General features: G+C 37.1%; 1 long non-coding RNA gene across 1 annotated transcript; it reads right to left on the bottom strand.

The window, feature by feature from the left end:
* Window positions 1-31,662: 31,662 nt before the first annotated feature.
* On the bottom strand, window positions 31,663-129,998 carry LOC141374841 (uncharacterized). Its single transcript, XR_012381981.1, has 3 exons — window positions 129,932-129,998; window positions 86,223-86,384; window positions 31,663-31,706 (listed from the first exon to the last, which is right to left on the bottom strand). It is a non-coding gene; the product is annotated as an uncharacterized lncRNA (long non-coding RNA).
* Between the last annotated feature and the right edge of the window lie 14,181 nt (window positions 129,999-144,179).

Raw genomic sequence — 144,179 nt, 5'->3', positions numbered from 1 at the left:
TGGTGAAATCAATATTAAGAGATTCACTGTCAGGAATGCTTGCTCAGGAGAAAACGTTGAGGGTGTGACTGTGTAACCTTTTACTAAAGCCTCAGAAAGATGAAAAGTTTAGTCTATTCAGCCACAAAGAGGGACCTGTCAGGAGATTAACAATATGCCTCACAGATTTTCCTGACCAAATCATAAATATTCTACTAAATTAAGTATGGTATCCCTTAGCCATTTTAGCAGCACAGCAGGGTAGAGGCAGTGTCTCTAAAAGAGGGGCCTGGGTTTTGTTTAATGATGTGAACCCAAAAAAGTCCATAGGAGACCTAGAAAATACTTGGGTTGGTTGTCGTGATAAAGAAGTCACTGTCACTGTAGTTAAAAGTCTATTTCTTGGTTTGCCTCTCTCTCTCTCTCTCTTTTTTTCCCCCTTTGCTCATTTGTTTTGTTAAATTCCACATATGAGTGAAATCATATGGTATTTGTCTTTCTCTGACTTATTTCTCTTAGCATGATGTTCTCTAACTCCATCCACATCATTGTAAATGTCAAGATTTCATCGTTTTTTATGGCTGAGTAATATTCCATTGTGTGTGTCTATATATATATACAGACATAGACATACATTTTCTTTATCCATTCATCAGTCAATGAACATGTAGGCTGTTTCCATAAATTGGCTATCGTACATGGAAGTGTTGAATCACTATGTTGTACACCTGAAACTAATATTACACGGTATGTTAACTAACTGGAATTTAAAAATTAAAAAAAAAGTCACCATCGGCTTGGACAACAAACAAACAAAAAACAAAGCCAACAAAACCAACAAAAAACAGTACAATATGAAACAAGGATGTCAGACCTCCACCATTCTACTGGCAGGAGGTACTGATAGAACTAGTCAGTTGCAAACTGGTGCACCTTTCACGAGGAAGGAAAACTGACCCAAAAAGCCGAACTGAGAGCCATACGGTGAAGCCTAGAGCCCCAGAGAATTATTCCCAGTCCTTGAAATCTAATCAAGAAAAGCCAAACATTTGCTTGGCTGATTTTAGAACTGACATGGAGCGTTGACTTCTTTTTATCTTCCATTTTCCCCCCTTTTGAACTGACATGTCTATAGATGTTATTTCTGTCTGTCCCACCATTTTATATTGAGTTTGTTAGAGACAGATAATTGTGTCTTTAGTGTTATAGGAGAGAAATGCCTCAAAGCTAGCTATTCTTAACAATCATGCCCAGAAACCTCATTGTTACCTGGACCTAATTTAAATGATGAGCTTTTAAATTTTGAGCTGGTGCTACATTGGCATAAGAATTGTGGAAACTGTGGAGGGGTGAATTTATTTTGCATAGCCAAATGGTGGACTGTGGTAGACAAGCTGACTGAAGAGTCTCACTTTCAAGCCCATGTATAAGCCCCTCCCCTTAAATGTGGGTGGGACCTGTAATTTGCTTCTAACCAATAGAATATGCACAAGGTGATGGAATGTTACTCCTAAGACTATATTACATCATGTTAGAATTATCTTGCTAAAAATATATCAATACCCCGAATCAATTTGAAAGAAGACCTATCCCCAGGCAAGCCTTCAAATAAGAAACACTTGTTTGTTAACCTTCTTTTTGTGTCCTCCAGCCGATATATGGACACGCTGTCTTCAAAACTTATGGCCGTCATTCCTATTATCCCCTGGCACTTCATAGGGTGGCAGTGGAATATAGTTGTGAGTAAATAAAAATCAGAGTTAACTTGTTCAATGGCAGAAGTTTTTCTTCTCTAGTAATCTCAGCAAGTTGGTTCTTTACATGCTTATAAAATGGGTGCCCTAGTTCCAGGTGTAAAATGGAGATAAAATGATATAGAGTAGAAGATAAGGATGTATTTCTTCTCTACGTTTCTTCTTATTAGCGAGGAAACATTTTCCAGAATCCCATAAGATAATGTCTCCACGTTATCTCGTTGGCCAGTCCTGAACCCCATACAAGCCCACCATGAAACATTTCCCCGGGAAACAGACTGATAGGCCAACCACAACCTGCTAAGATCAATCAATTACAATTGTCTTGAGTTGCTGGGGAAGGGATGGTGAATATGTGGGAACAAAATCAAAATCTGCCAACATGAGAAAAAAAGGTGAATTCTCTGTTGTCTAGACAAACAATGGCGTCTTCTCCAAGGAAATAACACAATTCAACAAATTTCTGAAATATCTACAAATATTATTTAAGCACCTCTCATTGGCAGGACTCTAGAAGCTAGGAATAGAACAGTGAAAAAACAGCCAGAATTTCTTCTTCCACTTCACATAAATGATGCCACATGTCCATGGTATAACAGATAAAATTTATAAATGGTTTGGCCAGGGCGCAAATGGGCTTTTTTGTGTAGGTTGGCTGTGTGCACATCTATGGAAGAACTTCGAGTGATATGATACAAGCTTATCTGAATTCACACTTGTTTAGATAAGAAGAGACGCCCCATCGCACCCCTGCAGCCAATCCTCCACCCTGCTTGTTTTGAACATCTTTCTCTATCCCTAATATCTCTAACCTATTCTTCCCTCTTGGCCACTTTGCATGAACATGCCAAAGACTCTCCTATTTTAAAAATGACTGACCAAACACAGAAACAGTAACAGTGCCACTGGGTAGGACTGCACAGTCTGTGTACTGCACAACTCCAGGAGGAGCCAGATACAGACTACGGTGTGGGTGATTGTAATGTGGTGTCCCTGAAATCTTCCTTCTACCTCAGATCCCTGCTCTAGCTCTGGTCTTATCTTTCTGTCTCCCCTTGCAGTGAAAAACTCTTTGAAATACTTTTCCTGTAGTAGTCGTGTCTTCATTTTCTTCTCCTATTTATTTCTAAAGCCACTGCCATCTGGCTCTTACTCCACCGCTCTGGCAAGATCAGCAACAGTGTCTTCTTACTAAAACCAAAAGACCTCTTTTAGTCCTCATGTTGTTTGACCTTTGGACAACATTGGCTTCTCTGTCTTGAAATCTTCTCTTCCCATTTCACATTCTCTCTCTCTTCAATCTCTCTGACTCTTCCTTCTTGGTCTTTCTGGGGATTTCTTGCAGTTCTGTGATGCTCTATGTTTTGCTCTGGGCTCCCTTGTCTTCTCACCCCTGTGATGCACATAGAGCAATAAAGACTGCTGGCCTTTTTCTTTTGCACATTAAAAGTAACTGACCTATTTTGGTTATTTCAGGGCAGCTAACTCGTGTTCAGCTTAATCTAACCTTGAACTTTGCGGTTGATATTTTTGAAAGGAGGTGGATCGATAGGCAGAGATTGGTATATCGATACCTATATTTATATTTATATCTATGCAACAATTAAGGACTGCTTCACCAAAGACACTGTGATCTGATACCTACCCAACATACATTAGCTACTGAATAAGTATCTTGAATAAATTAGTAATTAGAATTTTTAGGGAAGATTATAGAAAATATAAAATCATGATCACAAACTTTAAAACATAGATGTATGATAGTAAAATATCTGTGAAGTGTGACTCAATGATTTATTTTCCATCCCAAAGTATTTTTCTGAAGTGCCCATTTTGCATAAATAATCTGGCATTTAGGAAGACTAAGATTTTACATGTGGGGCGCCTGGGTGGCTCAGTTTGTTAGGCGACTGCCTTCGGCTCAGGTCATGATCCTGGAGTCCCGGGATCGAGTCCCGCATCGGGCTCCCTGCTCAGCGGGAAGCCTGCTTCTCCCTCTAACCCTACCCCCTCTCATGTACTCTCTCTCTCTCCTTCTCGCTCTCTCAAATAAATAAATAAGTCTTAAAAAAAAGAAATTCATCGTTTTAAAAAAAGATTTTACATGCAGTATGATATGGATTATTTATTCTGTTCAGACTCGAGATGAAAGATCCAACACTTCTTGTGTTTTGTGGCATGTTCTTGGCCACAATGATAAGAAGGAAAACATAAAAGTAAATAGAACAGGGAGATTTGATTGTTGGGCATTTGGATATAAACTGCTAAGTTAATATAAGACACCAGAGTATCTTAGGGTAAACTTAGACTATTTCATTTATGTTTTATAAGCAAGAAAGATAACTTAAATTTACTGAAATATCAAAAGAAATATGAAGCTGAAAAAATTACATTCTTATATTTTTTGAGCATGAAGAGGAAGAAAAATGATTCAGACTTCTCAACTTCCAGCCAAGCTTCCCAAGGGTCAGTTAGACATTTTTATTAAAAGAAAAAAACCCTCACAACATAATACATCCATTATTCTTTCATTTTGCAAAATGTCAAACTCCATGTGATCCTTTTAATTTCTATGGGTGTTCTAAACAGATTCTAGCCAGAGATGGAGCTGATACACAGCTTGGCCAGTATAGATCAGAATGTGCATAAAAAGCCATCATGACTTACACCACAGTATCAAAAACCCCTTGAATTTGACAGATATAATAAAGTGAAAGTTTTCTTTCTCTTGAATTTCCCAGAACTTAGCATATCTACCTTTTGCCCAATTTTGTCTCATGAAAATGACTTTTTGTGTCTAAAGGGTAGAGGCTCCACAATGGCTCTTGGTACTCTTTCACCTCCTGGAGCTGAGAAAAGGTCAGGAACAGTTCACTACTTATTCCTTGAGTAGCCAAATTGGTATTATTTTGTTCATGAGAGTAAGACAACACGGTGCGAGATTGGGGAATTTCATCCGAAATGTGCAGCTTCCTCTCGTCTTCTCTCTGCCTGCCCAAGGCTACAAGTCATTTACTTATGCTCATCTTAATGTGTGAGATTTTGAACAATTCTTAGATGTAGTGAACAGACTGAATCAAACATAGATGTTTAAAAGTGAATAAACTTTATTCCACCTCCATAGAAGAGAAAGCCAATGACTTAAATGTGGAAAGGCACATTGTTGTTGTTTTTTTCCCTCGCTTATCAAAAACCACAAGGATTTCCTGTTTCATCATTCTCTACGTCTACCTACAGTGGTCTAAAGGTGAAATGCCTGAATATTAAGCCATAATCAATCATTGTACACACACTAATTACTTTCTGTCCTCCCCTTTCCTTGTCATCATGGTCCAAAGCAGGTTTTTGAGACTGAGTACATTCATCTGAGCTGTTAGCTGCTACGCTCCACTGCATCCTTGTATGATCTGCCTGATCCAGACCCCTGGAGAAAATTGGTGCATGCATACTGTATGTGAACTTTAGATAAATAAATAAACACGTGAAACAGCTTCCAGATAATTGAAAGTGAATGAAGGAGGGAGCCAAAAGAAAACAATTTCTCTGGGGATAAGCAGCTAAGGTGGCAGGTATGATTAAAATCCACATGATTTATGGGTAGGTGGATTACTAACATGACAACCCTGTTAGTGTTTGTTTGTTTGGGTGCATTTGACAATAAAGTTTTGTTGTTGTTGTTGTGCTTGCTGTGGGTTTTGCTCAGGAGTTAGCCACCCAGGAATTCCTAGTGCCTGACTGAGCAGTAATTTAGCAAGCTCTCTTGTGCTCTTTTCCTGTCAGCATTAACATGTCAATTCATTTTAATAGTCTGGGCATGCTCAGTGGGCATGCATTTTCTCAGTAGGTATCCCACGAGCCCACCCCGCGGTGCGGAAATGTGTTATAGCTTGTCTCAGACCTCCGAGACTTCGGCAGGTTTATTTTCATTATGGCCAAGTATATTTGTTAAAACGAAGCCAAAATAATATATAAAATCAAGACCTTAACAAATGAAATAGGTTATGTATATTTGATTGGTAATTTAAGCTCTTTCGAAGATTAGGTCGTACAATCTTTCTTTACACAAAATTATTACATAGGAGAGCTTTAAAAAAATGTGTGCTGTCGCTGCCTCTAGTTTTTGGAAGTTAAATGATATTCTGTCCCAATGGGAATTTTCTGTAATCATGATTAATAGTTGAAGTGGCTTTTATATAAAATGAGAATTTGCCTACTATCTTTCTTACTAAGGTGTTTTCAAAATAGATTTTTATCTAATGTTCTGTCTGTAAGTAGATGAATGGATGAAAAAATAACTAAATAAATACAGAAACAAACACAGACACTCTCTCTCTCTCTCTCTCTCTCTCTCTCTCTCTCAAATCAAACTACCCATTAGGAGTCTTGGTCTTCATAAATCCGGACCTCAATTGTCAAACTAGGTCTCAATTTAAACCCAAATTTCAGATGTGTTAGGAAATACCTTGACAGACAGAAAGGAAGTGAAGGAAGAAACCTCATTCCACAACCCAAACAAAATTCAATTCACAATTGCAGGAGAGTTGACAATTTATGCCATTTATACAAATTACTGCTTAAAAAAGCAAGACTTCCAGGGCACACTTTCAAGCAGCTAAAACATTCAAAGTGTTGTACTGTTGACACATTTTGGATCTCAGGATTTTTTGAACTGCTGAACAATTCTGTAATATTGAGAGTAAAAAAAAGTTGAAAGATATCAGGATAGAGAATTACATCCACTCTTTCTTTGAATTCTCCTTTTCAACTTTTTCTTTCTTTGCCATCCTTTTTTTTTTTTTTTCTTCAACCCTGGGTATCAAGCTTTGTGTTTTTGATAATGTAAGGGCAGAATTTACTGTGCATAGGCTCATTTGCTTTTTCTATGGTGCAGTTGGTGGAATGGCCAGGCATCATTACACGATCGAACAGAATCCTGGTTAGAATTTAAAGTTCCACAGACAGTACCATAGCTTATGCCCTCGGATCACACTAAACATTCTTTAAAACAATTTAAAATAATATTTTTTTGTGAATTATTTTGCATATAAAACATTTTAGAAATTCTTGATACAAACTTTTGGAATTTTCCAGTCTTCATCTTGACCTCCTTTCAGCTTTAACCATGGATATTGACTGGTTACCCATTAGCAAGAGTCTCCTTAATGCTGCAAATCTTCAGGGATTCTGAAATCCAGACCTGGGATGTTTAAGCAGTGATCATTTTAAATATTTGTAATAAGATTTTAACTGATAGCCCCATTCATAGAAAGTTACAACCACAGTCCTTTCTGAGGTCCAAAAATATTCACTGAACTCAGGAAGTAACTACTCAAAAACGCTTATTCAGGTCAGGGAAAATGTTTTCCGTGATCTGTATCTAAAAGCAAAGTGGAAAGATAGAGGGTAATAGGAAAGGACACAGAGCAGATTAGGTGGGTGTGAAGGCAGAGGTCGGAAAAGATGGAGTGGCTCTCCTTCCTGACACAGTATCCTGTGGTTTGCTATCACTCTGCCCCATTCGGACACCTCTAGAGTTTTCTCAGTGCTCCTGCTCTCACCATGTGTAAAAGCGCATCCCTGGGTGTGCAGAAGTCTGTATACAAGCACGTTCACCTTAAGGAGATTAGAGACAAGAAAAATGAAGGAGCAAAAGATATTTCTTATCTTCTGAATCTTAAATTATATCCACTCCTTGTGGTTCCTCTGAAGTTTGCATACCGGGAAAAACTTGAGTGGCACTTAGTCTTTTTGCCAAGATGAAAAATGACACTTTTGTCCTCAAATAGTGAATATACCTTAACTCAGAAAAACTTTGCTCATGTAAAATATAGGGTAGAAAAAGCCCTTAATCTATAAAGTGCTTTCAGATTCTCAATGAGAGGTACTCTATTTTCATGATTCAGTCTCCTTACACATTCATTAATATTATTATAAAAATAATTATAATTTTAATAAAACAAAGTAGAGGATATATTCTGTCTGTCAACTCTCTCTGTGTTCAGTATGCAATGGATTACCTCGTAGTAATAAATTCCCTGGCTTATATTTTTAGCCAAATATAGGACTTCTAATTTTTTTAATAAAATTTTTACAGACAGTTTATGATTAGTATAATCTATGATTGATAAGGCTGATTAATAAAACTCCAAATCTCTGTCTCCCTCTTACTCTCTCTTACACACACATACTCACACCCCCACCCCCGCAGGCATACTCTTCAGGGCTCATTCTAATCTAATAAGGATTATTTTCAGGGCATTCCAGACAATGTTCCAAATTATTATTCTATAATCCTTGTTCTTCTGCTGCAGTTAAAAGGAGAGTGTGTTTAAAGAACCATTGCTTGAAAGTCTCTTTTACTTAAATGTTAAAACAGTAAAAAAAAAAAAAAAATTAGCTGTGAAATATACAAGAAGGTTCCATGGGATTCTGAATGTATCCTTCTAACATTCAAAGTGTTTATGTATGTTGTGTGTGACTAGAATAATGGAAGTGGTAGAGAATACCATATTTTAATCAATTTTCAGAATTATTTTGAATAGGACTTTAACTTTAGAACTAATAAAAATGTAGCACATAAATGTCCAATAGCTAAAATATACTACCTAATCATTTGCTTTTTATGGAAATAGGGGTAGGAATAGTAAAATTATTATTTCCTTCACATATCTTTGTCAATTTCTTTTACTCTTAGGATTTATGGCTTCTCTTTTTACAATGAATCTACTTTTCAAAGAATTACTTATTCTTTGAAAACTTTACAAAGGCATCCTACATGATTTATTTTCATATTATTTACACCAAATGTGTAAATCATATACTAATGATGGTAGCATCTTTGTAGTTCTTCTTAAACATGGATGAAATATGAGGTTTCTTCCAAGGTACAAAACGTCATTAAGGGCTCAGGTGGTTAAAATCAACATGAAAAATACATGCTGCATTTTCTCCCCTTAAATGCAATAATGTAATCAGATTTCAAGTCATCTTACCTACCTCACTTACAGCTTTATGGAGATTAATTAGTTTTTAGACCCCAGTCACATGATCTTTTCTGACTGTCATTTAGCTGGCTGACTAGAACCTGTAAGCTGTCTCCTGCCCCAAAGGAGAGATTAAATTTTAGTATGTTTGTCTTCTTTCTTTGATTTAAAGGTGGATTTTTGAAGTTATGATTTAATTGTATTTTGCTGTTAATTGGAAATTTATTATAACCTTGTTTTGGTGGAAGGTAAATATTTAAATAACTATAAATAGGTAAAGCAAGATATTGTCCCTATTTTGCTATAAAGACTTTTACTATACTGGCACCTAAAAACTAGTTTTTTTATTATTTATGATAACAGATGTTACAAACATTCAGATGAATTTTCTGCAACAAATCTGTACCTCACAGAGGAAGTTACTCAGGTAAGTTAGGAGCACTGGTAACTGGTGGTCCCAAGGCAAGTTTCTAAGGTCAAAATGAATGTGGAATTTTTTTAATTACTTGGGAATTTACCAAGTAACAAACAAACAAACAAAAAAAGGAGTATAATTTGCCTCAGGGCAAAATTTCTGTTAAAAAAAACCCCACAAACACAGAAAAACAACATTCAAGAACAACAAAAACTTCATAATTATAAATTTGTTACTCCTTAATAACATATGTTCTATGAAGTGTTACATGTATCACACCGTTGCTGATTAATCTGAGGATGCAAACTAAAAGACCACAGCCTTAGTTCTCCTGTTAGGATACTTAGCTGTGGATCCTCAATCCGAGGAAAAAGAAAACAACAACAACAACAACAACAGTGTTAATCTGCTTTACAATAAGTGATTAAAGAAAGAAAAGAAATCTTGTCTGCTACAGTTGTTAAAACATTGATATTTCTAGCTGGGGTCCTAATTAAGGTGTAATGAGAGATTTGAAGTGCAGTGCAATCCCCTCATTCACGTCACTAAACCAGTGAACCACAACTACACATAGAGTTCCGGAAGACACAGGACCAAGTGAATTAGTTATCCTATAACTCCTGAGCCATTGGTTCAGAACTGGAGCCACTGGGGCATAGATGCATGGTGAACGTGTGACTGTCTGGCTGCTATTTGACTACAGATTTCCTTTCATGGGTACTTAACAATAAACAGTCACTCCACTTAGGAGAGAACTTGATTCCATAAACACATGGAATTTCCTGGCTCTTGAATGAAGACACCACAGGATTTTCACTGCTCAGGTGTTACTGGATGCAATGTTGCTTCGGGAATCAAAATTATCTATTTCGCTTGCCTGTGGAGCTGGATCATTGCCTTTGGCAGTAACCCCAGACTCCTGCAAATGATGAAGACATCCCTCCATGCCTACATAGAAAATAGCGCCAACATGGATGCCATTAGAAATATTCAACTGAGTATATGCTGAGAAAATTGTGTCATCCATATCTTGCATGAAGAGGGAGGACAGAGAACACCAGTATAAGTTGAAGCCTGTTCCCTTGAACGAGAATTACTGAGTTATATAACATCTCTTCGAGGACACCAATACAGTATTTTCTGGCTCTTTTTTCTTCCGACACACTGTTTATCCACTTGTGCTTCCTGCCTGACTTTGGCAATGAGAAAATAATCACTCCACTCTATGCCTGCCTTCAAAGATTCTTTAAATAATTAGAAGAGAGATAAATTATGTGCAAGAATCTCAATACTCATCCTGGAGCATTTGTATAAATAATAGATTTGATAAGCTTTATATTCATTTTCTTCCTAATGCCTGTTGGAGAGTAAATTCCATTTCAGATTCCCATTTTGTAAATAACAAAACCCAAAGGCAAGAGATGGGTAACAGGATAGTCAAAATCTCCTATAGATTTATTGGTCCCATCATCCTCTATTATTCTTAGGAAATGCGTCATTATGTTTGAGTTCTTTATCAGGAAACATTGGTTCCATATGTAGCTTATGACATTCTTTTGGTCCTAGGCACAGATATTCTGCATGCCATTATCCTATGTTTAGGTTAAAAATAATAGAAAAAATATTCTCCCATTGTCAGGTAAACATTACGTATCTAATTAGTTGTCTCCAGCAGTCCTAGAACTTCAAAGTTAAAACTGCATAATTACATTCTTTATTGGCACCTGCGAGCTGCCCCCTCCTTCTCGCACAAAACAGACCTATTCCAGAAGGGGTAGACAGTAAGCACTCCCCTAACACTACCATCCATGGAAATTATCATAAATAAACAAATGCCTGAATATATCCATTTCTATCACCAGTAGGCAGCATTCCAAGCCAGGCATGTTGATCCTGGGTTTCTGTTCCATTGATAAAAGGGGATATGGCATTTTTGTTCCAGCCCAGAGCCGTCCAATGTGCTCTTGTAAGGCAAGTTTCCATGTTGAGTGAATAAGGATCATTGTTTCCTACATAATGAGCCTCCCTCTCCTTTGGCTCTCAGTGAAAGGCTGCCACCACACTGGCTAAGAAATACTCCTGTTTAACCGCCAAGTGTCTGCCGAACACAGTGTGGTAATGGGAATGATTTTCTTATCCATCATTACATGACTGGCACGTGAATAATTTTGCCCACCAGGTCATCATGTCACGTCATCCATGGTAACCAGGCTCGATCAAATGTAAAAACTACACTGCCTCCACAAAATGATCACTTTTACAAGAAAAATAAGAAAATGTCTTCATTTCTACTCTCCTCCACTTCTATATTGAAGATACTAGTTTTAGAGATGAATGGATAAGAAAAGCCAATAAAGTACATTGACTGAATTCATATCATAATCTAAGATATATATGTTTCCAAGTTTTGCATCTGCTTTATACCTGTTTCTGGCTAGCATAGCCAAACTAAAGGTCTAGACATTATTACTAGATTCAGTTCACTAATATTTATTGCTCTAAATCCAATCTATATTAGCATGTCAGCCCTGTATCAAAGCAGAAGACAGCAGTATTTATGATTATTAGTACAATATTGAATCATCCTGAACCAATTACTGATCCAATTACTGTGTCATTATTATCTTCTGAATAGGGCTTGATTTGTCTGTGATAAATATGATGCAATTAAACCACCTTTTTACATAATAAAACACTGCAGGTGTTTATTCTTAAGAGTTCACAGATACCAACAACCAATAGATTTAATTAAAAAAATCCTTGATATAAGTGTGAATTTCATTTAATTTTTCTAACTTTAATGTACATTTAAAGTGTGTCTTATTGAAGGATACAATTGTGTAATCTCTTGTCTGGCTATTATTTAGAAACTATACTAACTGTCAGACCAAACAAAAATTAACATATTTGCTTAATATTCTGATTAAAAATGTCACTTTTTCAAGGCATATAAACATTAACTGAATTGCTAAAAAAAGTTTTCAAAAATAGATACATTGCAAAAAGAGACTGAGAATATCAGCAATTGTTTGTATGCAAGTTTAAAGTTAGTTTTTTCACTATGTATTTAAATATGCTATTATTTGAATAACCCATACTTCAAAAAATCTGAACATTAGTAACTCTAAAAATCTTCATTTAAAAGACAAACATCATTAAATATAAAACATTAAACATTAAACTTAATACTAAGTTTAAACACTATTAAACAACCCAAGAAATTGGAAAAAACCCAAGAAATCGTTGTAGTTCTTGATGTATTTCTGCTCCTCACTCTTTCCGGCCCCAAATTTAAAAGCAACATTTATAATTAGAGGAGTAGAAAGGAATGCCTAATAACAGGGTTACAATTTTTTTTTTTTGGATTTTACAAAAGTATTTTGATGATTATAATAATCAGTTTGATATTATATTTTAAAGCACTATAGTTCAAGTTAAGTTGGGGATTTTTTTGTAGAGGTGAACAACAACTACCAATTTTCTAAGACTTTAACATAAATCAAACAAGAATTTCATGACCTCATAAAAAATTTTATTAAAAATAATAGATTCAGAAATAAAACTACCTCGACAGGTTCAATTTATTGCCACATGGACTTATTATACTATTTCTATCCTCTAATTCTATTGATATCTTTTGGGGCAAGGCAATTTGATACAAATCTTCATCTGCCTCTCAGGCTAGTAGCTGTTTAACTAATTTCACTTAGCAATGAAACAGTGGTTGGCCACCAACACCTTTTATGATGTTCTTCTATATGTGGTTATGTAATGTGTATCAGTATTTACTGACTGCATTATTGCAATTAGCCAAGAATTTCAAAGTGGTTGCTAACATACAGCTTTTATCATACACCTCGCTGTTGGCCTGTCTAGGTAATTATAGAGAGTTTGTTTTGGCCTTAAGGCTATAATTGTACAAATTATAGTTTTGATCCTCTCATCTTCTCTCTGTCTCTGCTTCTGTCTCTGGTTCTCCTTCTCCCTTTGCTTTGCCCTCTCTTTCCATGAGTAGTTCTAAATAGGAGGGAGTTCCCATTTTTATTGCCAGCATTTCAATAATTGTAGATGTGCTTATGTAGAAATCAATTGATAATTCTGAACACCTACCATCAATATCCAATTTTCTTCATATTTTTCAAAGGCAAGAATAAGCTCAAATCCATTCCAAGCAGTTAAACAAAAATGCACTTTTAAAAAATCTACAGTGTATAGAGGGGAGGGGGATGAGTCTGTTGTGCCTTGCATAAAGAAGTATTAGAGATTAAAAATGAACACTTTCGTTAGTGCAGACTAAAATTTACTTCTGTAACTACAGAAATTCACTATAAACTAAGAGTTTGTAAAAAAATTGAAAATGGGTACTAAGATTCCAGACAATATTTAATTTAACCTAAGCATTAAAATAAAAGCAATAACACTGAGGATAAATTAATGAACTACAATTAATTATATTTACAATAAGTGGTTTGGGTTTGAAACACCTACTCTCTGCACTGATAAAATAAAACCTACATTCTGCAGGAGCTAAAGTAAGTTAAATGAAGATGCTTTTAACAAGGTTATTACTTAAGCAATGACAGGTTTACAGATTTTAGCACCACTGGGTTTTCACAGGAGCTATAGCAAGTGCTAAAATAACACACACCTTCAGGTTCATTAAATTCACCAGTGTGATGAAATAACTGATATTTTGTTATATTACTATAGTCCCTCAAAGAACCATCTATAAATAAGATACACTAATAACAACTGTTTGTGCTGGTAAAACAATGAACTAATTCTTCCAAGGTTTGTCTGCAAGGGAAAAATAGTGTTTAAGCAGCACTGTTGGCAATATCTAGTAGTTTTGATTTCTTTGGAGTCTCATATTTATTTATTTACCTAAAATAGGTATGTTCCATAAAAGGTTTTGCCATGAGGCTGCACTCAGAAGGAAACTTGTAAAAAGGTGGTGTATATTAAGAGGAAATCGACTGAATCTCACCCCAAAATATTTACTTTATTGTCTGATGTTTACTAGGATATTTATGGAGGCTGTTTTATTTAAAAGAACTTATAAAATCCCAATAACCACTAGAAAGAGCAGCATCCCTGATAAATCCTTTACCGTAGTCTGTTGTGAGATGAGCCAAAAACATAAATAGTGGGTTTCTAATAAATCAACGGAGGCTGGCCTTTGGAGACCTAGAAGACATATGGACAGTAATAGAGTATCTCAGGTTGTCTCAGGAGTGATTCCATCTGGATGAAGTCTTGGTGTTATTCACAGCCTACTTCTCCCCTAAAACACCTTCCATCTTATCCACAGCCTCCATCTCAAATGTCAGACCACCTGGGATATGCAGCTGTCAGGCTGAAAGGGGAGCTGCCTGGGACTGGCCCCGGCCTGCTCATCAAGGAGGTACTGTCACTAGGCAGCAGGCAATCCTAGGTGCACAGGGCATGACAGCACCACCAAAAGCCAGAGACACGCCTGGCCAGGATGAGAGCTTTTAAGGAAAAAACAAAGAATTTAGCTGAAATCATGCATATTTCTACTATAGAGCTGGGTCTGATGTGGTATTCTTTCCTTCAAGATATTTTTTTCTTTCTTGTCAATATTCCTGTGGAGATCAATATATTTTGACTATGAAGAAATCAAAATATAGAATATTCGCAAGTGTATTTCTTTGTCCTTCATATCCTTTTCAAGGGTGGTTTTTTGCCATATACTCTTGTATTGATATTCATATTTTCTCTTATTATTATTTGTTAAAGATTTACTTATTTATTTGAGAGAGAGAGAGAGAGAGAGCACACACACCCAGGGAGGGGAGGGTCAGAGGGAGAGGGAAAGAGAGTCTTAGGCAGACTCCAGGTGCTGAGCATGGAGCACTTGGTGGGGCTGGATCTCACGATCCTGAGATCAGGACCCTAGGATCATGACCTGAGCTGAAAACTGAGTCGGTGGCTTAACCGACTGCATCACCCAGGCGCCCCTTCATATTTTCTATTATTAAACAAATTTAGCTTGATCAATACATGTACTCTGAGAGAACTGTTTCTTTACCATAACTGCGCTTGCTAGTTTCTTGTCTCTTCTCCTGTGCCTCTTTACCCCCTCCGTGTCGGCTAACGTTTGTGGCTCTGACAATTTGGGAGCGAGAGCACCCTATTACAGAGAGCATTTCAGTTTGAGAAGTGACAAATAAGAATCCAATCAATTTACTATTTAGTGTTCCCTCCTTCCCTTTCATGAACTCTCCCTTTAAGAAAGTAGCAAACAGAATTCCTGTTGCAATGTCAATCAGTTGCACTCTTTCTCCATAAGGCTAGAATTATGTGACTGTGATTCTGATTTTTGGGGAGAAGAGTACTGAGGTTCTCTTCACCCCACTGAAAACAGTCCCGATTAATCGCTAATGATGGGTTCTACAAGATGACAAATGCCACATCTAGCTTAATTGCTTATTTGCCTAAGTTTTAGCCATCATTCTTGACACTCCAAAATATGTATCTGATGAATGACTGAATTTATATTTTCTGATTTTACTATGGAAGAGAAATTGTCTTCATGGATCATCAAGATCCAATGTGAACTTTTATTTGCTTTAAAATTTCTCTTTCCTAATTTCTTTCCCATACACAGTTACTACAATCCTTTTGCTCCCTGTAAATGTCACGCTGTGCTTAGTTATTATTGTTACTTCCTTTTTCTAGCCCCTTATCTACTCTATCTGGTTTTCAGATAGACTCTACCAGTTAAATAAGTTATTTGCTGGTAGATTGGCCTTAAGAAAAGTAAGTCACATTTTTTTCAGGGGGGCAGCATAGCATAGAGGGTTAAAAGCATGGCTTCTGGAGTCAGGGGGAATGAGTTTCAAACACAGCCCTGCAACAAAGAGGAGCACTTCAGGGTGTGCTTAGGTTGTCCCCAATAAGGATATGACATGACCTGCATTTTTGGGTGGTAGAAGAACTCGTTGTGACAAGTGTTGAAGCACATGTCACATAGTTCAGTGTTACCATTCCATGGTATTTACTCTACACTTTGACTTGATCTGTGAGTTAGATATTACTGTCCTCATTTTATTCTTAGAAAACTAAGCCATGAGAGAGTTAAGTAATTTGCCTAAAATCACATTAATGGTGCGGTGGGGTTTAGGTCAAGATTAATCTGACCCTAATGTCTTTATTTTTTCTGCAAGTTGCTCAGGGGGCAAACTCCATGCCTCTTTTTTAGTTTACACTCCTTATACATAAATAGTCAGGAAGGCTACTGGTTCTTCCTTCAAAACGGGCTAGAATCTGACCACCTGTCTCTACCTTCCTCCACTACTACTGCCTTGGTCTCAGCCTCCATCGTCTCTTACTTGGGATTCTCTATTGGCCTCTTAACAAGCCTCCCTAGTTCTATCCTTGCCCCTTACCTTGTCTTAACACAGCCACCCAAATAATCTTTGAAAGCTATAAGGACTATCATGCTGTTCTGCTGAAAATTTCACACTAAAACTTCATTTCATCCATTTCACTCAATAAGAACCAATGTCCTTACAATAACCAAAGATGTCACATCAAGGGTTGACAAGTTGGCAACTTTGACCTGCATGCCAAATCTGTCCACCACATTTTAACAGACTGCAAGATTTATTTATTTATTACTTTAGAGGCAGGGGAGGGGCAGAGGGAAAGAGAGAAGCCTGAAGCAGACTCCCCCACAATTAGCATGGAGCCCAATACAGGGCTCGATCCCAGGACCCTGAGATCATGACCTGAGCTGGCACCAAGAGTCTGCTACCCAACCAACTGAGTCACCCAGGTCCCCCTAGTAATATATTTTTAAACAATTAAAATAAGTTTTATACTATATAATATGTGAAATTTATATGAAATTTAACTTTCAGTTTCTATAAATAAAGTTAATTGGATTGTAGCCACTGACATTCATTTATGTTTTGCCTGTGACTGATTTGGCAGTCCATTCGTAGGATTGAACAGTTGCAACAAAGACCATGTGGGTTGCAAAGCCTCAAAAGTTTGCTGACCCTGACCTAAAAGATCTGACCCCTATGACCTCTGTAACCTCACACAGTCCTCCTCTACACTCACCATGCTTTAGCTGTGCTGGCATTCCTGCTTCTCCCTAATGGCCTTGGCACTAACTCTTTCTTCTTCCTGGAATACCGTTCTCCTAGATCTCTCCTTTGTTAATTTCTTTGACCTCATTCAGATATCTCCCGTTGAATGGGGTGACCTGCACGGAGCACCCCATTTGATATTGTACTGTACACCCTACACTTTGTGGCCTCATTCCTCCCTACCTTGCTCTACTCTTCTTCTTCTGTACCACAGACCACCTTCTAATGGGCCGTGTAGTCCGCTTACTTAGTATGTTTGGGTTTTTGTTTCCTGTCTCTTCTTGCTGGACTCTAAGCCCCATGAAGGCAGAGATACTTGTTTTGTCCAGTGATCTATCCCAAGTTCCTGAAATATTGACGCAAAAGCAATTGCACTCAGTAAGTATTTCTTGACTGTTGAATGTGATATTATATTACCTCTTACTAAACAAAGTATTTTAATATTTGACCTCTGGTACCTCACTAGAGCTGCTATTTTGACTTAATATTTTCTCTCGGGTTCATTACACACAAAGGGAAATGTACTTAATTATGCAGTTAACTAAATGAATTGATTATGGTAGTATTAAACACCATTCTCACTTTACCAAGAAGAAACTCATCCTTCTACTGCCTTACTCCAAAACACAGTGGAACAACTTTAAATTCTTAAATATGTGAATATTCCTGATAATTAATGCTTGTATAGTTTTGAGTTGGATATAGTTACTTTAATGTCTTTTATGGAAGAAATAAGATTGTCTTATTGTCTTATATAAGTATTCAAAAGGAATAACATTAACACAAATTATTTATATATTTTGAATGGTATTAAAGATATTAGATATTATAATCATATTAACAGAAAAAATTTAAAAATGTAAATAATGGTTAAATAATATATGATTGATTTTAAATGAGACTTTATAAAGTATTTAGGGAAAAAGAAAGTTTTTCCAAAATAACATTTCCTTCATTGCCTTCATAAAGCTTTTAAATTTAATTCTGGTCTGAGTTAAGAAAAATTAACTCAGTATAACATGAAATAAGATTTTAAGTGAAAATCTTAGCTTTTTCCTGTAAATTTAATTCAGCTGACTAATTTTCATTGAATGCTGCCTTACACAGTCCAAAAGGAACAGAAAATTTACATGTGCCCGTAGTAAAAATGACTGATAATTGCATACAGAAACATGTTTTATGTAAGAACATGAACAATTTCTTTCGACAAAGAATACTTAGATGGAAAGCACAATATATTAATTCAATTATTTGCCAAAATGTTAAAAGCAGAAAATATAGCTATGGCATTCTACCAAGTATAAAGCCACTTTAACCTTCTGTCTGCCCATATGTAATAGAATAAGATTTGATATTCAAAATGATAACTGAGAAACTTTAAAATCCTACAAGACCATTTGAATCATCTCATTACACTATTTTTACTACCTTAGTCAATTTTCTTTCTTTCATTTGAAAGTTAGCCATCTACTTTAGAATAAATAAAAGTGTTTTAGACAGAATGTCTACTAATATGAGCAAGATATAAGATATGATCATATTACACTGATCTTATCAAACATTTACCACTTGTTTATGGATTGGTAATAATCTATTCCTGCTGCCATTCAAATGGTCCACTATGAATGATCGAATTACTTTCAAACAATTGATTGGCACCTCACATTCAGATGTGATAAAAATGGGTGCTAGGGGAGGAGAGCAACACATCTGGTAAACTGGACAGTTATTAGATTCTTGAAGAAATGGGCCCAGATAGCTCGATACTGGAGTTAGTGTGCATTTTACTCCAGTCATAATTTGAGTTGACATGATATGCTGTCCTAGGTCATTGGCTTTCTAGTTGATGCTGAAAATCTGTGACCTGGAGTTTATTTAAGTTTATGAACAGGTTTTTGTAAGTCTCCTAGCTTTGAAGAAAGCAAACTTCCCCCAAACGTTGGAAAACTCATTTACTCAGGGCATAAAGATTCTAAAGGCAGGTTTCAAGAGAATAGGTGTTGAAAAACAATTCTTATGAAAATAAGTAAAGAAAAATCCAGGAAAATGTCGATATTGTTTAGTGGCTCAAAAGGTATTTTCATATGGATGTTGTAGAAAAGACCATGACTTTGTATCTATAGGATACTGTAAAAAACTGTAGCACTGCACACATATGGGAAATTACTCAGTTCTCAGTAGTAGAACTTCATGAATACTCATTATTGGCCAAGAGAGATAAAACACTGAAAACTGGCACTGGTTTGGGGAAACTGAGTCATAGAATAGACAATGGGAAATGCAAACTGTGGCATGAAAAAATGAATGAAGCAGGAGACCCTGTGGACACTTACCTCAAAGCCTTATACATGGAGAAGGATCTCAACTTTGGAATGCTCAGGAAATCTACGTAGAGTCACAAGGGGAAGAACCAGAAAACCAACCCAGTTTTGCAGTTAGAACAAATTAAAGAGATTCTCTATGGCAGATAGAAGCCTGTGATGCTTAAGGGAGGGTGACCAGGTCACATATGTATCAAACCAGTGACTACCACCAACTTCAACTTCTTCAAAATGTACTCAGCCATAAAATACACCTTTTAATGTTTTAAAACAACTACCCTTTATAGTTTTGCTCTTTAAATTTTTTGTGGCTTTTATAGTAGATATGTAAGGAAATTTGCTTAGTACCAGAGTTCTATTAAAATTGAGATTGTACTGTTAACAAGGGTCTTCTTTGGGACTGGGCCTCTTGGGGGAGGGATCTCCAAAAATGTCGTTTTTATGTAAAATGCTGAAATAGCTTAGTTTTGGAGTGTGTGATTGAGTTGAAGAGATTGAAATTGTTTTCTTTGAATATTTCTGTGCCTCTTTAATCCCATTCTCCTCAATGTTCTGTGTGTAGTATTTCCTAGAAAAATAAATTCATCTAGTTTTCTAAGCTACAGCTTGCTTTTGGACACTGGTTTCCTTCCAAGTCAATAAGGTGGATGTCCATTTTCCACACCTTCTCAGTATACACTGGGGTATTTCTTTCTCCTGCCATTCTCTACCTCAGTTGAAGAAGGGTGTCCTTGAGACACCTTTGAAGCAGGCTAGGAGGAAATGAACCTGCAGCAAGCAGGTAGTTACTCCACAAGTTATTTTTGTAATCTCTGGTGAAAAGAGTGATTCCGGAGCATGGGGAATTACCTTAAAGACTAGGTAGTTTGTGAGAGCTATTGACCACAATCCTTACTATCTCCAAATAGATTCCAGGGCACTAATTTCTTTGGGAAGGAAAAAATCCATTAGTATTTCTTTATTTTTCTTTATTTTTTTATATTTTTATTGTTATGTTAATCACCATACATTACATCATTAGTTTTTTATCATTAGTATTTCTTTAAGTGTTTCATTTGTTTGTTTGTTTATCTGTTTCTAGGAAATACAATTTAATGTCCAATGTAAAATATTGCATCCCCAAACTCCTAATTTTTTGCTTTGCTTTTCAGTGTGGTTTCATTTCCTTCTATTTGGCAGAATTCTGTAATAACTCGGTCATCCCTCCTGAGAGGCATCCATCCTGGTATGCTTGCACCAGCTCACTTCAGTGTCAGCTGGTCCTAACACATATGTAGAGGAATGTAAATAATAGGATGATATAAATTGTGTATAGTGGAAAAAAGTCAAGATAAATTCAGGGAACACACTTAAGCAACACTTCAAAAGTTTCAAAAAATATCAGTAATAAGTTATTGTCAAAGTCACCATGTAGCTATTTGTTTTTCGATGACCTCTTAGTTCTCTGTTGTCCTAAATTTCTATTTTACTGAAGCTCCACGCTCCCGCGAGCTTTCTTGACATGTTTTATCTGTTCTATTTTCCTACCTGTTCTAATTTGCTTCCAAATACATTTTGGTATTTTTCAAGTTAAAAATATCCTCACCTTCTAAGTTTTTATTATAGATATTTTGTTCAATTATATTGTAATTAATGCCTTCATTTAGTGTTCTCTCAGTTGCTATTGCTACCTAATTATAGATGATGTAGAATGTTGTTTGTTTTGTATTTAAAAAGTCCAAGTCAGTCCAGGGAAAGCACACCCTTGCATTGAGATAGTCAGCCCCTAAGTATGTATTTGCATTTTGAAAAACAAAAATGGATTACTAATGGTAAGTATGTGAGACACACACACACACACTTAAGAATAGAGTGGATTCATATCTCTAGGATAACATTTATATTTGAGAAGACTTTTGGAAATGTTTTGAAAAGATCCTCTTTAGAACTAGTTTGCCTTTTTTTCTGTCAATGCCACATACTGGATATGATAGAGTGTCATATCAAATTTATATCCAGCTCCTCAGGTATTGAAAATTCAGAACTCTACCTGACAAGCCCAAATTAGTTATACTGAGAAAGAACTTGAAACCAAAACTTAACAATGGATTTCATATTCTCTGACTTTGGTAGGTTTGATTTTTTTAACACACTCAAATAAAAAATTATAAAGATAACATAATGTACATATTATGTATAATATAGCATAGTATTTAAATAATGCATTTGAAGTTTTTAATATCATGTTTGGCCCACAAAAGGTGTTCAATAAATGGTGGTAATGGTGTGCTAATAGTGATTGTGATTGATTATGATGATGATGATTAGTTCATGGAATCAGATTTTAATTCATGGGGAACTGATAGTTAAAATAATTTATAGTAATAAAGTATCAATAACTAGTATGTAAGTAGAATAAATATAAGAGATATGAAAGACTTGGATCTATAGGCTTATTATATGCTGCAATGGACATTCTATTTTCATTTTATTTACGCTAGAGATCAACCTCAAGAGAAAGTTATGATCATTCTTATAGCAAGTTACCAGTCCTTAGGTGAAAATGTAAGACCTGTGGGTTAACTTTCTGATCTGACTTTAAAAATCCATTAAATTAGCTTAAGTAATTCTAACACTTCAGGTGGTAAAATAGCTACAATCTTATATATCTCTACAATCTTATTTATTTGAAAGGGCATTACATAGATAACTAATATCAGGGCCATGTCTACATAGAGCCAAACCATTTGGGGAACAGGGCAAAGAAAGGTGGCCATCTCTGGGTTTTTGGTCTTCATGAATGACCCCATGTATTCGGATACTTAGAAATTGTAATGGGATTGATACAATATTTGGATGACTGCAAACATTGCTCTCTTTACATAGAAATATTTGGATATTTTTCATAGCTTATCCAAAATACCAGTGGTATAATGGAACATGTCAAAGCCATATTTTGCTCTTGGTATGGTCCATGTGTTCACTTGCCTGGCACGATGGTGACTTCAGTTTTTGAGATATATGCGTGCCCAAACCTCCAACTATGTCAGTAGAGTGGACTTGTAATTCCGCTCTGGCAGCCTAACTCACTGTAAACCCATGAAAACCAGGCACAAAGATTTGCAGAGAATGACAGCAAGGATGGAACACCACACAAATTCATGCTGCACCTGTTATCAAAAATAAAGTTGCCTGTCTTTGCATCTTTCAATACGGCACCTTTCGCTGATAAAGTTGTTGATCATTTTTTTTTAAAGGAAGAACTAAACAAACAGGGAAATAAGGTGCTTGCAACACCCCCTGTTGAAAGCTGCATTACTTACTCTGCTTGAATGAATTTATATTGGATAAATCTAGTACAAAGTGAAAACCCTATTTCCAGCTGAGACTTAAAGATGTTTTACTAAAACATGCTCAAGCAAATGAATTTGACGCCTCACAAGGAAGATACACACAGAGCTATCTTTGTAGAAGTTCAATAAATTGTGTATCGGCAGCTGAAGAAAGATGTTCTCTTTCTGATTTGCACTCATGGATTTGCATTGACTTCATTTAAAATTCATGGTATGCATAGAAGAAATGGTTAAATATGACTTTGGCTGATACCTAACAAGGGAAAGTAACTTTTTCTTTCCTGTTCAGTAGTTAGCCATGCTGCTGAAACTCCACAGGCTCACTCAGAAACCGTACTTTTAACAGAAGATCCCTTCGTCATGTAAGTCAGTGAAAGACCGTGGAATGGGCCGCTTCAGCTGGCATCTCTCCACCTCACAGGATCCCCAAAGCTTTCAAATCCACCTCAAGCCCAGGCAGTGGCAAAGAGAGAGGAATTGAAGAAGCAAAAATAAATATTAAAGTACATAAGAATCAAATAGTACCTATTTAAATAGCAATTATGCAGTTGAAAACAAGATCATCACACCTGTACAAGAAAAGGCATGCAAGCCAAAAACATCTGCTTGGATCCACCTGCCAGGCACCTGTTTTGCTGTTTCAATGCCGTTTGATTGCTGGAGATGTAGAGGCTCTTGTGAGGTAATGAGTGATTTTACATTATGCATGATTGAAAACAGGTGTTCTAATGCTGTACAATTCTATGCATGAATAATTCAGTTTGTTTAGAGCAAGATCTTTAAAAGAAGTACTGCATGGGCTTTATTATTTCTATAAACATGAAGGTTATTTTTTTTAATGTACAACGATTGTTCCTTTTCAGTCAGCTTGTTTATGGCAATTTTTGTGTAATTTTATGGATGAGGAATAATATCTTGAAAGGTAAAATTGATCATACTTAAAACATGTAAGAAGTAAAATTGAAAGGTCTGTTAGCAAGAGGAAAAACGGTATTAAAATTCAATGTTCTAAGTGAAAATGCCTGATTATTTCCTTCCTGCTTTGCCTGCTTTCTGATGGTAACAAAACATTCGTCTGAGAGCTATAATTAAGGAGGGGTGAACTATTTGGGAAAATAGAGAAATTGTTTTGTATCTCAGCCCAAACACCAAGCAGAGCCCAGACTTCCTTAAAGATAGAATTGGTGTTAGCAGCCTTTCTTTACTACTTACATATCATGAGTTCACACCCTCTTGTAATCCGCTGTAGGGCACCACTGAGAGAGACAATCTCTTTTGCTCCAATTCCCACTTCAAGTTTTGTCTACCCTGGTCTTCTGGAGTCAGAAGTGTTATTATCAGAATGTTGTGTTTCAAATAGCAAGTAAAATCCCTAAACTCCCAATGTTAACATTTAGAACCTCACCAAGAAGATATGAAACTTGTTCTCTTAGAGACCGAAGACACTATGGTGTCTCAACCACATAACATGAAATATTTAAAATTTCTGAGGTGTGAGAGAAAACATATTTCCTTCAATTAATACTATCTAAGTAATGGCAAGACAAAGGAGACAGAATTATAGTCATAATCACATCACTCTTAGTAATTTACATTTGTTGAGTGTTTTGTACTATATAAACCATAGTATAAGAGAATTATTGACACATAATAATTCCTTCCTAAAATATACCACCTCAGCAAGTAGTCAGCTTTGAGCTTTGAGGTTTGGCTCCCTTCCCTCATTTTAAGAGCTGTGGGGAGCTTCGCAGGGGAATCTATTATTGAAAAGCTTTTCTGTTAGAAGTAAATTGTAAGACAGGTCCTTCATGTGGGGAGCAACGCTGGGAAAGTCACAAAGAAAAATAGAAGATTTGGTATGAAGGAGAACACTTTCATTGCTATTGACACAGTGAATTGACCTTATTCCCTCCCATGGGGATAAGGTTGGAGAGCAGGCCTTTACGAGTATTCACCAAGTATAAGCATTGGCCTCATAAACTTAGAGAATCCATGCCGGGAAGGGCTTCAGGAATCTGGACTAAAGGATGTAAGTAAGCAGAAGATAGAAATGTTTGTCTGGCAATTTGGAGCTAGCATAAAATGACCTTTTTTCTCTAAAAGTTAAGATAGCAAAGCTTTCTTTCTGATTCTGCTAAATACTTATATAAAATGCTTGTTTTTTTTTTACTATACATCTCAATGCTGATGGACACCTAAAATTGAATCATGAAATTGCAACTTTTGTTGGTCAAAACCGGTTGAATATTAGACATTTCATATGGTTCAGTCCATCTGGGCTAAGGGTCCCTCAGTCAGTGGCATTCCATCTTCGTGAATACAATAAACCCTAACTTTCATTGCATGAAATACGTAACTAGTAAAAAAAAAAAAAAAAAAAAAAAAAAAGCACGCTCTCTGATAGAGAGCAACCACTTTATGAGAAGGCCTTGCAGCCATGGTAGAAGTTGGTGACCCACCTCATACCAAGAGGTGGAGTTTACTCTCTTTGTGAATCAGCTCCCCTTAATGAGTGCCTGACCTCTGATTGAGGCAGAACTTTGCGGCTTCTGCTGTGTCTCCTGGAATGATAACTGTTAGGACTCTTTCTTTAAGAATCCAGCCACCATGCTTGAGAATCTACATAGTGAGATTGTGTATAGGGCAGGCACCCTGGTCAACAGCCTTATCCATGCTCTCAACCAATTGCCATTATCAGTTTGCAGTCACATGAGGGAGCCAAATTGGCTGTCCTGCCCAAATGAGCCTTCAAAGGCCTCCAGCCCAAGCCACCACCTGACTGCAAATGCTTAATTGATTGAATAGGCTACAGACACTTTATTGATTGACTATAGCTGCAGATGCTTTGACATTCCTCCCATGGAGAGGTGGGGCCCATTTCCCCTCTTTGTAAAGTTAGGTAGCCTTGGACTGCTTTGACCATTAAGATAAGGTAAAAGTTCCCAGCCTACATTAAAGAGGAATGCTAGTTTCTGCTCCTTTTCTCTGGGAATACTTGCTCTTAAAAGTCAACTTAATGTAAGAAACGAGACTCTTCAACCCACTGTGCGGTGAAAAGCCCAAGCTACATTGGGAGGCTCTGGATGATGAGACACGGTAAGGAGCACTGAGGCAACAGATAGGTGAAGGAAGAAGCCACCCTGAAAGTAGATTCATTAGCTCGTGCTGCTCCCTATGACGCCACACGGATCAGAGATGAACCCAGCCAAGTCCTTTCCACGTTCCAGACCCACCAATTTGTGAGTAAAATAAAATGGTTATTTTAAGCTGCTAAGTTGTGTGGAAATTTGCTGTGAAGCAATAGATAACCGAACTTGCTTTATGAAATAATATTCATTCAGTCCTAAGCAGGTATGTGGATTTTGAGAAAATTACTTAACCTCCCAGCCTCAATTTCACATCTCAAAAATAGAGTACTGATATCATCTGCTTCCAAGGATTGTTTTGAGAAAGAAAATGTGAAGTTTACAGAACTATGCCTAATACATATAAGCCCCCAAACTTTGTGAGCCATTATAATTATTTATTATCCAGGGCTTCACAAAGAAATAAAATGTGTAGGAAGATTCTTTTTTGGTTGTTGTTTTGACAACTGAGCTGTTGTTTTATTTATTTTAATTTATTTTATTTTTTATTTAATTTAAATTTTATTAGTTAACATATAGTGCAATATTGGTTTCTGGAGTAGAATTCAGTGATTCATCACTTACAAATAACACCCAGTGCTGATCTCAAGTGCCCTCCTTAATACCCATCACCCATCTGGTCCATCCCCTGTCCACCTCCCTCCAGCAACCCTCAGTTTGTTCCCTGTCATTAAGAGTCTCTTATGGCTTGTTTTCCTCTCTCCTTTTATTCTTTTCCCCCTTTCCATATGTTCATCTGTTTTCTTTCTTAAACTCCGCAGATGAGTGAGATCATATGGTATTTGTCTTTCTGTGACTTATTTCACTTAGCATAATAATACACTCTAACTCCATCCATGTTATTGCAAATGGCATTCATTCTTTTTGATGGCTGAGAAATATTCCAGTGTGTGTGTGTGTGTGTGTGTGTGTGTGTGTGTGTACAACACATTTTTATCTATTCATCACTTAATGAAGATTTGGATTTTCTCCATAGTTTGGCTATTGATAAGACTGCTATCAACATTGGGGTGCATGTATCCCTTTGAATCTGTATTTTTATATCTTTCGGGTAAATACTTAGTAGTATAATTGCTGGATCACAGGGTTGTTCTATTTTTAACATTTCGAGGAACCTCCATACTGTTCACCACAGTGGCTGCACCAGTTTACAGTCCCACCAACAATGCGAGAGGGTTCCCCTTTCTCTGCATCCTCACCAACACCTGCTGTTTCTTGGGTGTTAATTTTAGCCATTCTGACAGGTGTGAGATGGTATCTCATCGTGGTTTTGATTTGTATTTCCCTGATGAATGATGTTGAGCATCTTCTCATGTATCTATTAGCCACCTGGATGTCTTTTTTTGGAAAAGTGTCTGTTCATGTCTTCTGCTCATTTCTTAACTGGGTTGGGCCCGGCTAGTACCTGGATGGAAAAATCTTAACTGGGAATGTCCACGCCACTCTCTGTAGAGATGCAAAACTTGAGGTAATCCCAGCCTGTTACCTTCTGCTTTCCAATTGTTGGTTTTAACTAGCAGAAATTCACCTTGGGTGTCGGAAAGCCCGGACTGGGGAGTAGTTGGGCATGATGCAAATGTAAATTATTATTTTAAGTGGCAAATTTCACTCAGAGCACAAGTTTAAGGTAGTTCTTTGTGCTTGTCTGAGGTGTCCAAAGGGTAGGTACAGGGAGGGATATTGAAAGATGGAGCAGTTGGCAAAGACGAATTCATATCTTAGTTTTCTTCAGCACCAGACTCCTTTGAGACACCTGGTATGTGCCCATGAGCTGATATGACCAGTGATAGGTTTCCTGTGGACTAACAAATGGTTAGCAAGCCTATTAGAGTGTCTTTAGTGTATAATTATAATCCACATTTAATAAGGCTCAACGTCTGCCAGATGTATGGTCAATGCTTTGAAGGCAGATCCTCAATAGTCGTTTGAAGCAGGTGAGTATTATTGATCATTTGAGTGTAAGCATCTGTACTAAATTGTCAGTACCGTTAGTACTTTAGTACTGACATTGTCAGTGCCTTAAGAGTAGAAACTCTGTTTAAGTTGTACATGCAGATAGAGTCTAAGCTTTTTTTAAATGAAGAGGCAGCATTGTGTAATAGCCAAGTGCCAGGGGCTTAACTCCTCGTTCACAATTTAATAGCTGTGTGTCCTCAGACAAATTGACCTCTGTGCCATAGTTTCTTCAGAGTAGGGATATGAGAAGTATCTACTCCTTGAGATCTTATGAAGATGAACCAAATGAATATTTGCAAAGTCCTTAAAACAGAACCCAGCACACTGCAAGTGCCATGCAAGTATTAGCTAAATAATTTTTCTTTTCTTTTTTTTTAAAGATTATTTATTTTGAGAGAGTGAGAATGAGAGAGAGAGTACATGAGAGGGGGGAGAGAGGGAGAAGCAGGCTCCTCGCTGAGCAGGGAGCCCGATGCGGGACTCAATCCTGGGACTCCAGGATCATGACCTGAGCTGGAGGCAGTCGCCCAACCAACTGAGCCACCCAGGCGCCCTAAATAATTTTTCTTAGTATTTGTATTTGGAGATGAGAAAATTGAGTTTAGACGAGTAGCTTAAATGCCCTTCAGAGCAATGTCATAAGAGGACACATACTACAGAAAAAGAAAAATAATTATTCAAATACTGCTAAAAGTATTTGGATATAATAAAAATGAAGTTTGAGGTGAGAAATTAAGGATTATATAAAAGTGTTTAAGATCATTGGAAAGTGGTGCACCTGGGTGGCTCAGTCGGTTAAGCATTCGATTCCTGATTTTGGCTCAGGTCATGATCTCAGGGTTTTGAGATCAAGCTGAGCATTAGGCTCCATGCTCAGCACAGAGTCTGCTTGAGATTCTCCCTCTCCCTCTCCCTCTCCCTCTCCCCTTCCCTCTGCTCATGCCCTTTCTCTCTCAAATAAATATCTTTAAAAAAAAAAGATCACTGGGAGGTGGTATATATGTTGGTATATATGAACATGAAAAGGTGAGATAAAGAAAATTCAGAGCTCCCCAAAGTTATGGTTGCTTAAAATGATTCAAATTAAACTGGAGTCCTCGGTACCATTGTTATAATTCAGAAGAAAATCTAACTACAGGCTTCATATTTTTAAGTTTGGAAAAACTTAAATAAAGTCAATACAATTGAAAACTTCAGAAAAGTGTATTATAAAATTTAATTATAGCATCAAGGTTTTACAGTACTGGGTGAGGTAGTTTTGCAAGGAATTTAGCAGAAATGCAAAAAATAAAATGCCCCATCCTCGGGGCACCTGGGTGGCTCAGTCAGTTGAGCGACTGACTCTTGATTTAGGCTCAGGTCATGATCTCAGGGTCATGAGATCAAGGCCTGGGTCAGGCTCCATTCTCAGTGCAGAGTCTGCTTGAGATTCTCTCCCTTTTCCCTGTCCCTCACCCACTTCAGGCTCTCACATGTGCATCCTCTCTCTTCTTTTTCTCTCTTTTTCTTTCTCTCTCTCTAATAATAAATAAATCTTAAAAAAAAATAAAGATAAAATGCCCCATCCTGAATTGTTAGGGGTCAGTTGAGGAATGAGGATGTAAATATTTAAGGCATCCCAAGGATAAGATAGGCAGGGCCAACTCGAGAAAGGGCTGGAATAGTTGTCTGGAGCAAATTCATACAGGGGATCAGGAGTCTACAAATGGAAAGAAAAGAGTGTCCTTTTGCTGTCCTACACAGAGAGGGTGACAAAGAAATAAGCACATTTTTTAAAAATTAATTAAATCAATGTAAATTTGCTATCTAGTCCATTTCTGAGAAATACCTGCTCATCAAGTTGGAGTTGGTTCTACTCCCCACACCAGTCTGGCTCACTGCTTCCTTCTATTCTCGAATCATCTGTCCTTTCCCAGTTGATTGCTTTCTTTGAAATCCATCTCTGACTGTAATTCCTTCAATTTGCTTATACATTACAGATTATATCTGTATCTATATCAATGTAAAGTAAAACTTTGGTGTATAGTAGGCATGAATGCCAAGTCATAAATTGAGGTGTATAAGGAATTTAATTTTTCTATAACTGAATTTATTTTCTCTTTTGAGTTTCCTTTCTCTATGTATTGCAAATTAAATTCTTACTGAATGAAGTTCCCCATCTCCAAACTCATTTTTTTTCTAAGATTTTATTTATTTTATCAGAGAGTGAGTGAGAGTGAGCGTGTGCATGCAATGTGTGCAGGGGTGGTGGCGCGAGAGCAGAGGGAGGGAGAATTTCAAGACTCCATGCTCAGTGTGGACCCCTACACTGGGCTCTAACCCAGGACCCTGAGATCATGACCTGAGCTGAAATCAAGTTGGATGCTCAACTGACTAAGCCACCCAGGTGCCCCCCTAACTCAGTTCTTGAGAAAGGAATACTTAGTGTTAAAACAATATGGTAAGAGATGGATGGGGCAAGAGGAAGCTAGTCCAGGTTGTCTGCATCCAATCACAGTGACATTGTTTGAGACTTCGATCACTAATATGAACTCTGCTCCTCAGCACATGCATGTTGCTCTTTTCTTCTTATTTGCAACCACGCCTCTCCAGGACCGCTCTCTAGCAAGAGATATTGAGCTCTTCTCTGGCTTGTAGACAACCTTTACCTGGTCCACTATGGGATTCCTGGAAACTTGCTGCAGCCAAGATCTTTCTACCTAGATGTTCCATGACGCCATTTCTATGCTACTGCCCCTTTACTACACTGGGTAATTGGGAACTCTGGATCTTGCTGGCTCCCTGGACTTTGTTTCAGTTTTGAAACAGTTTTCTCTGACATCCCAACCCTACTGCAAGGTTTATATTATCCCTACCTTCCTCTCTGCCTTTCCTCAACCTGTAGAATTTTTTTTTTATTATTATTATTATCAGAGGAGAACTTCTCTTACACATTAGGAATCAGTCCAAGTCTTTCTGGTCAAAATTTTATTGCACAATACTCTAGTGTTCACAAACACAATAATCTGATAGTCTCTGGTATCCCAAAGCCCTTTTCAAACTGATGATATTTTCTGTTCTGATTTATCAACCCTCTCTTGGCACAACTGATGCCTCCTAGCCCAGCAGACAAGGGAAAGGTCATTGATTCCAGGGGATACCAGGGAAAGCATATCTGTTAATATTACAAGCTGATCCATCTATTCATAAATCAGCAAATCCTAACATTTCTGGACTTGGCTATGACTGACTTCTTCACAGTTTCTCCTATATACTTTCTGAAGTTTCTAGAGCTCTCAGCACCAATCCTACTTCATACCTTTGCACCTTTACTCATGTGACTCCTATCCCAAACAACCTTCCTCTCCCTCTTTGCCTGGGCAATTCCACACTTAGACAGTAAAGTTTAATGGAAAAGAGCATGGCCTCAGTTCAGACCTCAGAGATTTAGCTTTACCACTTACTCTGTGTAACTCCATTACTTAACCTCCCCCTACCTGACTTTCCTCATCTGTAAAATGGGTATTAAGAGTGCCTTTCTCAAGGGTTTGTTACAGGGATTAAATAAAATAATAGTACTTAAAATGGTATCTAGCTAATAGTAAGCACTCAATAAGCATTGGCTATTTTCACTCACCTTTCAAGACTCGTGCTCACCCTCCTACTACTCCCATTCTTGTGTCCTTGGCATTCATTAAGGCTGGAGGCCACACTTTAGCCCCTGAAGGTGGAGAAAAAAGGATCAGGACATTGACTAGAAAGGGCTTAGGGTGAACTTTCTCAGAGAGCATTTTGTAGAGTAACCTTTTTTTTTTTTTTTTAGAGATTTTATTTATTTATTTGATAGAGAAACAGCGAGAGCAGGAACACAAGCAGGGGGAGTGGGAGAGGGAGAAGCAGGCTTCCTACAGAGCAGGGAGCCCGACGCGGGGCTCGATCCCAGGACTCCAGGATCATGACCTGAGCCGAAGGCAGATGCTTAACGACTGAGCCACCCAGGCGCCCCTGTAGAGTAACCTTTTAATAATATATTTGCCGCAGCTTTTTATGTTAAAAGAGTCTTGTTTCCTTCTGTAACCACACATAATATTATAAATCCCACTTCTGCTACATTAGCACACCAGGATTGGTGGGGGAGTGAATGCAGAAGGAAGAAAAGGAGATTTGTACCCAAATACTACTAAAGCTAGTCTACTTTATACTGCTACCCCTCTTTTTTCCAATAAAGGGGAAAAAAAGGTTAATGGAGACAGAATGACATATTCAAGTTTATAGGCTACATGATAAGTAGTTAAATCATGACTCAGTTCAGCTCTTAAGACTTCTATCATCTCAGTGTTTAAATGTAATTCCACTTCTCTTGGGAGTGTACCTTCTCTGAAGAATATAAGTGGTATCTAGTCATAGAAGACAGAGAGGATTTTAGTTCTAGAAATTGGACCCTGGCTTCTCTCACTGCTCTGCAGGACCTGCCTGGACTGTTTGGGTTGTAATCCCTGTTTCTTAAAGACTTACTATTAAACTTATTGACTTGAATCTTGTCCCAAGGTCTCAAATTTCTTGCCTCAGATACAGTTCTTATCTTAAGGCAAATCCTTCATTTTCTTTGCACAAAATTCCAGGGCCTGGATATCATCTCGTCTTTGGGTAACATCTTCCAGATTTGCTTTAAGCTGATTGCATGTTGCTGAACAATCAGATTTTCTGCCCTAAGCAGCACAAAATCAAGTGATGACAGCACTGGCTCCTGGCCACCAGCAATGGGATGACGCAGCACGGGTCTTTGGTAGTCATGATTGGGTCTTGGGTGTTCTCAAATGGCTACATACCCCTCAAGAGTGGGAAAGGGAGTCTCTCTCTCTCTCTCTCTCTCTCTAATTGTGACACACGGTGTGGAAACTCATCTGTGTTAGGGCTGTTTTTGTCATCGCTGTACCCCCCCAACACTCAATCTACCTTTTCACAACCCTACATTTTTATACGCTTATATTTCTCATGGAGGCCTGCTGAGTGTTTTAACAAAACTACTTGAAGTCTGAAACAAATAATACATTATATGTTAAAAAAAAAAGATAACAGGAAGGGAAAAATGAAGGGGGGTGAAATCGGAGCGGGAAACGAACCATGAGAGACTATGGACTCTGAGAAACAAACTGAGGGTTCTAGAGGGGAGGGGGGTGGGGGGATGGGTTAGCCTGGTGATGGGTATTAAAGAGGGCACGTACTGAATGGAGCACTGGGTGTTATACGCAAACAATGAATCATGGAACACTACATCAAAAACTAATGATGTAATGTATGGTGATTAACATAACAATAAAAATTTAAAAAGAATAAAAAAAAGAAGTAGGAAGGGAAAAATGAAGGAGGGGAAATCGGAGGGAGAGATGAACCATGAGAGACTATGGGCTCTGAGAAACAAACTGAGGGTTCTAGAGGGGAGGGGCGTGGGGGGATGGGTTAGCCTGGTGATGGGTATTAAAGAGGGCACGTACTGCATGGAGCACTGGGTGTTATGCACAAACAATGAATCATGGAACACTACATCAAAAACTGATGATGTAATGAATGGTGATTAACATAATAATAATAAACAAACTACTTGAAGAAGTGGAGTGCCAGGGGAAATGTAGGCAGAACTTGGCATATGTGTTTGGGAAATATGAAATCTAAAATGTGAAAAATCTTGAGATAGGTTTTATTTTTCCGGTCTAAATGTTCCATTCAATTTTCCCTCTCTCATTCCATTAGTCTGTCTCCTGAGCTGCATTTACTGATGCTGTATGCCAGTGTATGATAGTGATTCCTCCAGTCTGATTTTTCTCAATCTACCACAGTAGGGGCTACCTGTGGAGGCAGAAATGTGTACCTAGAACAACCCGCTTTATTCAGCCTCTCTGTACCTTAATGCAGAATTCTGGGAAGTCCTAGTGGCTTTCACCATACAGAATGGAGCACCACCAGAAGAGAACATGGGGGAATGAGAAAGTGACAGTCAAGCAAAAGGCTCACTGAGCTTTATTAAATACATGCCAGGAGTAGTGTTCTGGCATAGAAAATGCAAAGGATGCCACAAATAAAACAAAGCCCCCAACTTTCAGAATTTCAGTTTGAGGAAAGCCAGCATAATGAAAGCTTCCTGGAAATACTGAACATGACCTACAAAGTATCAAGTTAGTTCTAGAGGCAACTATTTCTGTAGAAGATTAGAAAGTAAGATGGCTTGAAATGATGAGGGGATGCTTTCAAAGTCTGGAACCTAAACTGGGCTGTGAAGAGTGATCAGGAATGAGATATTTCAGAAGCCGAGAAAAGGACATTCCAGGTGAGTGGGAGACAAGAGCAAGACTTCAGAGTAGAGAAGATTTAAGGATGAGTGCGGGAAAACTGAGGGATTAAGTTTGGCTAAAGGCCTCACACAGGTAACAGCGCCTACTTCCTAGTAGGATTCAGGAAACATCCGTGAAATGCATGGGGAAGGGTTAAAAAGATGGGTTGATGTCACATTACGATACATGGCTATTTTCTCTGTACTTTTTCTAGTTGGTTAAAGGTGATAATGTGATTGAAGCTAAACATGGAATCTGAGTTTAGGCTTTCTGAATATGTGCCAAACCTTAATCTTCATCAGTCATGTACAGAAAGGGGGTTATAATCACAAAGAGAACTAGGTGAGATTAGGTGTACAGGTGAGATTAGAGGCGTCTGCTTTTGCTGGAAAAGAACTAAAGTGTGTGAGGAACATTTAAAAAAAACCTGCTTGTAAATGGGCCTCATGAAAGCCAGAACTCTGGAAACATTTTTTTCCAGTTTTGCTAATGAGTGGGCAAACATTTTGACTGCAAAAGTAAGAGGGAGCAGCACCCTGCATGAGACTGGCCTGTTTGATCCTCTTCTCCACTGGGTTATAAACTCCCCAAGGTAGGAACTATCTTCAACGTTGTAACCCTAGCACCTAGCAAAATCCCTACCACATACTCAGTGTTGACTAGGTATCTGTTGCTTGAATTAATTTATTAAAACATGTGATGTGGTTCTTTAATTCAGAGCAAGTCAAAGTTCTTTAACTGCATCAAATCAATAAAATGATGAGCTGAGACAAACTAAGTTTACACAATGGATATGGTTGGATTACCCTATGTATGAATTAAACTATAAACGACTACAACTGAATAACTTACTGTGGTGTCACCAATTTCTCCTCAGGTGTGGATGAGAGAACAATTGCTAGTTGGGACCCAACTGAATTTCGCCACTTGGTATGTTTTTGAGAAATTGATTCTATTGCTCGTTCAGAAAGGGGTCATTTCTCAGTGTTTGCAGATTTTCCAGATTTTTGTAATTGCTCAAAGTTTATTTTTAGAACATTCTTGAAATTCCAAGGCATTTTGTTCTCTCCAGTGCCCTGCAACATGATTTTTATCAATCCCTATTGTCCTGAAAGTAACCGATTTGTGTGTAACAACAGCCTTCACCTGGAATCTGTGTAATTACCATAGCATCCCTAATATTGTTTTTTTGGGCAGTACCAGGAAGGTTTTGTGATATCTTGACCCTTTTCATGACAATTTCTTGATCAGAGTTTAAAGATGATATCCAACATACTTTCCAATCATCTAAATGTGATGCAAAAAGTATTTAGAAAAACAAGTAGGGCAAAACAAAAACCCTGCAAAATATTTTTATATATAAAATGTCTGTATTATTTGTTTAAAAAGATACACATCTTAACATAATAAACTCAAAGCAAACAAACATACAAAATAAAAATACCCCAAAGTCAAACATACACATATATGTGCATACACATATATGCACATGTGTATAAAACAAACTACCAACTATAATTTCACTTTGAAACTAGAATTAAAAACAAAAACAAACAAACAAAACCCTTGGAAATGCTGAAGAAATTGCTGAAGTCCAGTGCATTTTTTTAAATTTTTTATTCATGTATAATTGATATATGATGGTATATTCATTTCAGATGTATAACAGTGATTTGACAATTCTATACATTACTCAATGATCACCGTAGTGTGAATCACATCTGTCACCATACAACACTATTGCAATATTATTGACTCTATTCCCTGGGCTGTATTTTTCAACTCCGTGACTTATTCATTTTAGAACTGTAAGTTTCTACCTCTTAATCCTATCACCTATTTTACCCATCTTCCACCCACCTCCTCTCTGGCAACCACCAGTTTGTTCTCTGTATTTATGAGACGACTGTTTTTTGGGTTTTTAGTTTCCACATATAAGGGAAATCGTACGGTATCTCTCTCTCTCTCTGACTTTCCTTAGCATAATATCCTTTAGGCCCATCCATGTTGTCAGATATGGCAAGATTTCATTCTTTTTTTACTGCTGAATAATATTCCTGGTGTGTGTGTGTGTTTGTATCTCACACTTTCTTTATCCATTCATCTATTCATGAACACTTGGGTTGCTTCCATATATTAGCTATGGTAAATAATGCTGCCATAAACATAAAACATATCTTTTTTTCTTAAGTGTTTTCATTTTCTTTGGGTAAATATCCTATAGGGGAATTATTGGATCATATCGTATTTATATATATATTTTTTTGAGGAGCTTCTATACTGTGTCCACAGCAGTTACACCAATTTACATTCCTATCAACAGTGCATGAGAGTTCCTTTTTCTCTACATTTTCCCCAATACTTGTTATTTCTTATCTTTTTGATACCAGCCGTTTTGACTGGTGTGAGGTAATATCTCATTGTGGTTTTGATTTATATTTTCCTGATGATTAATGTTGTTGAGCATCTTTTCATGTGTTTATTGGCCATCTGTATGTCCTCTTTGGGTCTATTCAGAACCTCTGATAAGTTTTTAATCAGATTATTTGCTTTCCTTTGGTGTTGAGTTGTGTAAGTTTCTTTATATATTTTAAATATTAATCACTTATCAGATATATCATTTGCAAATATCTTCTCCATTTTGCTAGCCTTTTCATTTTGCTGATGGTTTTCTTTTCTGTGTAAAATTTTTAGTGTAGTATCATTAGTTTATTTTTGCTTTTGTTTTCCTTACCCGAGAAGATCTATTCATAAATATGCCAATGTCAAAAGGAATACTACCTACGTTTTCTTTTAGAAGTTTTATATTTTCAGGTTTCACATTTAGGTTTTTAATTCCTTTTGAGTTTATATTCGTGTATGGGGTAAGGAATTTTGATGCAATTGTAAACGAGATGGTTTTCTTAATTTCTCTTTCTGCTACTAACTAGGGTATAGAAATGCAACTGATTTCTACATATTAATTTTGTATCCTACAACTTTACTGAATTTAGTCTAATAGTTTTTTGGTTAAATCTTTAGGGTTTTCTATGTATAGTATCATGTCATCTATAAATAGTGACGATTTTGCTTCTTCATTAATAATTTGGATGCCTTTTCTTTCTTATCTGATTGCTGCATCTAGAACTTCTAGTACTATGTTGGTAAGTGGTAAGGGTGGACATCCTTATCTTGTTCCTGATCTTAGAGGAAAATTTTTAGCTTTTCACCATTGAATATGATGTTAGCTGTGGGTTTTTCATATGATCTTTATTGTGTTGAGGCATGTTCCTTCTACATACGCTTTTTAGTTTTACCATGAAAAAGATGTAGTTTATCAAAAGCCTTTTCTGCATCTATAGAAATGATGATAGGGTTTTATCATTTCTCTTATCGTTAATATGATGTTTCCTATTGATTGATTTGCAAATATTGAACTACATTGCCTCCCTGAAATCAATCCCATCTGGTAGAAGGGAGAATGATTGTTTTTTAGTATGGACATTGAGGTGAATTGTTTTTTTAATTATTGTTGAATTCGTTTTGCCAGTATCTTTTGAGGCTTTTTTGCATTTGTGTTCATTAGAGATATTGGTCTGTTTTCTCTCTCTCTCTCTCTATATATATATATATATAGTGTCTTTGTCTGATTTAGGTATTAGAGCAATAATGGCCTCATACACAGAATTTGCAAGTTTTTCTTCCTCTTCTATTTTGTAGAATAGTTTGAGAAGAACAGGTATCAACTTTTTAAATGTTTGGTGGAATTCAACTATGAAGCCATATGGATCTGGGCTTTTACTTGTTGGGAAAGATTTGATTACTGATTCAATTTCAATACTAGTAATCTGTCTGTTCATATTTTCTATTTCTTCCCAATTCAGTTTTGGGAGATTGTAGGTTTCTAGGAATTTATCCATTTCTTCTAGGTTGTCCCATTTGTTGGCATACAATTTTTCATAATATTCTTTTGTAATCCTTTATATGTCTGTGATGTCAGTTATTTCTCTTCCTGCATTAATTTGAGTTCTCTCTTTAGCAAAACTTGTCAAGAAAAGAAAAGGGTTATCAAATTTGTTTATATTTTCAAAGAAACAGATCGTGAGCTTTTTTGTCCCTATTTCATTTATTTCTGCTCTGCTCTTTATTATTTCCTGCTTCTACTAGTTTTGGTCTTTGGTCTTTTTTCTAGCTCCCTTGGGTATAAGGTTAGGTTATTCATTTGAGATTTTTTTTGTTTCTTGAGGTAGGCCTGTATCATTATAAATAAAATTCCCTCTTAGAACTACTTTTGCTGCATCCCAAAGTTTTTGGACTATAGTGTTTTTATTTTCATTCATCTTCCTGTATTTTTTTTAATATATTTGATTTTTTGGTTACTCCATTCATTATTCAGTAGCAGGTTGTTTAACCTCCATGTGTTGGGTTCTTTCCAGATTTTTTCTTGTAATTTCTAGTTTCATACCATGTGGTCAGAAAAGATACTTGATAGGATTTTAATCTTCTTAAATTTATTGAGACTTGTTTTGTTGGCCTAACATGTGATCTATCCTGGAGACTGTTTCATGTGCAGTTCAAAAGAATGTGTATTTTACTCTTTTTGGACAGAATGTTCTCTGTATATCTGTTAGGTCCATCTGGTCTAATATGTCATTCGAAGCCACTGTTTCCTGTTGATATTTTCTGTCTGGATAATTGATCCATTGATGTAAGTGGGGTATTAAAGTCCCCTTCTATCATTCTATTGCTGTCAATTTGTCCTTTTATGTCTATTAATAAATTGCTTTATATATTTAAGTGTTCCTGTGTTGGGAGCATAGACATATATATGTCATATTTTATACCTTTTTATTTTGTGTATCCATTGACTAATTTTTATAAATTGATTTTTTTTTTGCCCCTTTTTTGTTTAAAGCTCCACACTGGTTTTACAAGTGATTATTCTATCTTTATATGTTTGCTTTTACCATAATTGTTTTCTTTCATAATTTTCTTCTATTTATGGCCTTTCTTTTCACTTAAAGAATTCCCTTTAACATTTTTTGCAAGATTGGTTTAGTGGTGATAAACTCCTTTAACATTTATTTGTTGGGAAATTTTTTATCTATCCTTCAGTTCTGAATGATAACCTTGCTGGGTATTCTTTTGTTGTAAGTTTTTTTCCTTGTAGAACTTTGAATATACCATGCCACTCTCTTCTGGCCTGCAAAGTTTCTGCTGAAAATCAGCTGATCACCTTATGGAGTTTCTCTTGTAAATATTCTCTTTTTTTTTTTCTTGATGTTTTAAAAATTCTCTTTATCATGAGTTTTTGTCCTTTTAATTATTGTATATCTTAGTGTAGACCTCTTGGGTTCATCTTTTTTTTTTAAGATTTTTTTTTAATTTATTTATTTGAGACAGAGAGAAAGAGAGAGAGAGAGCACATGAGAGGGGGGGAGGGTCAGAGGGAGAAACAGACTCCCTGCTGAGCAGGGAGCCTGATGCAGGACTCGATCCAGGGACTCCTGGATCATGACCTGAGCCAAAGGCAGTCGCTTAACCAACTGAGCCACCCAGGCGCCCCATCTTTTTTTTTTTTTTTTTTAAGATTTTATTTATTTATTTATTTGACAGAGAGATAGAAAGAAAGCTCAAGTAGGCAGAGTGGCAGGCAGAGAGAGAGGGAGAAGCAGGCTTCCCGCCTAATGGGAAGCCTGATGCGGGGCTCAATCCCAGAACCCTGGGATCATGACCTGAGCCGAAGGTAGACGCTTAATCGACTGAGCCACCCAGGTGCCTCTGGGTTCATCTTGTTGGGTGCTCTCTGTGACTCTGGATTTCTGTTTCCTTCCCCAGATTAGGGAAATTCCTGTTATTTCTTCAAATAAATTTTCTGCCCCCTTCTCTCTCTTCTGCTTCTGGTATCCCAATAATATGAATGTTATTACACCTGACTTAACATATTCTCATTTTTTTTGCTTTTCAACTTGGTTGCTTTCCATTATGCTGTCTTCCAGAGTGCTGATCTGTTCTTCTGCATCTTCTAATCTGCATCCTCTAATGCATATTTCCTTTAGTGCATTTTTTCATTTCAGTTATTGAATTATTCATCTCTGATTGGTTCTTTTGATATTTTCTACCTCTTTGCTGAAGTTCTCACTGAGATCGTCCATTCTTTTCTCAAGTTCAGTAGGTATCCTTATGACCATTACTTTGAATCCTTTATCATGCATATTGCTTATCTCCAGTTCATTTAGCTTCTCTACAGTGATTTTTTTCTTTCATTTGGGACATGATGCTCTTTCTCCTCATTTTGTCTTAACTCTGTGTTTGTTTCTATGTATCAGGTAAGTCAGCTACATCTCCTGATTTTAAAAATAGTGACCTTGTGTAGAAGAAGTTCTGTAATGCTCTGTAGCTCAGTCCCCCTGGTCTCCAGAGTTAGGTGCTATGGTGGTATCCCTTGTGTGGACTGTACGTGTCCTACTGTTGTGGCTGAGCCATGATTGCCTTCAGCCCAGCTGGCTGTTATGACCGTTTTGCTTGTGGTGCATTTGGCAGGGTTTGGCCCCTGTACCATTGAGGGGTCTGTCTGGAAGTTCCTTGTTTGGAGGGGTCAGAAATCTGATTAGGTATCTGCAATTAGACTTCTTGCCACAACTGCAAGTACACCATGGGGCAGGAGTTGTTCCCTGCACAGCCAGCTGGAGTCTGGGATGCAGGAATTATGGGCACGCTGCGGTGTGGGGTTCTTTGCCTTCCTTCCCAGGGAAAAAGTCATTTTGGTGTGGCACAGGTCCCTGCCAGGGCTGCCTTCAGGGTGTGGCAGGGCAGGAGCAACTCTGGGGGGATGCCTACCCACATAAGTAGATTAGATGGGGCTGGTCCACAAGGACAGGGCAGAGCACAACAGGGCAAGTGATGCTAGCAAGGTAGAGAGGGTTAGAACTGGCTCCAGCAAGAGTCGGGCTATCTAGGCACGGGTATGGGAAAAGAAATGGCACCTGCCGGCACGTCTGTTCCTGGAGAAATCTCCTGAAGATCTCTTCCCCTCCTATACACATTCTAAGATTAGTCAATATATTTCCTTCACATGTACTGCAGGTGCTTTTCAAATTGCTGCCTTTATGCTGTATCTCAGGCAAAGTTATTTATTATGCTGATTCTTTAAGGGCACTGGCTCAGTTTTCTATTGCTATTTGGCTCTCTGGGCTTTAAACCTACTGAATTTTAAAGTTCCCAAAGTTAAACCTTACTGGTTTTCAAAGCCAGATATTATAGGTACTTATATTCCCAGGGTGAGTCCCCAGTGCCAGAGATGACTGGTGTGGGGTCTGCTCCTCTCAACTCCTTTTCATGCTTGTGATGTCCCTCTCATTTGTGGTTAGTCCTGTGGGGGATTTGGTTCCCAACCCTGTCTCATCCTTCCTACTATTTTTGATGTGGCTGCCTCTCTGTGATTAATTGGGGAACATCTGCTCTGTCAGTCTTCAGGTCAATTTTAGAGTTAATTTTATGGAGATAGTTGTTACCTCAGTGTATCTGAGGGACAAGATGAGCTCTGGATTCTTCTACTCTACCATCTTTTCCTGACTACCTCTGAATGTATTTAAAATCACTCTTAGACATAAAAATTACTAGAAATATCTCTCTCAAGTAAAGATTATTACAAAAATTAAGAAACTAAAGTCAATATTTTTTTAGATACGCTATAAAAAGAAAAGATGTACTTTTTCTACCTACCTTCTTTGGCTCTTAATGACTTTAAATTATAATCATGTATGTTAAAATGAACTTCATTACATTTCATAATAAAATTCTCAGTTATTTCAAAATAGGTTTACATTTAAATTATTGGAATGCTTATTCCTGGTTCTTTTACCACAGTCTATTTTTGAGTTATTTATTTGGAACTAATTCTTGGTTGGCTTGAAACAAAAAAGCTCATGAGCGCTAAATTTTCTGAGCATTTTAATGTTTGAGAGTTCTTTTTTTTTTTCATTCCTGTTACATTTAAATTGTATTGGATCTGCATTTAATATTTCCAGAACTTTTACACATTGTTCCACTGTCTTCTGGCATTAAATTAATGAGAAGATAAACTCTATGACAGAAGGTAGTTTTGTCTTTTTTTTTTTTCTTTCTTTTTCTTTTTTTCTTGTGTCCTGAACAAAGTCTTATTCAGGGCAGTGCTCCAAAATCATTTGTGGAATGAACAAATGAATACTAGCTGACACTAGTCTGGATTTTATTCCTATTCAGGTGCCTAAAAAAATCATTTAATAATTCTTAAATTTCAATAGCTTAACCAGAATGTATTTAGCACTGACTTTCCTTATACACATATCACTGCAACACAAATGGGCCTTTCTTATATTTCAAGAAAATATTCATTTTTGCTCTTGTTAAAAATATAAAGCTAGACAAATTCCTCTATAAAAAATGGATGATAATGGTCTACCCTGTGTATTTAATACAAATAAAATATTACATGGTTGTAGTTATTTGATCTGATACATACTATCCATATAATTCTATCTCAGACTTCATATTTTTACTATGTGAATGCTATTTACAAAAGATCCACATAGGAAACTAAGATTTTTTTTTTTTTATCTTGAACAATTTATGGTTTTTCCTGGAGTTAATCATTACCTTACTTTTTGTTTGCTTAGTTTTTCTTGTATTAATTACTAATTCTTTCCCCAAATCTTACCCTAGTGGAAACCTCATTTCAATATGTCCAAACATATCAATTGTCTATCCATTGCATAATCTTTGGCACATCCCTCCCTGAGCCCACTAATCTGGACTAGATGTTTATTTCTCATGCTTGCTACACAGCTATCATCCTAGGTCCCCCTCACCATCTGCCTGAAGATTCAGTTTGCCTTCTTTTCTTAGATTTTATTTCTGTGTCTTTCTTGGATTACCCTCTTGTTTGCCCATCTTTCAGTAATTTCCTGAAAAGGATGTACTTAAATGGCCTGTTCACTTTGTTTGCTTTGTTTGCTAGTTGTCCTTAATGTTTAATGCCTGTAAGTTGCTCAGTTGTAGTTTTCTTCAGTTATATTTTATTTATATACAGTGCAATCTAGCTATATCCATCATATGCATTTAACTTGCCTCAGTTTCTTTTTTTTAATGTAGTTTTTTTTATTGCTAGGGAATTGGCAACTAAGATCACAAAATAGTACAAAAATGTACTAAGTACACCACATTGAAACGAAAATTTCAGAAGTTGGGGCCAGATACATCTGGATGATTTTTTCTTTTTTTTTAATTTTATTTTATTATGTTAATCACCATACATTACATCATTAGTTTTTTTATTATTATGTTAATCACCATACATTACATCCTTAGTTTTTGATGTAGTGTTCCACGATTCATTGTTTGCATGTAACACCCAGGGCTCCATGCAGTACGTGCCCTCTTTAATACCCATCACCAGGCTAACCCATCCCCCTACCCCCCTCCCCTCTAGAATCCTCAGTTTGTTTCTCAGAGTCCATAGTCTCTCATGGTTCATCTCCCCCTCCGATTTCCCCCCCTTCCTTCTTCCCTTCCTATCTTTTTTTTTTTTTTTTAACAAAAATGTATTATTTGTTTGGTACAGGTCTGTGATTCAACAGTCTTACACATTTCACAGTGCTCACCATAGCACATACCATACATCATTAGTTTTTGGTGTAGTGTTCCATGATTCACTGTTTGTGTATAACACCCCATGCTCCATTCAATACCTGCCGTCTTTAATACCCATCACCAGGCTAGCCCATCCCCCCCCCCCCCCCCCCCAGAACCCCCAGTTTATTTCTCAGAGTCCATAGTCTCTCATGGTTCATCTCCCCCTCCAATATCCCCCCTTCATTTTTCCCTTCCTACTATCTTTTTTTTTTAACATATATTATTTGTTTCAGAGGTACAGGTCTGTGATTCATCAGTCTTACACAATTCACAGCGCTCACCATAGCACATACCCTCCCCAGTGTCTATCACCCAGCCACCCCATCCCTCCCAACCCCCACCACTCCAGCAACCCTCAGTTTGTTTCCTGAGTTTAAGAATTCCTCATATCAGTGAAATCATATGATACATGTCTTTCTCTGATTGACTTATTTCGCTCAGCATAATACCCTCCAGTTCCAATCACGTTGTTGCAAATGGCAAGATTTCATTCCTTTAGATGGCTGCATGATATTCCATTGTATATGTGTGTGTGTGTGTGTGTGTGTGTGTGTGTGTGTGTGTGTATACACACCACATCTTCTTTATCCATTCATCTGTTGATGGACATCTTGGCTCTTTCCATAATTTGGCTATTGTGGACATTGCTGCTATAAACATTGCATTTATAAAACCTGACATAAATTTGTATATATAACTAAACATCATTAACTGGAATCTTCTGTTAACTCATTGAGCACTTCTGTATGTTCACATCTCTAATTTGGTAACACTGAATATTCTTGTATTATCTATATGTTCCTGACTTTATTAATATTGTTATTTATTCAATAGTCTCATCTCTTTTCTGCAATCACAAAGATTTTATACAGTCTCCCTCACTGTTAGTAGTACAGGTCATGTATACGTTCTTTTATTTTGTTTACATTTATTTGTAATGATCTACTCTCAGCTATGCAAAATTTCAGCTAGCTCTTTTTTTAAGTATCTCTGAATTGCTCCAGTTTAAATTCCTCTGTAGTGTGAATCGCTCATAGGAAATATAGTTTTGATCTTTATATTTTCTTCTAGACTGAGGTCTTCATCTGCTTTTTTTCCTGTTCTATTCCTTTATTTTTGACTTTAAAGTATTTTTGCATTCTTGTCTTTGGCTTTTCATTTTCCTTACTTTGGCTTAACAGAGTCTTTATTTCAAAATTCTCCAGTACCCTTTGCCATCTTATTTAAGGATAGATTGTCTTCACCTCAGAACTACACTGTGCTTTTTCTGTAGTCAGAGGTGTTAAGAGTAGCTGGCTGTGTGTGTGTGTGTGTGTGTGTGTGTGTGTGTGTGTGTGTGTGAAGAGGACTGAAGGGGAGAAGGCAGAGCTCATTTGGAGTATGTATGTGTTGCTGGAGGTTGTAGATTCTGCTCTTAGATTTTGACACAGCAATAGTAGGGAACATGGGAGCAATGATCTAGGACACTGAACCAATCAAACACTCTCCCCTTTTCCCCTGTCACCCCTCTTTCTTTTCCTGGTTGAACTTAAAACATGTGTCTATCATGGATCCAGGTCAGCTTGTTAATTTCTTCTGTTTCTTTGCTACTTGAAGTATTTATGGGCCAGCAACACAAGCATCACATGGGAGCCTGTTAGAAATGCAGCATCCCAGGCCTCACCCTTGATTTCCTGAACCAGAATCTGCATCTAATAGGGAATATATTAGGACGCCTATGGCACCAATGTTGATAGCTGGCGGAGAGGAGGTCACCTACCATCTGGGGCTTTTTATGTGCCCTCCCACTTTTTCTACTTCCAAAGGTATTATCCTATTTCCCTTTATATTTCATTCTAATAAATTCCATTTTACTACCTGAGATATTTAGCTTCATTTGATTTTTTTTAAAGATTTTATTAAGTAATCTCTACATCCAATCTGGGGCTCAAACTAACAACTCCAAGACCAAGAGTTCCATGTTGCACTGACTAAGCTAGCCAGGCAGCCCTAACTTCATTTGATTTTGATTATTACCTGCTACCTCTATGATTTCACTCCTCCCCCAAAATAAGATTTTATGTAATGGGGGAAGCCCAGATGGTTCCACCTTGTCCCCTGAGATCTTGTCACTGCAGGTAGAAACTTCTTCCAGTAGCTTTTCTGTGATCCCCTCTGACCCAGGCAGCTAGTCACACCTTCAATCTAAGTTGGATAGTTTCTTTAAATTCTGCACATTTGGGATGCCTGGGTGGCTAAGTTGGTGAAGTATCTGCCTTTGGCTCAGGTCATGATCCCAGGGTCCTGGGATCGAGTCCTGCATCGGGCTCCCTGCTTCTCTCTCTGACTGCCACTCCCTTTACTTGTGCACTCTCTCTCTCTGAAAATAAAAATCTAAAAAAAATAAATATACACATACATTATATACATACTGCACATTCACATTGTCTCCCCAGCACTATCTCTGGGTAATGAGAAAGAAGGCATAGCAGCCCAACAAAACTACAAGCTACATAAGAATCTTGCGTTTTCTATCTTTGGCTTCCATATCACTCTTATCCTTTTCATATTATTGTTGAGGTGGTCATGGCTGTGGAAGTTTTCCTTTTTTTCTAGGAGTAGAAAGGAGATACTGCGGGAAAGAGACACTGTGTTTTAGTTTTATTCTATCTTTACCCTTAGGTCCCATCTAAACTCATTTTAGGATTAATGGGATTTTTATGGAAGCACAATCTTATTAAGACAAATGAATGTTTACAAGTGTCGTCCTCATCCCAAGGAACACTGAAATAAAAGCAAAACAAAAAAAAAAAGGATGCATGGTGAAATTGAAATCTAAGTGTTTTATCTTGACAATGCTTTAGCAATTGGATAATGCTGGTATTTTTAAGGCTTATGTATTGATGGCACTCCATTACTATGGGTTTTGCTGGCAGGTACTTTTTACTTGTATCTCCTCACTACACTCCTTTCAGCCTACTCAAAAATGCCCAGTGAGCTGCCCTTACTAAAGTTGTGTTGTATTCACAGCCTGGTAAGCTGTAAACAGTATTAGTATGAGCTTCCATACATTTCTTTCAACCTTTACCAGGAAGGGCAAACCTCCTAGGGTGAAAGATAATTCTGTTTTTATGATCACTCCTACTGAATTGTGCTGTATTATGTGTGATCTGACTGGAATGGTGCAAATCAGTAATGTGGCACAATACCTCTAATGCAGAGTAACAGAACACAAAAGGACAAACAAAAAATTAATGCTGTTTAGAGAAAAAAAGACCCAGGGGCTGTACACGATAGACATAGCCTATACATTGAATTGCAGCAATTCAGGATAACATTAAGTAGCTCGTGGATTTCATATTCTTTGTTAACCGGTTAGGAAAACAACTAATTTCAAAATATAAAATAAGTAATGTTAGGAAAGGGGGCTGAATGAAAAGGAAAGGGGAAAAGAGGAGGGGACAGGAAGAGATAAGGAAGATCAGCATTTTCAAAGCTTATTTGATTGAATGATCACAATCTACTTGAGAGTACAAATAAACCTATGCAAAATTTGCAATCTGAAATCATAAATTGTTTTTATACAGTTACTTCTCTGGATTAAGCTCAATTTATCAAACATTGAATTTAAAAAAAAACATATTGAAATATAGTTTATATACAATGCTATATTACTTTCAGATGTACAACTTAGTGATTTGAAAATTCTGTTATGCAATGCTCACCATGATAAGTTTAGTTACAATCTGTCACCATACGATGTTATAACAGTTAATTTTATTCCCTATGCTGTCCTCTTCATCTGTCACTAATTTTATAACTGGAAGTCTGTATCTCTTAATCTCCACCATTTTGCCCATTCCCCTATCGTCCTGTCTCTGGTAACCACCACTCTATTCTCTATGAGTCTATTTCTGTTTTTTTTTTTTTTTATTGTTGTTTGTTTTGTTTTTTAGATTCCACATATAAGTGAAGTTGTATGGTATTTGTCTTTTTCTGCCTGACTTATTTCATTTTAGCACTATACATTCTAGGTCTATCCATGTTGTTGCAAATGGCAAGATATCATGCTTTCTTGTGGCTGAGTAATATTCCATTTTTTATATGTACCACAACTTCTTCATCCATTCATCCATCAATAGTGCTAAGGCAGAAGAACAGATCAGAGAAGGAAGTGCTACAAGATAGAACTGACAAGCAGTAGCCAGTGAGAACGTGGGAAGATAGTGTATTGTCTATCTGGATTTAATTTGTTAAATAGCCAAGCTAATGCTAGGTGCCTTTTCTTAGCCTTGGTGGCTAACATACCATACTTATCTAATTATGCTCTGAATCAATCATGAAACTACTGACATTTGGGGCTGAATAATTCTTTGTTAAAGGGGCTGTCCTATGCATTGTAGGATGTTTTGTAGCATCCCTGGTCTCTGCTCCTTAGATATAAGCAGCAAACTCCAGTTGTGACAACCAAAAATGCCTCCAGACATTGCTAAATATCCCCTGAAGACAAAATCACCCCAAATGAGAATCACTGCTCTAAAAAAATTTAATATGTAGTTGTATTGATTCCTACAAGTTGAAGGGATAGAAGAACTTAAAATAGGTTTCTAGTCTTATAGCAAAATTTATTGAATTATTTTGGAAATGTTTTATGGCTTAATACTATATCAATAAATGTGATGTGTATTTTTCCATACACTTAGTAATTGCATTAGTAAACAGTTCTCCAAGCTCATGCAGAGTGTTTGAAACATAAGCAGAATACTTTATTTTTGGCTGCCACTATCCCTTTAAAATTTATTTAGTCAGAGAAAGCGTTTCCCTGTCACTAGAGAAGTTCCAGCAAGTCCATTTCTCCTTTGGGTATTCACTGATAATAAAAGTCCTCTGGGTGCTTTAAGTCACAAACCTAGTCTCAATTCAGAAAATAGAACACTCATTCTTTGTAATAATCCTGATTCTTAAATTGATCTGGCACTAAATCTTCTCTCCCCCAGGCCAGGGTTTACTTGTGGCAAGAGGAAAATGTAGGGCAGTACGGGTTTCTTGTTGCTTTTCCCCTGTCATCCATTGTCATTCTCCTCCTCTAGCATTCTGTTACTTCTAACCCCTCATAGGTCAAAATGAGATGCAAGGCATTGTGGGGAATAGTGTAGCCCCCTGTGGCAGGTGCTATTGTTTATCACCATTGAGATCCCCTGGTGGGCAGATGTTTAAAGCTGATGGTCATTTCATGGGCACATTTATTAATTCTTCCTGCCCTGCAAGGTTTCTCTGACAATATTTTGTGGCATGGATCTTGCATTTTTATTCCTGTGCCACTACTTAATCTCCTAGGCTTCCAAAGTCCACTGCTCCCAAACTCTCCCAGCTGGAGTCAAGACTTGCCCTGGTCTTCAACAGAAATCCCAAGGGCCATGTGTGGGCCCTCTTCTCCATGGGGACCCCATCGGGTACATTGGAATACTCACATCTTCTGGCCCAGGAACACTGTAGAAATACAGCCCCAGCCCGTGCTGAGTCACAGATCTTGACTGTAGGGGTGAACATAGTTATTAAACAGCCATAGGCATCAGTATTCTAGGTCTTTCAAAGAAGGATCCCTATGTAAGGAAAGGTCTTATGAGGCCTGAGGCAACACACCCAACCCAGCTCCCAGAAGTGTTTAATGGCAGTTCAGCTTTGCTTTTTAAAGACACACTATAAAATACTATCTTCATTGTGAACTCTTGACTCTGTTTTGTATCCCAAAGATGAGGTGAGTCTCCAAGAATCTGGTAACTGGGTCCTGGATAACCATTTCAAATTTGATGATGTCTCTGACTACATCAAATTGTTATTTTGACCTTTTGATCTGACTGTGTAAGTTTTAGTTTTCATCCTAATAATTAAAATATAAATATTTTCAAAAATCCACCAAAATCTGTCTAGATCTCTATGTAGCCATCTATAAAATGACTGGATTGTACCAAATGATATTTAAGCTCATAGAAGATTTAAAATTCTGAGTATATGCTGTAAATTTCCCAACTTGGATGAAAAATTATTTTCCTTAGTTTTCATTAGTTTATTTTTGTTAGAAAAATATTTTCTTAATATTAGTTCCATTTAGGGATCTTGAAGCATTAGTAGTTTAATCAATCAATACATATTTAGTGAGTACCTGCCATGGACCAAGAACTGTGCTTTAGAATATGTGAATGGTGCTATACAGCTTAATTTACTTCTCTCAATGTATTTTTAAATCTATCAATTTCTATAACATTCTTCAGTGTGTATTAGGATAAATTAACCTGCCCTTAAAGCACCTTACAATGGTAGGGAGACATCTCATGTGAAAGTACAATGATCATATTATATAGGATATAGAGAGAGTTATATTCTTAACTAGAGCTGTCACTGGAAGTTGCTAATTCTTTACTTAGCTGTATCTTAGATTTGTAACAGTTACAACAGCTATTCCCCAGTTCAAGCAATGTCTCCAGGAAGTATTTTTCTAATTTCCCCAATTTTATTTTTATGTTCCATAGTACTTATTGCCATGATGTGTAGTAAGGAGAACCAAATAATGAAACTAATGGCTTGAATGGAATTACTCAGCGTTCATTAAAAATGAATCCAATTCCATCCTAGGAAAATGACAGATGCAGATATCTGAATCTTTCAAAATAGTTGTATACCACTTAAATTCACCTCTATTTTCTCCAGATGCAAAGCAGGCTAAAGAGAATAGGATCATTTTCCCATTTTGACATTGTGAAAATTCTTGACTTGCCATTCAGATGTACTTCTGGGAGATTATAGAAAAAGATGGGCTGTCTTTGGGGGAGAAAAAGGAAAGTTTTCACGTCTAAAATTTTAATTTTCACATTCTGATCCACAAGATTCCTCATATCATTCCACATCATTCCTCATACACATTTCCTAAATAATAAAAACTGTAGTGATAGCTAATATGTATTGAATGATTAATATTTTATGTATATTACAACAGCATCTTGTAGATATTATGCCAAATTCCATACTGTCTTTAATATTCAACTCATTTGTTTTCATTTTGAGGTCACATTTATACAACCTAACCAGCGTGTATGACAATGCAGTCAGCACAGCCTTAGGCTGGGAGACTTTACTGAGGAATCACTTCTATGGATTCTGTGGGGTTCTCTGTTTTGAAGGGAGTGTAGTGGCCAGGAGCTATTGATCAGTAACTGTGTAGAAAAACATAGAATGCATCAGGGAATAGAACTGTTGAAGCTCTGGTCCTTTGGGAAGCTATCTACAGAAGAAACCTAAAATATATTCATAAAGACAAGAATTCATATTTGCTAGATTTGCTTTCTGTTTACATATTAATATCTTTTCTTGACCCCTGAGGAAATTAGAGTTACAAAATATAAGATGACCTATATAACCAAAGTACTAAGATATTAATTTTGTTAATAGACATTCACGGGTTTCACAGAGACCTCTTTGATATACTTCTAGTCTGCCTATAAGGATTACTGCTGTTTATTTGCTTGCCCTTGGTAGTCTGTTAGATGATGGTGCTGACCTCATGACCATGCTCTGACACCTTATATACAAAGGCTGGTCTGTGGGCTGGGGAGTAAATGAGAACCCTGTCAGGGAAGGAGTACCACATTTAAGTTCATTTATTTCCGTGGGAAGATAGAGGGATGGGGTGGGATGTTGACTGGGGAAAAGAGGAAGAAAAAATTCTGCATTCATGACAATTTGGTTTTGGTATATGGATCACCAGGGTTTTCCCATCTGCCTTCTCACAACCTGTTCCCACTTCCTCCTTGGAGTTGTTTTTTGTTTTTTAATTAATCACTTTTTGTTTGTACCATGATTTCTCCCTTCCTCCCTTCTTCTTTCCTCCATTTCCCCCTTTCTCCTTCCCCTCCCCCTTCCTATCCCTTCTTTCTTCCTCCTCTTCTTCCTTTTTCTTCTCCATTAAGCTCCTTCCCTTCCCCTACTTTTATTTCTCATATGGATAGTATAATTTGTAATTGGACACTCTCCTCCATCCACTAATTTATTTTTAGACTTTGCCTCTGCAGTAGATGAAATTCCTTTTAGTTAAGAGCAGATCAGCCTTAAGCAGAGCATGTAGAACAGTGGCTCTACTCTGGAAAGAACAAGAACAGAATTTCTTCCAGGGCAGGTAGGCAGATAACTTGGTTGCTAAATATTAGTAGCTCAGGACCTTCTTTTCTCTGAACAGAGTCTTGCTTTCTCTCCAGAAATTCTTCCCACCACATAAGGGAAACAACTGGTTCAGTTAGGAATTTATAAGTGAATATATTACTTTATTGGTTGTGAATAAAGGCTCTCTCCAATGGAAACTGATTCCTGTTTCATATGGATTTTGGTGCTTGTGCCAGAGGCATTTACTCTTCATCTTGAACACAGGGGTGACCAAGATCAGTACTTGGATCTACTGTACATTGTTGGAAAAATAGACGACACATGGGAGAAACCAGTTACAGGACACTTTACAAGGAAACATGTCAACAAGTTGAAATCAATTCGATGCAGTACAAATTGAATACAGAAATGCCCCTTACCTGCATCATTTACAACTAAATGGCTCCAGTGAGTCAAGAGTATAGCAAAGGTTACAATTACTGCATTAGCTAGGGTTAACGTTTACTGAAAGGGGAGATAACAGAATTTGGTAGCAGGAGTGCCATGTTCAAATCCTGCTTAGCTATGAAAATCTTGGTAATGAAATTTCAAGTTGATAATTGGTGAAATGAAAGTAATAACAGCAGTACTGCTAAAGTTCGCTAATGCATCTTGTGGAATAAAGGAGAGAATCTTAAAAGTGTTGACTTAAATGAGTAAATGCACATCAACTAAAGGCAATATTAAGTCTTCATTCTTTTTCACAGATTTGATATTTAAATTTTAATTTTAATAGCCTTTTAAGCAAAATGATTTGTGAGATTTGATTTATACTATATACTTTGTCATATGGGAAAGTTTACCTAAAATGTTGATAAATGTTTGCTTTATTCTGTAAAGTAAATAAATTACAGCCACCAGGAATTAACTTTTAATTATAAAGAATCCTAGAATGAAACTTTTTATATTTTTTAAAAGATTTTATTTACTCGAGAGAGAGAATGTGCATGAGCCAGGGGAGGGGTAGAGAAGCAGACTCCCCCCCTCCCCCTCCCCCAGGAGGATGCCTGGGGAGGGACTCAACCATAGGACCCCGCCATCATGACCTGAGCCGAAGGCAAGTGCCTAACTGAGCCACCCAGGCGCCTATATGGTGAAGATTTTTATAAAATAAGCCTGTTTAGCTTTTTATAGATCAACTTTTCTGCAAGTTATTGCAGAGCTAATACTGCAACACCTATAAACAGCTTAACAATTAAACTACCAATTTGAAACAGCATAGGCTCTTGTTTTAAAGGAAATAAGTTGTCATTTTAACATTTTAGAAATTGCCATGTATCAACTTTCCAAAACCTAGTCTTTCTACAGACTATTCATACATGGAGATAAAACTGGCATTATACAGGGGAAAAAAAAGTCTACTTGAAATCCTTACTGAACACTGTGGGAGGAGACTGCACATCTTCAGATAATCATGTGTAAATGTAGCTAAAAAGATCATTATACATTTAGGGTGAAGGTGGCTTCCATTAGATCTGTAACAATGACAATACTATAATGTAGTGGCAAATAACTACTTGATCAATTTTTTTTCCTAAGCATCTCAACTTAAAATAGTACCATGCATTGCATGTACAATTCAGATATCCAGTGTCTTACTTGATATATTGCATATCAAGTATGTATAGGTTCTGTGGGGAAATTATAATTACAGGATTTTTTTTTAAGACCAAGCAGATAAAGTTGTCATTAAAAGGAATGGAGGTATATCAAGGCCTTTATAATCACAGATACTGAGTTTGTATCTGCACTGTGTGGAAAGTATTTTGTAGCATTTCTTCTTAGTATGATTTCCTTATAGATCTAGTTTGAAAGCCATAAAAAGGGCTTATAATGGGGGGACGAGAGGGGGTGTCACTTGTAACTAAGACACTCATGTTTGTAATATACGTACTTTTAAATGTTGGCAAGTGTTAGAGTCTACAATGTATAGTAGTACAAGTTCTAATAAGTTTTAGAAAGAAGTGGCAATATAAATCTCTTTAGAAGTTTAATTAAATAAATAGTAATGGCCAGAGAAAAGCTTTGTGCTAATTCTGAAAAGGGGGTTATATCTGTAAGATTAGTATTATCACATTAAAAGTGTGGGATGTGCATTACTATTTGATATCTTTTTTTAATGTTTTAAGATGATTTGCACTGTGGGATGTGCATTACTATTTGATATCATTTTTTTAATGTTTTAAGATGATTTGCATGTGTAGGATAAAGTTTTTGGCACAGTTCAATACTCTGGGAAGATTTTAATCTAGAACATCTCACCTCCATTTTTATTGCAACAAGTTAGCAGAATAGGATCATTTGACTTGAAGACTCTGTCCAAATGGGCTTTTGCAGTCACTGAGTTGTTCCAAAGGGTCAGACAGTGAGCACCCAGACTGATGGCATGAACCAGGTGTTAAAAATGAAAGCTGTGTGTGTAGTTGAGCTCTTGAAGGCAATGGCTATTGCTGTCAGCTGCTGTGATTGACTATGCTACTGGTTTAAGTTGTTCTTTCCCAGAAGGCTCCTTGAGGATTACTTTGTGGTCCTTATTGACACCTTTAAACTTTCAATAGCCATTATGCTTACACTTTTTTTTTATCCTGTCATAACATTTTCCATCAGAATTATATTGATTTCTTTTTGTGAAAAATAATCCTCATAGTGACTGAATTTTTCTATTTATGCCAGAAAAAAGCTATTAAAACGCTTGCACATCTCTCTCAAAGTGATACTATGCATTTAAAATACTTTTGTAATAATAAATACCACACAGACATATGTATCCAGTAAAGGGTTTCCATTTTCATGACACTTGCTTCTCAAGAACAGACATACTCTTTAAAGGAAAAAAAAAAAAAGTTGCCAGCTCTGAATTGATTGACATTTGTTTACTTAACTCTCTCCTTTTGAAAGCCTGCACACCTATTTCAACCTTGAACAGTTTCCAACTGTGGTATACTGGAACATTTTTTCATTTATTAAGTTCAGTGTTGCCAACCCAAACAAAGTATAATCAGCGATGATCCGAGCAGACCAAGCTGTCTAGCACCATACAATGTATCTGCATACTAATTTCCAAATTCCCTCACATTTCCAGAGAACTAATGGGATCATTTTCATTCTGTTACAGCAACTCAACAGTTACTGAATCACCATCTGTGTTTTCGTTAACCTGAATCAGATATGAATTCTGTTATTGCAAGGTAGAGCAGCTTGTTTAATGATTCTTAATCTTTTCTTTAATTAAATCATGCAGCCAACCTGAAAAATCTATCTTAATGCAAATTAGGAGCTTTTTTGGCATTCGCTTACAGTAATGCACTAATAAGGTTAATTTATGAAGGTTCTCTTCCAGTCTGTACAGATGATATTTGTTCACTGCATATTTTTAGCATATTGTCCCTTTTTGTAATATTTTAAGTAATAAAAACATAGTTATTTTTCACTTACACAAATGAGAGATACTGTAAGCAGCACTCTGTTAACCAAAACTAAATACAAAAAATATAAAGAATTCTAGGTAAGGGGAGAATGCATTTTGTTGAATTTCAAATGCTAGTTCTCTGGAAATAATGGTATCTCTTTAACCATTTTCGGTTTTTTAGATATGAGAAGAGAGGGAGCTGAATAATTAGATGAGGAGTTCCCTTGAACTTTTTTTTTCAATCCTTTTGGATAGGGGTTAGGATTATTTTCCTTACTTTTTATATTACTATCAAAACTTACAAAAATGCAAATCACAACAGTTATGTAACTGATAATTTCAAAATACCTTGTCTAAATTCTCTTTTCAATGAGGTATTAATATTTTTATAATGCTAAATTCAGGATAAACACACAATTACAGAGCTGGAAAAGATTATAAGAAATAGTACAGGATAAAATGAAATAGCAACTTGTAAGAACAGTGGGATTAAAAGTTAATAAATGAAAGAATAATACTAACCTTATCATTCTAATTACCTACGAGGCTTTTCTTCATGACCCTGGCTCTAATCATAGTATGTGGCAAATCGTGTCACGTCGTGATCAGGACATATAGTTGCTTTCTGTATTTACTAAGTCTCTTCTAAATCTACGTGGAATAAAAATCATTTGCGTGAGTTTGGTAACTGAATTTCAGAGCCACGTATATGCAAAGTATGTTACATACATGTAAAATCATGAATATAAACAAGATAGGATATCTACCTTCAAACTAAAACTTACTGGAGGGGTTATTAACTTTGCACTCACAAGGTTTTCTAATGTGATTTCAATACTGTGATGTCAGAATTTCCTGAAGTATTTGTATCTCCCTTGCATGCTTTGGCCAATGTGCATGATGTTCCTCTAGTTAGATGGCCCTTGACAAAGAATAAGATTAACTTTTGTTTCACATTACACTTTGGAATGTTCTTCTATATAGGAGAACATCTTTTTTGTTTTGATCCCATCCTTTATTCCCATGCATTTAAATTCAATCTGTAAATGACTGTCTGATTAAATACATTTTAATATCACAACCTATTTCTTTAGAACATAACTGGGTATAGGCTATTTCCGAAATGAAATTTTCTTGTTACTTACGTGGAAAATTAAAGTTAACTTTTCTTTAAATGCATTTTGGGAGATTTCATTATGGAATTCTGAAGTATGAGTATGTCATCCATCCCCCAAAGCACTGGGAAATAGTATAAGTAAAAGATGAGTGCCGTGGCCTTAAAAAAGAAAAAGTAATAAATTGTAGAATACATTGCTTTGGTTAAGACCAGGCCCCTAAGCTTACCTCCTTTATCTATAGTATAAATAGATGCAAATCTTGACCCATGGTTTTATTTCTCCTAGACTTTGAAAAGATAAAAACAAGCTGATTAATGAGGTAACAAATGCATTATTGCCTTTAACTTCCAAAGTCCAGTATGGCTGTTGACTATATTTATTATACCTCCAGGTAAAATTCAGTCCAGAGGGAACTGAGCCCAACAGAAAGCATCAGTCATTTGAAGAATAATTACAGAGCTTAATTATAATTAAAATCAAAGCAAGATACTAGTATTCAATTGCCACCAGCAAGTGGGATAAAGTATTTCAAATACTTTGGGTCAGAGATTAGAAGTTATATAGGCATTAAAGTAGAGATGTTCTTTGGCATGAGATTCTTGTATTTGAAACCAAATGACACAGAAATAGCTTTATGTAGCAAACTGGGAAGTTACATTGCCTTTTCGCCTCTTTGAGGCAGAATCTATAAAATACTGAATTATTATCTTATAGCAAAGCTGCTATTTTAAGAATTTTAAACTAATATTGACTGCTGTCAGATCGGTTTCTAGATTTATTGACTTAAGAAGTAGATATAAACTGAGGTGAAGGCAAGGTCAGGTCAATATTTATCTTGTGAATCAATAGATTTTGATACTAACAAAGAATATATGTGGTTGATAGAAGAAAAAGCGGATCAAAAAGTTTGTAATTTTGAAATTTCCTAAGCAAATTTGACTTGCCAGTTTCAAATATTATGGGATAGCCTATGCCCTAAAGGTATACAGGAGAAACTAATTCTGACAAGTAGCCCTGAGAACTTAAGTTATATAATAGGCATGTGCAATGTTCCTGTCTCCCTAAGACAAATGTATTTCAATCATATTGTATTATTAGTTATTAAGTTCTTTCCTCATTTTAGCTTTTAGTTATCTGCCTCAGAAGAGAAAGATACATATAAGAGAATGTTTCATGGGATTAAGAATGTAAAGTGGGATTTTGTTCAATTTTTAACCTAATGTAACTTGAAATGTAGTTCTTAGAATGAACTATAATTGCTTCGTTTACTTATATCTTCATTCATCTCTAGAACTCCTGTGTGCTCCAAGGTACCTGTCTTATGCTGTTCAGGCTTCTATAACAAAATGTCACAGTGGGTAGCTTCTATTTCTCACAGTTCTGGAGGCTGGAAGTCTGAGATCAAGATACCTGCATGATCAGGTGAGGGCCCTCTTCCAGGTTGTAGCTTTATCCTGGTGGAAAGTTGGCAGCCCTCTGGTCTGTTTTATAAGGACACTAGTTTAATTCATGAGGCCTCTGCTCTCATGATCTAATCACCTCCCAAAGCTCTACTAATGAGTATCACATTGGGCTAGGATTTTAACATGAACTTGAGGGGGATATAAAAATTCAGATCTTAGCACTGGCCTACTATAATACAAAAATCTTTGATTAGGGAACAGATTATTTTTCCATAATTCCTGACTTTAGATTGAGACCCTTCAATCTCCCAAATCAGTTCCAGGCGATAGAAAGTTGGTCCAATCCACTGAAGGCCACCTATGGGTAAGGAAATATATAAAAAAATTCTACAAACATAAGGTCTATGCTCCTCAGGTTCTTGCCATCTAGTGTGAGATGACTGAGCATATCAGACATGGAAGACTGTTTCTGAAGGATTATATAGTTAGATAGGAATTGTCATATTATTAAATATGTGCATGAGACCCAGAGCTATGAAGTATGGTCACGTTGAGGGAGATTTTGGGGTCCTAAATAAAATGAATTGGGAGTATACCCATATTCTAGTCTGTATCAAACAAGTAAAACCCAAGATAACAGAAGAAATGAACAAATCCTATCTTTGTCAGAACACTTATGAAATATTTTGAATAGAAAATTAGGTTTGTCTGAGCATATTTTTCTGTGATAACATTTATTAAAAGTTTAAGCTAGACTATAACCTTCAATATTCTAAAAGGTCACGTTTTTCCCTAGCCCACAGGAAATTTTTGTCTCAAATCTTACATCATGTTAATAAAGCTCCTTTTACAAAAACCACCTATTTTGCATATTATACACCACCTCTAAACTTTTTTTATTGGCAGAGGATATGATGTCATACTATCACCTTCAGAGCCAAGTAGTTTGCACATAGTAGGTCCTTATTCAACAAATGTGGGTTGAATAAAACTTCATGAGAAATTTTATTGTAATATCACTACTGTCCTCAACTGGAATTGGTTGTTAATGGATTCCCTGACAAAATTTTCCATTACCTAGATGTCTATGCAAAAAGATAGCGCTGCATTGAGTTAACCATCTTATGTGTTTCCATAGCATATCACAATTTAAACAAATATTTGTCTACTTGCTATATTAGATTATGTTAAGAGAATGGACGACACTTTCCTTTTTTGCTACCTATAGGGCCAAACACACTACCTTCTGTAAGTGGGGACTGTCTTTTTTGAAATAGAATCCTTATATAGAAACTCATGATAAATGAATTTTGTAATAAATTTTATCAAATGGGGGAAATTGTAAGCATTGCTTCTCTTTGCTATAAATATACCCATTTACTTTGTGAAAAATAGGAGGAAAAGATAGGCTTTTTAACATGTCATCTTATTTTGTTTCTATTGACAGATTTATCAGGATCTTTTGCACACAGTGGATTAAAAGTATGAAAAATTCTTCTAGGTATACAGGCTCAAAAATTCCACGTTTTAGTGTGGATGCTACAATGCATGCTTATTTGTATAATCCAAACACAAACTAATGAGGTTTGAATGCACTTTTAAAGAGAAGGAACACAGCAACCTGGACGGTGGTAAGAGTCACCAGAAAGGAGGAGGAGGGAGGACCCCTGGAAGAAGACAATCCTTTCAAGGTATAGAAGATTATTGCTAATCTCACAACCATTTCTAGTCCACAACATCCAAGTACTTCTTTCAAATCTGGGAGTTATGCTTCACCAAGAGGCAAAGATTATGCATTTCCCAAAGTGTGGTCTATAGGTAGGGTGACCACACTGTCATTGAAACCTAAATACTCACAGTAGTTAAAGGGACTACTCTTAATAATGTTTACTATTTGTATCAGGAGTAATGATGGGACTATTACTCAGCCAGGATAGATCATTATCCTGAAGGCACCACTTGTATGGAGTTATTGGAATGCTCATCCGCTAAGAAATAAGCTAGGGTAGGAATAACCAAGTATAAAATGAGGAAGGTTTTTTTTTTTTTATCATCGATTGTGATATATGCAGATTTCTATATTTAAGATGAACACATTACAATTATAACTTAAATGCCTAAGTATTATATGACCCAAAATAAAAAAAATCAAACATGGTTTCTCAAGGCTGAAAGAACTATTTCTCATCTAGAAAAAAAGGCAGCGTTTGATATTTTGATGAATTATTAATTTTATCACAGCTAAGATGACAGCTAATATTAGAACATTGAATTATTAATTTTCAAATGTGCAATAAAAAGCAGAATAAACAAACTGAGATGTGTTTTACGTATGGGCTGCATTGCTTACACATTCTACTTAAGAAAAATATCAAAGGAAACAGAAGGAATTAAAAATCTTATCAACACTTCTGATGAATTCTTTTACTCAGTACTTTCTGTGCCACTTTGAAATATAAGGCACAAATAACATCTTATAGTAAATGTGATTATTGAATGCTAAAGATCAACATTATCCATATCATACATCTTTGTGTAAAAATTCGAAGTAGGATACCTAAATTACAAAGCAATAATGAGAAATATCTGTGGTCTTAAAGACTTTACCTCTAATTTTCACAGGATTACTTTGAGAGATGAAAATTTTCTTCAGAATAGCTTTGTTATTTTTTTAGCCATTATATTTTTGTCATGACAGTTACTCTTGTTACTTCATGGAACAAAACTCAAAGAGGTCTCAGTCTTCCTCAAATGTACAATGTTGAAGGTTCAGTCCAAAAACAAGGACAGACTCGATGTAGCTCTGTTGCACTGGGGGCCAATGGTGATGTTCTGTCAAAGATGATCTCAAAAACCTCCCCTGAACGCTTGAGCCTTCAAAGCCTTAACACTTGATTCCTGAATAAGAAAGTGTTTCCACAGTGTTGGGGTCCTAAGCATTTAAGCAGTATGGAACAGAACCACTGCTCAGAGCAAAAGGACCACTAGAGGACATGGAGAACTGGCTGTAAGGCAAACAGACCGATGGACATTTTTAAGGTATAATTTCTTGTCAGAAGAAAGCAGTTGTTTATCCCTGACCTCACAAGGATTTAACCCAGATGAAAAATGAATTTATATCCATTAAAATGCTCTTTATTATATCATTTACTATTTAGGCACATGGGTCAGGGGGTGCAAAAAAAAAAAGTTTCACAGTACTGAAGTAGGACCCCCAATTAGAAAATGATTTGACTTATAGCTCATCTAATTTAGACAAGAATGATTGTAGCCAGAAATGCTTTTGTGATAATATTCAAAATAGTAATGTTTAAACACTATTTTTATACCCCACATTGCCATGTATTCCCCCACTGAGGGTTCCATGGAAGCTGGTAGGTTTTATTAATAAATTGTATTATGGTATCTAATTAAAACACATGCTTTATTGGTTATATAGATCAAGTGACAGATTTACTGATAATCCAAATAACATATGAAACGAGAACTGGGACCTCTTATCAACTCTGTAAAATAGATATTACAAATCATCTATTTTTAAAAGATTGAATGACTTGCCTAATATTGCATAACTGGGAAGAGGCTGAGGTAGAATTCAAATTTCTTTTCTTTTTCAGATAATACATCACAAACTATTTTAAATTATTAAAGTGTCTGAGAACTTCATCTTAACTACTTGAAGCCATTTAAACAAATGCTAACTAAATCCTCACAATAACCTCTGAACTCTCTATTACCTCAGTTTTACTTGAAAGTGGGACTGAGTATGAGAGGGTAAGTTGCTCATCCCTCTGAACTCAGGATGTCTGACTCTCTCAACTGTGCTGTTGTAGTCTCACATGGTAGATTAGGCATATAGAACACAACATACTACATAATCTTGAAAATATTAAAAATTAGAGGCCAGAGCGATTGACAGGCTCCATGGCTCCTGAATCCATCAGGAAGAGCTTTCAGTTTTCCTGAAATGAGAATGGAGTCAATTCCCTTCTAGAATGTGGTGGGTTCTACTTTCCTTTTCCTTTTCATTAATTGGGTGCAGCCTCCCTCTCTTTTCCTAGCCACTGACAGGAGTCACCAAGGAACCCCAGTACACTGAGTGTTCTAGAAAGACCTATGATCCTTGGTAATAGGCTCATTAATACTTTGGTCCTGATGGTCTCAAGGCCTATTCTTTGGTGGTCTTTATTCACATCTATGTCAGTTAACTTTTTTTAAAAGATTTTATTTATTTGAGAGAGAGAGAATGAGAGATAGAGAGCACGAGAGGGAAGAGGGTCAGAGGGAGAAGCAGACTCCCTGCTGAGCAGGGAGCCTGATGTGGGACTCGATCCTTGGACTCCAAGATCATGACCTGAGCAGATGGCAGTCGCTTAACCAACTGAGCCACCCAGGCGCCCTTATGTCAGTTACCTTAATGAGCCCAGGTTCTAATTCCCTACCCTCCATTCCATACCCGTCTGCATATCTGCCCCCATTTCTATCCTTCCTGATTTCTGAAATCCTTCCCCCAGGTCCTTTTTGACTCATGGCCAATCTTCCAGCCCCTTCCTCTAGATCCATCCTCATCTTCTTCTCTGAATGTTCCTTTTTCCTTCTTGTTATAGAGGAACTCCAACTCTCTCCTGAGAGTCATTTTCCTCTTCAGCCTTTGAGTGATACCTGATTTCTCTCCCATAATCATTTTATCATGGGGCATGAAGCTGTGGTACATCTTTTCCTTGCTCTGCTACTAAACTCTTTTCCTCCACCCACTTCCCAGAAAACACCCAGCTTTGAGTCTCTGATCATCTGACTCTCTCACTCAGGACCTCTCAAGTTGCAGTCCTTTACAGATGTTGTGGGTCTCTCTCCCTCACTGATTAAAGGTTTAATTTGTAAGCTGGCTCTCATTTTCTTCAACTTTGAAAACATAATTCCTGAGGATTTCAATGTCCACATAGTCCTACAGGATTCTTCCAATTCCCTGACCTCTCCATTCCTTGGCCTCCTCCCTTCCAGTGATTTTAGTCTCTGTTTTCCCTCAGTCCTCCACTCTCAAGGTCATATGCTAGATCTTGTCATTACCAATAACCCAACTCCTTCCATAATATCAATTTAAAGCCTTTCACTCTTGCATCACCATGGCCCACCTTTACAGCTAGTTTCCCAATTCCAACAGTTCTTCACACATGCTTAAACATCCCATCATATTTTCCTTTTCACACCCTTGAGCCCTAATTTATTATCTTATCCAGCTTAATTCCATGGCCCGTTATTATAATCACTCCCTTACATATACTCCCATTTCTCTTGCCATTTTCTCTCCTCATGGCACCTAATTGGCAAAGCCACAACCTTAGTAAAATCTAGTAGGCCCTTAATGTTGTCAGTCAGTCATACCACTTTCTCCTAGTGCTTTCATTCTCTCATATTCCTAAATGACTACTTATGACCTACTCTTGTTTGCTCAACTTCCAACAACTCATGCTCACATATAACAGCCTTACTTCCTATTTCACTACAAAAACTGAAGCAACCAGAAGAAACATGGGCTTATTTGCCCCATAGTTTACCTAAAAACAAGCAAACACTTCTTTTTACTTTGCTTTTGAACTACTCGGCCCTTTCTCTATTTTTTCTTTATAGCAAAACTCATCAAAAGAGATGCCTATATTCACTGTCTCCAATGTTTCTCCTCTTTTAAACTCACTCGAATCAATCTGTTATAACCACCATTTTGCCAGAATGAAATATCAATGACCTCCACCTAATTAAATCTGGCACCTAACTCCTAGACCTCCTTTCATTGAGCCTAGCAGGGGCAATAAACATGATTTTTCTATTTTCTTTGGAATATTTTCATTTGACTTTTAGTGCATTACATCTATTTTTTTCTCACCTCAATAGTTTTCTTCTGTTTACTATGTTGATTCTTCATCTTTTCCCAGATCCTTTTTTGAACACCTATTTGTCTCCCACTATACTTTCTCCAGTGATTTTCTCAAGATTTATGGTTTCTAATACTATGAATAAACATTGCTAAATGTTTATATCCATCCAAGACCTGTCCCATGTACTGCAAACTCGAGTCCAACTGCATGGTGTTTATCTGTCCTTAAATATCTTCTAAGCAAATCAGATTTAACATGCCAAATTGGAATTCCTTATCACCTCCCAGTTACTCCTATACTTTTCCTCATTTCTCTTATGGATATTTGGTTAATATTTATTCCTCCCCACCCCACCCCCCTTTTTTTAAATTATTTTTTACTCCACATCTAATCCATTAGCATGTTCTATCAGTGCTATATTCAAAATATATCCAGATTACGGTTGCTTTCATTCTTAGGCTTCTAGTCTAATCCCTATCTATTATCACATATATTATTATAATAGCTTCAAAACTGGTTTTCCTGCCTTTGTTCTTGTTTCCTATAGCAGAAATCGCTAGACTTATATTTTACTTGAAGGTAGGTGCCCAACCAAGGACTAAAATTCCCAGCCTTGTAGGACATAGGTGGAACCATGTGAATAATTCTAGCCAATGGAAGGCAACTGAGTTGGTCATATTTTTGAGCTGAGGTGGTTGATTATGCATTACTCATTTCTCATGTTCCCTTCCCCAGAAGCCACAGAGATCTGTTGTGGAAGACCACTGTATCACAAGAGGGAAAGAATATGGATCCATATGTCACTAATTAGAAGAGAGTGATCCAAGAGAGATACCCATCCAGGAACATCTACACTGGGTTTTGTGTGAACAATAAACACATAATTTTAATAAGCCTTTGATATTTTCAGATTGTTACAACATATATTCTCTCTGATGCATTTCCTTACAGCCTATTCTCCACCAAGCTGTCTGAGTGATCTTGTTAAAACATAGCTCAAATACATCACTCTTCTGCTCACATACTTTACTTTAGTCACACAGGCCTCTTAGCTATTCCTGGAATGCACTAACTGCTCTTCCACTTCAAGGCTTTTTACTCATTCTTTTCTATGCCTAGAGTGCTCTGCCACTAATTTTTTGTATGCCTGCTTCCTCATCTATTTTGTCACCCTCTTGGCCTTTCTTTGGCCAATTAAAATGAAAATGGCCTCTTACAGACATCTTACAGTGTCTTTCCTGTTTGAATTTTTCCAGAGGACTTACTTACTACTATCTCACACAATATGTTATCTGCTTTGTCCATTTGAACTCCCACACCTAGGAATATACCTAGAACATTGTAGGAAATCAGTAAATATTTGTTTTTTAAATGGAAGAATGAATTGATTCAACAAATTAATTACAGTTTTAATCTATTCAAACTTTCAATGTTCATTGAGTTCAGTACATATGAGGTTCTCTGGCTTAGAGAACCCTAACCCACACATATTTACATACCCCATCCTTTGCCTCTAACTTTTGGGGTATCATTTTAATATCATTTCCTAAAGCCAGAAGCTCAATTCTCCTTTTTTGGTGACTTTCTTCCATTATCTATCATGCTCTGCTCATGCCATCACACAGATTTTTATGTAAATTTTTATATTTTTGCCAACTTGCCTATTAGAATATGACAGACACGGTATGATGTTTGGAATATGCTTACATTGTCTGACTTGTGTTCTTATACTCCTGTATTTCAGTATGAAAAGAACATGCCTTAAATACATATTATTGCTGGTCCAAAGAAGAGAGATATGTGGAACAGATTTGAATTCAACCCACATACTGAAGCAAAGTCCAATTAAGCCTTGCCTAGATTAGCCTAACTTTGGAGACCTGCAGATTGTGACTGAGAAATAAGTCACTGAGTTTGGAGATGGTTTTTATGTGTAATTATTGTGAAAAGAACTAACTGATAGAGAACTAAGTGTCCTTTTTTGATTCCTTTCTTCCCCCAAATTTTGAAAATATTTTATTTTCAGGCCAGGGAAGAAGTTTTACTTCAATATTCCTGATGAAAATACTGAAATTTTAGAGGAGGGCAGGGAAGATGGCAGAGTAGGAGGATCCTGAGCTTACCTTGTCCTATGGACACACCAAGACAACAACTACTATGTTACAACTACCTCTGAAAATGATCCAAATGCTGGCAGAACAGATCTTCTACAACTAGTCATAGAGAGAGACTACATCAAAAAGTATAAAGGGAGCAGAGATGGGATCAGGAACCAAACCCCTGGCACAACTGACCAAAAATGGGAGACACATCACAAGCACCACGAAGTAAGAGGATTGGATCCCATACTAGGTATGCCTGGCCCTGGGGATGCACACTGAGAAGATGAGTCCCCATAACATCTGGCCTTGAAAATCAGCAGGGATTAACTTCAGGAGAACCCAGGGGGCAATAAGAAACTGAGTCCCCAGTATTTTAAATAACTATGCTGGGGATACAGCCATGAAACAACAGCTTGGAAAGCACCTGGAATACATGTGAAGATTTACTGACTAATTTTAGGACTTGTGGCAAAGGGTCAAATTTCCCCTTTCTGCACATTTCCCCAAGAACAAAAGTTTGGTGTACCATTTTCTTGTGCTCCTCCAGCCTAGATAGCTGGATGCTTATGGGAGCCAGTTCTAACATTCTCCATTTACATTGATTGCATTATGTGAGCTTCCCTGATGTTACCCTCCAGAACTGTCCCACCCAACCTGTCTGCCTTGGCAGGTCACCCTCCAAAGTGGCTCCTGCCTCACCAAACCAGCAGGCAGCCCCAGCTGGTACTGGTGCCTCTCCAAAATGATTCCTGCCTTGGGGGTTGGAAGATAACCTGATATGCCAGCACGCACACATTTATTGCAGCCAGGCCTCTTAGCTGGCTGAACAGGGAGCAGCCCTACCCTTCAGTGCACCCATAGCCGTCAGAGCTGTTGAATACAAACAGCCAGGATGTGGGTCAGCCTTGCACACTAGCAAGCTCATGGGAAACCCTATAAAGTATCCCTGAATTTTGAGGAGAAAATGAAATCCAGAAGGGAATGGCATGAAATATTCAAAGTGATGAAAGAAAACAAAAACAAAAACAAAAACAAAAATCTACAACCAAGAATACTATACCTGGCAAAGTTGAAGGAGAGATAAAGAGTTTTCCAGATAAACAAAAGTTAAAGGAATCCCTCACAACTAAACCAGCCTTAAAAAAGGTTAAAAATAATTCTTTACGTGGCACCTGGGTGGCTCAGTCAGTTAAGTGTCTGCCTTCAGCTCAGGTCATGATCCCAGGATCCTGAGATCGGGGCCCACATCAGGCTCCTTGCTCAGTGGAGAGCCTGCTTCTCCCTCTCCTTTTGCCTGCAGCTCCCCTTGCTTGTGCTCTTTCTATCTCTTGCTATCTCTCGCTATCTATCTATCAAATAAAATCTGGGAAAAAAAATCTTTAAGTAGAAAGAAAAGGCCATAGTTGGAAGAAAATTATAAAAGAAAAAATTCACATGTAAAAGCAAACATAGAAAAAGATTAAGTACTTATAAAGCCAGTATGGAGGTTAAAACAAAAGAGTGGTAAAATTAAGTATATCTACAGAAATTATTCAAGGGATACACAAAGTAAAAAGATAAAAAGTATGATATCATGTACATAAAACATGGAAGGGGGAATAAAAATTTAGTGCTTTATAATGTGCTCAAACTTAGAACATGAACTTAATGTAGGCTGCTATACCCAGAGGATCTTATATATGAACCACATCATAACCACACATCAAGAACCTGTGATACACATACACACACACACATAAAGAGAAAGGAGTTCAAGCATAACAATAAAGAAAGCTATCAAACCATAAGGAAAGAGAGAAGAAAAAAAAACTATGAAAACCAGATAACAATTCATAAAATGGAAGTAATTGCATACCTATCAATAATTACTTTAAATGTAACTAGTCTAAATGCTCCAGTCAAAACACATACAATGGTAGAATAGATTAAAAAAAAAAAAAAGGACCCACCTATATTCTGTTTACAAGAGAGTACTTCAGACCTAAGGACATATAGAGACTGAAAATCAAGGGATGAAGAAGGATATTCCATGAAAATGGCAGGAAAAAAAAATACAAAACAGACTTTAAAACAGACTATAACAAGAGACAAGGGTGTTACAAAATGATAAAAGTGTCAATCGAGTAAGAGGATATATCATTCATATATTTACACACACACACACACACACACACACACCCAATATGAGGGCACCTAAATACATAAAGCAAATATTAATGGACACAAAGGGAGAAATTAACAGTAATACAATAATAGTAGGGGACTTAAACACCCTACTTACAGCAGGGGATAATCCAGAGTGAAAAATCAGTAAAGAAACAATGTCTTTGAACAACACATTAGACCAAATGAACTTGACAGATACACACTGAAATTCCATCCAGAAACAACAGAATACAGATTATATTCAAGTACACATGGAACATTTTCCAGGATAGATCTCATGTTAGTCTACAAACAAGTCAATACATTTAAGATGATTGAAATATATCATGCATCTTTTGTGACCATGACAGTATAAAACTAGAAATCAATCACAAGAAAAAAATACTGAAACAAAAAAAATGAACCCCACAAACATGCAAGCTAAACAACATACTGTTAAATAGCCAATGGGTCAATGAAGAAATGAGGAAATCAAAAAATACATGGAGACAAATAGGAAAGTATCTGAAATCCTTGGTATGCAGCTAAAGTAGTTATAAGAGGGAAATTTATAGCTATCCAAGCCTAATTCAAGAAATAATAAAATCTCAAACAATCTAACTTTACACCTAAAGGAAATACAAAAAGAAGAACAAAGCCCAAAGTCAGTAGAAGGAAGAAAATAATAAATGTCAGAGTAGAAATAAATGAAATGTCTGCTAAAACACAATAGAAAAGAAAGATCAATGAAACCAAGAGATGGTTCTTTGAAAAGATAAACAAAATGTATAAACTTTCATCCAGACTCATAAAAAAAAGAGGATCCAAATAAAAATAAGAAATAAAAGTAATATCCAATACTACAGAAAAACAAGATTTTGAGGAACCACTGTGACCAATTACATTCCAAACAATTGGACAACTTAGAAAAAAATGACTTTCTAGAAACACACATAGACAATCTGAAAATACCATTGCTAGTGGTAAAGTTAAATTAAAAAAAATCCCCCCCAAAAAACAAACAAACCACATCCAACAAGGAAAATTCCAGAGCCAGACAGCTTCACAGGTGAATTCTACCAAATATTTAAAGAAAGATTAATACCTATTCTTCTCAAACTATTCAAAAAAAATAAAAGATGAAGGAAAGCTTCCAAATACATTCTACAAGGCCTGATATAAAATGAGACAAAGAGACTACAAAAAAAAAATAAAACTACAGAACTACAGGTAAATATCCCTAATGAAAAGAGATGTAATAAACCTCAATAAAATATTAGCAAACTTCATTTATCAATACATTAAAAGGATCATTCACCATGATCAAAGTGGGATTTATTCTAAGAATGCAAGGCTGGTTCAATACTCACAAATCAATCAACAGGAAACATCATATTAACAAGAGGAACAATAAAAACCATATGATCATCTCAGTAGATACAGAAAAGCATTTGACAAAATGCAACATCCATTCATTATATAAATCCTCCACAAATATGAGAAACCCACAACTAACATACTCAATTGTGAAAAACTGATGGTTTCTCCTCTAAGATCAGGAACAAGACAAGGATGTCCACTCTCACCACTTTTATCAACATAGTACTGAAAATCCTAGCCAAATCAATCCAGCAACATACATACATACATGCCTTCCAAATTGGAAAGTAAGAAGTTAAATTGTTAATATTTTCAGATAACACAATACAATACATGGAAAACCCTAAAGACTTTACCAAAATATTAGAAGTAACAAGTGAATTCAGTAAATGTGCAGGATACAAAATACAGAAAAACTGGTTGTATTTCTATACACCAATAACAAAATAGCAAGAAAAGAAATTAAGAAAACAATTCCACTTACCATGATACTAAAAAGAATAAAATTCCTAGGAATAAACTTAACCAAGGAAGTGGAAGACCTGTACTCTGAAAACTATAAAACACTGATGAAAAAAAATTGAAGATAACACAAACAAATGGAAAAAATATCCCATAATCAGGACTGGAAGAATTAGTATTGTTAAAGTGTCCATACTACCCAAAGCAATCTACAGATACAAATACAATTCCTATCAAAATGTCAATAGCATTTTTCACAGAACTAGAACAAATAATTCTAACATTTGTATGGAATCATAAAAGGCCCTGAATAGTCAAAACAATTTTGCAAAAAAACAGAATAAAGCTGGAGATATCGCAATCCCAGATTACAAGATACACTACAAAGACATAGTAACCAATACAATATGGTACCAGCACAAAATTAACATGCAGACCACTGAACAGAATGGAGAGGCCAGAAACAAAGCCACATTTATATGGTCAATTAATCAATGTAAAGGAGAAAGAATACACATGGGGAAAAGAGAGTCCCTTCAATAAATGGTGCAGGAAAAATTGGACAACTGCATACAAAAGCATGATATTAGACCACTTTCTTACACTATACACAAAATAAACTCAAAGTGGATTAAAGATCTATATGTGACACCTGAAACCATAAAACTCCCAGAAGAGAACACAGGCAGTAATATCATTGACAATGGCTAATGTAATGTTTTTACAAATAGATCTCCTCAGGCAAGGGAAATAAAAGCAAAAATAAACTACTGGGACTGTATCAAAAAGTTTTTGCATAGTGAAGGAAACCATCAACAAAACAAAAAGGCAACCTACTGAATGGGAGAAGACAATTGGAAATAATATTATCCGATAAGGGGTTAATATTCAAAATATATAAGAACTCATGCAAATCAATACCAAAAAAACAAATTATCTGATTAAAAATCGGCAGAAAACCTGAATAGACAGGCTTCCAAAGAAGACACACAAGTGACCATAGACATGAAAAGATGCTCAACACCACTAATCATCAGGAAAATGCAAATCAAACCCACAATGAGATATCACCCTACACCTTTCTCAATGACTAGAATAAAAAAGACAAGAAAAAATAAGTGTTGGCAAGAATGTGGAACAAAGGGAACTTTTGTGCACTGTTGGTGGGAATGTAAATTGGTAAAGCCACTGTGGAAAACAGTATGGATATTTATCCAAAAATTAAGAATAGAATTACCATATGATCCAGTAATTCCACTACTTGGTATTTACCTCCAAAAAATGAAAACACTAATTCAAAATGATATATCCACCCCTCTGTTTATTGTAGCATTATTAACAATAGCCAAGATATGAAAGCCACCCAAGTGTCCACTGATGGATGAATGAAAAAATAGATTTATACACAGGCATGCGCGCACACACACACACACACGGGTATTACTCAGCTATGAAAAAGGATGAAATCTTGCCATTTGTGACAACAGTGATGGACCTAGAGGGTATTATGCTAAGTGAAATAAGTCAAAGAAAGACAAATACCATATGATTTCATTCAAATGTGAAATCTAAAAAACCAAACAAATAATCAAAAAGCAGCATCAGACCTATAGAGAACAAACCAATGGTTGCCAAAGGCAGGGGGAAAGGGGAAGAGGAGATACATGCTTTCAGTTATGGAATGAATAAGTCACAGGAATAAAAGGTACAGCATAGGGAACATAGACCATGATATTTTAATAGTATTATATGGTGACAGATGATAGCTACATTTGTGAGCAAAGCATAATGTATAGCTATTGAATCACTATGTTGTACATCTGAAACTTATGTAAATTGTATGTCAACTATAATCAAATAAATATATATATACATGTATATAATAAATTTTAAAAATGCCATAAAAATATTAAAGTGGAAATGCCATATGATCTAGTAATTCCACTATTGGTTTTTTTACTCAAAACAGAAACTGTAATTTGAAAAGATATGCACCCCCCCATATATATATATATCCATATGATGGAATATTACTCAGCCATAAAAAAGAATAAGATCTTGCTATTTGCCACAACATAGATGGGAGTACAGGGTATTATGCTAAGTGAAATAATTCAGAGAAAAACAAGTACCATATGACTTCACTTATATGTGGAATCTAAAAAACAAAACAGAAACAGACTCAAAAATGTGGAGAACAAGCTGGTGGTTGCCAGAGGGAAGGTGGGTGGGGGGATGGGCAGAATAGGTGAAGGAGATTAAGAGGTACAAACTTCCAGTTATAAAATAAATAAGTTTTAGAGATGAAAAGTACAACATATGCAATAAATCCATAATATTATAATAATGTATGGTGACTATACTTATTGTGGTAAGCATGGAGTAATGTATAGAACTGTCAAATCACTATGGTGTACGCCTGATACTAAATACAATGTTATATGTCAACCATGGTTTAATAAAAAAAAAAAATACTACAAATTTTATTGTTTTAAGCTAAATCACTGAGGAATGGGAAAAAGTTGGAATAAGTCACCCCTGGATCCTTTAATTTATATAAAACCCTCTAAAATACCCCTTCTGTGAAATTGTTCCAATCAACATGTACATTAAAATGGCTAAAGAGGTTTCCACTTGAAACACGAATTCAAATTTTTTTCCACTTGTGACCAAAACCCTCATGTATCCTTTGGAACTGAGGATCAACAGAGTGAAACCACTCAGTTGGAGCTTATAAATGTTGTCAGTTCCTGAAGCTGCTGATTGCATTCTCGGAATCCAGGAATGTTTCAGGATAATAGCTAACTGCACGGAAAATTGAAAGGTAAAGACTAAACTTCTCTTACACATGATACAGTCTTTGTGAGAAGAGCCTGTCATTTATTTCCTCAAACACATTCAATACAACGTTTTTGCAGCTGAGGTACCTTTAGCCATGCAAAGCAGGATGTTATTCTCTTGTATCTGCTGCCAGAGGGACTGGAAGAGCAACAGCCTTAAAGGGTGTGTAAACATCTTTCATTTAGCTAAATGGAGTGTGAACTAGAGTTGCTATATTAAAGAAGGAGCCAAAATAGACAAACATACACATGCGTGCATACGCACATGTGTATACACACACATACACACACACACACACACACTCTTCTGGCTCTCTCTTTTGATTCTATGAAAATTCAAAAGACAAATTCACAATTCTATCAGTTTCTCTTTTTATACTGTATAAAGATCACCTTATTGGAATTTACTCTTGCCATGTGATTCTTATATTTTAAAAATAGCAAACATTTATATAGCTCTTGCTATATGTGAGCCATTGTTCTAAGCATTTTATAATTAATTCACATCATTTTCAACATAACCCTCTAAGGGAAGTAATTTTATTATCCTCATACAGCTCATGGTGTAACTACAACATAGAGAACTTAAGTGATTTTCCCAACATCACACAGTAAATGATAGAAGATTTGTTTCCAGAATCCATGTTCAAAAACCTGAAAAGCTTGTACATATTAAATCAATGCAAAAATCAGACAGGCTGCAGTTTTTTTAAAATGTGATTTATTTAAGAATGATGATTTCAGATCTCACTGTGTAGATAACTTAGTAAAAACAAAACAATTCAAAGGCTAGGGTTCTTTTATCTATCTATTCATTGATTACTCTGTCTTATTTAAGTCTAATTTTGAAAACCATTTACCTTTTTCTGTACACATCTTATTTAACTAACTGTAATGTGAATTCATTACACACATAGACAAAGCCTCACTTGAGGTATTAAGAGTGGGAAGGGAAAGAAAAGAGAAAAAAAAATGCTGCCCAAATTAAGAAAGACAAAGTACACAGTAGTTATTTGTAAAACAAATCAATTTTTTCAAGTACTATAAAGTCAAAGGAAAGATAAAAGACAGCAAGATAAATTCAGCCAGGCTTTAGCAATAACCACTAACATCTTTAGATCATTATTGGAGACTTAGCTCTATCTAAAGAGTGAAAGTGTGTATGTAAGAAACTTATTTATAGGTAGTTGAACATTCAGTATTTCAGATATGTTAAGTACTTTACACATGATGTGGAGTACAAAGATAAAGCCACAGGGACTAAATAAGAGTTCTGGACCAAGATGGCAATGTAGGAAGACCCTTTACTCACTTTCTCCATTGACATGCCAAACCAACACTGATTTATGGAGCAATTCCTCCTGAAGAAAAACTGAGGACTGACTGGACAGTTTCTTCACAAAGACAGACCACACAGAGAACAGCGAAAGAGACAGAGGTACAGTAATGAAGGGAAATCCTCAGTCTGGAAGCTGCCAATTACTGTGGGGAAGGATAGGGCTGAGGGACCTTGAGCAGATTCATCCACCCTGGGGCACAGAAAAAAAAAGCTGCTGTTTCAAATAGCAATCGGTATAGAAAAGATCCAGCCTTAAAACTCCACCAAATAGTGGGGGAGCTGCTGGAAATCTATCTAGGTCAGAAGGGCTGGCAAGCACCACAGGTGATGTTTGCCCCCAATCTTGATAGAGCAGAGAAGAGCAGTGTTCCAGGTGCCATAGCTGGCCTGCCACCTCATAAGCACCAGACCTCTAGCCCACACCAGCCCCAGCCATAGCACAAAGGCAGCCCACAGGGTGGCACACACCGGGACACTCCTTGTCAGTGCTCATTACACATTACAGCTCCAGTCATTGTGCCAAGGGGAAAGAGACACAAAGCAACCCAGAACACTCCAAGCCCCTACCACTTTGGCTCCAGATAGCTTGCTAGGGCACCTCTGGCACACAGCATTCTGGGACCTTCTGACCCATGACTGCTTTGGCTCCAGCTACCTGGCCAACGTGCCTCTTCTGTGGAGCACCCCAGGACCCCCATCCTATACCACACTTTGGCCCCAGCTAATCCACCAAGGTGCCCTGCTTGTGGAGTGCCCTAGGACACCGCAGCCCATGGTCCCTTGGCTCCAATCACACTGCCAGGCACCCCCTGTACTAAGGACCCCAAGGTACCCTGGCTTGCACCCACTTCAGCTTCAGCTGTCTTCCCAGGATGCCCTCTGTGTGCAGAGCATTGGCACTGCCACAGACAGTGCCCATTTCAGCTACAACTGGCCTACCAGGGTGCCACCTGAATGGAGTACCCTGCCTTGGTTCCACCTGCCCTACCAGGGTACCTCCTGTGCAGAGCATTTGGTACCCCCTGGCTCATGCCCTGCTTCAGCTCCAGCTACCCTACCAGTGTGCCCTTTGTATGGAGAGCCATGGGATATCCTGGTTGCATCTACTTCAGCTTCAGCTATACTGTTAGGGTGTCCTCTGTGTAGAGAAACCAGGGACTTCCTTGGCCCATGCCCGCTTTAGCTTTACCTATCCTGCCAGGGTACACTCTATGTTGAGAGCCCTGGATCCCCAGGCTTATATCCAATTCAGCTTCACCTATCCTGCCAGGGTATCCTCTATGCAGAGAGCCCTGATTGCCCAAGCCCATGCCCACTTCAGCTCTGGCCATCTCAAAGAAACCCTAACAGAGTGTGCCCCAGGACTCCCAGCCCACCCCAGCCACAGCTCCAACCAGCCAGCCAAAGTCATCTGGTATGCATACTCTATACAGGGGTTGACCATACATGAGACCATTCTTTCACATTTAGGAAAAGTATTTATTCTGCCTAATTCACAATTACAGAAAGTCAAGCAAAATGGACAGACATATGAATATGCTCCAAAAAAAGAACAACACGAAACCCCAGAAAAATAAATAAAGTGAAGAGAAGCATTATGTTTGATAAAGTGTTTCAAGTAATGATCATAAAGATGCTCACCAGACTGGAAAGAGCAGTGGGGGATCTCAGAAATTCAACAAGATTGCAAATATAAAAAAGAACCAATCAGAGTTGAAGAAGAATACCATAACTAAAATTAAAAAAAAAAAAAACAAACACTAGAAGGAATCAACAATAGATTAGTAGATGCAGAAGAATAAATCAGTAATCTGGAAGACAGGGTAATGGAAAGCTCCCAAACAACACTAAGATAAAAAAAGAATTAAAAAAAAAAATGAAGATAGTGTAAGGGATTTCTTGAACAACATCAAGCAAAATAACATTCACATTATAGGGGTCCCAGAAGGAGAGAAAGGGGAAGAAAACGTATATGAAGAAATAATAACTGAAAAATTCTCTAACTGGGAAAATAAATAGACCTCTAGATCCAAGAAGCTAAGAAACTTCCATAAAAGATGAACCCAAGTTTGTCCACATCTAGACACATAATGATTAAAATGTCAAAGGTTGGGGCGCCTGGGTGGCTCAGTTGGTTAAGCGACTGCCTTCGGCTCAGGTCATGATCCTGGAATCCCGGGATCGAGTCCCGCATCGGGCTCCCTGCTCGGCAGGGAGTCTGCTTCTCCCTCTGACCCTCCCCCCTCTCATGCTTTCTCTCTCTCTCTCATTCTCTCTCTCAAATAAATAAATAAAATCTTTAAAAAAAAATGTCAAAGGTTAAAGTTAAAGAGAATTTTTTAAAAACAATCAGCAAGAGAAAAGCAAAAGTTATATATAAGGGAAATACCATAAGGCTATCAGCTAATTTTCAGCAGAAACTGTGCAGGCCAGAAGAGAATGGTATGCTATATTCTAAAACCAGAAAGTAAAAATAAATAAATAAATAAATAAAAGAACAACAACAACAACAACAACAACAAGAAAACATACTCTGCTCAGGATGATTATCATTCAGAATTGAGAAGGGATAAAGTCTTTCTCTAACAAAAATTAAAGAATTCATCACCAAAAAATCAGACTTACAAGAAATGTTAAAGGGACTTTAAGGGGAAAAGACCATAATTAGAAGAAAATTATGACTGGAAAAATATAAAATATGACATATGCATAAAACTTGAAGGAGGTCATAAAAAAGTTCTTTTAGAATGTGTTCAAATGTAAATGACCATCAACTTAATATAGACCGCTATATACTTACGATTCTATATATGAACATTATGGTAATCATATAACCAAAATCTATAACAGATACACAAAAAAATAAATAGAAATTCAGGTATAACAATAAAGGAAGCCATCAAACCATAAGGAAAGAACAAAAGAAAAAAGAAACAGAATAATTACAGAAATAATCAGAAAACAATATGGCAATAAGTGTATATATATCAATAATTACTTTAAGTATAACTGGTCTAAATCACCAATCAAAAGACACAGAATGGCAGAATAGATAAAAAGCATAACTTATCTATACACTGCTACAAGAGATTCATTTCAGACTGAAAGACACATATAGAGTGAAAGGGAAAGGATGCAAAAACATACCATGCAAATAGAAGTGAAAACAAAAATAAAACAGTAGCAATATTTAGGTCACACAAAATAGACTTTAAAACAGAGTGAAACAAGAAACAAAGAAGCATATTACATAATGATAAAAAGGTCAATTCAACAACAAGATGTAAGAAATGCAAATATCTATACTTCTACTATGGGAGCACTTAAATACATAAAGTAAGTAATAGCAGACATAAAGGGAGAGATTGACAATAATACAATAATAGTAGGGGAGTCTAACACCCCACTTATATCAATGGATAGATCATCTAGGAGAATATCAACAAGGAAACAGTGTCTTTGAATGACACATTAGACCAGATGAACTTAACAGATATGTAGAAAACATTCCATCCAAAAACAACAGAAGAATACACATTATTTTCAAGTTCATATGAAATATTTTCCAGGATAGATCACATATTAGGCCACAAAACAATTCTCCATAAATTTAAGAAGACTGAAAATGTATCATGCCTCTTTTTGGACTACAACTATACGAAACTAGAAATTGATCACAAGAAAAGAAAAATGGAAAAAAATAAACACATGCAGGCTAAACAACCTGGTGCTAAATGGCCAAAGGGTCAATGAAAATCAGAGAAAATAGAAAATACGTGGAGACAAATGAAAATGAAAACACAACTATCCAAAATCTGTGGGATACAACTAGTGCAGTTTTAAAGGGAAATTTATAGCAATACAGATATAACTCAAGCAATAAGAAAAAATATCAAGCAATCTAACCATACACCTCAAAGAAGTAGAAGATCAAAGTCCTAAGTTAGTAGAAGTAAGGAAACAATAAAGATCAGAGCAGAAATAAACAAGATTTTAAAAAATTAGAAAAGATCAACAAAACCAAAAGCTATTCTTTAAGAAGATAAAATTTATAAAGTTTTGGCCAGACTCATCAAAAAAGAGAGAGGACTACAAAAAAATTCAGAAATGAAAAAGTAACAACTTACAGTACAGAAATACAGTGGATTATAGGAGAATATAAAAATTACATGTCAAAACTGGACAACTTAGACAAAATGAATAAATTCCTAAAAACATACAATTTTCTAAAACTGAATCAGGAAGATATAGAAAATCTAAAGAGACTATTACTAGAAATACACTTGAATTGGTAATCAAAAACTCCAACAAATGTCCAGGACCAGATAAATTCCCATGTGAATTCTACCAAACATTTAAAGAAGAATTAATACCTATTCTCTCCAAACTATTAAAAAAAGAAGAAGAAGAAGGGAAAGGAAAACTTCCAAACACATTCCACAAGCCAACATTATCCTGATGCCAAAACCAGACCAAAAAAATACTACAAAATAGGAAAACTACAGTAAGTATCCCTGATGAAAATAAATGCAAAAATCATCAACAAAATATAAACAAACCATGTTCAACAGAACATTAAAAGAATCATTCACCACAATCAAATGATATTTATTCTGGGGACGCAAGAATGGTTCAATATGCACAAATCAACCAACATGATACACCACATTCAGATAACAAAAGATACAAATTATATGGTCATCTCAATAAATGCAGAAAAAGCATTTGACAAGATTTAACATCCGTTCATGTTTAAAAAAAAAAAAAAACCTCCACAAATATGAAACCCATAGCAAACATCATAATCAGTGGTGAAAAATGGACAGCTTTTCCTCTAAGATCAAGAAGAAGAAAACAATGTCCACTCTCAACACTTTTACTTATCATAGTCCTGGAAGTCCTAGCCACAGCAATTAGACAAGAAATAAAAGCATCCAAATAGAAAGGACGAAGTTAAACTGTAGATGTTAAACATTTGCAGATGACATGATGCTATAGGTAGAAAACTCTAAAGGTTCCACCAAAAACCTATTAGAAGTAATAAATTAATTAGGTAAGTTGCAGGAATCAGAATTAGTATAGAAAAACCAGTTGTGTTTCTATACACTAAAAATGAAGTATCAGAAATTAAGAAAATGATTCCATTTACAATTGTACCAAAAAGTAAAATACCTAGGAATAAAATGAAGGAGGCAAAATATCTAAAAAACCATAAAACTCTGATGAAAGAAATTGAAATGCACACAAATGGAAAGGCATTCCACGCTCACAGATTAGAAAAATTAATATTGTTCAAATACCCATACTACCCAAAGTAATCTACAGACTCAATGCAAATTATCAAAACACCAATAGCATTTTTTACAGAACCACAATAAAACTACTGTAAGTTGTATGGAACTATGAAAGACTCCAAATAGCCAAAGAAATCTTGAGAAACAAACACGAAGCTGGAAATATCACAATCCCAAATTTCAAGATATACTACAAAGATGTAATAATTAAAACTGTATGATAGTAGCACAAAAATAAACTCATAGACCAATGGAACAGAATAGAGAGGCCAGAAATAAACCCACACTCATTGTTAATTAATCCATTACAAAGGAGGCAAGAATATACCATGGGGAAAAGAGAGTCCTTCAATAAATGGTGCTGGGAAAATTAGACAGCTACATGCAAAAGCATGAAATTGAATCACTTCTTCATACCATACATAAAAATAGATTCAAAATGGATTACATATCTAAACATGAGACCTGAAGCCATAAAATTCCCAGAAGAGAATATAGACAGTGATTTCATTAACACTGGCCATGGCAATATTTTTATAGATATGTCTCCCCAGACAAGGGAAACAGAAGCAAAAATATGCTATTGGGATTATATCCAAATACCAAGTATTTGTACAGTGAAGGAAACCATCAAAAAAAAAAGGGGGGCAACCTACCGAATAGGAGAAGATATTTGCAAATAACATATCCAGTAAGGGGTTAATATCAAAATATATGAAAAACTTATACAGCTAAAAAAAAAAAAAAAAACAAAAATCTTATACGACCCAATAGCAAGAACCAAATAATCTCATTTAAAAATGGACAGAGGGGTGGGAGGAGCAAGATGGTGGAGGAGTAGGAGACCTAAATTTCAACTGGTCTCAGGAATTCAGCTAGATAGTTATCAAACCATTCTGAACACCTACAAACTCAACAAGAGATTGAAGAAAAGAAGAGCAGTAATTCTCTGAACAGAAAAGAGACCACTTTCTGGAAGGTAGGACCCGCAGAGAAGTGAATCCAAGGCAATATTTGGGAATATAGACTGCAGGGGGAGGGAGGCTCCGTCAGCCGCTACCCACAAGTGATAGAGCAGCAGAACACAAAATCAGAACTTTTAGAAGTCTGCTCCACTGAGGGACATTGCTCCAGTGGCTAAACTGGGGATGGAACCCTTGCTGGAACAGTGTGGTCTCAGGACCCTCGGGGTCACAGAAAGACCCAGGGTGCCTGAGTGAAGAGCTCCCAGGTTTCAGAGTGGGGAAGCTTGCTGCAAAGATGGAGCCAAGGAGTGGGCTCTCAGCTCAGGGTTGCCATAAATTGTGATCCATGGCATAGTCGGGCCACTGTTCCTCCAGCAGGGACCCAACAAGTGGCAGATCCAGGGAGACTCCCCTTCCTCCCCCAGGGAGGAGTGGTGCAGGAGTGCACCACAGGGATCTGCTGGGTTTGGAGACTCCACACGGGGTCGGGTGCCAGAGATAGAGATGTTCGGTCACAGGCTGGGTGAGCACAGAGTGCAGCCGGAGACCGGGGAGACGGGAGTGACTGACTGCTTTTCTCTGTGGGTGCACTGAGGAGTGGGGCCCCGAGTTCTCGGCTCCTCCGGGGCAGAGATTGGGAGGCCGCCATTTTCACTCTCATCCTCCAAAGCTGTACAGAAAGCTTACAGGGAACAAAAGCTACCGAGAGCAAACCCAAGCAGATTACTTAGCCTGGCCCCTGGCAAGGGCAGGGCAATTCCACCTCGGGCAAAGACATTTGAGGATCACTGCAACAGGCCCCTCCCCCAGAAAGATCAGCAAGAACAGCCAGCCAAGACCAAGTTTACTGATCAATGAGAAGTGCAAAACTCCAGCACTAGGGGAATACAGCACTTACAATTCATGGCTTTATCCCCATGATTCTTCAGTCTTTCAAAGTTAATTTTTTTTTCTTTTTTTCTTTTACTATTTCTTTTTCTTTTCTTTTTTGGAATTTTTCTTCTTTCCTTTTTCAACCAAAATCTTATCAATTCCTTTTTAAAAATCTTTTTTAATTTTCATTGTTACAGTCATATTTTATCCCTTCATTGTATTTAACCTTATTACATATATATATATATGTTTTTCTTTCTTTAAAATTTTAAAAACATATATATATATATATATGTTTTTCTTTCTTTAAAATTTTGGGATACAGTTTCTTTTAACAGACCAAAATACACCCAAAATCTAGTGTGTGGCTCTTTTCTATTCACCAGCTTGATCATATTCTTTTTTTTTTTTTTTCTTTTCCCCCCAGTTTTGGGTCTCCTCTGATTTGTTTAGTGCATATTTTTTCTGGGGTTGTTTTTACCCTTTTATCATTTTGTTCTTTCATTCATCTATTCTTGTCTGGACAAAATGACAAAATGGAAAAACTCACCTCAAAACAAGGAACAAGAGGCAATACCGACTGCCAGAGACCTAATCAATATGGACATTAGTAAGATGTCAGAACTAGAGTTCAGAATGATGGTTATAAAGATACTAGCTGGGCTTGAGAAAAGCATAGAAGATACTAGAGAATCTCTTTCTGGAGAAATAAAACACTAAAATCTAACCAAGTCAAAATAAAAAAGGCTATTAATGAGGTACAATAAAAAATGGAGGCTCTAACTGTTAGGGTAAATGAGGTAGAAGAGAGGATTAGTGATATAGAAGACAAATGATGGAGAATAAAGAAGCTGAGAAAAAGAGAGAAAAACAACCACTGGATCACGAGGGGAGAATTCCAGAGATGCCATAAAGTGAAGCAACATTAGAATAATTGGGATCCCAGAAGAAGAAGAAAGAGAGAGAGGGGCAGAAGGTATATTGGAGCAAATTATACCAGAGAACTTCCCTAATTTGGGGAAGAAAATAGGCATCAAAATCCAGGAGGCACAGAGAACCCCCTCAAAATCAATAAAAATAGATCAACACCCCAACATCTAATAGTAAAACTCACAAGTCTCAGAGACAAAGAGAAAATCCTGAAAGCAGCTCAGGACAAGACATCTGTAACCTACAATGGTAGAGACATTAGATTGGAAGCAGAACTATCCACAGAGACCTGGCAGGTCAGAAAGGACTGGTATGATATATTCAGAGCACTAAATGAGAAAAATATGCAGCCAAGAATACTATACCCAGCTAAGCTGTCACTGAAAATAGAAGGAGAGATAAAAAGCTTCCAGGACAAACAAAAACTAAAAGAATTTGCAAACACAAAACCAGCCCTACAAGAAATATTGAAAGGGGTCCTCTAAGCAAAGAGAGAGCCTAAAAGTAACATAGCCCAGAAAGGAACAGAAACAATATACAGTAATAGTCACCTTACAGGCAATGCAATGGCACTAAATTCACGTCCTTCAATACTTACCCTGAATGCAAATGGGCTAAATGCCCTAATCAAAAGACACAGGGTATCAGATTGGACAAAAAAAAAAAAAAAAAAAAAAAAGACCCACTGATATGCTGTCTGCAAGAGACTCATTTTAGACCCAAAGATACCTCCAGATTGAAAGTGTGGGCGTGAAAAACAATTTACCATGCTAATGGACATCAAAAGAAAGCTGGGGTGGCAATCCGTATATCAGACAAATTAGATTTTAAGCCAAAGACTATAATAAAAGATGAGGAAGGACACCATATCCTACTAAAGGGTCTATCCAACAAGAAGATCTAACAATTTTAGATATCTATGCCCCTAACATAGGAACAGCAAATTATATAAGCCAATTAGTAACAAAATCAAAGAAACACATTGACAATAATGCAATAATAGTCAGGGACTTTAACACCCCCCTCACTGAAGTGGACAGGTCATTTAAGCAAAAGATCAACAAGGAAATAAAGGCTTTAAATGACACACTGGAACAGATGAACTTCACAGATATATTCAGAACATTCCACCCCAAAGCAACAGAATACACATTATTCTCTAGTGCAAATAGAAAAGTCTCCAGAATAGATCACATCCTGGGGAACAAATCAGGTCTCAACCAGTACCAAAAGACTGGTATCATTCCCTGCATATTTTTGGATCACAATGCTTTGAAACTAGAACTCAGTCACAAGAGGAAAGTCGGAAAGAATTCAAATACATGGAGGCTAAAGAGCATCCTCTTAAAGAATGAATGGGTCAACCAGGAAATTGAAGAAGAATTTAAAAAATATCATGGAAACAAATGAAAATGAAAACACAACTGTTCAAAATCTTTGGAATGCAGCAAAGGCGGTGCTAAGAGGAAAGTATATAGCAATACAAGCCTTCCTCAAGAAACAAGAAAGGTCTCAAATACACAACCTAACCCTACACCTAAAGAAGCTGGAGAAAGAACAGCAAATAAAGCCTAAACCCAGCAGGAGAAGAGAAATAATCAAGATCAGAGCAGAAATCAATGAAATAGAAACCAAAAGAACAGAACAGATCAACGAAACTAGGATCTGGTTTGAAATCTTTGAAAGATTAATAAGATTGATAAACACCTGGCCAGACATATCAAAAAGAAAAGAGAAATGACCCAAATAAATAAAATATTAATGAAAGAGGAGAGATCACAACCAACACCAAAGAAATACAAGCAATTATAAGAACATATTATGAGCAACTTTATGCCAGCAAATTAGATAATCTGGAAGAAATGGATGCATTCCTAGAGATGTATAAACTACCAAAACTGAACCAGGAAGAAATAGAAAACCTGAACAGACACATAACCAGTAAGGAAATTGAAGCAGTCATTAAAAATCTCGCAACAAACAAGAGCGGAGGGCCAGATGGCTTCCCAGGGGAATTCTACCACACATTTAAAGAAGAATTAATACCCATTCTTCTGAAACTGTTCCAAATATAGAAATGGAAGGAAAACTTCCAAACTCATTTTATGAGGCCAGCATTACCTTGATCCCAAAACCAGACAAAGACCCCATCAAAAAGGAGAACTGCAGACCAATATCCCTGATGAACATGGATGTAAAAATTCTCACCAAGATACTAGCCAATAGGATCCAACAGTACACTAAAAGGATTATTCACCATGACCAACTGGGATTTATTCCTGGGCTGCAAGGTTGGTTCAACATCCGCAAATCAATCAATGTGATACATTAATAAAAGAAAGAGCAAGAACCATATGATCCTCTCAATAGATGCAGAAAAAGCATTTGACAAAGTACAGCATCCTTTCTTGATCAAAACACTTCAGCGTATAGGGATAGAGGGTACATACCTCAATATCATAAAAGCCATCTATGAAAAACCTACAGCGAATATCATTCTCAATGGGGAAAAACTGAGAGCTTTCCCCCTAAGGTCAGGAACACAGCAGGGATGTCCACTATCACCACTGCTGTTCAACGTAGTACTAGAAGTCCTAGACACAGCAATCAGACAACAAAAAGAAATAAAAGGCATCTAAATCAGCAAAGAAGAAGTGAAACTCTCACTTTTTGCAGATGATATGATACTTTATGTGGAAAACCCAAAAGACTCTACCCCTAAACTGCTAGAATTCATACAGGAATTCAGTAAAGTGGCAGGATATAAAATCAATGCACAGAAATCAGTTGCATTTCTATACACCAACAACAAGACAGAAGAAAGAAATTAAGGAGTTGATCCCATTTACAATTGCAGCCAAAACCATAAGATACCTAGGAATAAATCTAACCATAGAGGCAAAGAATCTGTACTCAGAAAAGTACAGAATACTCATGAATGAGGGTGCCTGGGTGGCTCAGTTGGTTAAGCAACTGCCTTCGGCTCAGGTCATGATCCTGGAGTCCCAGGATCGAGTCCCACATCGGACTCCCTGCTCAGCAGGGAGTCTGCTTCTCTCTCTTACCCTCTTCCCTCTCGTGCTCTCTATCTCTCATTCTCTCTCTCTCAAATAAATAAATAAAATCTTAAAAAAAAAAGAATACTCATGAATGAAATTGAGGAAGACACAAAGAAATGGAAAAAAGGTCTATGGTCATGGATTAAAAGAACAAATACTGTGAAAATGTCTATGCTACCTAGAGCAATCTGCACACTTAATGCAATCCCTATCAAAATATCATCAACTTTTTTCAAAGAAATGGAACAAATAATCCTAAAATTTGCATGGCACCAGAAAAGACCCAGAATAGCCAGAATTATGAAAAAGAAAAGCAAAGCTGGTGGCATCACAATTCCCGGACTTGAAGCTCTATTACAAAGCTGTCATCATCAAGAGAGTATGGTACTGGCGCAAAAACAGACACACAGATCAATAACAACAGAATAGAGAGCTCAGAGATGGACCCTCAACTCTATGGTCAAGTACTCTTTGACAAAGCAGGAAAGAATGTCCAGTGGAAAAAAGACCGTCTCTTCAACAAATGGTGTTGGGAAAATTGGACAGCCACATACAGAAGAATGAAACTGGACCATTTCCTTACACCAAACACAAAAATAGACTCAAAATGGAGGAGAGACCTAAATGTGAGACAGGAATCCAACAAAATCCTTGAGAAGAACACAGGCAGCAACCTCTTCGACCTCAGCCACAGCAACTTCTTCCTAGAAACATCACCAAAGGCAAGGGAAGCAAGGGCAAAAGTGAACTTGGGACTTCATCAAGATAAAAATCTTTTGCACAGCAAAGGAAACAATCAACAAAACCAAAAGACAACAGACAGAATGGGAGAAGATATTTGCAAATGACATATCCGATAAAGGGCTAGTATCCAAAATCTATAAAGAACTTACCAGGGCACCTGGGTGGCTCAGTCATTAAGTGTATGCCTTCAGCTCAGGTCATGGTTCCAGGGTCCTGGGATTGAGCCCTGCTTCAGGTTCCCTGCTCTGTGGGAAGCCTGCTTCTCCTTCTCCCATTACCCCTGCTTGTGTTCCCTCTCTTGCTGTGTCTCTCTGTCAAATAAATAAAAATGAAATCTTAAAAAAAAAAGAAAAGAACTTATCAAACTCAACACCGAAAGAACAAATAATCCAATCAAGAAATGGGCAAAAGACATGAACAGACATTTCCTCAAAGAAGACATCCAAATGGCCAACAGACACATGAGAAAGTGCACAACATCACTCAGCATCAGAGAAATACAAATCAAAACCTCAATAATATACCACCTCACACCAGTCAGAATGGCCAAAATTAACAAGTCAGGAAACGACAGATGTGGCAAGGATGCGGAGAAAGGGGAACCCTCCTACACTGTTTGTGGGAATGCAATCTGGTACAACCACTCTGGAAAACAGTATGGAGGTTCCTCAAAAAGTTGAAAATGTAGCTACCCTATGACCCAGCAATTGCACTACCTGGTATTTACCCCAAAGATACAAATGTAGTGACCCAAAGGGGCACATGCACCCCAATATTTATAGCAACAATGTCCACAATAGCCAAACTATGGAAAGAGCCTAGATGTCCATCAACAGATGACTGGATAAAGAAGATATGGGGTGTGTGTACACACAGATAAAGAAGATATGTGTGTGTGTGTGTGTGTGTGTGTGTGTGTGTAAAATGGAATATTATGCAGCCATCAAAAAATGAAATCTTGCCATTTGCAATGACATGGATGGAACTAGAGGGTGTTATGCTAAGCAAAATAAGCCGACCAGAGAAAGACAATTATCATATGATCTCACTGATATGTGGAATTTGAGGAACAAGACAGAGGATCATAGGAGAAGGGAGGGAAAAATGAAACAAGATGAAACCAGAGAGGGAGACAAACCATAAGAGACTCTTAATCTCAGGAAACAAACTGAGGGTTGCTGGAGTGGTGGGGGGTGGGAGGGATGGGGTGACTGGGTGATGGACATTGGGGAGTGTATGTGCTATGGTGAGTGCTGTGAATTATGTAAGACTGATGAACCACAGACCTGTAGCCCTGAAACAAATAGTACGTTATATGTTAATAAAAAAATAAAAATGGACAGAGGGGAATGGCAGGGTGGCTCAGTTGGTTAAGCATCTGCCTTCAACTCAGGTCATGATCCCAGGATCCTGGAATCAAGTCCCGCATTGGACTCCCTGCTCAGTGGTTCAGATGTGTTTACATCTGCCTGCCATTCCCCCTGCCTGTGCTCTCTCTTTCTCTATCTCTGACAAATAAATAAAATATTTAAAAAAAATGGACAGAGGACGGAAATAGACACATTTCCAAAGAAGACAGACAGGTGGCCAACACACACATAAGATGCTCACCATCACCAATCATGAGGGAAATGCAAATCAAAACTACAATGAGATTTCACTTTTCGCCTTTTAGAATTTCTAGAATTAAAAAGACATGAATAAAAATGTTGGTGAGTTATGTGGGGAAAAAAATGAACATTTGTGCACTGTTGGTGGGAATGTAATATTGGTGAAGCCACTGTGGAAAACAGTATAGAGTTTTCTCAAATAATTAAAAATAGAAGTACCATATGATACAGTATTTACCCAAAGAAAACAAAAACATTACTTTAAAAAGATATATGTACTCCTATTTATTGCAGCATTATTTACAATAGCCCAGATATGGGAGCAGCCCAAGTGTCCATCTATAAATGAATGGATAAAGAAGATAGTACACACACACACACACACACAAAGGAATATTACTCAACCATAAAGGATGAAATTTTGCCGTTTCCAACGACATGGATGGACATAGATTGTATTAATGCTAAGTGAAATAAGTTGGACAGAGAAAGCCAAATACCATATGATTTCACTTACCTCAAAAAAGAAACCACAGAAAAAGCAAACCAATGAGTAGAATATAATTAGACCTGTAAATATAGAGAAGAAACTGATGGTCGCCAGAGGGTGGGTGGGCAAAATGGGAAAGAGGAGTAGGAGATACAGACTTCCAGTTATGGAATGAATAAGTCACCAAGAATGAAAAGTATAGCATAGGGGACACAGACAATGATACTGTAACAGTGTTGCATGGTGACAGACAGTAGCTATACTTATGTATGGATAGGGTAAGGTATAGACTTGTCAAATTACTATGTTATAAACCTGAAACTAACGTTGTGTGTCAACTATATTTCCATTAAAAGAAATTTTAAAGGTAATGTTACATGGGTTTGGGCGGTTCAGAGGTGTTTACATCTTTTAGGTCTGACTTCTCATCCTACACTGGGTGAGTAGAAAGCTACTGTAATGCTATGATTTGAGTAATTCCAAAAAGCAATAATCACTAAGATTTCTTGAAAACTAGTTTGTTCTGAGTACTATTCCTAGCAATTTGCTTATATTCTCTCAATCTTTACAACACCCCCAGCAAGGTAAATGCTGCTGTTACTGTTATCAATTTACAGACAAGGACGTTGAGGCCACATGTAGGTTACATAGTTAATATGTATACCCAAGGCAATTTGGTTCCAGAAGTTGTGATTGTAACATCATGCTATCTCTTTTCCTAAGCTTTTCCTTCTCTGTTCCTTGCCTGAGGGACTGCATTTTTCAGTGTCAGTGCTTTAAAAACAGGGCAAAGAGACATCTGTTGAATGCTAATATTTCACTTAAAAAAAGGATGCCTGAGGGGTGCCTGGGTGGCTCAGTCGGTTAAGTGTCTGCCTTCTGCTCAGGTCATGATCCTAGGGTCCTGGGATTCGCATCAGGCTCTCTGCTCAGTGGGGAGCCTGCTTCTCTCTCTCCCTCTGCCTGCCAATCCCCCTGCTTGTGTGCTCTCTTTCTCGAATAAATAAATAATCTCTAAAAAAAAATAAATAAAAAGAGGGAAGGATGTCTGAGAAGTATGCAATATTATAGCGGAGAACTAAGTTGGAAAAAGCCAACTTGGGTTGCCAGAATGACACATCAAGGCAGCAAAATCAAATGAGAAGAACCGATAAACGTAATTTTTCCTATCCCATAATTACTTCCATGATTGGTCTTAACAGCTATTGAAATCCTTTCAAACAACAAGCTTTGGCTCTCTCAAGTCCTGTGCCACAATCCTCAGCTAACATGGCAGTCAGCTGCAGCTTCATTCTTTATTGCTAACTGGGGGGTTAGAATTAAGTTTTCAGCCCTTAGAATATTAGCTGTATCTGTGTGGAACCCAAGGAACCTGTCAGCCAGTGGAACCGGATCTTCACCCCTTGCCACTCTCCCCCCACTAGGCTTACACCTTCTTTATGATTGTGTTTGCCTGATTTCCAATTTTATTGCAGTCGGTGCATCCCTGGGGAAATGAAGCATTGCTTTGAACACTTCATCACTTAACCGGTCCAGAAGTCTTTCAAAAAGTCACACAGCCTCTTTCTGCCATCTCACCTCTTTCCACAGTTTAGAGCTACCAGGAATCCAATCTTCCTCCAAACTAACCATCTCAAAATGTAATTCACTCCATGCCTAAGTTTTGAGCATTTCTACTGCTTGGCAAATATTGTCTTTTCTCACCTACCAGATCATTCTCCTTGGAAAAGAGACCACATAAAATGTTATCCAGGTTCTCAAAGGAGAGCTGACTTGCATCACAGCCATGTGGGTTGTCTTATTTTCTGGTTTCTGATGGTTTCTCTTATTCTCATGTTTCATGCCTCCCCTGGTTCCTTATTTGGGTCCCCAAGTACCTCAAGAGAGCCAAGCCCACACAAGCTGTGACAGGCTTTACTTCTATCACTAACTGGAAACATACAGAAAATCTACACTGAAGGAAAGCTTTTCAAGTTGAACTTCTGTCAAGCAATTGGAAGAGCATGTGGTTTTGTGGTAAGATTTGTCAGAGTGAGTTGTGGAAGTGGCTAAGTGTTGTGTGTAGTAAATGACTAGTTCTGTGCTCACAGAGTTGTGTGAAGGGTGCTTCGCTCTTTACCCATCACTTTCTGATCTCTTTCAAAGCTTAGAAAATCCCTCAGTTTTTAACAATATCACAAGCTTTTTATTTGAAAAAGTATTGTTATATGTAGAATAAAAATTACCACGTGCTTCTATAAAAAACTACAGTTTTCTGACGGAAATTATTTGAAGAAAAGCTCAGGTGTTTGATCAGTGTAGGAGTTTTTGGTAAAAAAATCTCAGTGCTATTATCTTTTCTCTTATAGGTTAATTCAATAAATAAAGGTCAGGTTGTATGCTAGAGGCTTACATGTTGGTTTATACTCTAACTTGGGACAAAAAAAACAAAACAAAACAATTATATATCTAAGTTCTCAGATGACCAGGTTAAATCACACATGACAAGCAGGCAAGGAGGAAATCTGTGTGGGACAGTCTGGTAAATTGGAACAACTAAAAGAAATTCAATATGGCTAGAGAAGGTGGGAGAGTGACAGTGATCACATGATCTGAGAGAGGAGAGAATGCTCCAGAGAGTACGTGAAAGCTATGGACATTTTCCTGGTCAATGAAAAACTATTGTAAGGTTTTAAGCAGTATCATGACATAATCAGATTTTATTTATCTTTAAGGGACTATGCTAGTTTCCATAAGGGGTAGGTAGGAGTAACAAGGAAAGAGATGTGGTGGCTTTGCCTAGGCTGGTGATAGAGGAAAAAAAAAAAAAATTGAATGGAGAGAATAGGAAATTGACATTGTTCAAGAGGTTAAATCTTTTAAATATAAAGGATCCCCATTCTCATGGTCCAGAGCAAACATACCTCACCAGTTTCAGCTAGGACTAAGTCTGCCCCTCCACTCATTACAGTCCAACCACAATGACCTTCTTTCAGTTCCTCAACCTCAAAAGCTCTTTGTCATTCTTGGTCTTTTTCATTATATTTCCTCTGCCTAGAATGCTCTCTTCACCCCTGTTGTTCCAATTTAAGGTCATCCCTCCAAGAAGGACAGTCCAGAGTCACTAATCTAGAGTTGATATTCCCACCACACACTAATTTTTATATGTGTGTGTCACTCTTAAGTACTTTGGTATGGGGCAGGGTAGTCTCTTCCATTACAGTAGAGACCTTATCTACCCTGCACTTTACTGGGTGGCCAGTGCCAGGACACTGTCCCCACAAATTAGATACCCAATATATGTTTGTTAAATAATAAAGATTCACTGCCTGAGTCTATTTAAGTCTATCTTAAATATGTCCACCATTGCAACATCAGTGTTACCAAAAAATTTGTTCTACTTGGATTACTGCTGGAAATAGATGCTTGATGATAACTACCTCCTGCTTACAGGTGGTGATCATAAACTTTAATTGGTAATACAGCAACTTGGTAATACAGAACCATTCCTGTGGTTCTCAGTTGTGGCTGCACAATTGCATAACTTGGGGAGATTTTAAGAGTACTATCCCAGAGCAATTGAATCAGGATTTCTTAGAGTGGAGGGCACTGGTATTTTTTAGATGATCACAATGATTGTGATTACTACTGTATAATGTATACTCAGTTTTACCTAAGAAAATATCATGGATATACAGATCTAGTGTCAAAATACATTGCTTTAACCTAATAAGTTCACAAAACCATGGACTGCATCATTATCGACTTTGCAATTCATTTGTTCAACCATTCTCAAACATTTATTGGGTAGCATTATGCACCATTAGTACATTAAGCAATTGAGATGCAGACATTTTCAGGACTGAGAGCAACTAAAACTACTATTTATTTCCTACCTGGGATAACAAAACATAGTGGCTCCCAGATCCATAAAATGTCTGACCTGTGTATGCAAAACCACTTCAGTTATCAATATTTCCATTGACTTCACTTTGAAAAGCCCTTGTTTTTATGTTTTGTCTTCTAAGCCAGTGATGCTAAGGTTTATTTTTTCTGCTTATATGTGCTTTTGCTGTATTTCTATGAAGTATATTATCTTTTTAAGTGCTATTACTTTATACATAATCATAAAAGAATGTCTGTTAAGATTCATCAGTCTGCTCCTGTGATTTTTCCCTTATTTAAACTATAATGGAGGTTACAAATAAATTACTGAGAACAGTTGTTACTTAGAGGAGGAAAAAATAGTTTATACTTCTGCACAGAAATTGTGCTTATTAGAATATGGAAAAAAAACTGTTGAATTCACTTTTGGTGTTTGCTAATCAACCAGAACCCTTATACTTTTTAGTACTAATTTCCACTCAAATACAAGGAACTCAAAGCTGTACTGATTCACTTTGCTTATAACCCTTTGTTACTTTGTAGATGGATCTGGGATGCATAGCAAAAGTAATGGATCCTTACAAGAAGATTTCTGCCTGTGTAAATTTGACTTAACTATGTGTTAGTGAGAGGTATGTACCAAGACTCTGCTTCAAACCCTCAGGACTACCTTTGGGTTTCCTGAAGGTTTTCAAGTTGTAACTTAATTGCAAACATTACCAATGGAATTCTTTGTCATCATTTTGGGGGCCCTTCCAGCACTGCTATGCAAAATAAAGAGGTACTCCTTACCCTTCCACATCATTTGTGATGATTTTATCCAACTGAACAAATTCTCAGGCCTCCTTCCATTCAGAACCCTGTCTCTTTCATTCCTTCAGGCCATTTTTTGTTTCTTTCAGTCATGTGAATTCTCTGCATGGGTTGGGACTGAAGGATGTTGTAATTATAAAAATAATACGCACATCTTTCCCTTTTTTAGGACTTTGATGCAAATTTCTGCCAAGTTCCAGAGAATTGTCTTGACCAATGGGTGTTTTCTAAATGTTTTAAAATTTTTACAGTTCCTCTCTTTTTTCTTTACATCAATTATTAGTAAGAGCTCTATTATAAGAAGTACAGAAATGCTGGTTATATCTTAATTCAATTGAATGAAAAAAATCATTCAACTAAAGAAATTAACATTTAAAAATCACATTTAAAAAGAAAACCAAAAAAAGAATCACAATAATAAAGTGAGAATACAGTATACTACTGAGAAAAGAAAGAGGCTTAGAAGCTATAAAGACCAAGAATTGAATCCAGTCTCTGCCAATTGCTATATCTGAAGCTTTGGGCAAATTACCTCAACTTTCTTGCTAAACCTCAGTTTACTCATCTGTAAAAAAAAAAAAAAATAACTATATTTAATAACAAATTGGTATGTATTTTTTAAATATACAAAATTACAAGTGCAGAAAAATTGCTTTATAATTGTTTAGGTAGATCTATTTTCCTATGGCTGTGGGTTATTTTACCCAAGTATGAGGAGAGAATATGTGTGGCATAGAAGTATGACAATAAATGGCCCAAGTATTCATTCAAAGACTATTTAATGAGGCATTCTTACTTATAAGTCATTCTTCTTAAAAATTAGAAATATAGCAGTGCCACACATGATCCCTGACTCATGGATCTTATATTAATATTGGGGAAAAAATCTATTAAACTCCCTATTCTATCAGCTTCACTTTCAGCTATTAGTTTTTCTTTGTGCTGTCTTTTTCAAGTCAAGATTTAATGGAGGAGCAGAGTCAGCTAGAGTGCACCTTTCCTCTTTGCAGTTCTATCACTGTTCAACATAATAATCTCTACCTAGTTTTCAGAGGAATTTTGAACGTTAATAAGACAACGTCTAGGAGATGAACTCCTCTGAGAAAGCAGAATATAAATTCAAGAAATTATAATTTATTTCTTCTCAAATGTTATATGATATAAGGTATTCAACTGGATCTGTGCTATTAATAAAGCTTTACAATAAAGAAGCCAGAATGGGGAAATGTTTAGAATTTTTCATTACTTAATATGGATATTCTGTCTAATTTTTAGAAGTCATTCTAGCTTCATGAGGTACTTTGTCAATTAGATGGAGCTTCTGGAAAAAGTGCATGAACTTTGAGATGCATGTTGAGGGTTTCACGAGGCAAAGGAACAGAAAAATATTTTGAAGTATTTGGATATATTAGATTGAACAATATGTAATTACCGAGGCAACCTTTCTGTCCTTCTAAACTGTCATTTCATATAATTTGCTATAATTTATACTTAAAAACTGCTTTGATTCAGAAAAATATTGAGTTGGGGGTGCCTGGGTGGCTCAGTTGGCTGAGCAGCTGACTTTTGGTTTCAGCTCAGGTCATGGTCTCAGGGGTCATGAGATCAAGCCCTGCATCAGGCTCTGTGCTCATCGCGGAGTATGTTTGAGATTCTGTCTCCCTTTGCCTCTGCCCCTTCCCCTGCTCTCTCTCTCAAATAATTAAATCTTTAAAAATATTTAGCTGAATTGATACTGCAGTATGAAGAAATTGTTAGTCATAAGAGATAATTTATTGTTACTCATTAATTGATATAATTTATCAAGAGGTTTTGTGAAAATATCAATTTATGAAAGATGTTAGCTATGGATAGATTCTCAATTGACACTTTTCATGGATTTTATTCAAATCTTTGCTTAAGGTATAATACCTGGGAAGTCCAAACCAAAGAAAAGAGGTCTGCATGGGAAAAGCAGCTTTATCAATTATTCTCTGAAATCAGTGACAGAAGTGAAAATCCCTTTAAAATATTTATAAACCAATTTCCATGACTGGGAAAAACTCCAGAGTTGAAATTTCTACTGTGTCTAACATTAGTGACCCAAAACAGTAAACAGCCTGAATTTCATCAGGTTTACCATGTCAGAGGCAGGGTCAGAATTAGGTAGGTCACAGTTTCACATAACACATTTACATTCCATTCATATGTATATTTTAAAAGAGTGATATCCCAAGATATCATGTAATAAGTAGTCTAGAAAATTATTCAGATCATTAGCAAGAGGTTGTGGCATTCTAATGACATCACTGCTGAGAACAGGGATACAGGGACATAATCTTTGATTCTTCTGGGATGCCTTAAAGGAAAGCTATATTAAGAGGTAAATGAGTTGCCTAGGGGGAAAAATGAGAATTGTTCTCACTGCATTATATAAACTCGATAGAATAATTTTTTATTTAAAAATTATTTGTTGATTCAAAATATAGTGTGAGAATAAGATGTATATTAACTGCTGCATAAAAAAAGAGTGATAAAGGGGGGTGGAGCAAGATGGCGGAGGAGTAGGAGACCTGGATTTCATCTGGTCTCATGAATTCAGCTGAATAGGGATCAAACCATTCTGAACACCTACGAACTCAACAGGAGATCGAAGAAGAGAGTAGCAACAACTCTCTGAACAGAGAAGCGACCACTTACTGGAAGGTAGGACGTGAGGAGAAGTGAATCCGAGGAGATATTCGGGAGGATAGACGGCGGGGGAGGGGGCCACCCGCGGCTGCTTCTGGCAAGTGACAGAGCAGCGGAGCACAAAATCGGAACTTTTAGAAGTCGGCTCTGCTGAGGGACGTCACTCCAGTGGCTAAGCTGGGGGCGGGACAGTGTGGTCTCAGGACCCTTGGGGTCACAGAAAGACCAGGGGTGCCTGAGTGCAGCAGAGCTCCCGGGTATCGGAGTGGGGAAGCCGGCTGTAGAGACGGAGCCGAGGTGCGGGCTCTTAGCTCGGGGTTGCCATAAACTGTGATCGGTGACAGTCGGGCCACTGCTCCTCCAGCAGGGACCCAACAAGTGGCAGATCCAGGGAGACTCCCCTTCCTTCCCTGGGAGGAGTGGCGCGGGAGCGCACCGCAGGGATCTGCTGGGTTTGGAGACTCCACACGGGGTCGGGTGCCAGAGATAGAAACGCTCCGTCACAGGCCGGGTGAGCACGCAGTGCGGGTGGAGACCGGGGAGACGGGAGTGACTGCTTTTCTCTGGGGGTGCACTGAGGAGAGGGGTCCCGAGTTCTCAGCTCCTCCGGGCAGAGATTGGGAGGCCACCATTTTCACTCTGGTCCTCCAAAGCTGTGCTGGGAGCTTGCAGGGAAAAAAAGCTACTGAGAGCAAACCCGAGCAGATTGCTTAGCCCCAACGGACAAGGGTGGGGCAATTCTGCCTCCGGCAAAGACATTTGGGAACCATGGCAACAGGCCCCTCCCCCAGAAGATCAGCATGAACAGCCAGCAAGCCAAGACCAAGTTTACCGATCAAGGAGAACGGGAGAACTCCAGCGCTAGGGGAATACTGCACATAGAATTCATGGCTTTTTTACCATGATTCATTAGTTTTTCAAAGTTAATTTTTTAAACTTTTTTTTTGAATTTTTCTTTTTCCCTTTTTCAACATCTTATCAATCCCTTTTTCAAAAAAACATTTTTTATTTTTCATTTTTAGAGTCATATTTTATCCCTTCATAGTAGTTACCCTTATTTTTGGCATATATATATAAGTTGTTCTCTCTTTAAAATTTTGAGCTACAGTTTCTTCTCACAAAGCAAAATATACCCTAAATCACTAGTGTATGGCTTTGTTCTAGTCTCCTGCCTGATCACACTCTCTCCCTTTGTTTTTCTTTTTTTTTTTAATCTTTCTTTTTTCAAACAACTTATCTTATCAATTCCTTTTATAAAACCTTTTAATAATTTTCATCTTTACAGTCATCTTCCAACCTTTCATTGTATCAACCCTTATTTTGTACATATATAAGTCTTTCTTCCTTTAAAATTTTAGGAGGCACTTTCTTCTAACAGACCAAAATACACCAAAAATCTAGTGTGTGGCACTGATCTATGCACTAGCCTGATCATATTTGATCATATTCCATTTTTTTTGTTTTGTTCTGTTTTTGTTTGTTTTTATCTTTATCTTTTTCTTTTTTTCTCTTTCTTTTTTCTTTCTTTCCCTTTCTTTACCCCTGGTTTCAAGTCTTTTCTGATTTGTATAGAGTATATTTGTGGGACGTTGTTAACCTGTTAGCATTTTGTTCTCTCATTCATCTATTCTCCTCTGGACAAAATGACAAGACGAAAAAAATCACCTCAGCAAAAAGAACAAGAGGTAGTACCGTCTGCCAGGGATCTATTCAATATGGACATTAGTACAATGTCAGACCTAGAGTTCAGAATCATTACTTTAAAGATACGAGCTGGGCTTGAAAAAAGCATGGAAGTCATTAGAGAAACCCTTTCTGGAGAAATAAAAGAACTAAAATCTAACCAAGTCGAAATCAAAAAGGCTATTAATGAGGTGCAATCAAAAAGGGGGCACTAACTGCTAGGATAAATGAGGCAGAAGAGAGAGTCAGTGATATAGAAGACCAAATGATGGAAAATAAAGAGGCTGAGGAAAAGAGAAACAACTACTGGATCACGAGGGCAGAATTCGAGAGATAAGAGATACGGTAAGATGAAACAACATTAGAATAATTGGGATCCCAGAAGAAGAAGAAAGAGAGAGAGGGGCAGAAGGTATATTGGAGCAAATTATACCAGAGAACTTCCCTAATGTGAGGAAGGAAACAGGCATCAAAATCCAGGAGGCACAGAGAACCCCTCAAAATCAATAAAAATAGGTCACCAACCCTACATCTAATAGTAAAACTTACGAGTCTCAGAGACAAAGAGAAAATCCTGAAAGCAGCTCGGGAGAAGAGACATGTAAACTATAAAGGGAGAAATATTAGATTGGCAACAGACCTATCCACAGAGACCTGGCAGGCCAGAAAGGACTGGCATGATATCTTCAGAGCACTAAATGAGAAAAATATGCAGCCAAGAAGACTATATCCAGCTAGGCTGTCATTGAAAATAGAAGGAGAGATAAAAAGCTTCCAGGACAAACAAAAACTAAAGGAATTTGCAAACACGAAACCAGCCCTCCAAGAAATATTGAAAGGGGTCCTCTAAGCAAAGAGAGAGCCTAAAAGCAGCACAGATCAGAAAGGAACAGAGACAATATACAGTAACAGTCACCTTACAGGCACTACAATGGCACTAAATTCATACCTTTCAATAGTTACCCTGAATGTGAATGGGCTAAATGCCCCAATCAAAAGACCCAGGCTATCAGATTGGATTAAAAAACAAGACCCATCGATATGCTGTCTGCAAGAGACTCATTTTAGATGCAAAGACACCCCCAGATTGAAAGTGAGGGGATGGAAAACCATTTACCATGCTAATGGACACCAAAAGAAAGCTGGGGTGGCAATTCTTATATCAGACAAATTAGATTTTAAAACAAAGACTGTAATAAGAGATGAAGAAGGACACTATATCCAACTTAAAGGGTCTATCCAACAAGAAGATCTAACAATTGTAAATATCTATGTCCCTAACATGGGAGCAGCCAATTATATAAGGCAATTAATAACAGAAGCAAAGAAACACATTGACAATAATACAATAATAGTGGGGGACTTTAACACCCCCGTCACTGAAATGGACAGATCATCTAAGCAAAAGATCAACAAGGAAATAAAGACTTTAAATGAAACACTGGACCAAATGGACTTCACAGACATATTCAGAACATTCCATCCCAAAGCAATGGAATACACATTCTTCCTTAGTGCCCATGGAACATTCTCCAGAATTGATCACATCCTAGGTCACAAATCAGGTCTCAACCGGTACCAAAAGATTGGGATTATTCCCTGCATATTTTCAGACCACAATGCTTTGAAACTAGAACTCAATCACAAGAGGAAAGTCGGAAAGAACTCAAATACATGGAGGCTAAAGAACATCCTAGTAAAGAATGAATGGGTCAACCAGGAAATTAAAGAAGAATTAAAAAAATTCATGGAAACCAATGAAAATGAAAACACAACTGTTCAAAATCTTTGGGATACAGCAAAGGCAGTCCTGAGAGGAAAGTATATAGCAATACAAGCCTTTCTCAAGAAACAAGAAAGGTCTCAAATACACAACCTAACCCTACACCTAAAGGAGCTAGAGAAAAAACAGCAAATAAAGCCTAAACCCAGCAGGAGAAGAGAAATAGTGAAGATCAGAGCAGAAATCAATGAAATAGAAACCAAAAGAACAGTAGAACAGATCAACGAAACTAGGAGCTGGTTCTTTGAAAGAATTAACAAGATTGATAAACCCCTGGCCAGACTTATCAAAAAGAAAAGAGAAATGACCCAAATCAACAAAATCATGAATGAAAGAGGAGAGATCACAACCAACACCAAAGAAATACAAACAATTATAAGAACATATTATGAGCAACTCTATGCCAGCAAATTAGATAACCTGGAAGAAATGGATGCGCTCCTAGAGATGTATCAACTACCAAAATTGAACCAGGAAGAAACAGAAAACCTGAACAGACCTATAACCACGAAGGAAATTGAAGCAGTCATCAAAAATCTCCCAACAAACAAAAGCCCAGGGCCAGATGGCTTCCCAGGGGAATTCTGCCAAACATTTAAAGAAGAATCAATACGTATACTCCTGAAACTGTTCCAAAAAATAGAAATGGAAGGAAAACTTCAAAACTCATTTTATGAGGCCACCATCACCTTGATCCCAAAACCAGACAAAGACCCCATCAAAAAGGAGAATTACAGACCAATATCCCTGATGAACATGGATACAAAAATTCTCACCAAAATACTAGCCAATAGGATCCAACAGTACATTAAAAGGATTATTCACCATGACCAAGTGGGATTTATCCCTGGGCTTCAAGGTTGGTTCAATATCTGCAAATCAATCAACGTGATACAATACATTAACAAAAGAAAGAACAAGAATCATATGATCCTCTCAATAGATGCAGAAAAAGCATTTGACAAAGTACAGCATCCTTTCTTGATCAAAACTCTCCAGAGTATAGGGAAAGAGGGTATATACTTCAATATCATAAAAGCCATCTATGAAAAACCTACAGTGAATATCATTCTCAGTGGGGAAAAGCTGAGATCTTTTCCCCTAAGGTCTGGAACGTGGCAGGGATGTCCACTATCACCACTGCTATTCAACATAGTATTAGAAGTCCTAGCCACAGCAATCAGAGAACAAAAAGAAATCAAAGGCATCCAAATCGGCAAAGAGGAAGTCAAACTCTCACTCTTTGCAGATGATATGATACTGTATGTGGAAAACCCAAAAGTCTCCACCCCAAAACTGCTAGAACTCATACAGGAATTCAGTAAAGTAGCAGGATATAAAATCAGTGCACAGAAATCAGTGGCATTCCTATACACCAACAACACGACAGAAGAGAGACAAATCAAGGAGTCGATCCCATTTTCAACTGCACCCAAAACCATAAGATACCTAGGAATAAATTTAACCAAAGAGGCAAAGGATCTGTACTCAGAAAACTATAAAATACTCATGAAAGACATTGAAGAAGACACAAAGAAATGGAAAAACCTCCCATGCTCATGGATTGGAAGAACAAACATTGTGAAGATGTCAATGCTACCTAGAGCAATCTACACATTCAATGCAATCCCCATCAAAATACCATCCACTTTATTCAAAGAAATGGAACAAATAATCCTAAAATTTGTATGGAACTAGAAGAAACCCGAATAGCCATAGGAATATTGATAAAGAAAAGCAAAGCTGGTGGCATCACAATTCCAGACTTCCAGCTCTATTACAAAGCTGTTATCATCAAGACAGTATGGTACTGGCACAAAAACAGTCACATAGATCAATGGAACAGAATCGAGAGCCCAGAAATGGACCCTCAACTCTATGGTGAACTAATCTTTGACAAAACAGGGAAGAATATCCAGTGGAAAAAAGACAGTCTCTTCAACAAATGGTGTTAGGAAAATTGGACAGCCACATGCAGAAGAATGAAACTGGACCACTTCCTTATGCCACACACAAAAATAGACTCCAAATGGTTGAAAGACCTAAACGTGAGACAGAAGTCCATCAAAATCCTAAAGGAGAACACAGGTAGCAACCTCTTCGACCTCAGCCGCAGCAACTTCTTCCTAGAAACATCGCCAAAGGCAAGGGAAGCAAGCGCAATAATGAACTATTGGGATTTCATCAAGATAAAAAGCTTTTGCACAGCAAAAGAAACAGTCCACAAAACCAAAAGACAACCGACAGAATGGGAGAAAATATTTGCAAACGACATATCAGATAAAGGGCTAGTATCCAAAATCTATAAAGAACTTATCAAACTCAAGACCCAAAGAATAATCCAATCAAGAAATGGGCAGAAGACATCCAAATGGCCAACAGACACATGAAAAAGTGCTCAATATCCCTCAGCATCAGGGAAATCCAAATCAAAACCTCAATGATATACCACCTCACACCAGTCAGAATGGCTAAAATTAACAAGTCAGGAAATGACAGATGTTGGCGGGGATGTGGAGAAAGGGGATCCCTCCTACACTGTTGGTGGGAATGCAAGCTGGTGCAACCACCCTGGAAAACAGTATGGAGGTTCCTCAAACATTTGAAAATAGAGCTACCATACGACCCAGCAATTACACTACTGGGTATTTACCACAAAGATACAAATGTAGGGATCCAAAGGGTTACGTGCACCCCAATGTTTATAGCAGCAATGTCCACAAGAGTCAAACTGTGGAAAGAGCCAAGATGTCCATCGACAGATGAATGGAGAAAGAAGAAGTAGTATATATACACAATGGAATATTATGCAACCATCAAAAGGAATGAGATCTTGCCATTTGCAATGACGTGGGTGGAACTGGAGGGTGTTATGCTGAGTGAAATAAGTCAATCAGAGAAAGACATGTATCATATGACCTCACTGATATGAGGAATTCTTAATCTCAGGAAACAAACTGAACCTTGCTGGAGTGGGGGTGGGGTGGGAGGGATGGGGTGGCTGGGTGATAGATATGGGGGAGGGTATGTGCTATGGTGAGTGCTGTGAATTGTGCAAGGCTGTTGAATCACAGACCTGTACTTCTGAAACAAATAATGCAATATATGTTAAGAAAAAAAAAGAAGAAGAAGAAGATAGCAGGAGGGGAAGAATGAAGGGGAGTAAGTCGGAAGGGGAGACGAACCATGAGAGACTATGGACTCTGAAAAACAAACTGAGGGTTCTAGAGGGGAGGGGGTGGGGGGATGGGTTAGCCTGGTGATGGGTATTAAAGAGGGCACATTCTGCGTGGAGCACTGGGTGTTATGCACAATGAATCATGGAACGCTACATCAAAAACTAATGATGTAATGTATGGTGATTAACATAACAATAAAAATTAAGAATAAAAGAAGAGTGATAAAGAAATGTAAATCTTTTGGCTTATATTTTACAGAGGTTTCGACTCTTTTGTAAGGTAAGAGGTAGTATGTCAGGAGTTGGAATAATTCCCTTCATTATGAATGGTCATTAAGCAAGTTGCAAAAACATTTCTTCACATTCCTTTTAAGTTATAGTCCTCAAAAACGGTTTTCATTAATTCATTCAACTATTAACTAACAGTTGTGAAAATTAAAGAAATTCTTTCATGTTATCTTTGTAACAGCCATAGAAGATTGGAACAAATATGACCATTTTATGGAGAGGAAAACCAAGAATTAAATGATTTTCCCATAGTTGACAGACTGCAAACAGCAAAGTCAAATATTCACATTCTTGTGTTCATTTCAACATCAAGTCTGGTGGTAGCTCCTGTCTTTTATTTTCCATTTCCATATTTAACAGCATTTGCTATCATAAGTCCTTGGATTTCAGACTTTTTTTTCCTTATTCAATCTCTTTTCAAAATCTTCCATTACAAAAACAAACAAACAAACAAACGAACAAACAAACACAAAGTAAAAATTGCTGCATCGGTCTTAATCTACTACCTCATAGTAAGATCACTGTCTTCTTGTTGCTTCTCTTGGTCCCTACTCTCCATGATCATTAGCTTAAGATCATACCATTAAAGTCCTGGTTTGAGTTCTCACAACAGAGGAGTCTTCTGTTATTCTCTGTCCTCCTGTTATTTTTGCCATTTTAGAACCTTTCATGGTAAAGGGAAGACCTTCACTCTCTACACAGCATCCTTCAAATCTGAATCACTATTGTGCATACTTAGTTCTTGGTACCAGATTTTAAAGAGAAGAGGATGAGGATAACCAAATTCTGTCTTGAATAAGATATAAGCTATTTAGAGCCAAGAACACTGTCATGTGAAATTTGTTATCGTAGCCCATAGAGTACCTAGGGTGACTTAGCATTGAGAGGTGAATAGGATCTTGGTCTCTATGCCAAATTCTGAGGAGTTCAATGGCATCCCCCCAAGTTCTGAAAATTCCCAGGGCCTTTGGTTCTTATGATCCCCTTTGGATTGATTCCAGCTGTTGAAACTGTAAACTCTTGTTTCCACACACATGTCAATTCCCATGACTTAACTTCCATTCTCTACTAGATGCTGAAAGCTAGACATGGGACTCAGCTGCTTTTGCTTGATTTTCTTTTGTAGAATTTACAGAGATCATTCATACATGGAGAAATGTTTATTAAAGTTTTGAGGACATAATGGAGAATTAAGTCACAAAAATGCAAAAATAATTCAATAAATGACTCTTAAAATTCTTTTGACCTCACCTCAACACCACTGGCTATATTTCCTTGTAAGCTTTAGACAGGTTACAACATTGTTCTTATCTTCCTGTTTCCATTTTTTCCTCCTACACTCCACCCCCAATTTTTCTTTTCTAATGCAAAGTGATGTACCTATGGCTTTCTTCTCACAAACCATGACTTTTAGGTCTCACTATCTGTACCCAAGGTAGAGTATTATGAGTTTTTCTTCAAAGTGAATTGTTCCTCTAAGAGCAACTGTGGTACAATGACGTATTTTCATGTAGTTATAGATTTTGACCAGATGAGAGAGGGACAGAGGGATAGAGGGAATGCATGTTTGAATTTAATAAACTGTCAATATATAAACTGTGGAAGTTTTCAAAAAAATCTATTTTTCTGCTTTGGAAAACAGATGCTCTGGCAACAACAATCTCCCATATTTGCGTGAGAACGATTATATTATGCTAAATAGTGACTGGCCCTGTTAAATGGAGCATGCTTTCTCTGATTTTCCAAAGCCTTCACTATTCCTGGTCTTCTAGGAGGACTCTTTTCCTGTTACATATTTGACCTATAACACTTATCAATTTGCATGTCCTAGTTTAGAACCACTGAGTAAATGGATACATCTATAAAAGCTTTGTAATAGGCAATTAATAATGAAAGTGAGTCAGTACTTAACAAATACGGTAAACTCTTGGAAAAGAAAATAGGCTGGAAAATGAATGATGGCTGACAATGCTTAAAGTACTGCTTATATCAAGAATAAAATACCCTATATGACTGCAAGCCAGAGCAGGATGAACTTGGAAGCTTTTCAAACATACCAGATTACCATATTGAATCTGTAGAGATTCTAAGTTTAGAACATGTAGACTGAGTCCTCAGAATTAGTGTTCCCAAAATGTTCACCAAGTGCTTTTGAAAGCCAGGAGTTGAGTATGTTCTAAGCTTATAGTACCTAAGGTATTAACAAGGATTTATTGAGCATTGTGGCTACTATCAGTATTAACTAAATTTTCTGCTAAGTACATAGATGCTTCTACACAACTGGTCAGCTAATGAAGAATGATTTTACCATAGGACACATGGGCAACTGAACAACAGAATGGCAGAAATCCTACATTGTGATTTGGCTCAAAACATCTCAGTGGACCAGTTAGACTCTCTCACTCTGGCATGCGAATTATCAAATGAGAAAAGAACAATGGGAATATCCACATGCACTAAAAGTGAGGAGTCATAACAGAGACACTGGAAAGGATCTGATTGGACTACATGCAGTCAGAATTTAGGAGAGAGCACAAACTATGGTTAAATTCAAAATTGCTCTGAGATAGAGGAGAAAACACACACACAAACATTGATTAAGGATTGGGTAAGAAAATAACAAAAATAAAAATGAGTTGAGGAACAGACACAATACACAAATAGTAACTGAAAAACTTGGAGTAATTGGGGGCCTAGTAGATCCAGTAACTCCAATGGCTGAAGCCTCTAGTATTTTTTTCAATTCATATTTATTTATTTTAAATATGCTCATATTTCTTATCTGGGCATCTGGTTTTTAGTTTTTCCTGGGATCCTACATATGTGTATCCTTAAATAATATACTATTTGACAAAACTAAAATGTGTCCTTGTTCTTTATAAGCAATTATTATAGTATGTATCCCTTATACACACAGACAAGGAAGGGAGAAGGAAACATTTTAGATAACCCAGGCAGCCTATTCATTAAATTTGGACCCTCAGCAGTACTATTGATTCCTAACACAGATACCACCTTATATCTGAGAATACCTTCCAGGTGATGTGTGAAAATTAATGCATTTATTTTGCCTTTGTAATCAGGCAATTAAAATTAGCAAATTTGTTTTGAGCGTTTGTTATGGCATTATGCTAATCATTTTTAAGAGTAGCCATACTTTATTCCAAAGTGCCATCATGGGTTAAGGTATGAAATGGCATGAACAATGCCCTGGGAATTCAGGAAGAGAGGGAGTGAGACCCAGGGACAGGGTTAGTTTCAATGATAGGGGGAATGATGTAGTTAGACTCCCTGTTGGGTACATTACTTGCAAAGTGGACCTTTTGGGAACATTCTAATAGTCACCTCCAAAAAGTTTAATCAAAACGACTATATCAAAATGTCATGTACTCAGAGTACTTAAAAAATCAACACCCAAGTATATATATTCAATCAGAGGAAAGTGAGCTCCACTTCCCTCTCACCACTACATCACAACACTCCACTTCACAGGTAAACTTTAAAAAAGTGAAAGAAAGCTCAACATTTACTACCTCCTTTTTGCACCTCTTGCTCTCTCTACCACCCCTTCTAACTCAGTCTCTGCCCTTATTACTACATGAAACAGCTCTTAGTAAGGTCAACAGTCATGTCAATTTCATTCAATTCAGTGCATACTTTTTTAGCACGCCTCTTCTTTGACAACCTTGTTTTTCTGTAAACACCTTCTTGCTTTGACTTTGTGACCCAATTGTTCTGAGAGAGTCTCTCAGCATGCTATAGTTCAGACTTACTCTCAACTATCCAGCCATGAAATTTGGGATTTCATCTTGGTTTAGTCCCAGATCTCCTTATCCTCTCACTTTTTATTGTATCCTTTAGTAATCTTATCTACACCTATAGTTTTAATGACTATCTCTGTATACTAATGCTTCTTAACCCTTATCTCCAGCCAGACCTCTCCTCGGAGGAGATTCTGCTAATTCAACTAGCTGCTGATTCCAAATGTAAAACTACTTCAAATTCAGCATATTTAACTGCTAATTCATGAATGTTTCTCCACCTATCCTTTTACTATGCATTTATTCCAAACCTGGTAAACTCAATTTAGTTATATCAGCCATAAATCTCAGTCATCTACAATGTCAACCTTTCTTTTATTCTTGTATATAAATCATCACCAAGTCCTGTTAATTGGACTTCTAAATATTTCTCCATTTCCACTATCAAACTACAAGACCCAAATCAAAACTAGTGGCAGTTCTTGGCTAGGAGTACTATAATTCACAACTAATTTGTCCACCACATCTAATCTGATCTCTCACCAATGCCACTTCAACACAGAAGCCAGAATAATATTTCCAAAATACTAAAGTGATTGACACCAAGTCATTGCTTCTAATTCCTCTATTGCATTCCATTATTCTTAAATAAATTGCAAATTATTTAGTGCCCTTAAATGTGTGATCTGCGGGGCGCCTGGGTGGCTCAGTTGTTAAGCGTCTGCCTTTGGCTCAGGTAATGATCCCAGGGTCCTGGGATTGAGCCCCGCATTGGGCTCCCTGCTTGGTGGGGAGCCTGCTTCTCCCTCTCCCACTCCCCCTGCTTGTGTTCCCTCTCTCGCTGTGTCTAATAAATGTGTCAAATAAATTTTAAAAAATCTTTAAAAAAATGTGTGATCTGGCCCTGGATATCTCCCCAATAACATCTTACATCATCTCCTGCTTACTCTTTCATTCCAGCCTTATTTCTCTAACTTTAGTTCCCATATCATTTGGGTTTCTCTATGACAGAGAATTGTTTATGAGGTTCTTTTCCCCAGTTTTTCTTAAAAAACTTCCAAGCTCCTCCCCCTTCTGTCCAAATCCATGCCTATTGTTTCTTAAGATACCAGCTGAAATGTCATGCCCTCAAAGAAGGCTTTCATCCTAAAACTACATCAATTTTTTTTTTTGTATAAACACTCACAGGAAGATGCTCTTTTATTTTGTTGCCCTTCTCACTATTCACTATTATATAATAATTTAATAGAATTGATATAGTCTCACTAAATCCTAAATTCAGGAGATAAGGGACTATATATTTGTTCAAAATCACCACCCTAGATTTAGAAGAATGCTTGGCTCCCAAGTGGGGCCCCAAATACTGTTGAATGAATGCCCAGTGAAGAGAGGTGATTGTTCAAAGTGTGAAGGCGCTAATAAACACAGAAGAGTATAGCCACACGAAAATGTGAGGAGAGATTTTCTCCTAATGTTTTTAGTCAAGGGGCCTTAAATTGTGAGAAATGGTATTTCACAAACATAAACTAGCTCAATCAATAAGGTTAGAGGGGAACTAAATACAAGGGTACAACAGCATCCCTTGGAATCCAAAACCAGGAAGCATACCTGGACTTCAATGGGGACCAAAACCAGGGACTAGAAAATAAGAAATTGAGACTGACCTCTCTATCTTTTGGGGCCTACATTATTTCAGAAGTCTTTTTGTCTCTTCTATTTTATTCTCATTTTTAAAAGGCTGACTTTCTCTGACCCAAGTTCCTTTTGGATATTTGCAACAATGTAACATCTCATTTTCCAATGAACTACAGTGACTAATAAAACTACTACTCACATTCTTGAGAAAAGATTATTGTGTAGTTTAAGTAGGGTGTCTATACCTGATCCAATAAGCTATGCCAGAGAGCTAAAATCAGCAACATGGCTGCCTATTTCTCCTCCTTCCAGAATAGATTATGGAATCATTATAGAGTTGTGGGTTGGGCAACTAACACCAAGGAATTGGCTTTGCTATGCATGGCAACAGAACATACATGGGGGATGCTAGAGATTTGGGGTGGGAGGAGGGGGCGAGTCTAACACTGACAGATTGAATGATTAGAAAAATTACAGTGCTGGTGGCAGAGCTAGGAAGTTAAATGTAAGAACTAGTTTGGAGAGAACTAGTTTGTCAGACATTGTGAGTTTAATTTGGAGAAAATGGAGTCATTTATCACTTGGTCATAAAGTTTTTTCTTGATATGTGAGAAATTAACCCAGTTAAAGCTTTATCTAAGTAAAAGCCCCCTCATATCTTCATTTTTTAAAAATTTTATTTTATTGTGTTCTGTTAATCCCCATACATTACATCATTAGTTTTTGATGTAGTGTTCCATGATTCATTGTTTGCATATAACACCCAGTGCTCCATTCAGTACATGCCCTCTTTAATACCCATCACCAGGCTAACCCATCCCCCAACCCCCTCCCCTCTAGAACCCTCAGTTTGTTTCTCAGAGTCCATCGTCTCTCATGGTTCATCTTCCCCTCTGATTTCCCTCCCTTCATTTTTCCCTTCCTACTATCTTTTTTTTTTTTTTTAACATATAATGTATCATTTGTTTCAGAGGTACAGGTCTGTGATTCATCAGTCTTACACAATTCACAGCACTTCAATCTAACCTACATTTTTTTTCTTTTTTCCAAAATTTATATAGATAAACCTAATAAACATTTTCCTCAGTCTGTCCTCTTAGGCATAATTTCCAAAGCTCATTGATTGACATTCGAAATTAAACAACAGATATGGTTGTGCAAATTTAAGCACAATACAAGTGTTAAGACAATTCTCTGAAATGAAACTGGTGGCTTAGTAAGCTTATACTAATAGCAAGATTATATCTTTGTATCACATCTCTAAACTTACAATGGGCTCAAAAATTTACTCTGAATCTAGATAAACTGAACCACAGTAGAACCATGTTTATTTTCCTTAAAAAGTGTTTTTAATTGCTAATTACAGATAAATACCAAAAATGTTGGACTTAGCAGTCAAATTGTATATACTCTTGAAAGCTGGGCGGTAGGACTCCTCCTTACAATTTTATGGGATTTAAAGGGTAAGATTCATAAGTGCAATTGCCATGCAACTGTTAGACAATATAGGATAGGAAAGTATCAAATATTACTGTCACACTTTTTACTTCTTATGGAGCTTAACAATATACTATATTTACATTCAAAATAAGAGAGCATTAGTTGTGCCCATTTTCTAAAGCAACCAAGGCAAAAAAATAAGTCATCACAGAATTAAGTAATATGACAAAGTACATCAGAAACTGAGATATGAGAATTTATACACCATAGCATGTGTTTTGTGGGTAGTCATAGCCCACAGAAATCTAATTTAATCAAATATTTAAAGAGGTAATAATTAATTTTTAAAGAATTGAAGTGAACCATAACTAGAAAAAATGTTATTGTTTATTTTTAATGCCAGAACAGTATTCCTGATGCAATTTTAATATTTCATTAAGGCAATAACTTTCATGTTGTGGGTTTTATCCCATGTTTTTATGTTTGATGATATATTTTTTCTTCTTAAAAAGTTGGAATTTTATTGCATAGCAGTGGTGGATGATGGGCGGTATTCTTTCCCTATCCATTTGAATAGGTTATATTATCACTGAATTACTAGGTCTTAGTCAAGCAAATTAAAGAAAGTATATTGGCTTATGTTAGAAACATAACTTATAACCATACACAGTGCTCCACATTTTATGGGAATTATGCAGAAACACTTTGCTGGATGTTTTTCTTCAAAACTTTTCATATGGTGGATAGCTCTTAGGTAAAGTTTAATTTACAATGGGAAATGTACTTTAAAATTTGTCTTGCATGTTTTCATTAGTTTCAGAACTCAGTATATTTTTCACATTTTGAGCATTTGCTTCTGAATTTGGGGAAATAATCATTTAAGTCTCATTTCAGCCATGGTTAAATGTGTGAACTACTAAAATTAAAAGAATATACACACATTAACATGGCTGTGGAAATAGTATTTGGCAGAAGGATGCATGCTAAATAAATGTTTGACACAAAGCTTTTGCAATTTAAAAAAAAATATTCCTCAGTGTGATGGATGAAGACACATATTTGCAGTTTTTATTTGTAAGATTTAAAAAGACACACACACACACAGAATTTTACTCATTTTTAGCTCTCCCCCCACACACACACTTTACTTTGACTCCAGCTAGTGACTTTTCTGTTTTATCAGTGGTACATTTATATTCTGCTAGACTTGAAAACTTAGTCATCTGTGACTCCTCTTGCTGCTTCAAGCTCTAACTGATGTCATAAATCTCTTTATTTTATTCAAAGAGATGTTATTCAGAGGACACTGGTAGAGTTCTGAGAATAATCTTTCTCAGTAGTGGAAAATAATTAGTCCTAGACTGGGTACTGCTTTTGTCCTGCTTAATAAACCTTAAAAATAAGAACCAAAAGTATCAGACTGTCTCTAAGAAACTTGACTGTGTTTCAAAACATAGCTTGATAATATTTATGAGAATACAAAAAATATCCAGCACCCATTAAGTTAAGAGTCACAGTGTAGGTCAACCAATAAAAATGACCAGGCATGCAAAGAAGCAGGAATATATAACTTACATAGTAATGAACCAATGAGTTGAAAGTGACTTAAAACTGACACAGATATTAAACTATCAGACAAGGACATTAAAACTGTATTGCAAATGTTTAAAAAGTTGAACTGAGACATGAAAGTGTGGAAACTATAAAGATGACCAAAATTGGGACTTTTAGATAAGAACTACAGTGTGTGAGATAGATGGGATTAATGACATACCAAATATTGAAGAAAAAAGTAGTGAACTTGAAGATATAATAGAAACAATACAAAATAAAACACAGAAAAAGATAATAATTTTAAACATGCACAGACTATCAGGTATCTGTAGTATTTCAAAAGTTACTAATATGTATTTAATTGGAGTCCTTGAAACCCATACACCCAGTCACCCACCCACCCACACTTAGAAAATAAAACTACAACAAGGCATGTCAAAACTAATGGCTCAAAGATAAAGAAAATGTAAAAAAAAAAAAAAAACCTAGAAAGAAAAAATATGAAGAAAATTAAGGATGGGGGATTTCTTATTACAAACAAAGCAAGTGAGAAAATAGTGGAGCAACATATTTATAGTATTTAAAGGAAAAAAAAAATGGAGGGTCAACCTAGAATTCTACATCCAGCAAAAGTATCTTTCAAAAAACAAAGACAAAGATATTTTAACATAAAAATTTATCACAGAAAGATTGACACTATAATGTTAAAGCACATTCATTTGACAGAAAAAAAAAAAAAGATGAAATCTGCATCTACAAAAATGACTAAAGAGCACCAAGAATGGTAACCTAGCAAATATACATATAACCCCTAAATCATTAAGATAGTACAGTTATAACAGTTAATCCAACTAAGAAAATAAAGATGAAATCATAAAAATATTTAATATATAAAAAGCATTTTTTGTTAAACCAACATTTTAAGTTAGATCATAAGAGCTCAACTGGACATGGAATTAAGACAAAAAAAAAAAGGACACCACAGCTTAAGATACAGAGTCTCATACAGAAATCAATGAGGGAAACATGATCCAAGAAAAACAACAACAAACAAATAAAAGGACAACATAAGGAGAAAGGATGGGCACCCCAGGGTCTGGAATCTTGGCTGAAGATCTACATTGAGTAGGTTTCTTTCAATCACTTCTTTAAAACTATGGATCCCCCTCCTGCCCCCTGTATCAGATAGGAGAGGTAGAAAACAGAGTTTTATAACAATAATCACATTAAATGTAAAATGGTCCACTTCCCAATTAAGAGGTATTAATGGTCTGATTGGGGGTGGGAATGAGACCCAAACTACTTATTGCCTATAAGGGAGATACGCTTTAAATACACAGAAAAATATAGGGAAAAAGTAAAATGAGAAAAGTTACGCTATGCTAATAAGACAGCTCAAGTACCTATTAAATGTCAGACAAAGTAGATTTAAAAGCAGGGCTAAAGAATATCATTTAGTAAAAAATGGGCCAATTAATTAAGAGATAACAAACCTAAATATTTATGCATCTAATAAAATTTTTTCAAAATATATGAAGCAAAAATGATAAAACTATAAAGGAATGATGAATAAAGCCATAGTTACAGTAAGACATTTCAATAGCCTTCACTCAATCAATACAACTTATACATAGAAAATCAGTATGGAAAGAAAATATTTGAATAACACTATGAATCAACTGAATCTAATTGCCATTTAAAGAACACTTCACCCAACAAGAGCAAAATACACAATTTTTTCGAGTGCACACAAAACATTTACAGAGATAGACCATTTTCTGCACCATAAATCAAGTTTCAATAACTTTTAAAGAATTTGTGTCATGCAAAGTATGCTCTCATCTCAGTGAACTTAAATAAGAAATTAACAGAAAGATGGCTCAAAAATCCCCAATATTAAAAACAAAAGGACACATGATTAAATAGCCCATGGGTCATAGAGGAAATCAAGAGAAATTGCAAAGCATTTGACCTAAACAAAAATGATGCAAAAAATAAAAGATTTGACAAAATATGACCTCTATTTTGTAAGCGAACAAGAAATAGAGGGAACTTCCTCAACCTGATTAAAGAAATCAGTAGAAAACCTACAGTTAACATCACAGTTAATTGTGAAATGCTTTCCACCATGAGATCAGAAAATAAGGATGTCCATTCTTACTACTTCCATTCTCCATTGTACTGAAAGTTCTATCTAGCACGATAAGACAGGTGGAAAAACAACTTTATAATAGAATATATGAAAATAAATAAATTTGACAAATGATGTGAAACATCTGAATATTGAATTCTATAATATATTGCTCAGTAAATGAAGAGAGGGAAATCATGAACATGTGTTAAAGTTCCCAATAATAAGAATGTTAATTCTCTTAAAATTGATGTACAAATACAATACAGTTAAAAACAACATCCTGGGACCCCTGGGTGGCTCAGTCCGTTAAGCAGCTGCCTTCGGCTCAGGTCATAATCCCAGGGGTCTGGGATCAAGTCCCGCACCGGGCTCCCTGCATGGCAGGGGGTCTGCTTCTCTCTGCCTGCTGCTCCCCCTGCTTTGTGCGTGCTCTCTCTCTCTGACAAATAAGTAAATAAAATCCTTAAAAAATAAATAAATAAACAAACAACACCCTGATAGACTTTTTTGGCAAAAATTGACAAGTTGATTCTAAAATTTACATGGAAATACAAAGGACTTAAAATAGCCAAAATAACCTTTAAAAGGTAGGACCAGTTTGGAGGAGTAAGACCACCCGATTTCAAGACATTAGAAAGCTACACTAAGAGAGTTGTGATATTGGCATAAAATTAGAAAAAAATAGATTCATGGAGAAAATAGAAAGCCCAGATATATATGGGCAAATGATTTTCAATGGAAAAAGGTAATTTAATGGAGAAAATATTTTATGAAAAAAATGATGCTAAGAACTTGGATATCCATATGATAAAAAATCAACTGCAATACATACCTTTCACTGTGTACAATTAACTCAAAATGAAGTAAACACTTTAAAAAATTGAAAGGATACACATATTTTAGAAAATAGTTTGGCAGTTTCTTTTTCTTTCCCCCCACCCAGTCTGGCAGTTTCTTAAACAGTTAAACACACATCTACCATATGATCTAACCATTCCACTTCAAGTGTTCACCCAAGAGAAAGAAAGCATAGGTTACACAAAGTTTTATAAGAATATTATATTTATATCTGTTTTGTTTCTAATAACCAAAACCTGAAAACAACCCCCAAAAATCCATCAACAAGTGAATGCATAATAGAAAACTATTCAGCAACAGCAAAATAAACAATTGAAATATGCTACAACATGGCTGGATCTCAAAATAATTATGACGTATGAAAAAACCCAGGCCAAAGAATGAGCACCTAATTTATAGTATCATGTATTTAAAAAAGAAAAGTTTAGGAAGTGCAAACTTATGCACACTGATGGAAGCAGACCAGTGTTTGCTAAATTTGGTAGGGGATGGGGTACTGAGGCATAAGACGGAGAGACTATGAAGGGCTAAAATGAAAATGTTCTAGGTAATGAAATCTATTCATTATCTTGATTGCAATGATGGTTTCACGGGGATATATATGTATAAATTTTTAAAATTATGCATTTTACATATATGTGTGCATTTTACTCTATGTCAATTGTATCTCAATAACGCTGTTTAAAAAAGGAAATAAAACACATCAGACTCAGCAGAATACTCACTTGAAACACATACTTGGAAGTCTACACTACAATGGAGGAGATTCAACCATTCCTCCTCCCCATCTTTGTCCTTTTTCTTCAGACTCAAATTCTAAGAAAGACAGACACATAGATACAGACACATGCATGCACAGAGAGAGAGAAACAGAGCAAGAAAGAGAGCAGACACATGTACACAGACAGGGAGAAATGGACAGACATGGACAGACGCAGAGAGATAGGTCCAGAGAAAGACAGACATATACACACAGACGCAGAGACAGACACAGAGAGACACAGAGAGACAGACACAGAGAGACAGAGAGACAGAGACACAGAGATAGACAGAAACAGAGACAGAGAGACAGAGATAGAGAGAGATAGAGAGACAGAGACAGAGATAGAGAGACAGACACAGAGAGACAGAGATAGACAGAAACAGAGACAGAGACAGACACAGAGACACAGAGATAGAGACAGAGAGACAAAGAGAGACGGAGACACAGACGGAGACCCAGAGACACACGGAGACACACAGACACAGACAGAGCCACAGACAGAGAGATGGGGTGGGGGGCAGGGGGATGGGGAGTCAGAGGGACGGGACTGGTGCGGGGGCGACAGGAGGGAGGGATTGTGCAGAGGTGTGGTAGGGAGGGACAGAAACAGAGAGGGAGGGAGGGGGTGTAGGGGGATGGAGGGGGGAGAGATGGAAGGAGGGACGGAGAGACACATAAGACACATGAAGAAAGAGACCTGCACAGACACACGTGCTCACAGACACACGTGCACAGAGACAGGGACAGACATTTATATTCCTGACTTGCATCATTCACTTAGGAGATGGCACACTACTTTGGTTTGAAGACTCCATGCACAATGGATACAGATAATTTTTCCAAAAAAAGTTGGAAAAGAGGAATGAATTCCCAAACTAAATATATTTTCATTTAAGCAAGTATATTTATTCCAATTAACATTCAATATTTATTGATTGCCTATCCATCTATGACAGGAAGTGTACCACGGTTTGAGGATACACTGGTGGAAAGGCAGACAACCATCCTTCTTAGGAAGTGGTACAGTAGGGGAAATGTATATTAAAGATGTAATTTGAATATTCATATGGGTTCTTCTCCTCTAAGTGTCAGGACCTGCCCAAATTCACAAAATCACCTCACATTTGTAGAACTTGGAGGGAAAGTTGCAAGGCCACAAAAACAGAAGAGGCATTGCAGGGGTGATGAATACCTGGCAGCAGGCGTTCAGCAAAGAAGTCTGGAGTAAAGCAAGTTCCATTAAATATAGTTAAAAACAGTGAGCGATTGCAAACCGAAAGTTTAAGTACTTTCTGCAAACAGTAAAATAAACCAACCATCCTTCCTACAAATAAAGAATAGCATAGCATAGTTCAGGATCAGAAGCTGGGAAGGAAAGAAGCATTATCTGCAGCCGACCAGAGTAGACTTCTAGAGAGTTTACCAATTCATTTAACAGGAAGAATTCTGTAATAGGTCAGCACATAATATCTGTAGTAGGAAAACCTATGCTGACAAACTTCTCTGTCACTATGGGTGACAGTTTACCTAGAAGTTCAGTTCTTTCCTCACGTTCTGATCTATTTAATGTTGAGAATATTAGTAGCTATCTTATGTGTATTATTAGGAATGCAAGACAGAATGTGCATAAAGCCCTTAATACTTTATTCAGTGAAAAGTAGAAATAGGTTAGAAATTATCATTAGAACTTTATATCATCTATAGTTTGTTCATTCTAATTATATTTATATCAGCTATATAGTAACTTACAGATCTTGATCTTTTTTCTTATATTCATAAAATATCTATTAAAGAAACTCTCCAGTTATGGTCACTGCTAGATATCTATGCTATAAGCAGCATGAGGACAGACAGAATACTTCACTTACTCATTCCTCACTTTCTCCCCAGTACCCAAGGAAAGTGTGTGGCACATATTTGTTGAATAACATGAATGCTTTGGGTGAATTCCATCTGAATATAGCAGTCAGGATTCCAGTGGTCAACTTCAAAAGATCAGTTATATAATAGCAGGGACAATATCACCTAGTTACCTGAACAATTTATTCCTAATTAAATTTAACAATGACATAAGGTCACTAGGATCTCTAACATGTACAGTTCTATAAGCTTGAAGCTGCCCTTCCTGGCCTCAGATGTGATGTCATCCATAGGCTCTAATAATATGTTTTTGAAGAACAATTTTCTTCTTTTATCTTATAATTATAGATAGAAATGTATAATTATATGTGTATGTTTATGTATAGCAATACGTATAATATATATAAATTATATATATATATATATATATATATCTTACAATGAGTCAGTAAAAGAATAAGCCAAAAATTCACCATTTTGCTTTACTTAAACCCTGGGAGATTCTCATGTGATACATGCAACAGATAACTAGACTGGGTCTTTGTGTGAACAAATGCAGCCCAATACAGGATATGCTCCTTCAGAATGAGATGGCCTCTTCTTTTATTTATTCAATTTTTTAGCTTTATATTTTTGAAAATATTACTTTTTAGAATCACATATACCAAGTTTATATATCTAATTATTGCATATTTTGTTATTAGCAGTTTAAAATGTAATAATGCAAACAGTAAAGTCCTAGCTGGCTGGCAAACATTTTTCCCTATAGATTTATGGAGGCCCCCCTCTCTAATCAGGATTTTGAGCCCTTCAATTGCTGAACTAGCAAACTGTTTGTAAGTTACATACGGTCCTAGCCGAAACTGCAGACTTTGCAAGACTTTCCAAGAATTTCAGAAATGGCACAAAAGAAAATATTAAGTGTATCCAGTAGTAAAGGTATGATGAGGAAGACACATTCAATGGCAGAGTAAATTTGTTCAGAGAAAGAGCAGCGCAGGCAATCAAGATAACCAGTGTTACCACATTACCCCGAGGGAGGTATTGAAAATTCTGGCCTCCATCTTTGCTAGAGATAAACTCATCACTTCACAGCTCAAGCCATCCAATATAGAAAATGCTGGATTCTTACTCTCTCACAAATGGGTGAAATAACAAACCGAGTAAAGGAAGGTTTTTTTCAATGGCCAGAAAAGCCACCTTCTACCATCCCTCACCCCCTCCTCCCAGAAATCCTTCAAACCAGTCCACATACCATATGAAATGAGATGCATTCAATTTATTTTACATGATCTCCATAATAGCTTTGGACCAACAACTTAGTAAACTAATGAAAGTGACTTCTGACTCGGAAGCGTTTCCTTCCATTTGGAATATTGCAGCCAAGGAATATTTTTTTTTTTTAATACAGAAGGCAAATAATGTTATAAGAGAAGTGAATTGTAATTAAAATAGCATCCTGATGACGAAGAGGAAAGATGCATGCTTAACTTTGCCAGGGCCTATGCAGCAGGGGCCTTTTTGGAAGTTGGAAACGATTGGATTGGCCAGAGTTCATTTTGTTGTGCGTGGAGCTTCCTGTTGGCTGGCCTGACATAGGATGTTATTAAGCAATTTGGGCTGGAGCATCATTATTCTCCATGAAGAATTTAAAGAAGATCTTGACTTGAGCCTATTGCAAGAGGAATCATGCTGTGCCATGCAGTATAAAAATATCATCAGTCTTGTGTCATTGGCACATTCAAACACCTAGTGGGATGAGCCAGGCACCAATGTTCAAGGTTTTATATAAGGTAACAGCTGCTTTGGTCAGACAGTTAATTAAATATGTTAATTTCCCATACAACCAACAGTAGCGACAACAGATCAAAGAGGGATTTTATGACATTTCTGGGTTCCCTCCTATACCCAGGAGGATGGATTGTGCCCACAGCATCTCCCAGTCTCCTTTGTGCAGTAATGCTACTTTCCCCTTTGGAAACAGCCCTGTTCTATGACACTGCAAATATTGTACATGCTTTGGTACCACACTAACCATTGCCAATTGTCACCACTCCAGTCTTGAAAGGCTATTTGGGTCGGATCCCATGCTAGTGTTTGGTTAGTCAGTAAATATCACAAATCATGCTGAAGGTGGGGAATGGACTATTTCTCCATTTGTATCATTCTGGCCTGGCATTTATGTTTTATCCTTGTGGAACTGATAGAGCACGGATTATAAATCACATAAGAGTAATGGCTAGATGCCATCCGAGGTAGGGCGAAGCACCAAAAGACTGAGGAGATGGTGTTAGGAGTTAACTACATGGAGTGCCCAAGACTGAGAGTATATTGTTTGAACATAATATGCAAATGTGCTTTCTAGCAGTATGTGGCACTATGAAAGGAAAGAACGGTCTCAATTTATGAAAAGAAGTAATCATAATATCTAAGAGTTATATATGGAACAGTGACATGGAGCTATGGAACTATCATATTTTTTGGGTCATATATGAATCTTGGAAGACTGCTAGGGAGATGGCATTCTCATTGTGACAATGATACTGTTTTTATGCACCTAAATGAAAGGTTCAGAGAAAGACTACTGAAGAGCAACTGGAGCAGACAAGGCTTTGGATGATCAGCATTTGGGTAGAAATACTTACCAGCCTCCAGGTTTCTCAAGGAACTTCAAAATACTCATAGTTGTTGATTAGGGAGTCAGAATACTTATATTCTCATGCCTAATGCTACTTTTTGGGGAGGCATGATTTTTGTAAGCACAGGTATTTTCCTTACTGTTTAAAAAGATCTACATATATCATTAAATCTGAATGTAAAGTGATAAGGTAGGAAAGGCTAACAAACCAGGATTTCTGTTATAGTTGCGAGCCTGTCTCTGTTCTGATTTGTAAAATGAGGGGCATGAGAAAATAAACTTTGAGATCATATCCTGGTCTAATTTTCTAATTTTATATTTTAGAAAATGTAATAACATCAAAACTTTTTGACCTATTTCCTATCAGCTGGTGATTTTGAGCAATTTAACTACCCGAGTCTCCACAATTCTGTGTATCTAAGGACATAATATATGTGTGTATGATTAGTGAATCACAATATGCTATAAAATATTGGTTATGAGATTCATTTTAAATGTATAGTTCATTTTTTCCATAAAAATACAATTTTATTTCAAAATCTCAAAATAATGTTATTGGTATAATTTAACCCAAGCCCAAAGGCCTGAGAACCAGAAGCTCTGATGTCCAAGGTCAGGAAAAGATGGGCATTCTAGCTGAAGACAGGGAAAATTTGCCTTTCACTCTGTTGTTCTATTTGAGCTCCCCAGTGTATTAGATGTGCCTGTCCATGTAGGTGGGGAAGAGCACTTTACTCTGTCTACTGAATCAAACACCAATCTCTTCTAGAAACACCCACACAGACACACCCAGAAATAATGTTTTGCCACCTATCTGGGCATCCTTTGGCCCATTCAAGTAAACACAAAATTAGTCATTGCAAGTGACTGTTCACCTCTCTTCCTTTTCCTAAGGTCATCAAGTGGATCAGTGAGAATTCAAGTAGGAGAGAGCATAATCAACAACACAGGATTAAGGAGAACTTCTAGGGCACATGAGCAGAGAAAAGTCCAACACCTATCTGTTTAATTTGATTTCAAATCTTTAGGTCCAGGGAAGGTTTCCCCTGAGGGAACAAGTGTGTTATATTCCTAGATTCTAACTATGACTGCAGAATATATATCTTTCTGATTGGGAGAGTGAGAAAGGAATGATTTTTAAAACTGTATAAACCATAATCTTCAAGTCCATTTTCAGCATATTAAATATATAGCTTATAAGCTATTGGGAAAAACAGTGATGATTGATACCAAACTACTCTTTCCTGAATGGGCAGCTGGAGGATGGGAGGGCATGCAGCTAGCAGTTTCCCAGCCTATGTTGGTGTATTAGTCAAGGGTCTCCAGAGAAACCCAATTAATAGATTTTTATATATATTTAAAATAAAGAAATTTATAAGGCATTGGGTCATATCATTATAGAGACTGGGAAGTCCCATGACTTGCTTGCTGTCTACAAACTGGAGACCCAGGAGAGCTGGTGGTATAGTTCAAAGGCCTGAGAATCAGACAGCCAATGGTACAGATGTCAGTCCAGGTCTGAAAACCTAAGACCAAGGGCACCAAGAACAGAAGTTCAGTGTCCGAGCTCATTAGTCAGGCAGGGGTAATTCAAACTTCATCTGTATTTCTATTCTATTTGGGCACTTAACAGATTGCATGATACCCATCTTAGTTGGGGAGGACCATCTGCTTTACTCAGCCCACCAATTCAAATGTTAATCTCTTCCAGAAACACCCTTACAGAGGCAGAGATATTTAACCAAGTATCTGGGTATCCCTTAGCCCAGTCAAATTGACAATAAAATTAACCATCACAGTTGGGCATATGGATCCAAGGCATGATGATGCAACAAAGCGAAGTATGGGATTTCTAGGTCAGTACCAAGGTAACCCATGCAAACATACTAAAGGAAATGATGATAAAAAGTGACAAAAATTCTACAACTGGTAAAGCAGGAGATTTCGGTTCATGAGTAAGAATTTGTACAGAGTTGAGATGTTTCCTCAGGCTTTTTATGTAGTGACTGCTTCAAGTGTAGCTCTCCAAGAAGAGAGTTGAAAGAGCAGATTCACTCTTGTGTGTTCACTAACAATGTTTCATGATCCATTCACCTCATTTGCAGTTTGAGATATTGTTAGGAAAATGTCACAGAAATCTTCCTTGCTTTTTATCTACATTGCACACTATCTCAAATAATTGAAATTAACATAACACTTATTTGGAACAAGTTTAGAGTAAGTAAGGTTGGAATTAAATTTCAGTCATTTCCTTATCCCTTCCTCCACCTTTTCTTTTTAAATCTGCTTTCAGCACATTTTTTTTTTTAAGTTAATATGTACCTGGCACTGGAGTAAATACTTTAGATATGTTATCTCTGACAAACTTTATGCCAATTTTATAAGGAAAGTACTTTCCTTACAGGGAAAGGATATTTCAATGATGAAGAACCCTAGATGTGCAGGTTTAAAGTAACTTGTCCAAGGTCTCTTAGCCAGGGAGTGACAAGATTCCAGTGCAAGATTATTTGGCTTCTTAACCAATGTTCATAACATTCCACCTCCCAACTTCCAAAAGCTGAAGCTAGAGAACTCAGCAAGGGGTACATGGTAGAAAGTGAATCAAATAAAATCATTACTAAATTAGAATGGAGCTTTAGGTATAATTAATCCAAGAGCTTCATACTATTCTTGTGGAGGAGGGGGAAATATAGGTCATGGGTCTTGGAGAACAAGCAAACCAAAGAGGGAAATGGACTTGGAGAGAGGTCTCTGGTGAGTAAAGAGCTTGGTCTTTCATCCCAAGTTATTCCTTAAAAAAAAACTGATTAGTTATATTCAAATATAAAGTAGAATCACTATTTTTCCATTTATAGAGTATTTTTTAAAGATTTTATTTATTTATTTGACAGAGAGAGAGAGCACAAGCAGGGGGAACAGCAGGCAGAGGGAGAAGCCGGCTCCCCGCTGAGCAGGTAGCCCAACGTGGGGCTCGATCCCAGGACCCTGGGATCATGACCTGAGCAGAAGGCAGATGCTTAACCAACTGAGCCACCCAGCTGCTCCAATTTATAGAGTATTTTAAAATAGGTTCCTTTATTTGATCTGATCCCTATAGAAACACTATTATATATTGAGGTTTTTTTTTTTTTTTTTTTTTTTAAGATTTTCTTTTTTTTATAGGGCAGTGGGGGAGAGAGAGAGAGAGGGAGAAGCAGACTCCCCACTGAGCAGGGAGCCCGACACAGGACTCGATCCCAGGACCCCAGGATCATGACCTGAGCTGAAGGCAGACGCTTAACGGACTGAGCCACCCAGGGGCCCCAAGGGTGATGTTATAATCTCAAGTTGATAGATAAAAAACTAAGATTTTAACTACAAAATTATCTTGAAATGGCATAACTAGCATATCTAAACACAAATGTTTATTGGTTCTTTGATTTGCTTCTAACTATAAGTACAATGTTCTTCCTAACCACATTATCCCTTTTGAGATAAAACCAGGTTACCAAGTGCATATGAAACAAATACTAAAAAAGTTTGTTATATTTATGATTACCTTAAAAGTGTTGAACTCAAATCAGAAACAAAGGAAATGAATTGCAACACAAATAAAAAGCCACATACAGATTTAAAAAGAGGCATTGTACTGAATTGAGGGAATTTCCTTGTCACAAGCTTTCTGTGGATCAACAGTGAATACAAATGTTCAGAAATTGTTAATGAAAGCAAGGCAGAATTAGGAGAAATACATTGTTCTGGAGAATGGGAGTGACAACTTTGTGTTCTCTGCATTGATCAGAACACAACTAGAGTTTTGGGTTCAGTAATTGGTAGGACATTTAAGAAGGCTGTTGGCAAGCAGCAATCCAGAGGAGGTGACTGAATGGTGAGGTGGTCAGGGAACAGATGGGTCTCTTGGATGGAGTGACTCAGGGCATTGCCCTGCACAACAGGCAGAGTTCTAAAGGATCCCCAAACTAGCATTTTCTTTTATCCTCATAACAATCTTTAAAAGTAGGAAGTAGACCTTTCTTCCCATTTCACAGATGAGGAAAGTAAAAAGTGACCATTTCAATTATCAGAGTAATAAGCTAGAAAACAGTTCTTTTGCCATGAAAGAATTTAAGGATGCACTAGTAAAAGTATGCCATTATGCTAGAGAAATCCTAACATCACCTAAGTCCTATATTTACTTGCCCTGATGTTCTCTTATTACCCTCTCTGCCTCTTGAGTCTCAAAATTCAACTGAAGGTAAAGAAGTTTATTTTTGTTAGCATAATAGTGATATTAATAGAACTATATAATATGTAATGTATATAATGTGTTATATAAAATATAGACAACTATAAATTTAAATTGTGCTCCCAACCTAACCATTTTATAGGTCATAAAATTTTAGAAACCTCTATTTCAACACTTTCATAAAGTGTTTTTCTATTTCATTACTTGAAATAACTGAATCCTTTCTTAACTATTACTGTTTCCATTTTTTTAACTTCTAATTTTTTAAAAAATTCTACTATTAGGCGGTGCCTGGGTGGCTCAGTTACATGTCTGACTCTTGCTTTCAGCTCAGGTCACGATCTCAGGGTCCTGAGATCAAGCCCCACATCAGGCTCCACACTCAGTGTGGAGTCTGCTAATACCTCTACTCCTGTTCCTCCCCCTGAGGTCTCTCACTCTCTCAAATAAAAAATGTTAAAAAAAAAATTGAACTCTTAAGTAAACAAAATTAAATTTAAAAAGAAAGATTTTTATCACTGCTCTGACCCCAATTCTCTGACACCAATTAGGGGTTCTGCAATTTAATTCAATTCTGACACTAACCATTTGTGCCTGATTCCACAAGTTAAAGGCAAAGCTCTCCACAAGACTGTCCTCAGTTTAGATGATCACAGCAAGTCTTAGGTACCACTTGTACTCCTGACTGACAAGCTATATATTGTGTTCCTATAATCCCCTCTAGTTAGATAACTTTCTAGAACTCACTGAAAGCATTATACTTATGATTACAGTTTTATTATAAAAGATACAGATCAGGAACAACCAAATGGAGAGATGCATAGGGCAAGGTCTTAGGTGGGGGAGCTCCTAAAGCAGGGTTTCTATGCCCTCTTCTTGTAGAATCCAGGCACATCACATTTCCAAGCACGTCAATGTGTTTACCAACCAGGATGCTCCACCAAGTTAATGGTCCAGAGTTTTCACTGGAGTTTCCTTACTTAGGCATAATTAAATCATTGGCCATGTGAGTGAACTCAATCTCCAGCCTTCTTCCTCTCTCCATCTGAAAGCAAGCCTGGTTGAAGGTTCCAACCTTCTAAGCACAATGCTGGTCTTTTTGGTGAAAGGCTTTTATCCTGAAACTATCCTGGGGGGCAGGGGGGGGGGATCACTACATTAGCATAACAAAGACACTACTATCACTCAAGAAATTCCAAGGATTTTTGAAGCTTTGTTCCAGGGACCAGGGACAAAGACAAGATATACTCACTCCATGTTATTTATCTATCCTTACAGGGGTCTGTCAATAATTTAAGCAGTTTAATGTCATTTACTATAAAAATAGCTGATCCTTTTTATAGAACCATAAACTTCAAGAAAATATTTAGTAGATTTAGATTAGTTATTATCAAATGCAGGAAAATTCTATTTGAAAAAATTTTGCCCCTTTGCTGATCGTCAATGAAGAAATTAAGGAATAGCTTTCATTGATTAGGCATCCTCAAGATGATTCTGAGGACTCCCCATGCCTTACTTCCCTTAGAACTTGTTATCCTAAGTTCAGGACTGACTGGTCACATTGGAGTGAATCTAAGTTGCATGACTAGAAGGAATTTGGAATTTCTTTCCCAGCTTTATTGCAAAGAAGCGGTGGCTTTAAGCTTTTTCTTTACTAAAAAGCATTTTACTGTGTTATTTTAATTAAGCAGCTCTGTTTAGCCAACAACTCAATCTGATGCTTTTCATGGGGATTCCTTTTTGGGTCTAAATAGATCTCTAGGAGAAAAGGTATATTATCATTTATGTCAGAAAGTGACATGATCTTCGTACTTGTTAATCCATAAATAAGGATATGTCTATCACAGGCAGAGAAAATGAAGGGGTGGGGAGAGAAACAATGCATAGCAGCAGGGTTTCTGTGTGTGTCTCGCAGAGCATGAGAAAATGAGGATGATGCTGATTTAGCTTTCATTCTATTCATCACTGAAGTTGTGAGGCTAATATTTTGCATAGATACTGTCGTTCCTTTAAGTCAATATAATGCATATGCACTTTAGAAGGTTTATGGGTTTACCAAGGTTTTGTGGCAACACTTAGAGGAACTTTAGAACAATTCTGACTTCTAAAGGGAATGACGTCCCTGAAAATACTGCGACATGGGATGGAGACTAAAGGCACACCCTAGTTTTGACGCAAATGCTGGAAGGGCAGGTAGGGAGAGGAGGGTTACCATTGTCTGCTCCTAGTCCCTGAAATGACATCTCTTAGATAAACCACCCCACCAGGGGAGAAACAACTATCTGGTATTTTGACAAGGAAGAGTTTATAAACACTAGAGAAAACTTGGACCTTCGGCCAAGGAGGGATTTTGAGAGGGGGTGGGGACAAAGAGTCAAACCAAGAATGTCTGGGATGAAAAGAAGCCAGTGCTAAGCCACATGGCCAAAGAATCGAATGATCAGTTTTAGCTGCAGACAAGCCTGAGTAGCAGGTTAGGGCATCTTTTACTTACTTCTGTTATCATGCCATTAAAAAATTGAATTTCTAATAAAAACCATTTGGAATAATCTCTAAATTGAGACACTGAAGAAGAATGAGATTTAAAGAGTCCATCTTTATATCTCGGGAATAAAAACTGTTCAGAATCACAGAATTGCCATGAGTGATTTCAGCTACCCACCTTGCTGTAGAATTTCTGTAGCTGCTGCTCATTAGGAGGGAAGAAGAGGAAGGCAGGGCACTGAGAGGGTCCTGTGTGAGCCTCAAATAGGCTACAAAGGGGCAAAGCTACCTTGGCAACACTTGCAGTATCTTAGATTGACAAGTTCTCATTTCATTTTGCTGCATATCCTTCTGTGTCGCCTAGCTACTGTAAAGGATTCATTATTCATTAAATAAGTGATGAATATATATAAAAATTGCAGCCACATGGGCTGCACAAATGCATTTTCATATTATTAACATGTTGCCAACTTGCAACTCTTCGAAGTCTGAGTAAATGTTTTGACAAGAGGAGACAGTAAGGACAAATAAGAAGTAGCGGTCTTGAAGAAATTCAGCCCCACTTCTAACAGCTTTAAAGTCTTAAGAGTGTTTTCACTGGGGCAGTACCAGATAAATTGCTCTTATATGTGCATGCAAGAGGCTGAAATTCCTTTGAAAGTTTATAATTTCTCATGGGAAAACACAACATAAAAGTTACTTTTACTCATAGAAAAACAAAACCATATTTTCCTGTCAACCTTTGCTGTTGGGAATTTCAAACTTTTTACATTTTTTTCCTGTGATTCTTAGCTGGCCCAAGGGACAGGCGTTTACAACATAATTTACTTTCAACGTGTCTCTGTAAATCATTGTAATACTCTCTATTGCTTGTGGAGAGGGGGGAAAGAAAAAACCTCCCAATGGGGCTTCCTGTCCCACTTTCCCTAGACTCCAACCACCCGAACACGAACAGAAACTTTCCCTTTTAATGTCCAGCCTCAAAGACAAATGCACACAAAGAAAACATCATACAATAAGTACAGGTAAAGACAGAACCATGGGCAGACTTCCAGGGAAAGATTATATCTTAAGATTAATTAGGAGAGGGGAGACATGCCCTAGGTGATGTGGAAATTGTAGAAATGCTCAAGTCATTTTAGAGTAGGTGGGTTGCCCTCAACCAAATGACTTAAAATCTTTTTTCATAAAATCCTAAGGACCTGTAGCATACTTTTGCCAAGCTATTAATATCAAGGATCATTCCGTTTTACATGAGAATTTGATGACTTATACACTGGTTGAACCTTCACCTTTTACAACCTTAATGGGAATTTATTAGCTATTTCACAGTGTGTAAATTTGAATCTAGGTCAGATGAGGAAGAAAAATAGGGCATACCCAGGCCTAAAGAGGAACCTGAAAAATAATATATCAGAGCAAAAAAAGATAAGGTGCAAAATTAAACAGATGATTAAAAGTGTCTTAAGCAAGTGGAGATTTGAGGACAGAAGCTAATAAATTAGGACTCTATATAGACCATTTGAGCCAAATTCACGTGACTAGTGAGCTTGATTCCTACACAAGTGCTGCCGATGAAGGAGTTAAAATATCAAATTAACCTGCTTCTGTCCCTAACAGGAAATGTAACCCAGGTGGGTTTGATATTCACAAGATTAAAGCGTATGTCTACCATCAAATGGTCACCACATTAAAGCTGTTTTAATGAGGACTTGGAAAGATAATGAATGAATGTCGCTAATTCACTACAGAGAAGACAGCCTGACCTCCTCCTGACCTCTCTGCCGCCAGGTATCTTAAACAACATATTAGTTCTGCTTAAAGCCAAAATGGGACGGTCCGTAAGATAAAAACAAGCCAAATGCTTATGAGAATGACTTTTGCTGGTGTTAAAGCCAGAAAAAAAATTTCTCCCTGGAGTCCTTATAAAAAGAACACTGTGTAACAGGATGAAAATCATCCTCACTGACACCTTTATCTCAGACAGAGCCCTCAGCTACATCAGGCTGTTTCCTCCAGTGCCCCTCAACACTGTCCAGTGACACCATACCAGGAAAATACCACTAGGTAAAGGCATGGGTGGAGAACTATTATTTAAGGATATAACTCTCTGCTGGTTTAACTTAATCCTGAGTAAATTTTAGAGGATTTAGGGGGACTGCTTATCTCTCAGGTAAGTCTTCATAAATATCAAGGATTTGATAGATTTACAACAGCAGTGTATTAGAGATTGTATTTGCTAGAAAATACTCCAGCCTCAGCCAATTTATTGTAATTCCTCTTGTTTTTCCAGGCAGCAAGAGTAGGGGGTAGGTCTTTGTGGGAACTGAGGACCTAGTGACAGTTTTTCCCAAATAAAAGACAACTTGTCTTCTGCTAAGAGATGAACCAAAGGAGTGGCTATGGGGCGCTGGGGTGGCTCAGTCAATTAGGCATCTGCCTTGGCTCCAGTCATGATTCTGGGGTCCTGGGATCAAGTCCCATGTCGGGCTCCCTGCCCAGCGGGGAGCCTGCTTCTCCCTCTCCTCCCTGCTTGTGCTCTATCTCTGCCTGTCTCTCTCCCTCAAGTAAATAAAATCTTAAAAAAAGGAGTAGCTATGGTTAGAGATGGGAGACAGGAAAGACTCTAGTACCTATTTTGGTCATTGAATACAAGAATTGTCAAATAAGGTAAAATGAATACAAGTGAGAATTCACTTTAAGACTCCATCAACAACAATACAGTAAGTACATTACAGTGGTTTCAGATTTTTTTCTGGAAAAGAAACATGTTGGATGGAATTGGAGTTTACATGAGACTTGCACTGGAATATTTTCTCTTAAATAAGATTATCAGGAAAGTCTACAGATGTATTAAACGAATACTGTGTCTATATGCACACAGCCTCAGCTTTTTATCTTTAATTTAAAATACTGAAGAAAATTTAAGCAAGAGGGGAAAATCCTCAAAATTATTTTCCAGGCCAGATTTATTTTGGCAGTCACATTCAGGAAACTATGTAGTGTACCAAGTTTTGAGTATTGTATTTGGACACTAATCCATAACTGTAGTCATCAGTTTACTGACAACCATCTGCTTGGACACTACTCCCACATTTTAATAAGTAACGTTAAATTAAAATGGCAACAGACAATTTTGGCAGCAAAAGTAAAAGTGGTAATAGAACCCTTGAACCCATACAAAGAATCAGGAGTCAAACAGTGATACTATTCTAATTATGCAAACATGTTTGGGTAAAGAGTATTATCTTTTTCCAACCAAGATTCTTAAAAGAATGATGTGTGTTCATCTTTGCTTCTTTATCTGTCACTTTGCCACCTACAGCAACCTTGCTTTGCCAGTGCATTCCATTGATGAGTTCCGGCTGTCAACTCAAACTAAATTTTCTGTCATTATCTTACTTTCCCTGAGCCATTCGATGTTATGGAGATAAAAATAGGGCTTAATAAATGTTGGACACCCTCTACGCTCTGGCCTTTCATAAGTCCAGCTACCATATACATCTCAATGACTCCCCAATACCCACATTTAGCCTAGACCTCTTATAGGAAGTATACACCTACATAATCAATGACCCACAGGCATTTCCTTATAAATGTTTCACAGATATAGTCTAATAAAAACGTTCAAAACCAAACATATTTCTATCCATACCACCCACCCCTATACAACATTCACCCAACCTGTTCTTCTATTTAGTTTTGTCAGAATCTCAGGGAAAAGAACCACCATCTACTCCATTACCCATGCCAAAAACCTAGAGTCCTTGTTGATTTCTTCGCCTTTCTTTTTCATAAAACAATTAGTCACAATGCCCTGCACGTTCGTTAGGTTATAAGTGATTGAGAATACAATATAAATTTGCTTAAAAAGGGGCACCTGGTGGCTTAGTCAGTTGAATGTCTGCCTTTGGCTTGGGTCATGGTCCTGGGGTCCTGGGATTGAGTCCTGCATCCGGCTCCCTGCTCAGCAGGGAGTCTGCTTCTCCCTCTCCCTCTCCCCTCCCCCCCCCGCTCATGCTCTCTCTCATGCTCTCTCTCTCTCTCTCAAAAATCCTTAAAAAAATAAAAATATAAAAAATAAATAAATTTGCTTAAAAAAAGAATAAAAATATTGGCTCATTTACCTGAAAAGTTCAGTCCTAATCGGCTCTACGGCTGAAATTCCTGGGCCTTCTTAAGTGTCTTTCCAACTCTTAGAGGTTTACTTTATTGTTTCCATTGCCGGTAGGCTCACCAATTAGAGGGGCCAAATCTAGACTCTAAACTCATAGCCCATTCTCTCAACCATTCCAGCTAAAAAACAGTGTCCCTTCCGCAAAGTTTTAAACAAAAAAGTCAGGGAATTTAATCTTACGGTCTCTCTTTGGATTGAATTGGAGGAAGTGCTTATCTCTGATCCAAACAGCATGGGTGGGAGGAGGCAGAACCTGATTGGTGGTCTGAATTATACAGCCACACCTGGAACAGGGGTGAGGTCAGAACCACTTAAGGCACAAGAATGAGAACTGTGAAGTAGTAATAGCACAAAATTAGGGTGCTTTCCCAACAGAGGGAAGTGGGTGCTAGCAGAATATTCCAAGAATATGCATTTTCCTTCTTTTTTTCCTAAACATGAGCAAAATATAGAAAAAATAAAAAAAGTGTGAATGTGTTAAACTTTAACCTTGATATAATGTTAACTATACAGTGGGAATCCGTGAAAAGCAGACATATTTTGGACATCATCTGTGTTCCCTTGGAAAGCTTCTGTCTGTATTTATCTCCTGAGCATGCAGCAATTTTTATGTATAGCAAGGCTTAATGGTTTTACTCTTTTGAAGTGAATTATGGATTTTAAAAATAGATAATTAATTTAGATTTTCCTAGCTTAAATAGTAGAACAGTAGTTCACTCGAGAGAGACTGTAGTAAGAGGAAAAATGTTGGTTTTTTTTAGTTTGAAGAAAAAAACTCAGGAAAGACTTAAATCATGGACATTAAGTACATAAAGATTTTTCATACTAATTTTACTCACCAGCTGTTCCTTTCCACTGCAAACTAAACAAAGAGGAAAGCTTAATTTCCAGAAGGAGGATTTAGATTAGGCACAAGGAAACGGATGTTGCTGTGCCTACTGAATGCACCTGTAGCGAGAGCAGACCCTCAGGTAGCTGTGACTTGGAGTCTGCTTGGCTAGCTGCACTAGCATAATGATGGCTTTACACCCCACGCTCTTCTCCATCCTTTCTGATTAAGGAGGTAGAAAAAGCTCTGAGTTGGGTGCTAAAATGCAGTCACCAAGGGAAGGCGGTTATGCCTCTGTCTTGTACATTTCTATTAAACTGTGAAAGATGCTATCTGCCCAAATTGGTTTGTACCAGAACATTCTCAAAATCCAGGAACTGGAACCACCTGAAGGGTTTTGTTAACCCCCACAGGGCTAGGCCCCACTGGCAGAATCTGAGTCAGTCAGTCTAGGGTGGGCTTGGGAATTTTTATTTCTAAAAAGTTTCCAGGTGGTGCTGAAGCTGCTGCCCCAGGCATCACACTTTGAGAATCACTAGCTTCAATATCGCCCTGTGGTGGCAAAAAAAAGGGGGGGGGGCGGTGAGGGAGGAGAGAAAGTGAGAGAGACTTGGGGATTCTTTTAAAATTAGGTGACTTTGAAATGCAAGTGCCCAGGTAGTTCCCTATACTTAATGAATTAATTGTAAGCCTCCGTAAGTAGTATTTTCTTAGAATATATTTTTTATTAAATCGGGGTCATATAGAAGAGTTTTCTCAATATTTCTTTGTTTTAGGGGACTGGAAATCTTACTTCTAGAGAAATCTAGCTTATGGTTTTCCACAGTGACTGAGTATTTTTCTATTTCTGAGCTACACTCTTCCCCTGACAAGTCACCAGCCAACATACTTGCCATCCTCACCTGAGAAACATCAGAATTCCAGAGAATAAGACCTGGGTTTTTATATTTTTACAAGACCTCACACCCAGGGAAAATGAAATATGCAACTGTCCTAGTGTCTCTCTAGTGGGTTCTTGTGGCTCAGTGTAATGTATCCAGCAGCAGTATTGTACATAGATTCAAAAGTCCTACATCTCAAGCAGTTTATATGGAAGTGGAGATGAGGTACTTTGGAAAGCTCTAAGTTCTCTGAAAAGTGGTTCTAGTTGTAAAGAAGACACTGCAGTCAAAAAATCATACAGGGAACCCAGGGGTGCCTGGGTGGCTCAGTGGGTTGAGTGTCGGACTCTTGGTTTTGAATCAGGTCATGAGGTCTCAAGATGGTGAGATCGAGCCCTGCCTCAAGCTCCCTGTTTGGGCTCTACCCTTAGCAGGAGTCTGCTTAAAATTCTCTCCCTCCCTCTCCCTCTACTCCTCCCCCTGCCTTCCCTCTCTCTCTCGCTCGCTCTCAAATGAATAAATCTTTTAAAAAAATCCTGTTTTAAAAAAATCATACAGGGAATCTGAATATAATTGTTTCATGACTTGTGAGCATGGGATAAAAGCAGTATTTCTCAATGGGCATTTGATAGAAAAGGTGATTTTATTAAATATGCGTGAACATTAAATATATATAATTATAAATAAATATATTCAAATAATAAATAAATTAGAACTCAAAATGAGAAAAACAATTCTCTAAGTGAACTCTCTTTTTCTCTTGAATGGACTGGCTCCTTGGTTAGCTTGAGTAGTTCGCTTGAGAACTTGTGAACTACTCAAGATAGGTCCAAATTTCCAAGGCATGTAACCATAGTATAAGTTCCCATTGGGTTTGAGAAAAAGTGAGAATCCTCCTGCTTTAAGTGGGTAAAATTCTTCCCTCACGTTTTTTTGTTTGTTGTACAGCAGTTAGACTTTTGCCAAAGATGCAGACAAGAGATCTTTGAGGGATCTAACCCACTGTTTTCTTGTCCTCACGTCCCTCAACCTTGGAGGTCCCAGGCCTCATTTTAGATAACATGTTAGTGTTAACAGAGAAGGCTCCCATCAGTTTGGAATGAGCTTATTCAAACTGGCAAAAAATGATGTCCCACTGCCCACTTTATGGATGAGGAAATTAAGGCTCTGAGAAAACTCACAGAGATAATGCATGTAGAGCACTCACTTCAGGGTCTGGCACATGGTAAACTGCTAGCATACATAAGGCATAGTACCTCTTCAGGAATGTATACAGATTGGACATGCAAACATCCATGGTGATCCGGTCTATGACGAGTGGGTGTAAGAGCAATGGAACAGAGAGATGAGAGTAGCCAACTCAGTGTAGAGAGGCTACAGTGAGGTTCTCAGAAGATAGGTCCCTTGAAGCCTATGTGGGAGTTAGCACCATGGTCCAAACACCTGCATTTATTGAATGGATACATAAGAACATAGACGATTTCACCATGAAATTCAGGTAAAATAAGACCTCATTCTGATGCAATGTAAATAGGTTTGATCAGAACTCCTTTTCCCGCTCCCTCTTTGGTTGAATTATAATGTGCATTCAGTGGTTCTCAAAGCTGTTCATCCATGAAAATAATAGAGGAGTTGCTAATAAACACAAACACTAGATACTTTGGAGGTTCCAATTTCATTTCATAGATAGGAAAGAGGGTGGGGTAGAGTAGCAAAGGGCTCTGCGCTTTTAAAAAGCTCCCAGGTGCTTCTGGTTATTAGCTAGGTCTGGAAACCATTGGTTTAGTACAGCTGTTCTCCTCACTGACTGAACACTGGAGTCACCTGAGGCCCTTTTAAAACTATCGAAACCTAAGCCCTGCCCTAGTTATCTGTATTTTATTTTATTTTTTTAAGATTTTATTTATTCATTTGAGACACAGAGATAGAGAGAGAGAACATGAGCAGGGGGAGAGGCAGAGGCAGAGGGAGAAGCAGGCTCCCCGCCGAGCAGGGAGCCCAACTTGGGGCTCGATCCCAGGACCCTGGGATCATGACCTGAGCCGAAGGCAGATGCTTAATGAACTGAGCCACCCAGACGCCCCCTGAATCTTATTTTTTAAGTTCTCTAGGTAATTGTAATGTGCAGCCAAGGTTAAGACCCAGTAGTTGAAGCAGATGAGTGTATTGCACTTAGCAAAAGGAGGGTGGTTGGGGAAGGTAGATACTTGTTCTGATGCTAGTTTCCAGGATGCATTTCAGCCTGAAATGTTTCTTTCAGTAAGTGCAGGTAGCTTGCACTGAAAAAAAAAAAAAAGTGAAGACACGTTCTTCATAGTATTCCAGTCTAAAATGAAGTGGAGTCTCTGTCCTATAAGTTATAATGTGTGGGGAATCCTGGTTTTCATTGTGTTCAAAAACATGTGTGGGGGAAAACATCCTAAAGTTTCAGAATTTTTTTTTGAATGTAATGTGTCAAATTAATTTTAAAAGGAAAGGAAAAAACAGCTAAGGTGAGAGATAAATCAAGCAATCATTATTCTCTCAGTTTGTAAGTTTTGAAACTCAAGAGGACAGAACATTTACAGGGGATCGTAATTCACTTATGGCAGATGTTTCCATTTTAACTACATATACACAACCAGTAAGAGCAGGCCTTCAAATTAGGTGAGTCTTTGATGAGTCCTCATTTTGGCTGTTCTCATGAAGGACGAACGTTCTAATGCTTTCCTTCGGTGTCTGTTGTTTAGCACGTAGAAACCCTTGAAGCCTTTGGATAAGAAGAAATTTGATATTCTATGTAAGATTGTTAAGATCAAGTTTGAATTAACTTTGTGGTTCAAATGCTATCATGAAACAAAAATGTGAAGCTATTTTCCAAAAGGTCTATCTTCTGTAATTCCGGAGAGTTGGATAAACCGTTAAGTAGATATAAGTGATAGAATGACTTTAAGTTTTAATATTTATGGTGTAGGGAGGCTTGTGACAATATTTACAAGGTGAATAATATATTTAAGATTAGTTAATGCTAAACATAATGCCATTAATCTCTCATCAAATTAGTATAATTCTTTTCCTGTTTTTGGAAAATAATTGCCAGTAGTTTGTCCCTGGCAGTTAGCCGACAGAGCTTTAAAGTTAGAGAACCATTGATGTGTGTGTGTGTGTGTGTGTGTGTGTGTGTGTGTGTGTGAATTATCCATATATTTATATAGACAAGGCGTTTTGTCTTTCCTCTAAGCATTCTTCCTCCTTATCTTGCTGTGTTTTGTATAATGTGTCTGTCAATGCAACAGCAGTATTTTAATACAACTAAAATCTCAGGTAGAATGACATGCTTTTGGTTTCCATCTGAACTTGATTTTGATGTTTCTGCTTAATGAGCATCCACTTTTTAAGTTTTAAAGCAAGGAAATACTCGTGTGTATTCTGCATTAAATGCCAAAAATTTTTTACATAGGTCATAGACTAAACCCGTGTTTAGGCCATTAGTCACTAAGCAATCATATTCATACCGTATTATCATTTTATTTATAATATAGGAATGTCTTATGTTGTGTGGAGGTACTATAGCTGCTTCCTGGTTCATCTCTATGATTAAGTTTCCTGCCTGGTACCGTGGAGTACGGAGTGTGATAAGATTCCAATGAGTAGGAGCCATTATCTGAGTCATGAATCCTATCCCATCTCCAACCTACTTATTTTCCTATTTCTCTTCCTGGAACTCCTTATAACCCATTGAATAATTAAAGAGAAGGGTTGATTTATTTTGCTTTCCCATATCTATAATGACCTTAAAAGAGGAAAGCGAGAAGGGAAACAGAATGTTGATCCTGTTAATAACTACATGCAGTCCTTTCACCATGGTTTGCTGGAGCAAGAAGAGAGCTAGGTTTCCTTTTTCTTTAGCAGGCCCCTTGGGGTAGGGAAAGCACTCCAGATTGGACCTAAAAAGCATCCTTTTGTTGCCAGATTGTTTTCACATGTTGCCTATGTCCATACAGATGGATGCATATGTATACAAGTATGTGTGTGTGTGTGTCACATATATATAATCTGCCTTTATAGAGAAATCAAATATCAGGTAAGCCTTGAAAGGAAAATTGGATCATGCTACCCTGTCTGGTATGATCAACATTCTCTCTTTCAAAGAACACATAAGTGCATGTATCCCGTCTCATAACATGCTAGCATTGAGAATCATTCCAAGAATCCACATCATCAAGTATTATGTATATTATATTTTATGAAAATTTAAAAATAAATGAGATTATATAATTAGGCCACAGTGTATTGTGAATATTTATAACAAGTTTTATATTTTGTATGATACAACTTCTCTCCAAAGGTTGTGGAATTCTTCTAAATCTTTTTTTTTTTTTTTCTACTCAGAAATTTACCACTACAACATATTTGGGTAAAATGTTATTTTTGCTTTGATTTAGCTTTGTGTAAAATAAGCTGTTACCCACTCAGGACCATCAGTGCCTAAAGTTTTACCTCCTCTCTGAAGCTTTGCTGGATATTGCTTATTCATTCACTTTTTCATGTAACAAGTATGTATTAAATACTCAAATGTGAACTCTGTCCTTTCCCAGTGGACAACTTGAACTTCTGCTCCTGATGTGTATAGTCACTCTTGCTTCTTCTATAAACAAAAGCTCTGGAAAAAGCAAGCAAACAGACAAACAAACATTCCATTTGTTGAGTTTTATACTATTATTGTACCATTGCTGTCTTTCCCTAACCCATGTTAATTTTCTTAAATTGCTTCTTTGTTTTTATTTATTTTTACTTTCTATATATTTTGTTGAAATATAGGTTGACACAAAATGTTATGTTAGTTTCAGGTGTATAACACAGTGATTCTACAAGTCTATATGTTGTGCTATATTTACAGCAAGTGCGGCTCCCATCTGTCACCATACAACACTGTTGTGATACCACTGACTATAAACCCTATGCTGTATCTTGTATTTCCATGACGTATTCATTCCATAACTGAAAGCCTGTATCTCCCACTCCCGGTCACCCATTTTGCCCATCCCCCCCAACTGGTTCGCCTCTAGCAACTATCAATTTTTTCTCTATACTTATAGATCTGATTCTGCTTTTTACTTGTTTTTTTAGATTTCACATATAAGTGAAATCATATGGTATTTGTCTTTCTTTGATTTATTTCACTTAGCATAATAGCATTTAGGTCCATCCATATTGTTGCACATGGCAAGATTTCATTCTTTTTTATGTCAGAGTAATATTCCATTCTCTCTATATACCACATCCTCTTTATTCACTCATGCATTAATGGACACTTGGGTTGCTTCTTTGGATGTCTTCCACACTGTTAACATGCACCTCTCAGGTGTTCATGGGATAGGAGGTCCTTCATAAAGGCTTAGGTTGCTATTGTGCTCTGTTATTATGATAAGGCCTCATGGGACAGTAAACCCAGAAACTCACGATGGAAACCTCCTGTGCTAGTTTCCTAGGGTTGCTGTAACAGGGTACCACAAACAGGGGGGTGGTGGTGGTGGTGGTTCGTAAACAAAGGAAATTCATTTTGTCACAGTTCTAAAGGCTGGAAGCCTGAGATCAAGGCATTGTCAGGGTTTTTTTATTTTGAGAGCTGTGAGGAAGAATCTGTCCCATGCCTTTTCCATAGCTTCTGGTGGTTTGTTGGCAATCTTTGACATTCCTTGGCTTGTAGACATATCACCTCTATCTGTGCTGTCTTGTTCACATGACATTCTGTGTGTGTGTGTGTGTGTGTGTGTGCCCACCCAAACTTCTTTTTATAAGGACACTAGTCACATTGGTTGAGGGGCTCACCCTACTCCAGTATGGCCTAATCAAAAATAATTTCAAAACTAATTACATCTGCAATGACCCTATTTCTAAATAAGGTTACATTCTGGGTTACTGAGGGTTAGGACTTCAAAATATGAACTTCAAGGGGCACACAACTCTGCCTATAACACCTTCCTATCAACTGTGAATCATAGAAAATTGGAGGAGGGACAGATTTACAAAATGACCTCTGTGTGTTCATTCATCATCTCTTCCCATTCTTCTATACCCTATTATGTCTGGTCAAGGCCTAAATTTTCTTACAATTTTGAAGAGAAGCAAAAAAATAACCTCCATTAGGAAAGAAGGTAACTAGAGGTTATGTTTTGTTTAAAGAGAGAGAGAATGCAGCTTGGGACATATGATAATGTCTGTATAGATATATCACTTTTGATCTTATGACTTATGTTTTAATGAAAATTTTCTATTGGAGAGAATTTCTATTATTGTTTATATAATAAAAGTATGTGTTTGTGGTTACATATATAAGCTTGCAGAAATGTGGAAGTAGTAAACACATATCATGCTTATTATGTCATCATTTTTGCCTAATTCATATGATCCTACAAGCTGCAGAATGGGGAGGGCATTTGGGAACATAGGGTTGCATTTCTGCCTTAGTAGCTCCATAGCTATTTGGAGTTACTTACTGAGAGATCCAAAATAATTCTAAAGGATTGCTACTTGTTCTGCACAGCTTTATGTGAAAACTGGATTATTCTGGGTGTTGGTATCCAATTAGGTTTTGGGTATCTGACTTCTTTGACTTCCTTGTGGATTCAACACTATAAAGTAATAATTCAATAAAAAATTAACTTTATTTTGACCTTATAGATACTTGTATCTCCATTGCTTCTAGTAGCAGCTGAGCATGTTAGTACCAGGTGATTATTCAAAGATATCCTCCAGGAAGGCTGAGATAATTTGACATGACTCTTTTCTAGTTTGGACTTCATGGATTGCCACTGATTGCGTGTGTGTGTGTGTGTGTTTGTGTGTGTGTGTGTGTGTGTGTGTGTGTGTGTGTGTGTGTGTGAGAGAGAGAGAGAGAGAGAGAGAGAGGGAGACCGGGGGGAGGGAGAGAGAGAGAGATGAGAGAGAAAGTAAGTTTACATGGCTGTTTATTGAGAATTACTAAAACCCCAAAGAAGGATGTTTCTCAATAGATTTTTGTATTTTCTTTTGTACATATCTAAATTTGGTACATTTGGGGACTTTGCATGACTCTGTTCATCCAGGGCTAAAAAATGTCTAGCTCTTACAGTCTTTATCCTGTTCATAACCTTCCAATTAAAAAATGGGGGAAAACATACTAGCCTCATGTGAATGCAGTTACAGTATAGGGGATTGTTTCTTGCATTGCAATAACCAATGGTTGAAGTCTGTCTGACTGGAAACATTTCAATGGAAAATAAGGCTGCAGGTTTCTGAAAACAAATCTACAGTACACCATGCTTGGTGTGTAACATAAAGATTGTGTTAGGTGAGGCTCTTAGAAAGTGTTGTATGTGTCTGCAAGCAGTTGGATAGTTCTTTCCAATTCTTCCAGACAGATTGGCTTCACTACATTTTTACAGTTGGGATGATTTTTTTTCCAAGATAAGATACCACCAGTCTAATACCTTTTTTGGCAGTGAGCAATGCATGTCTTCTCAATAGCTTCAGAGTCTGTCTCATTGTTGTATCTTATAAATGGTATTAACATGGAGCATAAGTACTAGGAGAGAACTAGGGGATACATTTTGTAATATTTCACAAGGTCTTCTGGAAGCTTAAGAAAGCTAAGAAAATACTCTTGTAAAACTGGTCCCCGGACCCAAAACTTTCTATCTCTACCCCAGTAAGTTAAACCATAGATTCTGAACTAAGCCTGAGATTTCTTATTTTATTTTCGGCTTTTAAGATTTGCACAGTAAAATCTCTGATTCGAACAATGAAAGGATAGGATGCAAGCTTCTTTAAGGAACATGTGCTCTGGGTTTATTTCTTTGTTTGCTAGATTTATATAGCACCTTTGACCCAAGGTCTAGGACACTTTCTTAGGTCAGCTCCTTCCCCACCTTTTTAAAATTGATCACTTGAGATGTAATCTGTGAATCACCCCAGTGACTCCCTCTGAGCTCCCACTGGCATCATGCACTAGCTGCTCACGTCGTACGGAATGACAGAAAACTACAGCATGTCAGATCTATACAACACCAGCTCTCTGCAGAGATAGACATTTGTCAACATCTTATTGCAACTGATGCCCTCTTCGGGAATTTTTTGTTGGAAAATTGTGGCTGTGAGACTAGTAAAAAAAAAAAAAATCTGCACATAAACAAAAAGGTGTAACTGGCGGTTATTTTTGCCCCTTTTAATTTCCATCAAAAAATAAACATCATAACAGAAAATGTACATCGGGTTACTTTTTTAATGCTCCTGTTAAAAGCCACACAAATCGTCAAAGAGAGCCCATTCAGTTGAAACCAAATAAGAAGAGACAAATCAGCGGTCAGGGAAGAGGGGAGTGATGGCAAAGCAGTGCAGATTTACTTCTCAGGGCAAAGCTACTTTTCTGATGAGTAAGCTTTTCTCCCAAGCCCCTCAGTTTAAAAAAAGGGAAGGATGATGGAAACTGCCTTGGTTAATTGTCACCTCACACCTTTCTTTAATGAGTTTTCTAGAAGTTTATGGTTAAGTTACCCTGGTGACTCAGGTAGGGTTTCCGTCAACTCCAGCTGAGGCTGTCAGAATAGGAAAATGGGGGTCCATTTTCTGATTAATGAAAATAATAATTATGTACAGATGAAAGCAAAGAGAGAAAGCAAAGAGCTTCCATGTTACTTTAAACAAAGAAGAGTTAAGGCCTTATCTTAACTACGCATTGGCACTGCAATGCGAAATGGTCATGCAAAATTAATTTTTAATGTGTTCAATTTATATTAAAAATTTCTGCAAGTGTGTGAATTTTTTTTCCAAGGCTGGAGTGCTACTTCATTTACAATATTCCCTGAAGGTGTTTTTTTTTAAAGAGACTCTTAAACTGAAGCCATTTTAAGGGTTTTATGAGACATTATGTGAGCTTTCATATGCAAGTTAGTCGTTAAGTACCAGATATTATATTCTGTAATATGCTTAAGTGATATTAGAGGCTGTATATAGCCTGCAGTAATAGCTATTGCTGCTTTTTTAATTTATCAAGAAAATGTTGCTTAAATAAGGAGCAAATCAATGCTGGGTTGTACAAAATATAAATGTAAGGAAGTAACGGTATTTTTTTATATACTTGCTTCTTCCAGCTTCACTGAACGGGAAAAATACAACCTACTTTCAGGACTCATATTGACAGAAATTGTCAAAAAAATAAAACAAAATCGCATATTTAGAATTAGAAATCTGCTAAGAATACACAGAATGACATTAAACAATGGATATCCATTGCTCCTCAGTGCTTCGTGATGGATACAAAGATGAATTTTATGCCCTTGATAATTGTTTTTTGTATGCTTTCTGGCATTCAGACAAAGTAAAATCTCTTACTCGGATCTAAACCAGTTAAGGCTTTGACTATTCTGCCCACAAAGGGAAATATTTGTATTAAGCTGGATTCATTGGTCAAGCTTTGAAAAGCATGGATAAAGCCCCCACCTGGTGAGCAAAATTGACTTAAAAAAAATTAAAGACAGATTCTTGTGCAAGGCTCCTCCCACTCTGCAACCCAACCACCACCGCCTATTTTAGAATGTTGATAATTCTGTGGATGGATGTTTAAACAGTCTTCTAACTGCGTTCTAAGTTGAATTTTTCATTTGTCAAAAATTAAGACAGGACCTGTTATTGACAAACTGTCTATTGTATCCAAGGGATTATCATTGTGGAAATAGAAGTTGGGCCTAAAAAAGAAGTCACTTTTCACTAAAATAAAATAAAGAATCTCAAAATATCGAATAACCTTAAGCAGAACAAAGATTCTTTCAACTTGGCAGTATGAAATGTATGTTATATTTACCTTTTCACATTAAAAGCAAAGGATTCCTTAGTTGAGATTATCCCCTTAAACATCTTCCCACATTATGGGCACTATCAACACACACTTACATGTATCTTCTGGCTTTCTTAAATCGTAAATTAAATATCATTGGTGTGAGGTGGAAATTTCATACTTTAAACCCACATTACTCAGAATACAAAAAAAAAAAAAAGTTCAATTGAGTTTTTCTTGACACTTTGTTTTGTGAGACAAATAACAAAATAATAAGCCAATACACAAAAGAGCTTTCAGAGAATACTGTAGGTTCAGTACATGTTTCGTCCTTCCATATCTAAAATTTGGGTTAATGATTATTTATTGATTTTTATTTTCATTCCACAAACATTTACCAAGCCCCAACTGTATTGACATAATGTTCTGAGAGCCCCTAAACTACCTTTAAAATCATCATCTGAGAAAGTACATTATATTCACTGTAATTTCAACGATCACCGTAGTTTTAGTTTCCTAATTCTTAAAGAATGACAACAAAACTCTTTTACAGGAGAGATAACTATCAGATAATCAGGATGTTTGTTTTCATTAGAGCACTCCACAGCCAACACTTTTTGAGTTTTCTGCTGCTTTTTCCATCCTGGGATTAATCTCATTATATTTATCAACTATCCTTATTATCATTTTTTTTTCCTTAGCGTCAACATGGGGAGGCAGAGCTTTCTATTTGCAGCCCCCTCAAGCTGTAAAATCTTTCTATGTATTCACAAGTTTCCTGGTCCCCCTGGGCTCCAGTAAAGCCAAAGCTGCGTATTTGAAAGAAAGACAAGATTCCAGCTCAGCCCTCTGCCTTCCTTGGCCCAGCTGCAGATCTCCTTCTTTCTCCACTTTGCATTATGATTAAATACATTTAAAATCAAAATCATCTTTTCCACTCGCCTTCCCTCTCCCAGCTGCTGATTCCCAGCCGATCCTTCTTTTGGAGTCAGAATTAATACGAATATTTAAAATCAAAATCATCTTCTGTTTCCTTGCCCTAGCCTAGCAGCTGCACGTTTCTGCTCCCGGTACTGTTCTTAGTCTGTAGCTCACCAAAATGTTTCTCAGAAAAAGAATAGGAAGTTGGATTTTCCTTCCAAAACACCTACTGCTTTCATGGCCCTCATTTTAAACTGTTTTCTTTCACAAGGACGGTGAACATGATCTTGCCAGAAGTTAAGGGTGTCAAATTGTGGGTGTGTATGTCAGGGGTTGAGCTTGCTTTATAGTAATTAATATTAGTATAAAATGGCATGTGGGGCTGCCTGTGCCATTTATTCTTGTGGAACATGTTCAAACACATATGTACATACTCTACATTTTTGACCAATGCAGGAAAATAAAACTGAATAGAGCTTAGCTCCCCCAGATCTTAAAATAAACATTCAGGAGAAATAAGGAGAAATAAGCAAATAAAGTTTTTTTTTTGGCAGAGAGTTTATTTATTTAGCAACAGTGATGCAGTTGCTTACACTTTCTACAAATGTTTTATCTCTTTTTCCGTAGCACCTGTCCCTGAGTGAATAGAACCACATCTGTCTCATCTTGGCATAACAAGTACACATCTACATCTGTGAATGATGATTCCATTTTTGAAGGAAACAGTGTATACTTTTGCACTCCTGCAGTCTGGTAAAAAAAAAAAAATATTGCACAATGGATTTTGTGTCTTGCAGGAAGGCTTCTAAATAGTGAACAGGAAGTTTGGAACTAGCACAGAAATAATTGAATTTGCAATTTAGGAAAGCTATGAATTTTACCTATGTCTGTGTATGCACATTGTACATGTAAATGTACATATTATTCGATTAACACAAAATATCAGATAAAGAATTCACTTAGTAGAAGATATAATTTGGAAAAGAAAATGCTTTAGTAAACACTTCAGTATTTCACAAGCTCATAAGATGGTAATGGTTTGCATATTGCTTCAGAAATATTTTCTGACAGTAAAAGGTTAATTTTAGGTAGGGAAGAATTCAAGGTCTTAATTGATACCAATTAGAGTTACTGATTGTGATAATTTAGGGCATTTTGTATTTTGCACACTTCCATTTTAATACAAATAACCAATCTCTATGCAGAATCCTCTAATAATTAATGGAAGGCTTGAGAGGAGGTGGAGGACCCCGGAAGCCATATCTTCAGACGGATCCAAAGCAGAAGCTACAGTTTGGAAGATACACGATTTTTCTCTCCCCTAAGCCTACACTAATTTCTGTGGTCTCTATTTGAAACCACAAATGTGGCCTTCACCCTTTCTCTATGTTTTTCTCATTTTCCCCACATCTCCTCGGATCTCCTAGCCCTAGTTCATTTTACTCCATTCTTCTACTATCTTGTTGCAATTTGCCATCATTTCTTTTCTGGATTCTACCAAAGCTTCCAAACTGACGTCTAAGCCTCTAGATTATCTTCTCTCCAACCTCTGCTCTCACTGCACCTGGAAAGACCAGTTTAAACTCTTATCTCTGATCCTGGGTTTTCCTGCTTAAAACCCTCCAGTGGCTCCCTATTGCCCTCATGAGAAAGCCCAAACCCAACCTCTCACCTTGTTTACAAGAGGCGCGAGCCGTCTCATCTCTTTCCACTTCCCTCTGCCTTTTCCCACCCACCACTACTTCCTCCAGCCACTGAGGAATTATTTTCACCT

Source organism: Callorhinus ursinus, unplaced genomic scaffold (assembly GCF_003265705.2).
Source record: "Callorhinus ursinus isolate GAN/ISIS: 27379988/994484 unplaced genomic scaffold, GSC_fseal_2.0 scaffold2, whole genome shotgun sequence".
In the NCBI taxonomy this organism is placed as follows: domain Eukaryota; kingdom Metazoa; phylum Chordata; class Mammalia; order Carnivora; family Otariidae; genus Callorhinus; species Callorhinus ursinus.
Note: the sequence above shows the minus strand (reverse complement) of the source record. Positions and strands in the feature narration are given on the sequence as shown.